At 44.7% G+C, this 144179-nt stretch overlaps 1 protein-coding gene and 1 long non-coding RNA gene across 6 annotated transcripts; one reads left to right on the top strand and one right to left on the bottom strand.

The window, feature by feature from the left end:
* Window positions 1–465: 465 nt before the first annotated feature.
* Window positions 466–68619, bottom strand: CCDC160 (coiled-coil domain containing 160). Of its 5 annotated transcripts, none has more exons than XM_029606663.1 (3): window positions 68488–68619; window positions 59740–59863; window positions 466–2733 (listed from the first exon to the last, which is right to left on the bottom strand). In XM_029606663.1, the coding sequence occupies exon 3, from the start codon at window positions 2713–2715 to the stop codon at window positions 1732–1734; it is 984 nt and encodes a 327-aa protein (XP_029462523.1). In that variant the 5' UTR covers window positions 2716–2733; window positions 59740–59863; window positions 68488–68619; the 3' UTR covers window positions 466–1731. The 5 variants fall into 5 exon arrangements, 3 of the variants coding, with proteins under 3 accessions (XP_029462523.1, XP_029462524.1, XP_029462522.1); XM_029606664.1 differs by having other exon boundaries at window positions 59740–59860; window positions 68488–68608; XR_003857477.1 differs by lacking the exon at window positions 466–2733 and adding an exon at window positions 49731–49790.
* A 69361-nt stretch (window positions 68620–137980) lies between these two features.
* LOC115093513 lies at window positions 137981–140565 on the top strand. The gene is made up of 3 exons (XR_003857331.1): window positions 137981–138030; window positions 138132–138205; window positions 140489–140565. It is a non-coding gene; the product is annotated as an uncharacterized LOC115093513 (long non-coding RNA).
* The last annotated feature ends 3614 nt before the right edge of the window (window positions 140566–144179 follow it).

Below are 144179 nucleotides of genomic sequence, written 5' to 3' on the forward strand. Positions count from 1 at the left end.
GAAAAACCTCCCTACATGCACGCGTGTGCAGTCTGACGTCAGGCACGCAAATGTGCACGTGCCCGAGACGTCCAAAACAAGAATCGCGCGAAAATCCCAAAAGCTCACTGACCACCCCCCCGAGTGACGTGCAAATCGGCAAAGCCGGTGAAAACGACGACCCCACATCAACCTAACAAAAGGTAATTTTACAACACCAGATACGATACCTGGCAGCCATCTCCAAAATTATGAAGGAAGCAGGCCATTACAGAGCTTGTCAGGGCATTGTACTGGAAAACGACTGCTTTATTTTTTTTCAAAAATGATCACAAAAAATAAGCATGGGTTCTCTCCCACATTTACCAAAAAGAATCATAGCGTAACATCAAACAGCTTCATCCACATTCACATACAGCATACTACTAGTGGAGACAAAATAACATTTTGCCAAGCGCTAAAGACCTAAATGTGCTACATTCATAATCTACCTTAATCCAATTCCTTTAATTTAAAAAAACAAAACAAAGCAAAAAACTTTTCCTTAAGAGCATGTTCAGCTATATAAAATATTGAAAAATATACTTCACCCTATGAAGACTCAACAGGTTGCATTTAATGTCAGAAAAATTGAGCGTTCACTAACTTTAGTCAATTAATCCTCACACAAGGATGCACAAAAAAAAACAAAACAAAAAACAGGGCTTCACTAAATCTTTACTGCACCATACTGATCAGGCAATGCAAAATGAGAAGATCCACCATTCTTGTGACGTAAACATCCACTGTGCCAAAACGTTAAGACAGCCATTTTCAAACACTATGCACTGGGAAAAAAGTACGTAGTTTTTTTCCTTAGAGGGAATGCACGCACGTCCTTTCCCTTGGAAAACTGCAAAGGCACAGAGCATGTGCTGTCACTTGCACCTGCTGTTCCCACTGATAGAATTTGCTGGAAGAGTGCCCAGGAAGATTTGAAAATACAGTCTACTCACATACTTTTCCTCCCCCAGCTTAAGCACAACCCCAGGAATGCTTCCTCTCCAAGTGGCTGAAAATACTCGTGTTACTTTTAGCAGCATGGAGGGAGATTTTCAGCCAGCCCATTAATGTGGATACATTTTTTTTTGCCCAAGTAAACTGCTTTGAAAGTTGCCCTCTAAACTGCTAAGACAAGGAGATAGCCAATTTGAAAGCTTTGAAACAGTGGCGGATTTTCTTATTTCAAGGACTATATGATGCAGAAAAGGTGGCCATGCTTGTTTTGCGTAGTGCTATTTGCACTTTCCATTTAATTAGCCGAGACCTGGCAGAATAGCTGTCAGGTCCTTGGGCTACATAGTTGGTTAGGCTTAAAGATAACCAAAGGTCCATCAAGTCAGACTTTCTCCAATTGCCTACATGGCAATCCATCCTATTCTTTTCATCCAACCCACAACTGGGCATGGCTTCCAAAGCAGCCAGGACTATGATGAAGCAGAAAAGAGGAAACAAAGGACTCACCAGTCATTATTTCCGATCCCATTAATCCAAATGTGACTTGCAGTTTAAATTATAGGACTGTAATCAAAGAAGGTCCTTGCACTTTCATGCTTGCATTATAGCAGGAGGTATTATAGCTTTAATCCACTGTCCATACTTTTGTTTTCGTACAATAATACATGCCCCCATTAGGTTTTAAATACATTGTTTTATTTCTGACAAACTTTAAAATTGTACAGAATACATACGTCTTTCTTGGCTTTTGTTTCTTTAGTTGTCCAAAAAATTAACTTGAAAATTGTCAGTCGACTGAGATAAAGGTAAGGAAGAAAAGTGTTTTCTCAGAAGGTCTAGAGCTTTAAGATCCCGTGCATGCTGAATTTTTTCAGCATTCAGCTCCCTTTCACAGGTCTCTATTTCCCTGTACAGTTTCTTTATTTCCAGCTCATACTGCAGTTTCACTTTTTCTGTCGCTGTCATGCTCATAAGATCATGGTCCTGTTTCTGTGCTTTTAGTTCCTGTTGCAGATCTTTATTTCGTCGGCCCAACTCCTGAATTTCTTTCCTGGCATTGAGCAAATCTTTGCTTAAGTTGTTTACATTTAATGATTTTTCCGCCAATTCCTCCTTCAGAACCTGAAGTTCAAAATTCTTCTTGAGAATGTCCTTTTGAGTCTGCTCCAACAGGACAACTTTGCATTTGGTTTCTCGCTTTGACTTTGCCAGCTTTCGTTCCATATTTTCCAAGTCCTCTTCTGCCTTCTTACACCTCACTCTGAGGTCACCTAACTCTAGTTTCATAGTAGACAGCTGTATTCTTTGGGAAAATCCTTCAGAATGCTTCCTGCTCATCTCTTGCCTCAAGGTCACCAGTTCCTTTTTGTTCCAGATACAGCAATCCTCCGTCTCTTGGGGGCATTCTTCAGCACTGAGACTCGCATTTGCATCTCCACAGCAGGCATTAGTCCTCTCTCGCTTCTTTTTAGGCGGGCGAACCTGTGCCTCCTTCTCTTTCAGTTTTGATTCACAATCTGATATAATCAGGTTGGAATTAAATTTCTTTCCTTTCAACTTTTGCTCTTCTTGAAATTTTTTCACCGCCGTGTTGTAAATTTCTTCCACTCTCTTTGCCCTCTCTCTGGCCAACTTTTCAGTAGTTGATGCTTCAGGTTTGTGAGCCTGTTCCAAAAAGTCTTGTGCACTATAATGTGGAGCAAATAGCTTCTCGACCCAATGCTCTTCTCTGGTCTCCATTCCCAAACGTTCCACCGCCTATTGAAGTTTAAAGAAAAGAATACATTTAAATAAAACTGCAAATCAAACTGGAACCTTTCTTTAGCATTTGCTGGGAAAAAGAAAATCTAACATTTGCAGAAAAAAATCAAACTTTATGCAGAAAATCTTAACAGAACGTATGACATATAGCTATTTTAAATTGTTAAAGAGTTTTTACAAAGTTTGTGTGTGTGAGTGTATATATATAGATAGATAGATATTTATTTCATGTAGGCCCACTATTTATATACATATGTTGGTCTTGTCCTTTGGTTCAATGGCAATACAGGTGGTACTGAGAAAGTGACAAATGCTTCTAGCGGGTGGGGAGTGGGAAGCAGACCTAGCCATTGCTCAATGACTGTACCTACTGGCTGGATCTAGGATGCACATGTACTGGGTTCCAGAGGGAATCACAGTCTACGGTTCCCAGTTAAGCTGTCACTGCAATGACTGAGTTAGAACGGGTAATAAAAATAGGGGAAATATCCCTGCTAGTTGGGAATGAAGGTTCATGGTGCTGTTAATAGCAATTGCTCCAACCGAGCTGAAAGCCAAAAGCTGCAGGAAAATCAGTTGGGCCAAAAATTCAGTAATACAAATATTTGTGTAGATCAGTGCAGAAAAGAGTGCCAGACTGAATAAAGGAGAATGCAAGTAAGGGTCTTGATATACACAAATGGCACCAGTGTTGGAGAGCTTCAAGATTTATATACAAATGGTAGTAGGAAATGACCAAAAATAAAATTCTTTAGTAGGTAGGTAGGTCCAGATGCAAGCTCATAGGTAGAAGTATAGCTAAGGTAGAAGGGTGATGCACACAAGTTGTCGGAATACTATGAGATATAAGATACAACTGCTGCCACTGGAACTCATATAAGCTCATATATACTCAAACTGTATATGATTTCTAAAACTAGTATAACTGCTTATTTTAAATTTAGTAATATTCATGTTATGGCAGATATGAAACTGATAATATAAAAAAATACTAAAAAACTAAATACAACCTAAAGAAAAGTTGAACAGCAAATTTTTACATACAAATTACAGCCACAAAAATTAACTGATTAAAAGGAAGAACAATTAAAACATATGTATAGAAACAATTGAAAAGCATTCATAGATTCGCCCCTAAAACTAGAAAGACCTAAATAACAAAAGAAAATATATCAGGAAAACCATACAGTTTATACAAATTTTTGTTTAGTATACATCCTTTATCTTTCCAGCTTACACAGTCTTGGTCTTGAAAGAAATCCATATATTCACCCCTAGCAGAAAAGTTAAATGCAGCCATTGATGTTGTTAAATGTCTGGGTGTAACAGCTTTGTGATGTCATTTGCCTTTGTGAAAGCTGCAGAGTTGCAATTGGCTAATACTCAGCCATCAATGCAATGAATATATCTATGACATACATTCAAACTTAGTGAATTGGGCCTTCATGAAATTATATATATATAAAATACATAAAATCCTAAAATATGCAGCTATTTTGACCAATATATCTAGGGCCGGTGCTAGCTTTTTTGTTGCCTTATGTAAATCATTATTGTGCTGCCCCCTTCCTTGATTTTTAATGCTTAACTTGTATTCTTTTTCCAATCAGGGCCAGTGCAAGGGTACTAGGCAACCTAAGTGAACCTTACAGCTTTGTGTCAACTCCTGCTCCCATTACAGCCCTCTCCACCCACAATTTTAAATTATGCGTTTATAATAAAAGATTTGACATAAAAAAGGACATTCAAAGTACAGTCTTTTGGAGGTAAAAATCTCACAGCAGTGTGTCTATTATATTTACATGCCTTGTTATGGTGCCAACTAGAAAATCCTGCAAAAAAGCCAAAAAGACACTTGGAACATATATGGCATTAGGCCTCTAGTAACACATGTTGGGTGTTGGCTTGGACCTCAGAAAGCCATGAAAGGAAAATTAGTTCTTACCTGTTAATTTTCGTTCCTGTAGTACCACGGATCAGTCCAGACTGTGGGTAGAGCCTCCTTTCCAGCAGGTGGAGACAGACTAAAACTTGAAGGATATCCTATATGAGGACAGAGCCTATGCTATAACCCTTCAGTTTAACGAATGTCAAAGCAGAAAATAACAAAACCAGAGTAGGATCAAGCAAGCAACCATAAAGCTCAATAGAGCAACTGTAGAACAATGAACGAAACATGTTATGCCTAACTGCTCTTGCATATACTTGGACAACCAAGGCTTCCGGTGTATTTGCTCAGTATTGTTGCATAAAATGACGTCTTAAAAAGAACTGCAACCTGCAAGAACAAGCTTCGAGAGGACAGAAAGAGAGACAAACAGTGAAGGGCGTCTGGACTGATCCGTGGTACTACAGGAACGAAAATTAACAGGTAAGAACTAATTTTCCTTTCCCTGTACGTACCCGGATTAGTCCAGACTATGGGATGTACCAAAGCTCCCCTAAACCGGGTGGGATCGAGACAGTCCCGCTCGAAGCACTGGTAGACCAAAAGAATCAAAGAGCGGAGCTCGCACAGCCAGGCGGTAATGTCGATCAAAAGTAGGTAAGTACGTTCACGTGGCGGCACTGCAAATCTCCTATGGAGAGAACAATTGAATGTTCGCCCAGGAAGTAGCTTGAGAACTCAGTGAATGAGTCGTTAGACCCTCGGGAACCGCCCAAGCATGACAAAGATAAGCCGAGGAGATCGCTGCCTTCAACCAGCGCGCTATAGCGGACTCAGAAGCCGGCTTACCCCGATTGGACCCACTCAAGAGGACAAAGGATGGACCGAAACATGAAGGCCATTGGGAACCAGGAGGTAGCGACGTAGAACTCGTAAGGCATTAAGGTAACAAAGATAGTCACTAGTCGCAGGGGAAACGCAGGGAGTTCCGCCGACTGGTGGACATGGAGGTTAGAAGAATCTGCACTAAGAAGGAAGGGCCCGTATGAGAGATACCTCGGAGTCGGAAGAACGCAAAGAGGTTCCTGACCGGACAGCGCTTGGATCTCCGAACTCGACGAGCAGAGGAGATAGAGACCAGAAGCCAGTCTTAAGCGGAAGAGCCTTCAAGGTAGCGCGACGGAGAGGTTCGAACAGAGCCACAGAGAGGGCCCGAAAGAACCAGATGAAAACTCTACGACGGGCAAGTGGCGGAGAAGGCGGACGGAGATGTTTGACGCCCAGAAGCAGAAAATCGCAGCTGGGTGACCGCTCAGTGACGACCTTCCACCCGACTCAGGATAGAGCCGAGAGGGGAGACTTAAACGTGCCGCGAACGAGAGGAAAGACCCTCAGAGAGACTGTCTTGAAGAAGAAAAGACTAATGAGATCGGGGCGGAGTACGCTGAGAAACCCGACTCCGCACAAACAGCCTCAAACACGTTCCAGATATGCACGTACTCCAGAGAAGTCGGCCTGCGGCAAGTACACTGTCTGGAACCGGGGCCTCCGTGCCCAGACACAGGAGCTTGGCGGGGATTTGCTCCACCATGTGTCGCAGGGACGGACCGCACGGGGAAACAGGAAAAGATCCCAACAAACTCGAGGAAAGCGAAGACGTACCCGTCTCTGAGAACGTCGAGGACCCACTGGTCCGACAGGATCTGAACCCAGTCCGCGGAGAACAGGGAAAGGCGACCGCCCCAGAAGGGGACCGAAGAATGAGGCAAGGAAACTCCAGAGTGTGTGCAGGCGGAAGGATTGAGCGCGAGGGCTAACCCTTGTGAAAGGGATGGTGCCCACAAGAATGCTGCGACAAAAACTGCGATCAAGACGGAACAAACCCCCTGAGGAGTCACCGTGCCCGCGTGGGGTATACTGCCTCTGGCCCCAAAAGCGTGGACGAGAGGGTAAAAAGGACTGGGATGGGTTCGGACGGGCCACCGGGAGCTGATGGCCCTTTCTTTCCCCTATGGAATCCCTAGATTCTCAAGGTCATGGACAAGGAACAGCTTACCTTTGAACGGCAACATACCCCACCGGGCTGTGGAGGCCGGAGCGGCCGACCAGAGGCGCAGCTAGAGGAGCCGTGTGGCGGACATCGCCGAGGCAATCGCCTTTGGCTGGAGGCGGGGAAGGGTCGAATGTGAAGCCTCTGGCCACGGGAGGTCCCGGGCGCAGAGGAAAGTTGACGTTGACCCCATCTGAGACCTGCCTGCAGCAGGAAACTGCAGCAAATAGTGGAACACACCCCCGGCGTTAGAACATCAAAGTGCGCTTCACATGAGCCTCGAGCAGGCGTACCGGGGCCGCTTGAAAACCGGGAAAACCCTTCTGAAACGCGACCGCATAGATAGTCCACGGAGGGATTATTGGGTTTTGGTTTTTTTTTGTTTTTTTTTTTTTTAAATGAAGCATGCCACCGGGGAGCCTGCCAATGCCTCAGGCGCAACTGTTTGGGCGTGGGAGGAAGGGGAAGGCACTTGCCGAAAACCTGAATCCCGCCAGGACCGGGGCACCAGGAGTGAAAGGGTAGCTTACGCAACCAGACTGGCGATAGGATCCGGGAGTACCGGATCCGCCGGGGGGTGAGGGAGGGGGCACCTCCGGGACCACCTGCGCCCCAAGGGACCCCTGGGGCTCTGTAGCCGGCCGATCTGTCAATGGCACGGAGTGGGGAAATGTTATTTTATTATTATTTATTTACTTTTTTTTTTTTTTGTAATATTGTTTTGTCCCGGGGGGGGGGGGGCAAGGGGGGGACCTTCCACCTCCTCCTGCATGCTCGCTAAAGGGGATTTACGCAGGAGGGAAAATGCACATAAAAAACGAGCCCAAAATATCCCCGGTGGGGGAGGGGAAGGGGGAGGTGAGGGGGTGACAAAAAACCCTTCCTGGGGGGCTCAAATCAGGGGGTAGCTGCAAAAAAAAAAAAAAAAATCAGCCCCCCCCCCCCCAGCCCCAGGGAGCTCTGAAAACGGAGCTGATAAAAATCCAAAATGGCCACCGTTCCCGGGCTTCCCGAACCGGGAACGGCCTGGCCAAGCTCTGGGGACTCGATCCCCGTGCTAAATTTGCCTTCCCTGCCGAGGAGGGACCTTCCCCACCCGGCAGGGAGGCATAGAAGAAGCCCCCTCGCAAAAAACTCGACGGGGGCTGGCAGAGAAGAGGCAGGCTGCCTGCCGTGGCAAAGAGAGCCGCTCTGAAGAAAAAAAAAAAAGGCTGCAGAGAAAATGTTTGATTGACAGCCTGGAGGCCAGGAGTGAAGCAGGGGGGAATCCTGCTGACTCCTGCCTGTCTGGCTGCCGGTTCAAGCCTCCTGAGACCAGAAAAAGAAAAAAAAATACTGGTCTACTGCTACAAATAAGCTGGAGGTAGGGGAATACCTGCAACTTATTTATTTATTTAATGTTTTTTATATACCGACATTCGTTAGACACATCACATCGGTTTCCAGATAACAAGATAATTCAGCCAACAGGGCTTTACATATTAATTGATATTACAACTAGGGCGGGGGAGAGGGGAGGGGGAGGGGCCAGGGAAGCAATTGGGTTTTATGTACATATACAATTAACAAGATAGCATTAAGTACAGTCAATATACAGGATCGAAACATTATGTAAAGACTATATATCGTCTATATACAGCAGGGGTCGGCAATTCCGGTCCTCGAGGGCTGCAAACCAGTCGGGTTTTCAGGATATCCTTAATGAATATGCATGAGAGAGACCTGCATACACACTGCCTCAGTTTTATGCAAATCTATTTCATGCATATTCATTAGGGGTATCCTGAAAACCCGACTGGTTTGCAGCCCTCGAGGACCGGACTTGCCCACTCCTGATATACAGGGACGAAACCTTATGTAGAGTCTATATACAGAGTGGGTCAAGGACAAAAGAGAGAGCGTGGGCTAGGGGATTCTCAACTAAGGAGGAGAGGATGGTTAAGGGGAAAGTACAAGAGAGAGAGGGAAGGAGTGATTATCAGGAATAGGCATGTGTAAATAGCCATGTCTTAAGTTTCTGTCGGAATTTCTTTGGACAGATTTCTAGGCGTAAGTCGGTAGGCATTGCATTCCATAATTTGGGGCCAGCTAAGGAAAGGGAGCGTTGTTTAGTGGATGTGAGGTGGGAGAGTTTGGGCGGGGGAATGGGTATTGTTGCAAGATAGGGTGCTCTGGTGGGTCTTGTGGTAGAACGAAGATGGAGGGTGTCGGAGAACCAATGCAAGTCTGGATTGTGTATGGCTTTATATATAAGGGTTAGGGTCTTAAATTGGATTCTTGAAGTGATGGGGAGCCAATGTAGTTTGAGGATGGGTGTGATGTGTTCGTTTCTCCATGTACCTGTCAGTATACGCACGGCTGCGTTTTGTAGGAGCTGCAGAGGGGCTGTGGCATTTTTAGGAAGACCTAGGAGGATGGCATTTGAGTAGTCTATTTTAGATAGGATAAGGGCCTGGAGAACAGTTCTGAAATCACTAAGATGCAATAGTGGCTTAAGTTTTTTGAGAGTGTGTAGTTTGAAGTAGCATTCTTTGAGGGTGGTGGTAATAAATTTCTGCAGGTTAAATTGGGTGTCGAGGGTTACACCTAGATCTCTTTCATTTTGAGAAAAGTCTGGGAGGGGGTGCGGTGCGTTGGTGTATGTGGTTAGTGGGTTGAGGTGTTATGGGGCAATGATCATAAGTTCAGTTTTGTTAGTGTTTAACGCAAGATTGAGTTGAGTGAGGAGGCTGTTTATTTATTTATTTATTTATTTAAAGTTTCTTTTATACCGATGACCGTTTACACATCGCATCGGTTTACAGTTAAAAAGGAACAAATGGGCAGAACCCTTACATATAACATTGAAAAAACAGGTTAACTTTTGGGCAGGGCCCTTACATGTAACTGAGAACAAGGTAGTTAAAAGTGGGATAGGGTATAGAGCTGACTATGCCGCGAGCGTCCGTGATATCAATAAATAGATACAGCAAAATCAGCAAAATCACAACTATTTACAAAAGCTAATTACATAAGTAGCCGAGTCAAAGTACAAAATCGATGGGCATGAGACGTTTTCCGAGAAATAGATTCCTAGTCATGTAGCAAATTCTTAGTTACTCAATTTTTAGTTAAACAGTGGGGGTTTATGTAATGGCAGGTGATGTGTGGTAAGCTTGCTGGAAGAGCCATGTTTTCAGTTTTTTCTTGAAAGTGTGGTGTGTATGTTTCCAGGCGTATATCGGGAGGCAGGGAGTTCCATATGGAGGGGCCAGCGAGAGAGAAAGCTCTGCTTATGGTAGATGATAATTTGAAAGATTTGATGGGTTGGGCACGTAGGGTTCCTTGGAGGGCTGTACGTGTGGGTCTATTCGAGGTACGGGGGAGGAGTGGGGGGTTAATCCAATTGAGGTTAGAGTTCAACAGACTTTTGTGGATGATGGAAAGGGCTTTATAGAGAATTCGGGAGTGTATAGGGAGCCAATGAAGTTCGATAAGTGTGGGGTGATGTGATCTCTTTTTTTTGAATTTGATAGTATCCTAGCGGCAGCGTTTTGTAGTAGTTGTAAGGGTTTGGTATAGGTGGCGGGAATGCCTAGAAAGAGTGCATTACAATAGTCTACCTTAGATAAAATGATAGACTGGAGTACAGTGCGGAAATCAGAAAAGTGTAGCAGTGGTCTGAGTTTTTTTATGGTTTGGAGCTTAAAATAGCATTCCTTGATGATAGATTTGATGAAGGGTTTGAAAGTAAGATGGTTATCAATAAGGACACCAAGGTTGCGAACGTGTGATAGTAAAGATGTGGATGAGTATGCAGGTGGGATGTCTGGGAGCGGTGGCCTATTAGATATGATTAAGAGTTCAGTCTTGCTGGGATTTAGAGCTAGTTGCATGTCATTTAGTAATTTGTTGATAGAGGAAAGACAGGCTTCCCAGTTAAGCAGAGCAGTATGGAGAGAGTCAGAGAATGGGAAGATGAGTTGCACATCGTCGGCATAAATGAAATGCTTGATGTGGAGGTTAGTGAGGAGGGTAGTGAGGGGAAGCATGTATATATTAAATAGGGGTAGAGGAGAGGGAGGAACCTTGGGGAACACCTTGGGGAAGATTGATGGGGTCAGATTCATTGTTATCTACTAATACAGTGAAAAGGCGATCCTGGAGATATGATCGTATCCAGGATAGGGCATTGCCAGTGATCCCGATACTCCTGAGTATGTTGAGGAGGACATCGTGATTGACTGTGTCGAATGCCGCCGAGATGTCAAGCATGGCAATAAGATAAGAGGTACCTGAGTCAGTTCCTTTAATGAGGGTATCGTGTAGGGAGAGCAGCAGGGTTTCAGTACTTAAGTGCTTTCTGAAACCATGTTGTGTAGATGGGAGAATGTTGTTTTGTTCCAGGTGATCGGAGAGACGGAGTTGACAACTTTTTCAATAACTTTAGCTAGGAGGGGTAGGTTAGAGACAGGTCTGTAATTGGATAAGGTGTCTGGGTCAAGATTGGGTTTTTGAGTAGGGGTTTTACTACTGCTTGTTTAAGAACGTTAGGGACTGTGCCATGCTCTAGAGAACAGTTAAGGATATTTGAGAGGGGTTTGGCAATTCACCTCGGGGATAGCTAGCAGGAGTTTTGTGGGGATGGTTTCGGAGGGATGAGATGATGGTTTTAATTTTTTAAGGATGTTTTGTACTTCAAGAGAGGATGAAGAGTCAAAAGATGAGAGGGAGACTGGAGAGTTGATGGTGGGCAGACAGATATTGCTGTTATTCTGTGAAAATTGTGCAGTGATGGAGGAGACCTTGTTTTTGAAAAATTGGGCTAATTCATTGCAACGATTTTAGAGGGATTAGCAGGTAGTTGTTTGAGGGTAGGAGAAGTGAGGTCCGCAACCATGGTGAATAGGGCCTTAGGGTTATATTGCATACCATGTATTTTTTTAGCATAGTAATTACGTTTAATCTGAAGGATGGAATTTCTATATTCATGCATTTGTTGGTAGTATAATGTTTTAGTTGCGGGGGATTGGTATTTGCGCCATGACCTCTCAGCTGTTCTGAGTTGGGTTTTAAGATTCCTAAGTTCAGGCGTATACCAGGGTTTTCTGTTTCTACGGTTTGGGTTGATAGTTTTTATTGTGAGGGGGCAGTGTTTGTCAGCAATGCTAAGGGTGAGGTTGAGCCAGGTAGAGATGGCATTGTCTGGGGATGAGACGTCAATGTGACTGTCTATGTCAGCGCATGCTTGTGAGATGGTATCTATAGCGCATGGTTTGCGGAAGTTAAATGAAATGGGCTGATGGGGCGTGGTGGGGAAGATTTGCGGGAGGTGAGAGTTTAGTCTGAATAAGGTAGTGGTCAGACCAGGGTACTGTAGTGCATGAAGGGGGATTGCTTATGTTGATGGGGGAATTGACAAAGATAAGATTTATTTATTTATTTATTTATTTATTTATTGTTTTTGTTATACCGAGTTTCATGATAGGCATCACATCAACCCGGTTTACAAATAACAAGGAGTGTAAAGCATAACGTAACGTAAAAAACAATATTTTCAATAAGAACCTTGAACTTTAAATACAGTGAATCAGAAAAAGGGAGAGGGAAAGTTACAAAAAACAAGGAAAATAAACTTGGGATGGAAGGGGAGAAATTGAACAGCACAATTGAACAGCACAAGATCAAGTGTGTGGCCAGCTTTGTGTGTGGGAGAGTTCACTATTTGTTGGAAGCCCATTGCTTCAAGGGAGGAGAGGAATGCTTCACATGCTGGGGATTGCGGGGAGGTATCCACGTGTAAGTTGAAGTCTCCTAGGAGAATTGTGGGTATGTCAGGGGATAGTGAGTTTGCAAAAAAATTCGATAAGAGGAGATGAATCTTTCTCCAGGAGAACTGGGGGTGTATAAATGAGACACAGTTGGAGTGACTTCGATTTGAAAAAGCCAATTTCGTACTGGTTTGGAATATCACATTTCTGGGATAGTAGTTGAAATTCCTTTTTTACAGCCAAGAGTATGCCGCCACCTCTTTTCTTTTTCCGAGGGATAGAGAAAACATCGTAGATTTCTAAAGGTAGCTGGTTGATGAGGGGAGTGTCATGTTGTTTGAACCATGTTTCTGTGACAGCACATATTTCTGGTTTAGAGTCTGTAAGAATATCGTGTAAGAGATGGGTTTTCTTTTGGAGTGATTGTGCGTTAAATAGGATAATGGAAATGAGTGATAGACTGATGGCTTGAGTGCGTGTGAGGGTGTGTATTGGGATAAGCCTTCTTTTGCTGAGCGTGGTCTTGCGGTGTGTGGCCTGATGAGAGAAAGTAAATGGATAAAATGGGATGTGTTGCAGGTGGCAGGCTAGGAAAGTTTCCAATTAAAGGAGGCATTGTTGATCTGTGGTGTATTGAAAAACTAGAGTTGGATGAGACAGTTGTAAGGCAGAAACTACCGAGAGCTAATATCATGCACTTTACAGGCAAAACACCATTCTAGTATAGTTCCAGGCAGACTGATAAATAAAGCATGTTGTACATCCGTTATACAGTGATGACAGAATATATCTCGTTTTAGGGTATCTGGATGAGCAAAGAATGTGAAAACTTAATATTGCTAACGTACATATGCATTACAATCTAGCAAAAAGGCATGAGAGTGGTTTGTTCCTGAGTAAATCCTGATAAGGCACAGAAAACGCATTAATCCAACTAACCTGTTGGGAAAGAGAGACAAAAAGGTACTGAGTGCTAGAGAGACTTCAAATATTAAGCAACAGACTCATGAGGCACATTGAATTATTGTCGTTTAGGAGTTCAGATTACCAGTGGCTCACTGACAGGTTTTACATACTTTGCTAGGCTTACTGTTAGATGTTGTTAAACGTCCGTACTGTTAAGCTTTTCTGTGCTTGGGCTGGACCCGCTGGGTCATGCGGGGGAAAACTTTGGTATTGATTCCGTTACTTATCAGACAAATAGTTTGAGACTTACTCCGACCTCTTTAGATACGACTGGTTATGACAGTCACACAGGCGAAGTCCTTTCGGCCTGTTGAACGGGGCTGCTCGAAGGGGCGCTCAAAGGGGCAGGCCCTTTGAGCGCCCCTTAGACGCGCGACGCCAGGCGCGTGACGCCGGGATGAGCAGGGTTTTAAACTCTGCGGGGACGCCCCTGGATGACGTCAGCTGGTGGCTCGCACAGGATGGGACGCTTCGGATGCCGCTTCGGAGGAGGGCCCTGGTGATCGGCAAGGTAAGGAACAGTCCTCGTGGTCGGCGGTAGAGCCCGCGGGGGTAAGAGAGAAAGTAAAGGCCTTACCCCGAAGGGCTTTAGCGCCGGACCGCGCAGGCTTTCACGGACTTCCCCCCGCCGTCTGAAGAGAAGAAGCCGCCGGGAGGAGCAGGGTTTTTAAACTCTGCGGGGACGCCCCCTGGATGACGTCAGCTGGTGGCTCGCACAGGATGGGACGCTTCGGATGCCGCTTCGGAGGAGGGCCCTGGTGATCGGCGAGGTAAGGAACAGTCCTCGTGGTCGGCGGTAGGGCCCGCGGGGGGTAAGAGAGGAAAGTAAAGGCCTTACCCCGACGGGCTTTAGCGCCGACCCGCGCAGCTTTCACGGACTTCCCCCGCCGTCTGAAGAGAGGAAAGGGCACTTTCCCATTTTAGTAGAGCATTGGATAGAGAGTCTGTGATGGGTATGAGGATTTGTACATCGTCTGCGTAAATAAAATGTGGGAGGTCAAGGTTCAGGAGGAGGTGGCAGAGTGGTAGGAGGTATATGTTGAATAGAGTGGACGACAGAGAGGAACCTTGGGGCACTCCTCGCGTAATATTAATGGGTTTGGATTCGTGATTTCCGATTTTGACTTTGAAGTGTCTGTCGTTGATGTAAGATTTGAACCATTGGAGGGGGGTCCCAGAGATGCCAATTTCAGTCAGCCTGTCGATTAGTATGGAATGATTAATAGTGTCAAAGGCTGCTGAGATGTCTAATAGAGCTAAGATGTATGTGTGCCCCTTGTCTAGGCCCCTGATGACGTAGTCAGAGAGAGAGGTCAAGAGTATTTCAGTACTAAAGTGCTTTCGAGAGCCATGTGCGATGGGACGAGATTTGCTGCTGCTCCAAGTAGTTGGATAACTGTGTGTTGACAGTTTTTTCAAGGACTTTCGCAAGGAAAGGTAAAATTGGAGATGGGGCGGAAGTTAGTTAAGTCGGTTGGGTCTAGTTTTGGTTTCTTTAAAATGGGTTTTACTATGGCCAGTTTACGTTGGTTCGGAACATTACCAGAGGTCAGGGAAGTGTTAATGAGGTCGGCTAAAGGTTGGGCGATGCTGTCTGGGATAGATAATAGTGCTTTGGTAGGGATTGAGTCCGAGGGGGTGAGTAAGAGGGTCTCATTTTTTTTAGTATTGATTTAATTTCAGAGGCAGACGTGGTCTCAAAGACGTCCATTAGGGTGTCCGATATTTTTAAAGGGGGTTTTTTGGGAGTGGGGGAGGTAAAAGCGGTGAAGTGAGGTAGTTATTTTGTTGTGGAAGTATTGTGCAAGATCGTCGCATTTTAATGTCGGCATCTTCGTAGTGTGTAGTCCTTCAGTGGCGTTTTTGTTAGGTACTGAGACGAGTGAGAATAGGCTCTGGGACTGAAATTGAAGATTGTGTATTCTGGTAGCATAGAAATCTCGTTTAGTTTGAGAGTGTTTGATCTGTATGCGTGTAGTAGGGATTTGTATTTGATGAGATTAGATGTAGATGGCTCTTTGCGCCATATTTTTTTCCTGGATTCTCAGTCTGTGTTTTAAAAAAGTTTTAGTTCTGGAGTGCACCATGGTTGTTTGTTTTTTGCAGAGTTAGGAAGCTCTTTTGTTATCAATGGGCATAGATTATTGGCTGTGTCATTGGTAATGTGGTTCATGAAGTGATGGCAGTTTCAGGGTCCCTGAGGTCTAATTTTTTGAGGTTGTCCATGAGGCATCTATGAGGTCATCTCTGGGGCATGCTTTTCTGAACTGTATTGTTGAGATTACTTACCCTGATAATCTCCTTTTCCTTAGTGTAGACAGATGGACTCAGAACAAGTGGGTAAAGTGTGCTCGTGCTAGCAGTTGGAGGACTGATCTGACGTCAGCACGGGTACATATACCCCACGGAAGTGAAGCAACTCAGTAATCTTCCTTGCAAAAGCTGTTTGGATATATGTGTACTGACGATCAATGAATTAGTGAAACAGGACTTCCCCTGACCGCTTGATAGTAGCTGGAGGACCCGCCAGCGCTTCCAACCGGAAGGCGTCGACCACCTGGTAGAGTGGACGCTCTTATGTAAGAAAATGACATGGCTTACCTTGAATGGTGGATGAAACCCATGTACACCGGCAGCCGGGCAGGATGCTGAGTCCATCTGTCTACACTAAGGAAAAGGAGATTATCAGGTAAGTAATCTCAACATTTCCTAGCGTGTTGTAGCCAGATGGACTTCAGAACAAGTGGGATGTACAAAAGCTTTACTCCCGGACTGGGCGGGAGGCTGCCCTGAGGACCGAGTAGGACTGCCTCGCAAATGCTGTGTCCTCCCTGGCCTGGAATCAGATGGTAAAATCTGGAAAGGTATGGAGGGAGGACATGTCGCCGCCTTACATATTTCTGCGGGCGACAGCATCCTAGATTCTGCCCAAGATGCTGCTTGCGCTCTGGTAGAATGAGCCTTGACCTGTAGAGGTGGTGACTTTCCGGCCTCTACGTAGGCCGCTCTGATAACTTCTTTGATCCAGCGGCTATGGTGGGCCTAGAGGCCGCTTCTCCTTGCTTCTTCCCGCTGTGAAGGACGAACAGATGGTCCGTCTTTTCGTACTGCTTCTGTCTTTTCCAGGTATCTGGGCAGCAATCTGCCGATGTCGAGATGGCGTAGCAAACGCCCTTCTTCTGATTTCTTCAACCCGCCGTGGTTGGCAAAGATATGATTTGATTGAGGTGAAATTGGAGACTACTTTAGGTAAGAAAGAGGGAACCGTGCGAAGATGGATAGCCTCTGGAGCGATACTGAGAAAGGGATCACAGCAGGACAAGCGCTTGTAGCTCTGAGATGCGGCGTGCGGAACACACTGCCAGCAAGAACACCATCTTCAAAGTTAGCGAACGGAGAGACAGGCCCCGAAAGGGGTCTGAAGGTGGATCCTGCGAGGAAATCCAAAACTATGTTGAGGTTCCACAGGGGCACTGGCCACTTCAGTGGCAGACGAATGTGCTTGACTCCTTTCAGGAAGCGGGAAATATCTGGGTGCGTGGCAATGGTCTTGCCATCCCTCCTGGGACCATAGCAAGACAGCGCAGCCACCTGAACCTTGATGGAGCTTAGGGAGAGACCCTTCTGAAGCCCATCCTGCAGGAAATCCAGAACAATAGGGATTGTGGTCGCATGTGGATTGGTGCCATGAGTGTTTGCACCAGGCTTCAAATACTCTCCAGATCCTTATGTAGGTGAGGGATGTGGAAAACTTGCGAGCTTGGAGGAGTGTATCTATCACCGGCTCCGAGTAACCTCTTTTCTTCAGTCTAGCCCTCTCAATGGCCAGACCGTAAGAGAGAATTGAGCCGGATCCTCATGGAGGATGGGACCTTGACGTAGCAGGTCCAGAGGCTTCCCCTGTCAGTAGTCTTTCTCATGTCCGCGTACCAGGGTCTTCTTGGCCAGGTCTGGTGCCACTAGAAGAAACTAGGCCCTCTGTGCCTCTGAGTCTTGTGTGTATAGGGGCCCTAGCAGGGCCACGGAGGAAAGGCATATAGCAGGGTCCCTGGGAGTGCATGTGCTGAACCAGGGCGTCGATCCCGTGGAGAGAACGGATCTCGCTTGCGGCTGAAGTATCTGGGTACTTGAGCATTGGTCCTGTCTGCCAGTAGGTCCATGTCGGAATCCCCCCACTGATCCACAATCATCTGGAAGGCTGGGGGGACAGCTGCCATTCTCCCGGACTTAGGCTTTCCTGCTGAGGAAATCTGCTGCGGTGTTTGTCCCTTCCGGCAATGTGGACGGCAGAGATGTCCTGGAGGATTCGCCTCTGCCCAAGCCATCAGCGGGGTCTTCTATTCTAGGGGACACCTGTTGGCTTCTGTTTTCCGCCTGTCGGTTGATGTATGCCACTGTGGTGGCGTTGTCGACATCACTCTGACTGCTCTGTTCCTCAGTCCTGTGAGCAAATCGCAGGCAGGCTAAGCGGACTGCCCGTGCCTCTAGACGGTTGATGTTCCACCCCGACTCTTCTCTGTTCCACCGCCCTTGGGTGGTGAGCTCTTCGCAGTGTGCTCCCCATCCACTCAGACCTGGCATCTGTGGTGAGCAGAGTCCATGTGGGGGAGGACATCTTCGACCCCCTGCTCGTGTGGTCGGACTGCACAACCACCACCGTAGCTGGGTCTGCAGTCTGGCTGGTAGAGGTAGATGCACGAGTAATTCCGGAAGCGAGAGCTCCATCGAGAGAGGAGGGAGCATTGTGGTGGTCTCATATGGGCCCTTGCCCAGGGTACCACTTCCAGGGTGGATGCCATGAGACCAAGAAGACCTGCAGATAATCCCAGCTATGGGCCGGCTGGCTCCCATCAAGGACCGTTGAATGCGTCTGGAGTTTTAACCTCCTCTTGGTAGTGAGCTGACTTTGTCTGCCTGGGTGTCGAACTGGACTCCCAGGTATTCCAGTGATTGGGAAGGCTGTAGGCAACTCTTGCTTAGGTTGACTACCCATCCCAGGCTTTCCAGAAGGGCGATCACTCTGTTGGTTGCCCGATGGCTCTCCTCTCGTGATTTCGCTCTGATCAGCCAATCGTCTAGGTAGGATGGACAAGGATTCCTTCCCGTCTGAGCGCCGCTGCTACTGCTACGATCACCTTGGGTGAAGGTCCGCGGCGCTGTGGCTAACCTGAAGGGCAAAGCCCAGAATTGGAAGGTTGTCCCAGAACCTTGAAGCGTAGGGTAGCGCTGATGATCCCGGTGGATCGGGATATGCAGGTAAGCTTCTGACAAGTCTAAGGCCGTGAGGAATTTTCCCGGCGTGTACTGCGGTCTTGACTGAGCGCAGAGTTTCCATGCGAAACCTCGGGACCCTTAAGTATCGATTGACTGACTTGAGGTCCAATACAGGCCGGAAAGTGCCCTCTTCTTCTTGGCACTTCTTGGAATAGTGCCCAGAATCCATTTCCCCTGCAGGTACTGGGATTATGGCTTTCAAGGATCAGGAGCCTCGCCAGGGTAGTTTCCAAACCTGCCTTCTTGTGGATTGGACACGGAGATTCCACAAACCTGTCCGGAGGGATGTGATGGAAGTCCAGATAATACCCCCTCGGATGATGGCGAGGACCCACTGGTCCGACGTAATCTCGACCCATCGGGGTAGAAGAGGGGTTAACCTGCCCCCCTATGGCTTCGACTCCCGGATGGATCAGCTGATTCTCATTGGCGGGGGGGGGGGGGGGGTGCGGCCGGGCCCGAACCCGAGCCGGCTCCCCTCTTGTGCTGCTTGGTCCAAAAGGACTGGTTCCTGGCCTGAAGACGAGGTGCCTGGTAGCGACTCCTATAAGGAAATGAAGCGTTGGGAGCTTCTACCTCTGGAGGGCCTCAGAAAGGTGCTCTGGTTCCTCTTGGACCTGTCTTCCGGCAGTCAGAGGTACTGGAGAGGCACCCATGTGCTGGCCAGTCTATCTAGGTCGCTGCCGAACAGAAGAGACCCCTTGAACGGCATTCTAGTGAGACGTGTCTTAGAAGGAGCGTCGGCTGACCAGTTCCGTATCCAGAGCTGCCGCCTGGCTGCTCCTGAGGATGAGACCCCCCTTGGCTGTCTTACGGACTAGGTCGGAGGTGGCATCCGTAAGGAACGAGAGCTGACTCCATGTCTGCTGCCGGAGCATTGTTCCTGACCTGTGACAAACAGGAACGCGTTACCACTGTGCAGCAGGTTTGCGATACGCAAAGACAGAGCTGCCACCTCAAAGGTTTGTTTCAGGATGGTGTCCAGGCGTCGGTCATGAGCCTCCTTGAGGGCCGCCCCCCTCCACTGGAATGGTATGTGCATTTGACCAAGCGCTAACCAAGGCGTCCACCTGAGGGCACGCCAGCATATCCTTGATTGCTGGGTCCAAGGGGGTACATGCCGGAGAGGGCCCGACCCCCTTTGAATGAGGCCTCTGGCGCATTCCACTCCAGATCGATCAGTTGTTGCGCCGCTTGCAGGAAGGGAAAATGGCGGGCTGTGGGACAAGACCCTCCAGCAGGGGGGTTCTGCGTAGATGCCTCCATGGTGCTGGGGGCCCGGAATGGCCAACTCCGTCAGGCACTGAGAGACCAGGTCGGAGAGATCCTCCTTGGGAAAAAAACCGCCTTATAGTTCGATATGGCTCTATCCCCGAGGGAAGTTCCCCCTCCTCGGGGGGTTCGGACTCGTCCTCCGAGACATCAGGGTCCGCAGGAGCCGGACTGCCCGGAGGCAGGTGCCCGCCGTAACGGCGAGAGGGTCCGGGGACCAGGGTCAGCCGGGGGCAGCAGGGCTTGGACGGGAAGCCGACTGCCATCTGTACAAAGGCGTGAATCCCCTTAAATAAGTCCACCCAGGAAATGGAAGCGGTCTCTAGCCGTCGGGGTACCAACTCCCCCGGAATTCCTGGCTGTTCGGACGCCCCGCTAATCCGGGGTGGCCCCTGGGGAACTGTCGGTAAACCTCGGTGTTGAGACTGGTCCTGGCCCGAGGCTCCCACGGCCTCCTCACATTGGGCACAAAGGGAGTCTGGCTCCTCGCCTCTGCGTGGCTCTAAGCTGGCACGCTGAGCATAGGCCAAGAGCTTTCACGCCGGAATCAGGAGGTGCCGCCCCTGGAAACGCCGGGGCATTCAAGTGTTCCATCGCGTCTTGCGAATGCAGGGCGCCGATTTATACCAATAATATGCGCTTTATAATATACAATATGCGTTCAAATATACAATATGTGCTCAAGAATATGCGTTCAGCACTATGCATTCAAGAACATACAATATGCGCTCAAGAATATGCGTTCAGCACTACTCGCTCAATAATATACAACATGCGCTTAAGAATATGCGTTCAGCTATACGCGCTCAAGAGCATACGATATGCGCTCAAATATACAGTATGCACTCAAAATTATGCGTACAGCACTATGCGCACAATAATATACAAAATGCGCACAAGAACATATGTTTAGTAATGTATATGCTGCGTTGTGCGCCCCTCCACAAGGTGCCTATCCGTGGGCGCTCAATAACTTAACAAGGCTGACAAATGGCGACCTCCAACAGCGTGTCGTCTACCGGCAACGCCGCCGATCCTCGTACCTCGAGACCAAAAGTAAGAGAGGTACGCCTTACCTGATCTTCGGTGCTTCCCGGCTGTACCCGGGCGTCTCCGGCTGCGAGGGGGAGATGGGAAATACCTTCACCGCCGCACTCGAGGAAATGCACCCGCTGCCCTCTAAGCCGCCGAACTCGTCACGCTCGGGGCCGAAGTCTACGCCGGAACAGAGGCGCCTCTCAGCCAGGCAGAAGCCCTTCTCGCTCGGAGGCTAGATCCCTGCTGCGATCGGCCACCGGACCGAGGCCTAAACCTCCGAGGGATCGCGGAAATCACCTCGGGAACATCAACTGGGGGAGGGACCCGAGGGGTATCACCGCAGGAGTGCGGGGCTCGTCATCTGGTATCTTCTTAGAAATTTAGTAGTCAAAGTAGAAAGTAGATTTGGGAAAACACGCTCAGCGAGCATGCAGAAGCTCCAAACTGCTTTGGAGACGGAAATTACGAGTTGCTATCACTTCCTGTGGGGTATATTACCCGTGCTGACGTCAGATCCGTCTCCAACTGCTAGCACGAGCACACTATACCCACTTGTTCTGAGTCCATCTGGCTACACGCTTAGGAAAGGTAGTTTTGCTGTTGGATTGTGTTTAGGATGTGTTTTTTAAAGAGCAGTGGTTTTGATGAGGTAGTGGTCAGACCAGGGCACTGGAGTATAAGTGGGTGGGTTTGGGGTGTAGAAGGGAGTTCATGAAAATAGATCGAGGGAGTGGCCTGCTTTGTGGGTGGGTTTATATATTGATTTGTTGGAAATCCATGGCGTGTAGAGAGGTTAGTAGGGACTCGCAGCTGTGTGAGGAGGGGATGTGCGTCGATGTGGAGGCTGAAGTCTCAGAGGACAAATGGCGGGTAAGTCTCTGTTTATATTTGTTGCTATGCATTCAATGATGGGGCGATATGTCTGCATCTAGGATGCCAGGTGGGGGTATATATTAGGCATACTTGTAGATGTGGTGATTTGAAGAGACCGACTTCATATTTGGGTTAGGAAGGTTTGATGGAAGTTGTTTTAACTTAAGATCTTTTTTTGAGGCGAGGAGGAGGCGGCCTCCCACCTCTTTTTTTTGGTCTTGGAATGGAGAATATATCATATTCTATGCTTGGGAGTTGGTTAAGTAAGGCCATATCAGTGTCTTTTAACCATGTCTCTGTTACGGCACAGAGGTCTGGTTTTTCTTCAAGGAGTAGGTCGTTTAGTATAAAGGTTTTTTTGGTTAGGGACTGCCAGTTAATCAGGAGCATGGTTTAGTGTTGTGAGGCCTAGGAGGTTGTGTGAGAGGGGTGAGCATGATTGGGAGGAGTGTACTGGGTTGTGAGCGGTGTGGGAGAGTAGCGGGGGGAATTGTGTCTGTGGTGGTTGTATATGAGTTTGCGTATGGGGAATGTAGCCATTGGATGTGTGTGGGGGGGGGGGGGAGGGTCGCACTGCAGTCAAGATTATTAGAGCTAAATTGCCAGGGAGTAGTAGGTAAGAGGGAGGGGTATGGGAGGGCAGGGGTATGGGGGGCTAGAGCCTGAACACAATTGGAACACAAAGGGGCACACTAAGGGGCATGCCCTTAGACGCACTCCTTTGGCAGTGTGCAACGCTGGCGCGCGGCGCCAGGAGCAGGCATGGTCTTTAATAGTTGCTTGCCTGACCGGAAGTGATGTGCTCTAGGAGGGCGGTGGTCGATGGTTTCGGCGGTGTGGGCGACTCTCGGCTGGGGAAACGGAGCGTGAGGCCTGCTCAATGCTCGGGCCCCGATGGGCTGCAACACCGAATGTGTCGAGTCGGGGGAGAAGGTGGCCAAACGCAGATACGTCAGATCAAATTCTTTTATTAGTAATTCTTTTTATTAGTATGGTTTTACTAATATGATTGTTGCTTTCTACTTCTTGATTTTGTTTGTTTCTGAAGAATGGTGGTGATTCTGTTTTTCTATTGTACTACATACTACTTTACTACGACGGAAGATAAGAATAAGTACTTGCTTGATCTGCGAGGAAGAAGAAAGGCTGACTAGCCTAAAGCAGAGAACGAAGGGTGAGCTGCTGCACCTGACAAATACTGAAGGGTTATAGCATAGGCTCTGTCCTCATATAGGATATCCTTCAAGTTTTAGTCCGTCTCCACCTGCTGGAAAGGAGGCTCAACCCACAGTCTGGACTGATCCGGGTATGTACAGGAACACACAATTACAATACAGTAAACTTCTCATACCAAAACAGCACTCAAAAGTTACACCTTACTTATGGAAAGGCGACCTTGCAAATATTACACCAGGCCCTAAAACAATACACCTATTAAGAAAAATAACAAAAAACAACAAGCCAGACTGCTGTAGATCCATACATAGAAAATACGAAGCTGAATATTTCACCTCTGTCACATATGCAAAATAGAGACAGACCCTCACCAAATACAGAATAAAGTGACTAAATATAAATGGAAAAAATACAGACAAAAACTGAACTGAAACCGCAACGAGTCAGACTCTGTATGTAGTACAATAGAAAAACAGAATCACCACCATTCTTCAGAAAACAAACAAAATCAAGAAGTAGAAAGCAACAATCATATTAGTAAACCGATACTAATAAAAAGAATATATTTCAGAAACATCCAATATTTAAAAACTCAATTATTTAAAAAATTTTCCCCAACACCAATAAAATATTTCAAAACAGCAATAACATACATATCAGATTAATGAAAATTAATAAGGAAAAAAAAAAAAATTTGCTCTCCCCCCATATTTGGAAACTTTTGACTTCCGGTCATCCTGAGATTGGGTCGTGGATTAGTGGGAGGGGAAGGGAGGTACATACACTTTCCTCTCCTCTTTCAAACAACACATATGCTTCCTCTCTCTCAGGCACACATGTTCACACGCGCACACACACACACACACACGCACACACCTTCCCTTCATTGACACACTTGCTTTAACACACTTACACATACTCCCTCTTTCAGGCACAAATGTTTACAACACATACAGACACACTCCCTTCCTCTCTTTCAAAGCACAAATGCTTACATACGTTCCCTCTCAACACACTGCTTACAGACACACACACGCCTCCCTCTCAGGCACACATGTTCACAAGCACCATATGCCTATGCTTCCTCTTTCGGCACCCATGCTTACACACACATGCTCCCCCTCTCAGGCCACATATATAATTCTCCCTCTCTCTCAGGCACACGTTTTCTTGCACACACACACAGGCGCACTCACTCTCTAGCAAGCGACCAAGACACAATCCCCAAGCAGCCATGGGCCTCCATTTGGGCTGCCAGGCGGGATTGTTCCCCCAGCGGTTGTGGGGCGCCTCTTGGCCCAGCAGGACAGGATTCCCATTCGTCCTGGTAGCCACGGAGCCGCCTCTTTAGCTGATCTGGATGAATCTCCCAGCAGCAATGGTTCTCTCCACTATGATGGACTCAGGCAGTAGTTCCCAGGCTGCTGCCCTGTGCCAGCACACAGCGAGTGGCACCAGTCCTAACAACAAATTAATAGACAAAGCTCAAGTGGTGAGCTTCTAGCCAGACCCAGCATGACTGGGTGTGAATATTGTAAATTTGCACAGGGTGGCCACACCTAGGGGGGGTGGCAGCAAGAGAAGCTTTGGGGCTGCCAGCAGAGCCCAAATCACGCTGTTAGAAGCGCTGGCCACGGCAGCCCGTGACCGGGGCCCGGGGTGTCATGGCCGCTGCGAAAATAACCTACTCGAGGTGTCTGGATTCGTCGAGGTGCTCCTGCGGTGGCAGGCAACATTCGTTGGTTTCCTTCTTGTGGCTGCTGCCCGCGGCCAGGCCTGGCCGCATGGTTCCTCTCGGCCGGGCTGGCTGGCTCCTCCCCCTCTGCCTCTACTAAGAGCCCCCGCTCGGCGCGGCTGATGAGATTACTTAAAGGAGCCATGACAGGAAATAGTCATGGCTCCTCATGAGACTCCTCCCTCGACCTTGCCTTGGATACAAGAGTTCCTGGCGGGGTATCATCCTGAGCTCCGTTTCCTGGTTTGGCTCTTCGTTCCGTCCCTGCTTCCCCGCTCCGTTGATTGACTCTTGGCTTCTGACCGTTTCCGTGGCTTGATCTTGGTACGGCTTGCGACCCTTCTCCTGATTTGATCCTGGACTGCTTTCGACACTTCTTGTTGTACGAACCCTCGGACCGGCTCTGGACTACTCTGCGACTCCTTCTTCAAGATTACTACGACCTGCTTTGAGTGCCAGCTGTCTGGAATTCACGACCCACAGGAGGCGCCTGCATCCAGACCTTTCTTCAGTCGAGTCTCTTTTTTTCCCTTTTTTTTTCAATTCTGTATTTCAAAATTTTGAAATACTCCAAGAAAATCTTGTACAGCAAAACGGTAGCATACAAATTAGCAATAACAAATATACGAAAAATTATTCTTATACAAAAACTATTGTAAGCAACCTAATTATAAGTATAATGGGGAGGCAGAAATGAGTGTCAAAATACAGGAATCCAGATCAAACAATTTAAGAGGAAATCAGTACGCCTGACATGCCACTACTATTACTTTATGTAGCCAAAACTGGGCTGGTATCTACACGGGCTCTTGCATCTATAAAGGCTTTAAGCTGCACAGGTTCAAGAAAAGTATAATTTACATTTAAATACTTTATAGAACATTTACAAGGGTATTTGAGGACAAATGTTGCTCCTAATTGAAGGACTGAAGGTCTCACTACAAGGAATTCTCTACGCCGGGTTCGTGTTGATTTTATAACATCCGGATATATCCATTTCGGGTGTCCATGGAATTTTATCTGTCTATTTCGGAGAAATAACGTCATAATGCAATTCTGGTCAGATAAAAAGGCAAAAGAGATTAGTAAAGATTGTTTGGTTTTAACATGTTCGTAGACATCTCCAATATACTTGATAGATTCATCTCTTGGACTTGATCTCCTTCAGTTTTTATTCCCTCAGCAGGGGTTCTAGTTTGAAGATAATATGCCTTTGTGATAGTTGGTATCTGGTAACTTAAGAATAGACTTCATATAATCTCTGAATAATTCAAGGGGTGAGATCAACTGTATAAACAGGAAAGTTTAAAAATTCTAAGATTATGGGCCCTAAGGACGTTTTCCACCCATCTCGAGCCCTTTTTTTCCCATTATATTATCTGAAGTAATCACTTTTTGTTGAACTTTTTCCATTACAACAATTTCTTATCCAGGTTCATCCACTTTCCCCCCATATTTTGAAATAAATGTGTTGTTTATAATCACTTTGTTTTATTTCGATTGTAACTTGTACCAACACATTTAATGAAGATTCAATCGATCGAAGCACAGACCAAATCCCATCTAAGGTTATATTTTCTGGTGTAGCAATTCTAACACCTGTCTTTAAAGCCTCCAAGATGTCGTTTCCCGCTTCCATACCCAGCCGTATACCCTTCACGATTCAAGTGTCTCCTTCCTTCTAGTCCCCAGCTCATTATTTGGCTTTAGTTGTTCCACGCCATTCTGTTGGACCCGAGAGATTACTTCCTCCAGTCCACGGGTTCCGAAACTGTTTGCCTCCTGGTACGCAGCGTCTCTCTCATTCCAGCTCAACTCCGGGGAGGGTCCACACAGCTTCCAGGGCACCAGGTATCACGTTGTTTCCTGGGTATACGAGTCTTTTGGGCTCACAGGGGCTTAAGGTGACATCATGAGTCAAGGGGGAACCAGCTCGCTCTTGCTATGATCCCCCAGCGACTAGGCAATCCAGGGATGAAGTGGTGGCTGCTGAAAAGAACCCCTCGATTCGTGGCTGATGGAGATCAATAGAGGGCGATTCGACATTCGCCTCTCTAAGTTTTCCCTTTCTCTTAGTATGTGGCATTTCTGCAACGCTTGCAGTAAGAAAACAGTAAAAGGTAAGAGCCACTAATTTTAGGTCTAGTTCAGCAAACGCCTAGGTGGCGGGGGAGTCTCCTAAGTCCCAGCGGTCTGGTCCCTACGGGCTCCTCCTGGGAGGATCACGAGCTTCCAGGGTGAAGTCTTCTTTCAACAGCTACGCATTTGGCCTCACCCTTCGATGGTAGAGACCTAGGGGATGTTTCCTTTAGGTAGCGCTGACTACCTCGGACAGGGGTCCACCTTCTGATTCAGAACAACCGGCATCCGAAGAAGAAGAGCGGCTGAGGGCCACCCGTGGAGCCCACCCACTGGCAGCTGAAAATGAGGAGAGGCCACGGGCACAGTGTTCCCTCAAAGTTGTGTGTGTACACAAAGCTTTCTCCTATTACCTGAAGCACAGGATAGGGTTGCCAACTTTCATCCAACAGCTACGCATACAAAACAGGGAATCTTGTGCGCTTCTGAGAGGAGCACCCAGTGGTCCTGACCCATTAGTCATCTCAGATTTCATGCTAGTGCTGGTTTCTTCAACTCGGCAAAGATCCTGAGCCAACTGGAAACCTGTAGAACCTGGGAATATTTTGTTAATTGATGTGGTGGTCACACGACTGGAAATGATTTTAATGTTTCTCTCAGCTTTTTAATTTCACTGGAAGGGTAATGTCTAAGTTGGAGAACATGAGAAATGCCTAACTGAAGTTGAAGATAGAGTGTCCAATTTAAGATCCCAGTTGACCCCCCCCCCGGCAAGCTACAGAATTGGCTAATATAAAAAAACAGCTTAGTATTTCATAATCAGTTGGAGTCCTTGGAAAATACCCCAAGTGTGAGGAATTTACATTTTTTAAACTTTCCTAGGACAAGACTGTTGTCAGCCCCAGGAGCAGTTTAAGAAATATCTAAGGCAGATTTTCAATGATTCAGAGATAAGGGGAATTTCTTTGACTAACATTTACTTTATTCCTAAGTTAGGAAGGATTTAAATGAGCTAGAAGGTGGGACTGGACACTTTGATACTGGAAAATTCTGAGCTGTCTGCTTCTTTGGGTTCAATCTATTGCAGATATCCTAACAAGGGCTACTTTATTGCTCTCTTTTTTGTGCTTAAAAGACAAGGATTTAATCCTCCAGAAATATTTCACAAATAAGGATTTTTTTTTTTTGGACAGAAAAATCTAGTTTTTCTAGATATTTCTCTGTCAACTCAACTACAGAGGAAACAGTTCCTTCAGAAGAGACCAAAGTGTTGGCTCTAGGGGTTACTTTTTTCCTTAAATTTTTCTGTAATATTTAGTTCCCTATTAAAAGAAACAGTTGAAAACTGTATGGCTGAAGTGATTTTTGCCCTGAAATTGTGACCATTAGTTGTATGTTGTGAGGTGATTAGGTGGAAGGCTTAAATGGCTTTGGATTGCCTTATTGTTAATTATTTTCTTGATTTTCCCCTTCTTTTTCGCTTCCTTTATTTCTTCTATGTTGGGAACTAAATATGGATTTTTTTTTTGTTTTTGTAGTTATATTTTCTTTGTTAATCCAGGTTTGCCTAATTCTAATTAATTTTGTGTAATGGTTTAAATACTAATAATAATTACGTTAAAAAAAACAAAAAACGAACAGATAAGAACCTGTCCAATCTGTCCAGTTTACTTCTTGCTGCAGTGCCATAGACCCCAGCTGATCTCTGACTTACCCCTCACTTCATTGCAATTAATGATGCTCTGTACTTTTTCCCTGCTTTCTTAAAATATTATTGTTTTTGCATCTATCCTCTCCACTGGGTGGTTGTTCCATGCATCCACCACCCTTTCCATAAAGAAATATTTTCTGATGTTGCTCCTGAGTCTACCCCTTTAGAGCCTCAGAGGTGAATTTTCAAAATGTTATGCATGTTTAAATTAGCACACATGTGATTAAGTAGCCTCTACTCACATACTCTGTACTTTATAAAAGTCAAAATACAGTACGTGCGTATTTTCACTTTTGAATGTATAGGCACATGTACAAAAAAGGGAGGTCTAAGGGCATTATGGGGCAGGGCCAACATTTACACACATAAATTGCTATTTTAAAAGACATGCACATACATTTGCCAACCTGCTAATTATCTGATATAAGTGATATTAAAAATGTTTATTATGGAGTAATGACTGGGTGAGAGGTCTGGGTGAACCGGTAGTCTCGATGACCTGGACAAGGAAAGGGCAAACTAGTGGACTAATTGTTAAAACTGGTAACTTCCTTGATATGTGCATGTTTTAAACTACACCAATTTACTTGCATAAATTGGGACTTATTCCAATAAGTTATTTTAGCTTCAATATTCGTGCATATATTTTTTAAATAGGTGGTTAAGTATGTACTTTCAATGCATTGAAATAGGTGGCTTCATTGCATCGCATGCATTCGCAGTAAGCCTACAGACACGCATATGTTGAGGGGTCAAGAAACATTTTATAAAACACGCATATATTGTACACATGGGTTACAAAATACTATGGTAAAAGTACAGGCAGCCATATACATGCTTATATGCCGCTGCGTGCACTTGTTTGAAAGTTATCCTCTAATTAATCTATTAGAGGATAACTCTGAAAAAGGAGCCAAACTACTGTTCTATAAATTAAATCACAGACTGAAATCTATGCAAGAGACATAAAATAAATGTATCCAAAGCATACTGAATATAGCATAGCTCCAAAGGGCACACTGTTTTGTATAATCGCAAGGAAAAGCAAGTTTGCTTACCGTAAACGGTGTTTCCATAGATAGCAGGATGAATTAGCCATGCTGTCTGGGAGCGCCTCGTGACCGGTCAGTAGGCGGAGTTTTCTCAGTTAGTACAGAGTTTTGAACTCTGTACGGCTGCGCGGTGAGCTTCCCGCGCGATTGCCTTGTTACTTCAGTCTCTTGTAGCCAAGCGAGATGTACGTGGAAAAGTTTTTGGTAGAATCTGTAGACTGTCTAGGGAGGTGGCTAATTTATCCTGCTATCTACGGAAACACCATTTACAGTAAGCAAACTTGCTTTTTCCCGTTGATGGCAGGGCTGAATTAGCCATGCTGTCTGGGAGTCCCAAGCTCCCAGGTTGTGTCCAATTAATGTTTCCTTAGTGAGGACACTACCCGTGAAAAAGGTAGACAGTCTTATTCAGGTGTAAGAGTTGACAGGTTCGCCGAACCCAGAGCTGCATCGGAAGATGTCTGCTGTTCGATACAGTAGTGTGACGTGAAGGTATGAAGAGAAGACCAAGTTGCCGCTTTGCAGATGTCTGGCAGTGAAACTTTCTTTAAAATGTGCAATAGACACTGCTATTCCGTGAATTTGCTGTGCTTTAGGGTTTTGTGTCCAAAGGAAGAGCACGTTTATTGTTGAAGAATTCAATGCACTGGGATAACCAACTAGCAATAGTTCTTTTTGAGACTGGTTGATTTGGAGAATTTGGATTAAATGAGAGAAACAGCTGAGATGGTCTGGATTGAGAATGGATCCTTTGCTTGTAATAAGCTAATGCTCTTTTACAGTCTAAGGAATGGAGAAGCCTATCCCGGTCATTATCATGAGGCTTAGGTTTGAAGATTGGCCGTGTAATGGACTGATTGATTTGAAAAGCCGATAACACCTTAGGAAGGAAGGCAGGATGAGGCCGGAGAGTGACTTTATTAATGGTAGAATTCTAAATAAGAAGAATAATGAACTAAGGCTTGAAGCTCACTTACTCTCCTTGCTGATGTGACAGCTACCAGGAATACTGTCTTCCAGGTGAGGTATTTGATGTGGCACGAATCTAATGGTTCAAAAGGAGGTAGCATTAATTGTTCTAGGACAATATTGAGATTCCATGGCATAGGCGGTTTTGTGACTGGTAGTCGTAGACAGACGCATGAATCTGGAGATTAGAGGATGGTTGGAAATGGGAAGTCTATTATGAGAATGGTGGAAAGCTGCAATGGCGCTAATATGGACACAAACTGAAGTGGATGCCAAACCGGCTAAGTAGAGTGTGTGCAGATACTCCAGAAGTTGTGTGACTGATGAGGAGTAAGGGTCTAATCGCCTCGGTTTGCACCATTCTGAGTAACGATGCCCCTTTCCGGCACAGTTACGCCTGGTTGAAGGTTTTCTGGATACGATAAGAATGTCTTCTAATTGAGAAGGAAGTCCCAGATGGTTTAATACTTGCCGTTCAACCTCCATGCCGTCAGGTGAAGGGAACGATGCATTGGATGAAGGAGGGACCCCTCCTCCTGAGTTAACAGACATGGATGGTTTTCCAGTGGTATTGGTGGGCGAATGGATAGTCTCCTAAGATACGCATACCGTGGCTGTCTTAGCCATGACGGAGCTGTGAGTATTATATCCACCGTGTCTTGGATGCATTTTTGAATTGTTCTTGATATTAGTGGAATGGGAGGGTAAGCGTAGAGTAAGCCCCCCGTCCATGGGATGAGAAAAGCAACCAGAGCTTGATGAAGTTTGCTCGGGTAGATGGAGCAAAGGTTTTGCGTTTGACAGTTATTTATTTATTTATTTAAAAACTTTTATATACCGAAGATCATTGTCCTCCGTGGCAAAAAGGTCGATTATGGGGTTGCCCCAACAGTTTGGATGCAACTTCCGGATTTAAAGTCCATTTGTGTGGATGGAAAATCCTGCTGAGGTGTCTGCTGTGACATTGTCTAAACCCGGTAGGTAAGTGACTTCATTTGATGTTGCCCAAGTCAGTATCTGAAGCGCTTCCCGGCAGAGTATTCAGGAACTCAACCCTCCTTTCTTGTTTATGTAGAACATGGTGGCTTGGTTGTCTGTTTATACCATGAGGCATTTCCCCCGAACTTTGGGAGACTAGATTTGTAGTGCTTTCAAAATGGCTCGAAGTTCCAGAAGGTTGCTCTGGTGTGTGCTCTCCTGAGGAGACCAGAGGCCCTGAGTTTTCAAGTTGCACAAATGGGCACCCCAGCCTTTTCTGGATGCATCCGTCGTGAGTGTGATTTGATGGGGAGGTAACCGAAAAGGTGCTCCCGAACTTAGGTGGTTGGTGTTCATCCACCACTGGATGTTGGTTTGCATTTGTGTTGTAAGACGTATTTTGGTTGAGAGTGGTTGCAAGTATTGAGACCATTGATTTTTGAGGCCCCATTGTAGCCACGCATTTGTAGTCTCGTGTAGGGAACCACATGAATGGCTGCCACCATGTAACCCAGTAGCTGAAGGATTTGGCATGCAGATGCTTGCGATTGATTGTGTAGATGCTGAGCTAGCAAGGAAAGAGTCCGAATTCTGTCTTTCGGGAGGTATGCTCTCTGATGCGTAGTCTTGATGAGCGCCCCAATGAAATGCAGAGTCTGGGTCGGTTGCAGGTTGGACTTTTCGTAATTGATTAGAAAGCCCAATGTCTGAAGACAATTGATTGATTGGAATGTGTGAGTTTGCAGAATAGCCAGATCTGAGGCCTCTAACAGCCAGTCCAGATAGGGAAAAATCAGGATCGAGAGCTGTCTGAGGTGAGCCACCACCACCGCTAAACACTTTGTGAATACTCTCGGTGCTGAGGACTGGCCAAAGGGTAGAACTTTTAACTGATAGTGGTTGTTTTGGGTCTGAAAACAAAGGTAGTGCCAGGAAGAAGGGTGCACGGGAATATTTATTATTTATTTATTTAGCATTTTTATATACCGAAATTCATGTAGCAGAGTTACAAATCTGGGAGTACGAATATGGGAGTTACGAATATGGGAGTACGCATCCTTCAGGTATATGGAACATAGCCAGTCATTGGGTTGTAAGAGTGGAAAGATACTCTTGAGAGAGGTCATCTTGAATTTTTCTTTTTGGATGTGCTTGTTGAGGTTTTGTAAATCTAAGATTGGTGGAAGACCTCTGGACTTTTTTGGAATGAGAAAATAGTGGGAGTAGAACCCTTGATTTTCTTGTGAAATTGAAAGTCTTTGAATGGAGTTCTGTATCCGTAGAGTGCGTAACTGTTCCTGAAGGTACAGAGAATGGGATGATGTACTTCGGGGGGGGGGGGGGGGGGGGGGGAGACGAGGAGGCACGGAAGTGTTAGAAAATTTATTTGGTAACCTTCCCTTATGGAGGTTCAGCACCCAACGATCTGAGGTGATCGTCTCCCAATTTGCATAAAAATGCTGAAGGTGACTCCCTATGTATGGTGGTGGAGGTGGCTCTGGATAGCTAAAAAGATGGAGTCTGTTTCTGAGGAGCTGTTGGCGTTTGTTTTTGAGGGCATTGTTGACGAGGTTGTCCACAGGATGGATGAGATGAGGGTGGTATCTTTTGGTGGGAATAATTCTGCGATCTATAGGTGTTATATGATTTGAAGGGCATCCTGAATAGGGTTTTCTCCTGAATGAAGGGTAGAATTCCCTAGAAGAGGGATGGGGGGTCTGTTGGCGATGTTAATGACAGAACAGCCATATTTTGTTCCTTTAAAAGAGTAACAGTTTCCCCAAACTTATGCCCAAAAAGATTTTCTCCTAGACAAGGTATGTCCACCAACTTTTCATGGACTTCCTCTCTTATTGAGCTTGCTCTCAGCCATGCCATGCGCCGTGCTGCTATCGCCGTAGCTGAGGAACATGCAGAAGACTCAAATGATTCATACACAGAACGAAGTAAATGTCAAAGACCTTCCTCCATGTCTGTAAATGGTTGTGGTAAGGTGTTATCTGAAGCCAAACATAATGGATGTAATTCTCTGCAGACTTTCAAACAAATACTGGATTACGTAAAATAGGTGGTGTTGTGGCTAGCATGGACGAGTGGTACATTTTGCGGCCAAAGTCATCCAACAATTTATGGTCTTTGCCAGGTGGTGAACTGGCATGATGTTTTGTTCCTTTGGCTCTTGAAAGTGCAGACTCCACTACTATTGAGTTGTGGGGTAATTGTGTGGACTCAAATTGTGGAATTTGAGTCCACACAATACGCATACGGTACTTTAAGTCCGTTTTTCTGGATGCGGCTGTGGTGGTAAAGTGCTTCTCCCACGATTTGCGAAGAACTGCATCCAGTACTGCATGTGGTGGCAGAGCTGTAGGCTCTGGCGGCATTTCAAATATTTTCAGGATTCCAAGAACCTCTGCTCGAGGATCAGGTACCTTTCTCGTTTCTATATTGAGTAGAGATCCTACTTTCTCGATAAACTTAGAGTAGGACAGGTCTTCAGGAGGGGAATAAGGTTCCGGGAGACCCTCAGGAGGATCCGATGGAAATCCGGTGGATGAGCCTGGTGAGGAGGATGACCATTGCGAATCCGGAGAATCTGGTTGGTCTGGAATTGGAGATTAATTTGGTGGCTGAGCTGAAAGGAGGGGGACTCTGTACTGCAAGTGGCAAAGGTTGAGAAGGTGGAACTGGAGGCTGAGACTGTATGGACTCCAGATCCTGGAAAAAAGTATTCAAAGCCTGCGTAATTTGTGACATCGCTTTTGATGCAAGATGATGTTGTGAAGGCCCAGGAGATGGAGTTGGTCCTGGATGCAATGCTGCTAGAAGCAAGTCTTCAGGTGGCAGGCATGGTATTGGAAGATGAAGGGAGTATGATCTACTAAGTGAAGACCAATCAGATTGAGAACCTTCGCTACAGGAAGAGCCGTGGTCTGAGACTAGTTTCACATCTAGTTAAGAGTCTGTCTGTGGAGTTTTGGATGACTCTAGATGTTTTATGAGTCTTCTTAAGAGGTATTTGACCATGTAGTGAGGACTGTGACAAGGAAGGTGTTTGAGTCCGAGGTCGAGTGGACAGCTTTGCACGTTTTGTGTCCTTACGCTTAGATGTATGTGCGGCACGCTTTGATGCGTCACATTTTGGGTCAAGTCCTTTTGGTGCACCATGTTTTGGTGCTCCGTGTGGCGATGCGCCGTGCGCCAAAACGCCATGCACCGATGCACCATGCTTTGCTGCGTCATGACTTGCACAGTGTGTTGGAGCACGGAAGGTCTAAACGACCGGTGCATTGAATGCTTCGGCGTCGAGGACTGGGAGCGGATGGGTTACAGGGCCCTGTGATCCAGACAGCACATGAGGGGCCTTTTTTGTATGCGGAGTTGAGGCCTCAACATCCTTCACCGGCCTTGGTGGTATTACCGACCTGGCCGAGGCACCTTCCAGCGACGCTGACCTTTTAGCTGTAATTGTTAGCAGTAATTGTTCACAAAAAGCAGCAAAAAAGCTAGCACTAGCCCTGCTTCTAGTAATCTGGTTATATTGCTGTACTTCAAATGACCAAGTTGTAAATTAAAAAAAAAAAAGGGAGAAAATGTGCTGATGAAAATTTGAAACTATCCTAGACACAGACTGTTGAAAAAAGAAAAAAAAAGCAATCTTGAATTATTTTTTTTTTAACTGGACTTGGGCATTATACCCAAGCTGCCAGCTCGACCACACTGCCAGGTATGCGTGCAGCTTCACAGAGTCACTCTCAAGGGAAAAAGCATCCACACTGAGCATAACACCTCCAGAAATGAGATGAGACACCTGGAACATTTTTTTTAATGTACTGGCAAACATGACAGCTTCCCACTGGCATGGAAGCATTAAAGTGGCCAAGTTAACCAGCATCCCTATGGAATGATAGCCTTCACTGTGCATTGCACAAAGCAAAACAGTAGATGGGGCACACTTACCTCACCCTACACCTTGCTTGCAGGCAGATGCTATATCATGCGCTGACTGCAGTGCACGGCTCATCCCTCGATTGGACACGTGTTGATGAGGCTATTACCTATTCCCCACCATGCAAAAAAAAACCCCAAAAAACAAAAAACAAATCTGTGCCTGAGATGCACATTTTTACTTGCCAAAATTAACGCCTGCTCTAAAATTGAGCATCCATTTCCTCTCCCAGGCACCCACTGCCAAGGCGGTGCTAGGAGCGCGCAATTTCCCCTAATGCCTTTTTACCGTGGCAGCCCATCTGCATTTTGCATTGGACGCCCTGTAGAGGTGGATCATCATGCATTAAGGGGGCGAGCGCTCAAACATAAGCGCCCTTTTAATGTATGTAGATACAGCATTGGCCTATTAATTGGGTATTTAAATTAGCAGCTCTACAAACAATAAAAAGGACAATGCTGACATGCCTGTACTAGCGACATAAAAATCTTTTCTTTTCCACAAAGCACAGAAAACTAAAGAAATTTGGAATCTAGATTTCTAGGTAGCAGCTGGAAAGATGGTGCTGTATGAGAGACTCGCCAAAGTTCTTTAGCTGAACAGTAGCTGTGCGCAAAACATACTAAAAAGCAAAACAGAACTGCACCAATTCTCACATTCTCGTTTTTTCATAACTCTCCATACACAGGACCAGATGTAATATAGGGTTTTCTCCAATTTATGGCTGTGGGGAAAGTCCAGGAATTGTAGCACCCATATAAAAAAATTTCAGGTACGCTATTTTTTTTTTTTTTTATAACTTTTACATGGGTCATCAGCTGTCACTTTTATACAGCTGAGTCCTTTTGCTAATGTCTTTTTCTTATTGTAAAAGTTTATGGTTTGTGAGCAGATATCCTAATTTGATAACAACCATGTTATAAAACAGATAACCAGCAGAGGGAGCCCATAGAAGCATACATATAATTCAAATGAAAATGTTTAAACCAGAAACACCAGCAATTTTTTTTTTTTTTTAAAGACAATTTAGATTTGCAGTTAAACTAAATTCTGTCTTCGTTTTTATGTTAGTGTGTTCTCTCATTTTTCAGGAGGTTGTATGGGAGCCAAATACCTCCATATAACAGGAGTGGCCAACTTCTTTCCTCAAGAGCTGGGTAAATAGCACAATCAGAGACGGATTTTTTAAACTAAATGTTTTAAAGAGATTAAAGCCTCTGTTATATTTGAATGATTTTAGAACTGTCCTACAAGCCCTTGTTTTTGCAAAGTTGGACTACTATAATGCACTCCTATTGGGCTTACACGCCAACTCCATAAGACCATTTCAACTCCTTCAAAACTCTGCTGCCAGACTTTTAACCAACATGAAAAAATCAGAACATATTACACCCATTTTGAAAGAGCTTCATTGGTTGCCCATTGGTTACAGAATTCAACACACAAACTATCATTAATTCACAAGTCTCTCTTTACAATGACAAGGTCGAATAGCTCAATACAGCCTTAACAGGTAAATAATATCCGTGCACTACCTCTGTTCGTAATACTGAATATACATACACTACAGAGGAACTCAGCAAATTATAATGCTAGAGAACAATTTTTATTGTATACATACAGTTACACACTCTGCTTATACTCACACTTAATACATAAGACCCATTATGTGTGTTGTTAATCTCCCTAACATTAAAACTATGATATCCATACATTACTCTCCATTCATTCTCTATTCATTCATACTTATCACACCACCCAAACCTTATCACTCACGCCACCTAAAATTGCCAACACGATCGTATACTTGACAATTGTACATGAATTTACATATCACATGTAGTCACTCTACATCTATACATATTACAGTAAACAATAAATAACAAATTAGTTGCTTCAAATATAGATTTAATTGCTCCAACGAAGATCTCGTTTCACCCGTCCAAGCGGGCTTCTTCAGGGAATGATAATTCACAATAGCGCAACTATATTATCATGTTGGTGTCCCTCATACATTACTGTCTTCAAACTGAGTGCTGCATATATTCCCTTGCATTCATCTCCATAACCGGGATAAATCTTCATTACATCACCTTAATATTTGAATCATCATCATCACACATAATGCTGGGTTCTATAAATCACATAAAAATATCAATTACCCAATTTTATAATCACTCCAACTAAAACACAAGAACACCACCTTAAATTTCAATAGTACCAGTCATCTCAGGAAAAATGTACATCAATTTGCCAACTCCGTGGCAATACCGCTATGCTTATTCAATACCGCTATGCTTATATAGCATCCTTTTTCACCAGAATTCAATCATCATCTTCAAACCGGTAAGATTTCAAACTCTAATGTCCTTTAGGATCTTATAATGTTGCATACCTATAACAAACACACGATTCCCATTATGGCTATATTACCAAACAAATTCTTTGCCTAACATTATATATCCTGACCGGCATCAATACAATATTCAGTGCATACAATTTCAATAAACTATCCACCCTCCAATGCCCATAACTTTTACCGGAAAAACTTACCAAGTATGCTATCTCTTACGACTGGAGCGAAAATCCTAAACTGCTCATGTTCACCGGTCTGAACCAGGCCTTTCTACTAACGTGCAAAACTCTTCTCCCACCTCAGCGTCACCCATCAATTTGAATCGCCATCAGGCAATCGCAAGGCCCTCTCTCTTAATAGCAGCCACGTCATGGTTTTAGATTGCTTTGGCCAAGTTCACCACCCAACCTAGTTCCTGTAGCAAGATCACCTTGCATGATACCTGAAGGCTCTCTTTCATACTCTTGGCCCGAATCAGCCAATCGTCTAAGTATGGATGAACCAGAAGAGAAAGTTTGCTTACCATAAACTGTGTTTTCCGCGGATAGCAGGGTGAAATAGACATGTAATCTGGGGATCGTCCTCCGGTCCTCTAGGTGGCGAAGCTCCTCCAAGCATACAGAGCTGAGCCCTGTGTGCCTGCCTGTGCATATAACCACACGGTTTCTCCGCCCCCTTCAGTCTGTTATCCAAGCTTGCATGTGTACAGTCTGGAGATTGTCTGGGGAGGTGGGCGGGAAAACATGGCTAATTCACCCTGCTATCCATGGAAAACAGTTTACGGTAAGCAAACTTGCTCTTTTTCCACAGATAAGCAGGTTGAATTAGCCATGTAATCTGGAGAGAACCTAGCTAGCAGGTTGAGTGCCCCCTGATCTCTGGGAATGATGTTAATCCATTCTGGTTCCTATTAAAGGGTATGCTAAACCTATCACATCCATGCGGACAGTCTTCACCAATGTTTCTGCCATTGTATCCATGGTTGTCTGCTGGTTACGGCAGTAGTACGAGGTGAAGGGATGCAGCGGTGACCCCACAGCAGCTTATACAAATCTTGAATAGGCACCTTGTTTAGGTGGGCGATGGATGCCCCATCCACTGATCTGACTTAATGACCTTTTTGGTGATGTAGATGAGAAGTCCATTCCTCTTGTGAGAATAACGTGGGATGCCTCGAGAGGTCCCCAAGGATATGGCTCTCCTGGAGACGAAGGTTCGGAAGCCATTGAATGTAATATGCTTTGAAATGCTTAAAAAAGTGTGAAAAGCAGAATATAATAAAATAAATACGCCTTTGAGTCCAAGCATGTACATCCCTTGCAGGTAGCCAGGGTATGCTTACCACTAATGCGTGCAGGTGACCTCTCTCCTCCAACTTATGCAACTTCAGAGAAGACTGATGGTTGACTAAGGTGGAGCGCTGATGCCCATTTGGAAGAAACAAGGAACGAGGCAAAAATTGGAACATGATGAATAATGCATTTGTGCTTTTAGTTCATTAGCTTCCCTGGTTACTGTTAGGGCGACCCAGGAGCGTACTTCCCCAAAGATATCCTTCGTATGGCTACTGTCCACAGGTTCATGGGATGAAGTCATCAGCTATCCCAGAAGGCAATTGTGACACCACGGCATCCGTGGAATGGTTAAGGATGCCCCTTAAAGAGGAAGAGGTAATGGATGTCGCTGCTTCTGCGTCCCATGCAATGAGTGAAGGCATTCAAGACGTTCCAGGGGACAGGGAAAGGATTGACTTCATGTGCACCGCTCCCCCTGGGTATCTGGCATACTGGCTCAGCAATTCCTCCTCTTAGGGATTCCCTAAAGAAGACTAAGACCTCTTGGATCATTCGTCGATTGCAAGTACGTTGGTCCTGCCCTTTCTATCTTCACTCTATATGATGGGGAAGGGCACACCTCGGGTCCCAACTGACATGTGTGCAAGACTGGTGACTCTTTGGTACCGAAATCATCCCAACTTTCCGAGAGTAAAGTTGGCCCAGTCTACTCTTGCACCTTTATTAAAGGTGGGGTGAGTCTGATGAGGTAGGGCAGGCTCTTCGTATCTTTATCGATACCCACCAACTTCCTGACAGCTCATATACGAGCTGCTTTGTATGCAAAGAGTAGCCCCCCTTGTGGGCTCTTCAGCCTTGCCTGGAGATAACTTCGAGATGTCCTGCTGGAATAACTGCTTAGAGACTATTCCCATTAACACTGGAGGGTGGATGCTTCCTAGCTATCTCTTCTCCATGCTTTTGGCGACATTATTCCTTACAGCAGGAAAACGCCCGTATTAAGCCCCAGTGCTATCAACCCATCCCCTGCCACGTGCGCATCACGTAGGTTGAGGAAGTCTCTAACGAGTGGACGGTGGGTTATTTCGCTGAATAGACTCTATGCACTCTGTATCTCTCTTGTTGTAGAGAGGGACTAAATATCTCATGATATGTCTTGATATTCCATGAGACGCCACAGACAGTATTCCTCTGCATCTCTTTCCTTATCAAGGATGGTATGGATTGATTAAAGTGAAAATCTGAGACCACTTTAAGCAAGAAGGAAATAACAGTACGCATCTGTATCACCCTGGAGTCACCTGAAGGAATGGCTCCCGATAAGCCAAGGCCTACAGCTCGGAAATTCGGCACGCAGAACAAATCACACACCAGAAAACACTGTTTAAGATCATAACCGCAAGGAAAGGCTATGCAGCGGTCGAAACATAGGGCCCACCAAGAAATCCAACACCAGGTTATGACTTCACAAAGGAACCAGTAACTGCAAGAGAGGACAAAGATGTTTCATTCCTCTCAGGAAATGGGCCACATCAGAATGAGACGAAAAGGATCCACCATTCACCTGGCCCCTGAAACAAGCAAGAGCCGCTACCTGTACCTTCAAGGAATTAAGGGTTAACCCTTATTCAAACACATTCGGTAAAAATTCCAAATGAGTGGGATCCCAACTAAATGAGGAAGCACTCCTTAATCTTCACACATAAGAACCATACCATACTGGGTCAGACCAAGGGTCCATCAAGCCCAGCATCAGTTTCCAACAGTGGCCAATCCAGGCCATAAGAATCTGGTAAAGTACCCAAAATCTAAGTCTATTCCATGTTACTGTTGCTATAATATGCAGTGGCTATTTCTTCTAAGTCAACTTAATTAATAGCAGGTAATTGACTTCTCCTCCAAGAACTTATCCAATCCTTTTAAACACAGCTACACTAACCACATCCCCTGGCAACAAATTCCAGAGTGTAATTGTGCACTGAGTGAAAAAAGACATTCTCCGATTAGTTTTAAATGTGCCACATGTTAACTTCATGGAGTGCCCTCTAGTCTTTCTATTATCTGAAAGAGTAAATAACAGATTCACATCTACCGGTTCTAGACCTCTCATGAGTTTTAAACACCTCTATCATATCCCCCCCTCAGCTGTCCTCTTCTCCAAGCTGAAAAGTCCTAACCTCTTTAGTCTTTACCTCATAGGGAAGCTGTTCCATTCCCTTTATCATTTTGGTCGCCCTTCTTCTATTGCCACTACAGTGGGCCCTTGAATTATGACCACCTGGAGTTACGACCGGATTTCTGGAGGGGGAAGAAAGAGAGCGAGAGCGAGACTAGCCATAATGCCCTCATACCAGGTAGGTATTTATACCCCTATATGAGGCCCACCTAGTTACTCTAGGTGAGGTTTAGGTATTAGTGTAGGGGTAGGGGCCACTTTGACATGCAGAGTGTGGCGTACAAACAGAACAGTGTAATCTTGTGAAGATTTGATGACCTTCGGAGTGAGGAAACTCACCCAAAGATGAGATTTGTGCAATGTTCTCTCAACCTAGTTTGATGTTATCCAGGTAGAGAGTCCATATGCATATATCATAAAGGAACTGGTGGAGGAGGTGAAATTGTTGTTTCTGGTAGGCTAGGCACATTTTATAACTTTTTGGTGAGTACACTAGGAAATTATTGGTGTTTCTGGTAATTACAGACATTATACAACCATTTTTTATTATAGAAATGGTAGGGTAAGGGGTGCTTTTGGGAGGTTTGGAACGCATTATGGGTATTTCCATTATTTCCTATGGAAAAAATAAGTCTTGACTTACAACCAACTTGAGTTACAACCAGCCCTCTGGAACCAATTGAGTTCGTAAGTCAAGGGACCACTGTACATCTTTGCGATGCGGTGACCAGAATTGTACACAGTATTCAAAGTGCGGTCTCACCATGGAGCGATACAGAGGCATTATGACATTTTCTGTTTTATTCACCATTCCCTAATTCCCAACATTCTGTTTGCTTTTTTGACAGCAACAGCACACTGAACTGATGATTTCAATGTGTTATCCACTATGACGCCTAGATCTTTTTCTCAGGTGGTAGCTCCTAATATGGACCCTAACATTGTGTAACTATAGTATGGGTTATTTTTCCCTATATGCATCACCTTGCACTTATCCATATTAAATTTCATCTACCATTTGGATGCCCAATTTTCCAGTCTCACAAGATCTTCCTGCAATTTATCACAATCTTCTTGTGATTTAACTATTCTGAATAATTTTGTATCATCTGCAAATTTGATTACCTCACTCGTCGTATTTCTTTCCAGGTCATTAATAAATATATTGAAAAAGTACGGGTCCCAATACAGATCCCTGAGGCACTCCACTGCCCACTCCCTTCCACTGAGAAAATTGTCCATTTAATCCTACTCTGTTTTCTGCCTTTTAGCCAGTTTGTAATCCACGAAAGGACATCGCCACCCATCACATGACTTTTTACTTTTCCTAGAAGCCTCTCATGAGCAACTTTGTCAAACACCTTCTGAAAATCCAAGTACACTACATCTACCGGTTCACTTTTATCTACATGTTTATTAACTCCTTCAAAAAAGTCAAGCAGATTTGTGAGGCAAGACTTGCCTTGGGTAAAGCCATGCTGACTTTGTTCCATTAAACCAAGTCTTTCTATATATTCTGTGATTTTGATATTTAGAACACTTTCCATTATTTTTCCTGGCACTGAAGTCAGGCTAACTGGTCTGAAGTTTCCCGGATCGCCCCTGGAGCCCTTTTTAAATATTGGGGTTACATTAGCCACCCTCCAGTCTTAAGGTACAATGGATGATTTTAATGATAGGTTACAAATTTTTACTAATAGGTCTGAAATTTCATTTTTTAGTTCCTTCAGAACTCTGGGGTGTATACCATCCGGTCCAGGTGATTTACTACTCTTCAGTTTGTCAATCAGGCCTACCACATCTTCTAGGTTCACCGTGATTTGATTGAGTCCATCTGAATCATTACCCATGAAAACCTTCTCAGGTACGGGTATCTCCCCAACATCCTCTTCAGTAAACACCGAAGCAAAGAAATCATTTAATCTTCTCTATGTGCCCCTTTAACCCCTTGTTCATCTAATGGTCCAAATGACTCCCCTCACAAGCTTTCTGCTTCGGATATATTTAAAAATATTTTTATTGTGAGTTTTTGCCTCTACGGCCAACGTTTTTTCAAATTCTCTTAGCCTGCTTATCAATGTCTTACATTTAACTTGCCAGCGCTTATGCATTATCCTATTTTCTTCTGTTGGATCCTTCTTCCAATTTTTGAATGAACATCTTTTGGCTAAAATAACTTCACACCTCCCCTTTTAACCATGCCGGTAATTGTTTTGCCTTCCTTCCACCTTTCTTAATGTGTGGAATACATCTGGACTGTGCTTCTAGGATGGTAATTTTTTTTTTTTTTTTTTTTTTTTTTTTTTTAACAATGATCATGCCTCTTGCACACTTTTTACCTTTGTAGCTGCTCCTTTCAGTTTTTTTCTAACTATTTTTCTCATTTTATCAAAGTTTCCCTTTTGAAAGTTTAGCACGAGAGCCTCAGCACTCGCCAAACTTGCACATAGGCTAAGGAAGTGGAGAACTTTCATGCTTGTAGCAAAATGGTAATCACCGCATAAGAATATCCATGCTTCAACAAGCGAGCCCTCTGAAGGCCTTACCGTAAAGACAAAACCAAGTCGGATCTTTGTGTATGACAGGGCCCCCTGCTGCAACAGGTTCCTGTACAGCAGAAAATGAAGGGGGGGTTTCCACCAGGAGACTTCGCAGATCTCTATACTATGGTCTTCTGGGCCAATCCGATGCCACCAGAAGCACCATTCTGCTGTGGCCTTTGATCCTTCAACATGTTTCTTGAAATCCATGAGATGCCACAGGTATACAGCAGCTTCGCTTCCAGCCAGGCCTGCACAAGAGCATTGATCCCTAAGGACTTCAGATCTCTCCTGCAACTGAAGAACTGAGGAACCTTTGCATTGAGAGAAAATCATTAGTAGGTCTAAAAATGGAAGACCCCAGCGATCCACTATCCAGATTCTCCCTACTGAGAAAATCTGCTCTTACACATTTTCTTTTCCCGCAATGTGCAAGGCTGAGATCAGACGATGCAGTTCCGTCCATTTCATAAGTTGGTCTATCTCTTGCGTTACCTGTTAGCTTTTGGTTCCTCCCTGCCGATTGATGCAAGCCACCGTTTTTTGCGCTGTCCGACATTACCTGGACCGCTCAACCCTGCAGCTGAACTGTAAGCACGCCAGCCGGACCGGCCGAGCTCCCAGCCAATTGAAGTTCCAGATAGAATTTGCTGATTTCCAGCACCCTTGGACAGTTAGTCCTGACAGTGAGCTCCCAACCTTGGAGGCTCTCATCTGTCATGAGTACCAACCAGTCCAGCGAAAGGGAGACTCCTTTTCTCAGATCCACTAACAACTACCACTGGAGGTGAGAGCAGACTTCCATTGACAGGTGGAGTTAAATCGAATAGTCCAGAGACTGAGGACTCCATTGAGAAACCAGGGAATGCTGAAGTGGACACATATGCATCCTTGCCCATGGTACTACTTCCAGGGTTGCCGCCATCAACCCGCGCACCTGTAGAAAGGACCATGCTGTCTAGCATATAGTGCTCACCAAGAGACGCACCTGAACCATCAATTTTTGAATACAAGTTTCCAGAAGGAAAAGCTGTCCTGCTTCATGTCTAAACGTACTCCCAGATACTCCAATGACAGACTGATTTTGGCTAGGTTCACCACACAACCAAGTTCCTGCAGTAAGGAAATCACCTTGCGGATCACCAGACAGCTCTCTTTCAGAGACTTGAACACCCGTATTTCAACATCTAGTTGTTTAGGGCCAAGAATCCAATCCTTTCTCAGTTCTGCCGCCACTACCACCATAATCTTGGAAAAGGTTCTGGACTGGTGGCTAGACCAAAAGGCAGTGACTGAAAATGGATAATGGCACCCTAGTACTGCAAATCGCAGAAAACATTGGTCCTCCAATTGGATAGGTATATGGAGGTATGCCTCAAACAGACCCAAGGAGGTCAAAAATTCCCTCGACTGGATGGCCATTATCACTGAGTGCAATGACTCCATGTGAAAGTGAGTCACCGCAAATGACGACTGACCCCTTTGAGATCCAGGATGGGACGAAAGGAGTCCTCCCCTTCTTGGGCACAATGAAATAAATGGAATATCGACCCGTATTTTCTTGAGATGTGGGCAAAGGAACCACAGCCCTCAGATTGAGCCTTGAGAGCGTACTCTCAACTCCCTGCTTCTTCTGCAGAGAGACACTATGAACATGTCCCGAGGAATACTGCGAAACTCCAGCGCATATCTTTCTCGCATTACCTCCAGGACCCATTGATCCAATGTGATTTTGACCCACCTCTGATAAAGGAGAGAGAGGCACCCCCTATCTCCTGTTCCTGGGGATAGGTTAGCAAAGCTTCATTGAGAGGCTTGGGAGGTTCTACTGTCCGAGCCCGCTCCCCGCTTGGGCAATCTGGGACGAAAGGACCAAGACCTGCCAAAAAGTAGAGTCCTCTGAAAGGTCACCTCTCTATAGGGATGAAAACGCTTGGAACCCCTGAGACGACCCCCATAGCAAAGGGGTACAGTGACTGCTTCTTATCCTCCAGCAATTGTGGAACCAGGGATTCGCCCTACTTACTGGCTAGCTTCTCCAACTTGCTCCCAAAACAAGAGCGATCCTTTAAAAGGCTATTTCATAAGATTAGCTTTGGAGGTTGCATCAGCTGCCCAATTTCTCAGCCATAACTGACACCTGGCCGCTATTATCAAAGCCACTCCTCTAGACGAGATGCAGACCAAATCGCAGCTCGCATGTGTTAAAAAGATGACTGTTTTCTCCATAACTGCCCTAGAATTCACTCCAGTCATTGACCAACTGAGAGAGAAGTAAATAACAGCAAGCCACAGGGAACAACAAGAAGCTATCTGCAACGTCATTGCCACTGCTTCAAATAAGGACAGGCTCAATCCTATCATGAATATCCTTCAAGGTTGCTCCTCCCTCTACAGGGATAGTTGTTCATTTGGAGACTGCACAAACAAATGCATCTACCTTCAGAAAACATAAAAGCTCTCTCACCACTGGATCCAGCTGATTTTGATGTTTATAACACTTCTACTTATCCACTTCTGCCAATACAGCTTAAAGTAAATTATGGTGCTGCTATATGGACACTTATGACGTTTCATGCAGACATTTCACCGATACATGTAAAGCACAAGTATAGCACAAAGCCTTGGAAAGGTTTTATGGGAGGCAGAATTCTTTCTACACAGAAACAGAATAGGAAAAAAAAAACACGAGACTCATTCTAGTCTTTTTTTTTTTTTTCCTGTTGCAATACTGCAGATTCTACTAGATCTAGAGCCTTGTTATTTTGCCCTTGTCAGACCCTGGGAAGCTGTCCCATGCATACCCTTCCCCTTTCTATGAAAAGGAAATATTTCTAGAATTTTTTTCCACTAAAAAAATGTTAGCATGTTGTGCATGACTCCAAGAGACATTGAGAGCAATTTTCAAAAGCCATAAAAAAAAATAAAATTTCACACGTTGTGCTGCAATAGTGTACTTTTTATCCACATTACCGTGAAGACGTTTCCAGGGCGGTGAGGCAACAATACATGTGGTTTATATTTTCAAATCTATACATGTTTTGATCACAAAAAGTATCCACACAAAAGTGCACATCTCTACGGGTATTTTCTTCTTGAGCAATTTTCAAAGGGAACATAAGCACTCTTGTTTTTGAAAACGGAATCAAAATCCACAGGTGAAAACATTCCATCGGGCTTTTCACCTGCTTGCACAGTTTGGAAAATTTCCCCTTGAGTACTTCAGATTAAAGCCCCCCTTCCCTTTTAGGGTACACAGATCTAGATCTGTAAGGAAACAGACTGCTTCATGTTTAGAAGCCCTTCTCTGGACTGCCTCCACTCTGCATTCTGTAGGAGATACAGCCTCTAAGATGGGACATAATAATCCAGATGAGCTCTCACCAATGATTTCTACAGAGATGCTATGAACTCTCTCTTTTTCTACTGTCAGGCTCTCTGGCTATTCACCCTAGCGATCCCTCCGAAACTCACCACTGCCTGTCACACCGTTTTGTAACCTTGAGATCATCAGATACGACAACAGTTTGATCTCTTATTTAGTGCTTCTCAATTAGCTGAGCTAATCCAGTGCAACAGCAGTGAAGTCAGCTAATGGCAGCCATTTTTTTTTTTTAAAGCTGGCCATTGGAAAATGGAGTTGGAACCAGACCCTGTTCTTTAGGGTTAGGGAAATCTAGCGGGGTCTTGAGTTGAGAGGTAGGAGCTAGAATAGTGAAATAAGGTGGCAGAAGGAGTGGGTTTATTCATTTATATTTCTCATATCTAGTAGCATAGTAGGTGATGGCAGAAAAAGGACACGCCCATTCGGTCTGCCCAGTTTTATCCACACTGCTAAAAATACAACCCACTTTTTGAAAACAAGTTTTGCCAAAAGCGCTGAACAAAATTCAGTCAGTATAAATCAGAATACCATAGTAAAACCACAGCATGGTGGGTGGGTGGACGTCTGTAGAAGGATAGGTAGGTAGTTGGGTGGGAAGCAGCTTAGTGGGTCAGCTTGATGCAAAGGGTTTCTCGCCTGGGTATCCAGGGACTCTCTCTCTCTGGCCTCCCAGGGCTGAATCGCTTGGAGCCTGGAAGCCCTGGGTCCCTGACTCAGGGCCCAGATACTCCAGACTCGAGGCTCCAGGGCCCAGACATGGAATTTAAAGTGTTTCTTCAGCTCAGATCATGAATTAAAGATTCAGCATTCCAATCAATAGCTCAGTTGGTAAGAGCTGTGCATGGCCATGTGGACGATCCCCTGTTCAAACTCTGGGTTGGGGCTTCCACTCTTCGAGTTGGCCGGGATTGCTATAGAGGCAGCATTTACAGTCTCTTTTAGGGAGGGAGTCATGGTCATTGCATAATTGCAGGATTCAGAAAGGAGACTTGATGCATGGACCCCAGCCCAGAATCCTCACGGCAATGATTGGACTAAACGTAAATTGGAAAGGAATATAAAATAAGGGGAACACCCCCAGAGTTATTGCAAATAAGGGTCCATGGTGCCAGACCAGCCACAGTGCCGACTGGGCTGAAAGTACAAAAGAAGCAGAAGAAAACTGCCAAGTCAATTAAAACAAAACAGACAACCATGTAATGCTGAAATTGTATCAGTTTTCTATCAGGCTGATACAATATTGGCACGCGTTATACGGGTGCTCATGATTGAGCATCCGCTCCCTTAACGCGCATTGATCCACCCGTCTGGGTGCCACGGTAAAAAGGAGGCACTAGGGGAAACTGCATGGCCCTAGTGCCTCCTCAGCAGCGGGTGCCCAGGAGAGGTGGCTGTCAGCAGATTAGAAAAATGAACGCTCAATTTTACGAGCATCCATTTTCCTAACCTTTGCACAGCCATGAGTTAGGAAAATTGACGCTCATTAATTGAGCGTCCCTTTTCCTAACCTGACCGCCGTCTCACCTTTTTTTTTTTTTTTTTTTAACCTTTTGGTTCCTCAGACTTAGTATCACCATGATATTATGTCACAGGATGTACAGAATTGCAGTATTTTCTGCTTTATTGTACACATTTTTGGACTGCTCAGAAATTAACGCCTGCTCTGAGCATAAAAATGTGCAGATCGGGCGCACTTTTTTTTTTTTTTTTTTAATCTGGGGCGAATAGCTAATAGCCTCATCAATATGCATTTGTATGTGATAAGTACTATTCATTTCACGGGCAGTTGGCATTTTGGACGCGCTAATCCACTTATAGTATAAGGGGTTGTGGACGCGCATCCAACCGCAGGTTAAACAGTGCGCTCAACTGAGCACGCTGTATTGTATCGGGCTATCAGGTAATACACCTAATGACTAAAAACATATCCAAACTTGTAAAAACTTCATTTTATAAACTAAATCTTTTAAAACGACTAAAACCTTTTCTTTTCCCAGCAGACTTTAGAACCGTTCTTCAGGCACTCATCCTATCTGGTCTAGACTATTGCAACTCATTATACAGTGGTCTTTCTGACCAAATGATTCGCCCGCTACAATTTACACAAAACTCTGCAGCACGCCTTCTCACAGGCACTGTTATGAAAGCTGCCCGCGGGTTCCCCCGCGAGCAGGCACTCACCCGTTGCTGCCTTTTCTTCTGCCCGACGCGGCTGGTGCCGCCGGATGTCGGGCCTTCAGCGCGGCCGGAGCCGCAGACTGGAGTTGCTCATGCGGCCCGGAGGCCACCCCTGTTATCCTTCTTTGCCGCGGCTGGAGCCCGCCCGTCCATGTGCTTTCATTGGCTTGAGCGCCCAAATTGACGGGTGCTCAGCCAATGAAAGTACACTCCGCTCGCGCCGTGACTGGAGAGGGCACAGAACAGTGGGCTCTTACCTGACTTCACAATCTTCAGATGAGGGCTGAGCCAGGAGAACCGGGACCTGCGCGGGGGGGACCGCTGCCAGCTGCCCCCTCCAGAAGACGGCAGAGAAGGGAAGGGGCTGAAAGCAACAAAAAGTAAGTTTTCATGGGTTAAAGTTGGGATCCACTTCCTGGTGCCTGTCATTTCAAATGTCATTTGAAATGACAGGTACCAGCGCACTCAGGATACTGTATAGGCGCTGTATTAAGCGCCTATACAGTAAAATGGGTTGTGCGGGCTTAACGCATCACAGACACTTCTTGGATGCGGCTTGCATTTGCAAGCTATTTAAATACAGTATCGAGTGGAGGTGGGCAGGACTGTGCGTGCGGCAAACACGGGTGCGCCCGGCACTAACGCAGCTCTTCCTACCGCTCCTTACTGTATCGGCCCGATTGTTAGGACTGGTAACTGGTGGGGTTTGATCCAGAAGCAGACTGGTGCTCAGTCACCAGGCTAAAGTTTCAACACTGAGGCCCCGATGTAGCAAGGTGCACTAAGTTGTACACACATAGCAGCGCTTGTGCACCGACTTTTAATCCTGATGTAATATGGAGTTCTGGTCTCAAAAGTACACAGAAATCGCAGTAAAACTGTGCAAAGAAGCTAGTGCACCACCCTGCAAATCCCATGCTAATGAAGGCATTCACTATCGCTCCCCAATGCAGAAGGGTGCATAGGCTGAACTCATGTGTTCTTAATGTTGGAAATGCAACTTCCTGCTCAGAGGTAAAGTTTTCAGGGCTATTATGGGGACTGGAGCTGGAGTTTGAGTTGCAGGGATCCTGTACTCTAGATTTATGCACAAAGCACAGTTTCTGTGTAGAAAACCCTGTTTATGCATACATATTGTTTATGCTCCTAGCTTTCAGGGGTCCAACTTTTATGCTCCTAAATCATGTTTCGTGCATATAAAAGTTGCACGCCTGAAAGCTGTGCGCACAAAATATGATATATTCACAGAAAACAGTTTGGGGCAGATTTTTAAAGATTTACGCGCGTATGGGGGGTTACGCGCACCAGGCCTATTTTCAAAAGGCCCGGCGATGCACGTAAACCCAGGACGTGTGTATGTCCTTGGGCTTTTCTGACAGGGCGCGGGGCGGGATGGTCCGGTAAGCGTGGCAGAGGACTCCGGCACAGCGGCCATTTGCTGCTGTGCCGGGGGATCACGCGCCGGCACTCAGCCAGCAGGCATAACTTCCAAAACAAAGGTACGGGGGGGGGGGGGGGGGGGGGGGAGGAGGGAAAGCAGAGTTGCTTACCTGAAACAGGTGTTCTCACAGGACAGCAGGATGTTAAGTCCTCACATATGGGTGACATCATCAGGATGGAGCCCAATCATGGAACACTTTCGACAAAGTTTGACTGGCACCCACTGGGCATGCCCAGCATAGCACCAACCCTTCATCAAGCAGGGGTCCCCCCTCAGTCTCATAATATAGCAAAAGTACGTGCGAAAATAAAATAAGAAAATGTAAACGAACCCAACTCCGCGGGTTGGCGGGCGGGTTTTGTGAGGACTAACACCCTGCTGTCCTGTGAGAAAACCTGTTACAGGTAAGCAACTCTGCTTTCTCACAGGACAAGCAGGATGGTAGTCCTCACATATGGGTGAGTACCGAGCTGAGGATGCCCGAGCAATGCACCAAATGCACCCAAAGACGTGCAACAGGCACAACAACAGGGATGGAATTTGGTTAGGAGGTCATCCTGAACCCTAACGGGTCGGTGGAAGGATGTTGGTAAGTCAAACTGAAAATAAGTTGCTTAGAACAGACTGGCTGAAGATGGAAACTTGTCTGCCAGCCTTATCTAAGCAATAATGGGCTGCGAATGTATGGAGAGAACTCCATGTAGCAGCCTTGCATATGTCAGGAAGCGGCACAGAGCATAGGTGTGCTACTAATGTCGCCATGGCCCTTATAGAGAGTGTACTTTTACACAGTCTTGGAGTGGAATGCCTGCTTGCTGGTCGCAAAAAGAGATACAGTCTGCCAGCCAGGAGGAGAGGGTCTGCTTTCCCACAGGATTTCCAAGTTTGATGGTATCAAACGAAACAATTGAGTGGATTTCCTGTGGGGCTGACGTGCGGTCCAGATAGAAGGCTAGAGCACGCTTGCAGCGTAAGGAATGCAGAGCCTGTTCTCCTGGATTGGAATGGGGCCTGGGAAAAAAGGTAGGTAGGATAATGGATTGATTAATGTGAAATTCCAATACTACCTTTGGTAAAAATTTAGGGAGGGTGTGGAGCATCACTCTGTCATGCAGAATTTTAGTGTAAGGTGGACAGGTAACTAATACCTGTAATTCACTAACTCTGCGAGCGGATGTGATCGCGAGAAGAAAAACTACCTTCCAGGTGAGATAACGGAGATCACAGGAGTGGAGAGGCTCAAACGGAGGTTGCATAAGCCGTCCCAACACTACGTTAAGGTCCCAAAGCAGGGGGCGGAGGGCGCTGTGGAGGTTTTAAATGGAGCAAGCCTCTCATAAAGTGTGATACTAAGGGTTGTGTCGAAATGGAGATATTCCCTATACCCTTATGATACGCAGACAGTGCACTGACATGCACCCTGATAGAGGAAGTTTTCAGGCCTAACTCTGACAGGTGCCAGAGTTAGTCCAGGAACCTCGCAGTGGAACAAGTGAAGGGGGTCTATGGAATGGAAGTGCACCAGACCATAAACCTCTTCCATTTAGAGCGATAAACCCTTCTCGTTGAAGGCTTTCGTGAAGCCACCAAGACTCGGGATACCGACTCTGAAAGGTTAAGAGGATGGAGTATTAACCTTTCAACATCCAGGCCGTCAGAGACAGAGCCTGGAGGTTGGGGTGGCGCAGGTATCTGTCGTTCTGAATTATCAGAAGGGGGATCCTTCCCCAGGGGAATGTGCCGGCGTATTGATAGGTCCTGAAGGATTGGAAACCACACTTGGCGTGGCCAATGAGAAGCTATCAGAATCATTAAGCCCTTGTCCTGCCAGAGCTTCATGAGAGTCTTTGAAATGAGAGGAAGTGGAGGGTATGCATAAAGGAGACCGCTGGTCCAGGAGAGGGCGAAGGCATCTCTTGGTTGCAAGTGGTGACTGCAAATGAGAGAGCAGAAGTTATCTACTTTGTGGTTGTGGACCAATGCAAAGAGGTCTATGCGAGGGTAACCCCAGCGTTGGAATATCATGTCTGCTACCGTGGGATTGAGAGACCACTCGTGCGGATGGAAAGTGCGACTCAGCTTGTCCGCCAAGAGATTGTCCACTCCCGGCAAGAAGGTTACTTTGAGGCACATCGAGTGGGAAAGGGCCCACGCCCATATCTGTGCACCTTCCTGACACAGGAGGTAGGAGCCCGTTCCCCCTTGTTTGTTGATGTACCACATCACAATCTGATTGTCGGTTTGAATCAGGATGGCTTTGTTTGATAGGCAGTCCTGAAAGGCCTTGAGGGCATATCTGATCGCCCCTAGCTCCAGGAAATTTATCTGGTGTCTGACTTCCTCTGGAGACCAGGTTCCTTGAGTCTGCAGGTCGTCCACATGTGCACCCCACACTAGGTTGGATGCGTCTGTTAAGACACTTTGAGGTTCTGGAGCCTGAAATGGAAGGCCTTGAATGAGATTGGAGTGGTGCATCCACCAAACTAGAGACAGACGGAGCTGTTTGATAACCTGGACAATACTGGACATTAGCTGACAAGCTTGAATCCACTGGGATTTTAGGGTCCACTGCATGACCCTCATGGCTAGGCGAGCCACTGGAGTGACATGCACCGAGGACGCCATATGACCCAGCAGTATGAGGAAATGACGAGCAGTTGAAGATGCTCGAGTTTGCATGTGATGCGCCAGAGAGGTTATGATGAAAGTGCGATCCTGGGGGAGGAAGGCTTTCGCCTGTAGTGTGTTTAGGTCGGCCCCTATAAAGGAAAGGGTTTGGGATAGTTGATTAGAAACCCTAAGGAGATCAGGGTATGGATAGTGAGTCGCAGGGAGGCTAATGCATCCTGCTGAGTCGGAGGCCTTATCAACCAATTGTCGAGATAAGGGTAGACATGCACTCCCTGATTCCTGAGAAAGGCTGCAACCACCACCAGGCACTTGGTGAATACTCGTGGAGCAGATGCTAGGCCGAATAGTAGTACACGGTACTGGAAGTGACGAGGGCCGACCAGGAATCGCAGGAACTTGTGATGAGAAGGAGTTATGGAAATGTGTGTAAGCATCTTGGAGATCTAGAGAGCATAGCCAATCTCCTCTTTGTAGAAGAGGAAGTAGAGAGCCCAAGGTTACCATTTTGAATTTTTCCTTTCTGTAAAAACTTGTTTAGGGCATGGAGGTCCAGAATCGGACGTACACCACCTGACTTTTTTGGTAACAGAAAATACCGGGAGTAGAACCCTTGCCCCTAGGAAGGGGCAAGGGTTTTATTGCTTGGATTCTGAGGAGGATTGAGACCTCCTGTTCGAGCAAAAGAGAGTGGTCGGCAGTCCCCCACGTCAGCTGAGGTAGAGAGTCTGGTGGAACAGTCAGGAAATTTAGATGGTAACCCTGAGTGACTACCGCAAGCACCCACTGGTCTGTGGTGACTGTATGCCAAATGTTGAAGTGGCAGAGCCGACCACCGACCGGTATGGATGGAAGAGGAATTTGGCTTACACTCTCTAGGAAGGAGTCAAAACCCTGGTGCTGGGCCCAGGCTGAGAGGCTGGCTGAGACTTTTGAGGCCGAGACTGTCTGGATTGACCTTTTTGGTAAGGTCTGGAAGGACGACCTCTAGAAGCCAAAGGATAGAATTTTCTTTGCTTGTAGGCCGGCGATTTAGAGTCACGCCTGAAAGTTCTCTTTGGGGCGGATGGAAACTCAGACGGCACAGAAGAAAGCTGGCGCAGCGTTTCATGATGGTCCTTCAGCTGCGCCAATCTCTCAGCTAATCTGTCTCAGCTAACCTGTCTTGCACATCTGGTCTTAAGTTTGAGGATTTGAGCCAGGTCCATCTTCTTGCACTAATAACTGCTGCAGACACTCTAAAGGCAGTGTCAAAAATATATGCGGCACGTACCTCGTGTTTTCCAGCATCCAGACCTTTTTGAGCCAGGACATAAAGCTGATTTTGGAGTTGCTCTGGTAAAGATTCAGAAAATCCTGGATCCTCTTAAAAAGGTCTCTGTTATACTGAGTCATGTATAACTGGTAAGATGCAATGCGAGATATGAGCACTGAGCCATGGAAGACATGTCTACCAAAAGCATCCAGGGAATTTTGTTCCTTCCCTGGAGGTATGGAGGAATGAGGTTTTGAACGTCGTGCCTTTTTCTGGGCTGATTCAACAACAGAGTGATGATCCAGCTGTGACTTTTGAAACCCTGCAGCAAACTGTACGAGGTAAGTTGCATCTATCTTACGGTTGACAGGTGGGACTGAACCTGGGTGTTCCCAGTTTCTCTTGAGGAGGTCAATCAGGATTTCATGAATAGGTATAGACATTATCTCCTTAAGAGCATCAAGAAACTGGAGTACTTCCAGCATCTTGTGCCTAGAGTCCTCTTCTGTCTGAAGTTGAAATGGAATGGTTTCAGACATTTCCTTGATGAAATTAATGAAAGAGAGATCTTCTGGTGGAGAACGTCATCTTTCATCTGGAGGAGAGGGCTCTGAAGGCAGATCATCGGTATCCTGGGAAGTATTAGTCCAAGGATCATAAGGCTGGTCACCAGCTCCCATAGAAGGGAGGAATGGTGTTAATCCCGAACGACCAGGCCTAGGCATCGGAAGTGGAACGGAGGGCATAGACAGAGGAATAGATGGCGGCACCGAAGGAACCGGTGACATCGATGGACGAGTCGGTGGCAGGATCACAGATGGTGGAATGGGTATCGGTGCTTCCTCTTAATCTGATAATGGAATTGGAGTAGAAGGTACTGGATCCATCGGTGCTCTCGGTTCCAGCAGTGGAGGGGTTCCGATCAACGCATCCAGTCTACCCAGTAGCGGTGCAAGTGCTACGGGAATCTGATCGGTGACTGGCTCGGGAACTGGCACCGGCATTGATGGAGGTTGGAAGCCCTGAAGTGCTTTTCCGATGGCCTCTTGGATCATCCGATCCAATTCCTCTCAGAGACCTGGGGCGAGTAACCTCGGCTCCGGAGTAGGAAGCAGCACTGGCGTAGCCAGAGGGTCCACCGGTGAAGGTGGAATCGCGGATCCCTGCACCACTGAAGGTGGGGAACGCCTCAGTGACCCAGTCACAGAAGAGGATGAGGCTTCTTTGTCGGTGGTTCTGTCGACGTTGATGACGAGGGCTTGCCTGCATTGGCAGACTGAGCCTTACGATGACTGTGTAGATGTTTTTCACGATGATCTCCTCGATCCTTTTCTTGAGGAGGCAATCGACACCCTTGGAATCGTCGACACCGGTCGGGCAGCAGTGGTGTCCCGTGCTGATGAGAGGATGTTGGAGCCAGCTCAGACGAGGTCGAAGCTATCGATGGAGCCGGGTTTTTTGCCTGAAAGAGAAAGTCCATTTTCTCTAAACGAGCCTTGCGGCCCCCTTTGGTGTCATTTGGGCACATTTGGCGCAAGTTTGGACATCATGGTCGGACCCCAAACATAAAACACAGACCCTATGTGGGTCAGTCAGGGACATTGTCAGAGAACAGTCGGGGCACCGACGAAAACCTGATACCATAGGTTCGACAAAAATTTAGCCGCGGTGCGGTCGATAGCCAGTAGGCCCCAAAGGAATAACTCGATGGGAATAGACCGCAACTTTCGACCGCAGAGTATAGATTATCGATAGGGGGATCCCTATGGGGTAAAATGTTTTGAAAAGTTTGAGAGAAGTTCCGTGAAGAAAATTCCTGTCAGGGATCTAAAGAGAGCTCCTTAAACCGCGTGGCTACTGCTGCACGGAAAAAAGAAGACTGAGGGGGGACCCCTGCTGGATGCAGGGTTGGCGCTATGCTGGGCATGCCCAGTGGGTGCCAGTCAAAGTTCTAGAAACTTTGACAAAAAAAGCGTTCCGTGATTGGGCTCCATCCTGATGATGTCACCCTTATGTGAGGACTGCCATCCTGCTTGTCCTTTGAGAACGGGGAAAGCCAGCGGGGCTCCCTGAGGGCTCGGCGTGCGCAATTTGCACTAGTGTGCACCCCCTAGAGCACGCCGACCCCTGATTTTATAACATGCGCGCAGCTGCGTGCACATGTTATAAAATTGGGCGTACTTTTGTTGCGCGCACAAATGTACGCCTGCGCGTATGTTTTAAAATATGCCCCTTTGTGCCCTAAAGCCATGTTTTACAGGCTTAATTCATGTTTTGTGTGTGTGACCCGGCTTTGCTTGTCACTAAACTGTTTTCTCATCTTTTCCATCTGGGAGGGGGGCTTTTTGCATTTTGGAGTCTTCCCCTTGAGTTATCTAAATCTTTATAAAGGATGTGTTTCTTGGGATTATAAAAGTCCCCTAGAGCATGCTCTGAATTAGAGAGTAGGCAATTAGTGAAGAGGGAGGGAGGACTTGAAGAGACTTGGAAGGAGTTGCTATGGTTTGGTCTTTGCCATCCCCCATGTGGACTGACCAAGAGAGGAATTTTTAGATACTGAAGATGTTTGTACTTTAGGAGGTGAACCAGTTCCTAATGGAAGGGAAACCCCTGGTGTTTGAAGGGCTGGGTTCTCTCTCTTTTTGCCTTTGCTTATGGTCAACAGCAGGGGTGAACAGAGTAAAGTGGGGGGGTTTTGTTGGTTTGTTTTTTTTTTAAATACTGGACTGTTAGAAGAGTTTTGAGATTTTTCCTGTTTTGAAGGTTATTTCTGGAAGCAAGGGTCACCTTTTTCCAGCTCTTGTTCCTGCTGAAATTACAAAGAGACTACCCTACCTTCCAAGAGGAAAGGATCATGGAAGTGGATACTAGTGCAGAGTAAGAACATCATCTAGGAGGAGAGTCATGGATAAAGAGACAATGGTTTTCATAACTTTGATTTTTCTAATACTATTTCTCATTTTTCTCTATTTTGGCATGGATTTTAGATTTTTAAACTCAAGTAAACTTTTTGCTGAAAACCATCGATGGACACTGATTTCTTTTGGCACTGGACATTACGACACCACTGGGTGGACAGTGTAAATTTGTATTTCTTTTCTCCTCCTTGAGCGCTCCTTGCCCAGCGACTAGACCAGTGCATTTAATGAGGACAACCACCGATATGACCACACAAAGGCCCCAGGAGGTTAAACCTCCCCTTCCCCCACCCCTTGCTAGATGGACCTGGACATTGTAGCTTCCCAGTCTCAGCCATCACACCAACTGGGGGTCCTGCTGCATGTGCATTTAATATTATTTATTCATGCTATTCATTTTTTGTGGATTTTTTTGGTTCTCCCGATATATTTGCATCCTGTTAGTTTACTGCATGGGGAGTTTACTTTTTACTTTTAGCATGTGCACTAAATACATCGCACATTTTTTTTTCTCCCATCATATATTACATAGGGCCAGGGAAAAGCTTAAACAAATGTGTTTAATGAAACAACACATCTCAATAATCAAGTCTTCCGTCTATAAACTGCACCTTCTAAAGCAGTGGTCCCCAACCCTGTCCTGTGGGCCCACCAGCCAGTCGGGTTTTCATGCATATTCACAATGAATATGTATGAGAGAACATTTGCATGCACATTTTCTCATATGCATATTCATTGTGGCTATCCTGAAACATGGCTTGCATCTACCCTTCACACTGCCAAACCATCAAGGCAACTGAGATATGCAAAATAAACTTCTGCATGTCCCAATTCCTAAATTAGCAAGATTTGAAGTGACCAGAAATCAAGCTTTTTCTGTTGCTGGACCACACTTATGGAACAGTGTACTGGAATTCCTCTGAGCTGCCCAGACAATGAAATCCTTCAAAAAAGCAATGAAAACATCTTTTTGCGCATTCCTTCAAAGATGCTAGTCTCGCAGTACACTGAAGCTCAGACAGGTTTTTTTTTCCTTATCCACACTTGTGTTATCTTTTTTTAGTTACTTTATTGCTTTTTGTACACTTATGCATGTAATTTTTTAAACAGCCATGAATTCCCTCAGAAGCATGCAGTATATAACTTTTTAAATAAATAAAATAAATGCTGAAGATAACAAGCTTGATGCTGGGCCTGGGGTCAATAAACACCCCCCCCCCCCCCCCCCCGAGGAATTTAATTGGGTCTTTTGCCTTGAGAAGGGGTAGCTGGGAAACCAGGAAGTTTATCCTGGCAACTTGGAAAGCTAACCTGGCCCTATACTTTGAACCCAGACCCTGTCTCTGCATGGAGGTGGCTTATTCTGAAACTGGAATGGCACATTCGACTACCGACACTTTGATTTGGACAGAACCTGTTACTGGCAAATTGATCTGCTCCTCCTTAGCACTGCTAGACCAGCCCTGGGCTGGCTCTGAACTAGAACTCTCGCTAGTCATCACACCCAAGGAGGAGAGGAACTTGACAATTAAATGTGTTTGTTTTCAATTAACTTGGGGCAGATTCAGATCTTTTCCTATCAAATCCTGTTTGCATGCCAGAAAAAGCCAAAATGTGACTTTTTTTTTTTTTAGTCTCTGTGGACAATCCAAACAAGCAACCAGGGAAGACTGGCACAGCATCTCCCCCCCCCCCCCCCCCCCCCGACTATCATATTTATCTAATTCCTGTACAAGTGCGTATTCCATTTTCTTATGCTTTAACAGCCAATTTCAAGCTTATGCCTGGTCATTGCTTAAAATCATATTTTACAATGGTTTTCTCAGGTTGCAAATTATGCTGTTTCTAGGGAGAAAAAAAAAAAAAAAAAAAAAAAAAGGAAGATCTCCAAGATCTAGTTAACAAATATAAAAAATTAAAATTTCATCTCCCAGAGCTTACAACCTACTCAGCATAAATATTCTCCTTCTTATTCAAACACGCTCACAAATAATTAAGACACCACCTCCATCAAATTAAAACCAGGCATACAGAGCCAAGAATGTGGAGACTATTGGGAGTCTCTTCTTACCTGATTGCTCTCTTCCTAATGGCAACCTGCTTTTAAAAACCGTGACAGCCAAAGCTTCTTTCCTGTGGTCATCGGTTGTGAGCACGTGCAGCATCCAATCAAACTTCAGGAAGAGTGATACCTGCTATGGAGATTCACCATGACAAACCCAATTTTAAATCACCACAACTTAAGGGAAAGGAGTCTCTGGATCTGCCTTTCAGCAATATTAATATTTTCTCAGCATATATCAATTTCCTTGTTAGAATCAGTTTTCATGGGTGAAACAAGAGATAAGGAAGATATAATATAATTATTATATAAAATTAATTTTATTATATTATACACACATACAAACCTAGACTTCCTGAGTTGGTGTGTCATCTCCCTCTCTGGCCTTATTCAAATCCAGTCTAAAAAGCCACCTGTTTGAGGTTACTAAGTCTTGACCTTTGATTCACCCTGATCACAGCCTGGTTGGTTTTAGCCATTTTCTTAATAATGAAATTCCCAAAGTCTCTTTTGTCCTGCCATATTTCTCTCCAACTAGATTGAAACTCTTTGCAGCACAGACTGTCCCTCGGGAACCTGGTGCATGTGCATCCTAATTTCCCACCAGTGGATGTCACTATTGTGCAATGTCTGAGGCTCCTTATTACACTGCTGCTGAGGTGGTGCTGGAGTCAAGGTCATTGCTCAAGGATGACACCTAGTGGCCAGATTCAGGGCCTGTAATGACAGGGTTTCAGAAGGAGCTCTGAGGCATGGCTTCCTGTCTGAGGATTGTCACTGCAATAACTAGACTAGGTATGGTTGGAGTGGGGGTAATAATAAAAGAGGGAAACAATCCCCAAATAGCTGTAAATGAAGGCTAATGGCACCAGAATTCTAGCCCTAGTTTCAAATGAGGGAAACTCAAACAGGACAGGAGTAAACTGCTGGATAAGACGTAGCCTAGTGGTTAAAGCAGCAGTCAACAAAGCAGGAAAACCAGGGTTCAAATCCTACCTCTACTCTTCATATTCTTGGGCAAGTCACTTTACCCTCAGGTACAAACTTTGAACCAGATTCATTAGGGCTTTACTCCCATTTTGTGTCTATGGCTAAAACCCTTAGTGAATCAGATACTTAGACAGGGAAAATACCTACAGTACCTGAATGTAATCCACTCTGAATTGCCAAAAAGCAGAATATAAATCACATAAATAATAGTAAAATGAGAAATGACTACTAATCTGATAATTTCCTTTTCTTTATGATGGTCAGATGAATCCAGAACAAGTGGGTTATGCACCTCTACCAGCAGATGGAGACAGAGCAAATTGATGTCACACTATATACACCCCTGCAATGACATCAGCCTGCCAGTATTTTCTTCAAAAGCAAGAGACTAGCAAAAATCTTGATTAAAAACAGATAACCATTTCAATACTCAGCCAATAGGAAATACTGAACTCAGACAAGAACGTAACAATACTAGTCCGCTTATGAATATGGAACCTCGCTCCACCAATATTCACCTCATTTATTAGTTTTCTACCCTAATAAGTTAACTGGCTCTAGACCAGGCTCGGACATGTCACACTGTATTTAATTTAATACCCTCTTAAGGCTTCTCTTTTTCCAGCTGAATCAGCTTCCAAGTTCATGGTCCATGTTTTTATGTAACTTTTTGCTTCTCTGCTTTTGCCTCCTCTAATTATAAAAAGTTGTTCCTTATGTTATGTTATGTTATATTGATCTACCCCCTGTTCGATGTAAACCGACCTGATATGGTGTTCAACCTTGAAGGTCGGTATAGAAAAATGTTAAATAAATAAATAAATAGTCTAGGGACTGGAGTAATACACTTACCAGTAATCCCTGTAACACGTAGGCACACAGGAGGATCATTATGCAATCATTTGGCAGCCAAGGGAAGGAAGCTGGATTCATCTGACTGTCCTAAAGAAAAGGAAATTGTCAGGTAAGTAGTAATTTCTCATTTCTTAGCATCCAATCAGATGACTCCAGAACAAGTGGGATGTTTCCAACCTACTCCTGAATAGGGAAGGAGACCACTGTCTAGTCAAAACCGCACGTGCAAAGGCCGCGTTTTCTCCAGAACATCCAGACGATAATACCTGGAAAAGGTGTGTAAGAAGGACCATGTCACAGCTCGGCAAATGTTAAATGGGAGACAACAGTCTAAATTCCGCCCATCACACTGCCTGAGCCCTAGTGCAATGATCCCTAACCTGACAAGGTAACGGCTTCTCAGCATCCACGTATGCAGCTGTGACTACCTCATTAATCCAGTGAGCTATTGTAGCCTGCAAGGCTGGTTCTCCCTGTCTAGTACTGCTATGAAGGACAAACAGGCAATATGACTTTCGCAAAGGCTCTTTAACCTCTAGATACCTGTCAATATATCTCTTGACATCCAAGGGTCACAACAGACAATACTCTTCTACATCTCTCTCTCTCTGTCCAGAGATGGTAGGGAGACTGAGTCAAGTGAAGCTCAGTGACCACCTTCTGTAAAAAGGAACAATATGCAGCTGTACCATGCCTGGCATCACCTGGAGAAATGGCTCCCGGCAAGACAAGGCCTGCAGTTCTGAAACTCTACAAGCAGAACAAGTTGCCACAAGGAACACAGTTTTCAAGATAGGCAACCGCAAGGACAGAGTACATACTGGTCTAAACGTAGGGCCCGTCAAAAAAATCCAAAACCAAATTAAGATTCCAGAGGGGCACCGGAAACTGCAAAGGAGGACGAAGATGTTTCACTCCTTTCAGAAAACAGGCCACATCAGGAAGAGTAGACAAGGATCCACCATTTACTTGACCCTTGAAACAGGCAAGAGCTGCTACTTGCACCTTTAAGGAATTGAGAGCCAAGCCTTAATTCAAGCCATCCTGCAAAAATTACAAAATGAGCGGAATCTTGACCAACGAAGGAACAGTACCTAGATCTGCACACTAGGCCTTAAATACTCTCCAAACCCGCAGATAGGCCAGGGAAGTGGAGAACTTTCTAGCTCTTAGCAAGGTGGAAATCACTGCCAGAGAGTATCCATGTTTCAGCAAGCGAGCCCTTTCAAGGGTCATACTGTAAGACAAAATAGAGTCAGATCTTCATAAAGAACAGGTCCCTGCTGCAACAGGTTCCTGAATGCTGGAATTCGAAAAGGTAAATTCACCAGGAAGCCTCCGAAATCTGCATACCACGGTCTCCTGGGCCAATCTGGAGTGACCAAGAGCACCATTCCTCTGTGGCATTTGATCCTTCAAATCAATCTACCCAACATAGGCCATAGAGGAAAGGCATACAGCAATTTGACTTCCGACCACTCCTGCAGTAGGGAATCTCTCTCCAATGACTTCGGATCTCTCTTACGGCTTGAAGAATTGCGGAACTTTCACATTGTACAAAGTTACCAACAGGTCTAAGAACGGGAGACCCCAGCAATTCCAAATAAGCTGAAACGTCTTGTCTAATAATGCCCACTCTCCTGGGTCCAGACTCTCCCTGCTGAGAAAGTCTGCTCTTACTTTATCTTTGCCTGCAATGCATGATGCTGAGATAATTTGGAGATGCACTTCTGCACATTCCATAAGCTGATCTATTTCCTGCAATACCTGTTGGCTCTTATTTATTTATTTATTTGTTATTTTTTATATACCAACATTCGATCTGAGATATCACATCGGTTACATTCAGGTACTGTAGGTATTTCCTCTATCCCCAGAAGGGCTTACAATCTAAGTTTTGTACCTGAGGCAATGGGAGAGTAAAGTGACTTGCCCAAGGTCACAAGGAGCGACAAGCGGAAGTCAAACCCTGGTCTCCTGGTTCGTAGCCCACTGCTCTAACCACTAGGCTATTCCTCCTCCACAGTCGTTGCATTGTCCAACATTAGGACCAATCGTTTCCTGAAGCCTGTCGCCAAACTGTAAACATGCCAACCGACCGCCCTGGCTTCCAGCCGGATTGATGTTCCAGAGAGACTCTTCTGTACTCCAGTGCCTTGCGTTGTCAGCTCATGACCGTGAACTCCTCAACCAAGGAGATTTGCATCTATCGTCAGTACTAGCCAGTCTGGAGAAGTTAGGGAAAAAACCATTTCCATAGATGATCTGCCTGCAGCCACCACCCGCAGTTAGGAGGAAACCTCCAAATCGGCAGGTGGAGCCAAATCAAATAATCCTGAGACTGCAAGGTTCCACCAAGACAGCAGGAGCGCTGAAGAGGATGATATGTGCCCTCGCCCACAGGTACCACTTCCAGGGTTGCTGTCATTAAGTCAAGTGGTCAGCCACAGATTGTTCAACAGATGAGTTGAGCTAGCACCATCTGAATTCGAGCTTCCGGCAGAAACACCTTGCCCTGCTTCATGTCGAACCAAATCATGATGGTATTTCAGTGACTGAGTCATCAACCTCCTGGGGAGAGAAGGAAACAAGAGCAAGCCACCAAGGAAACAACCAGAAGCTATCTGCAAGGTCACTGCCACTGGCTTCAAATGCTTGCGACTGGAGTAGGCTGAAAACTGCTCTTGGCTAGGTTCACCACCCAGCCGAGCTCCTGCAACAGGGAAATCACCTTGTGAGTCACCAGGCAGCTCTCTTCTGGTGACTTGGCTCGAATCAGCTAGTCATCCAAATACAGGCGTACTAGGATTGCATCCTTTCTCAACTCTGCCGCAACTACTACCATTACCTTGGAAAAGGTTCTGGGAGCGGTGGCCAGACCAAAGGGCAGCGCCCAAAACTGAAAGCAGTGCCCCAGAACTGCAAACCGCAGAAAGCATTGATGTTCTGGTTGGATGGGAATCTAAAAGTACACTTCAGACAGATCCAAGGAAGTCAGAAATTCTGCCAAATGCACGGCCATCATCACCGAGCACAAGGTTTCCATGCGAAAATGTTTACATAAGAACATGCCATACTGGGTCAGACCGAGAGTCCATCAAGCCCAGCATCCTGTTTCCAACAGTGGCCAATCCAGGCCATAAGAACCTGGCAAGTACCCAAAAACTAAGTCTATTCCATGTTACCGTTGCTAGTAATAGCAGTGGCTATTCCCTAAGTCAACTTGATTAATAGCCGTTAATGAACTTCTCCTCCAAGAATTTATCCAAAGCTTTTTTGAGCCCAGCTATACTAACTGCACTAACCACATTCTCTGGCAACAAATTCCAGAGTTTAATTGTGCGTTGAGTGAAAAAGAATTTTCTCCGATTAGTTTTAAATGTGCCACACGCTAACTTCATGGAGTGCCCCCTAGTCTTTCTATTATCCAAAAGAGTAAATAACCGATTCACATCTACCCGTTCTAGACCTCTCATAATTTTAAACACCTCTATCATATCCCCCCTCAGTCGTCTCTTCTCCGAGCTGAAAAGTCCTAACCTCTTTAGTCTTTCCTCATAGGGGAGCTGTTCCATTTTGGTCGCCCTTCTCTGTACCTTCTCCATCGCATTTAAATCTTTTTTGAGATGCGGCGAACAGAATTGTACACAGTATTCAAGGTGCAGTCTCACCATGGAGCGATACAGAGGCATTATGACATTTTCCGTTTTATTCACCATTCCCTTTCTAATAATTCCCAACATTCTGTTTGCTTTTTTGACTGCCACAGCACACTGAACTGACGATTTCAATGTGTTATCCACTATGATGCCTAGATCTCTTTCTTGGGTTGCAGCACCTAATATGGAACCTAACTGTCAGCTCGATCCAGTAAAGTCCGTGGGAGAGCGGACTAACGCCCGCTCTCCCGGCGCGCGCACCGGCCCCTCGCCGGTGCGCGCGATCCAGTATTTAAATTAGGCGACGCGGTGCAAACGAGGAAAAAGAGGCGCTAGGGACACTAGCGCGTCCCTAGCGCCTCCTTTTGGCCTGGAGCGGCGGCTGTCAGCGGGTTTGACAGCCGACGCTCAATTTTGCCGGCGTCGGTTCTCGAGCCCACTGACAGCCACGGGCTCAGAAACCGGACGCCGGCAAAATTGAGCGTCCGGTTTTCGGCCCGACAGCCGCGGGCCGAATTTTTTTTTTTTTAACTTTTTTTTTTACTTTTGGGGACCTCCAACTTAATATCGCTATGATATTAAGTCGGAGGGTGCACAGAAAAGCAGTTTTTACTGCTTTTCTGTGCACTTCCCTGGCGCCGGAAGAAATTAGCGCCGACCTTTGGGCGGCGCTAATTTCTTAGAGTAAAAATGTGCGGCTTGGCTGCACATTTTACTTACTGGATCGCTCAGGAATACCTAATAGGGCCATCAACATGCATTTGCATGTTGAGGGCGCTATTAGGTGCCGCGGGTGGGCCGCGTGTTTTCCTCCCCTTACTGAATAAGGGGTAAGGGAAAACACGCGTCCAGAGCAGGGTGACAGTGCGCTCCGACGGAGCACACTTTACTGGATCGACCTGTGTGTAACTATAGCATGGGTTATTTTTCCCTATATGCATCACCTTGTACTTATCCACATTAAATTTCATCTGCCATTTTGATGCCCAATTTTCCAGTCTCACAAGGTCTTCCTGCAATTTATCACAATCTGCTTGTGATTTAACTACTCTGAACAAATTTTGTATCATCTGCAAATTTGATTATCTCACTCGTATTTCTTTCCAGATCATTTATAAATATATTGAAAAGTAAGGGTCCCAATACAGATCCCTGAGGCACTCCGCTGCACACTCCCTTCCACTGAGAAAATTGTCCATTTAATCCTACTCTCTGTTTCCTGTCTTTTAGCCAGTTTGCAATCCACAAAAGGACATCGCCACCTATCCCATGACTTTTTACTTTTCCTAGAAGCCTCTCATGAGGAACTTTGTCAAACGCCTTCTGAAAATCCAAGTATACTATATCTACCGGTTCACCTTTATCCACATGTTTATTAACTCCTTCAAAAAAGTGAAGCAGATTTGTTGGAACGGCGTGCCAAGCACGGAGACCGGGGGAAGGAGGAAGCCCTATGCAACAAAAGCCTCCTCCTAAGTTTCTGTATATTACTTTTTTTCAAATTTTATTTAAAAAAACTTACCGGAGTTCAGCCTTACCTGGCTGAGTACAGAGACAGTCTCTGGTTGCAGGGGGAGAGGGCATGAGCCATCACCGCCGAGCTCGGCTTCCTGCACTAGCTACCTTTCAGCTACCAGGCCAAGGCACTCATCTGAGGGTCCATGAAAATCACCTCAGGAATTCTCAACTGTGGGAGGGACCACAGGAGAGCAGGGCAAATTTATTTCCTTAATTCTCTCTCTCAAAATGAAGCAATTCCCAGTAAGCAGATACACATCCACCATCTGCCAGGGACAGAGAATACTGCAAGGCTGATTTCACTGCAGGGGTACATATACTGTGACATCAGTTTGCTCTGTCTCCATCTGCTGGTAGAGGTGCATAACCCACTTGCTCTGGATTCATCTGACTGGATGCTAAGAAAAGAAATCTATCAAATCTGGCAAGATTTTCCCCTTGTGAAACCGGATCAGCTGGAGATTCCCAAGGACTATTCTCAGCTGTGCTTAAGCAAAAACTCTTCTGGAAAAAGATTTCAAAGGTTCAGTGATTCAGATTTAAAGATACATTTTTTCAGTATTTTTTCACTTTTATGTTTGCTTGTTTTTTTTCCATTTTTGGGGGGGGGGGGGGGGGGGGCCAGGGGCATTGCTTTGAAATGTATTCTCAATTTGTTTTTATTCACGCTTTTCAACCTGAGTTAAAAGTGCTATAGCAGTGATTCAATCCACCCATCTGCCTGAGGGAATGCTATTTCCCATGACCATGTTCATATCAGACTCAGATTTGATGGGGAGTGGGCAGACAGAAATAGGAACATGGTCCTGGAACTTGTCTTATTGAAAATAACCTTGATCTGATAAAGGGCGAGAACCTTTTCAATTTGGTTAAGAATAAAATACCAGAGTTAAACCTGCCTTGCTGAGTTTGCTGAGATAAATTTTCACATATTGGTTTGGGACCCACTGTGTAGGAAATCTGGTTATTGATCTTATTCACACATTTGCATCTTTGTCGTGGACTACTCGTTTTCCTTTTAATCTTGTCTGTTATTGCAAGGCTTTATTTATCCTCGTTCTAGCAATATGTTCTAAAAACTGAAATTGCCTATTCTTTTAGGGGGTAATTTTAAGAATTATCTGGGTACTTGCAAATTCCGCTGATACTTTTTCCCCTGAGGACTTTGCACCCATTCTCAAAGTACTTTTCCTTTGAAATCTGCCTTAAGATCTGAATCTACTTTATCTGCGGATACTTTTTCCCTACCCTGACCTAACCATCTCTAAGGGGCTTGTGGTTGATTCTCCGACTCCACCGTGCGTATACGATGGGCTTTCAGACACCCTTATTTACCAGGGTAAATGGCTTTTGAAAATTGGTTTTCAGACTTTCTTTGCTACTACCAGTCCTCAACCTGGAGGGAGAAGGGGTTTTTGAGTGCTCAGCAAAATGCTGTTGATAAAGGCTGCTGCATTTTTTGAGGGTCTCAGCATATCATGAATCGGCGGGTTTAAAATGAGAAAGGAATCCTTCTTTTTGCCACAAAGTAGGACATAAAATTTAAAATCCATCCCGAGCAAGAAAAACACTTCCTTTTCGCCTGTGTTCAATTTCCTGCAAGCCACACACTCAAAAAGCTCTTTTGTGCCTCTGGCCCAGCTGTCTCTGGTATACAAAGGAAAAGAAAAGTTTCCAGGCTCTCCCACCACATCCCTGGCCCCAAAACGCTAAAATGCCGTTTCTCCCATCTCACCTTGCAGAGCCCCTCCAACAGCAGATAGAAAACAAACCAGCAGCAACCGCGATCTCGATGGTGACGAAGAGGGCGGGGTCGCAAATATCGGCACTGGTTTAAGGCAGACCTGTTTTTAAGGTGGACCCCAATCACACAGAACAGAGTTCTTCTCTCCCCTGTCACCCACTCTAATGCCTTCCTTCCATTCACTCACCTTACTCCCTCCTCTCTCCCTTTGCTTTCACCCTACTCCCTCCTACTCTCCCTTTGCTTTCACCCTAATCCCTTCCACCCTTCATTCATTCTCACTTCAGCCTTCCCTTCACCCTAACCCACTCCTTCCCAACTTTCATTTGCTCTCACCATCCCTCCCCTCCTTTCACTTACTCTCATCCCCTCCCCTCTCTCCCCTTCCTTCTCCATTGCCCCTCTCACCATCCTTCCTTTCACTTACTATCATCCCCTCCCCTCTCTCCCCTTCCTTCTCCATTGCCCCTCTCACCATCCTTCCTTTCACTTGCCTCTAGCCACCTTGTCACTCCTTGATCATCCCTTGTCTGCAGCATCCTGCAGTCCTTAGGCTCCCGCCAGCAGCTGTCTGCGGCACCAGATTGAACAATACAGAGAGAGAAGGCAGAGCTAAATTTGTATACTGGCTTGTGCACAACGTGCGGTGGTGTGCTTGTATCACCAAAAATAAATTAAGAGACCAAAGATACAAACAGGCAATAGTATGGAATGTCAGAAGAGATGGAGGGGGGTCCTCGGTGAAGAAGGTACTGGATGGTAGGGAGGGGGGAAGGCAAATGGAGGGGAGGGGGACCATTCTAGTAGTGTTTGTCACACCATCTATGTGTCACTACTGATTAGCCCAGACAAATGGTGGTCTAATCCAGGACTTCCCAGATTGGACCCTGGTGGGGTCACCAGGGAAGCCCTGGACTAACCTGTATTTGAAAACCTTCAGACAGATTCCACGCCCTCTCTAGGTGACGTTTCCTCTCGCTAAAACTTTGCAAATTCAAAAATAGTAAATGATATAAAGTTAGTTATTAGTCCTGTTCCCTGGTCTGACCATTTTCTATTAGAATTAAATATTTCGTTTACAAATTATGATAAAAGGAAATGAATAAAAAAAATCACCTTCCAATATAGAAAACCTTCGAATTACTGTCGAATGAATTAGCACAAGCATTATTAGACACATAGATTAATGGTACCGAGGATGCAGCTAATAGTTGGCATACCATAACACAGGAAATAACAAATAAAATAAACCCCCAAAAAACTAAAGTTGTGAAAGAATTAAAAAAACGGAATCCCTGGTATAATAATGATTTAAGGCAAATAAAAATTGCATTGAGAAGAAAAGAAAGAAAATGGCAAAAAACTCAATCAATATTAGATTTAAGTAATTATCGAGTTTATTTAGCCTATTATAGGAAAATGATAAACAATACAAAAAAACAATTACAATGCAAAAATCCAAAGATTTTCAAATAATCCAAAAACTTTATTTGATATTGTTACTAAACTTACTAGTGATCCTTTGAGATGCGAAACATTACCAGAATCACAATGTGAAGAAATAGCATCATTTTTTAAAACTAAGGTAGATAACTTGATTGAGACTCTGGACCATATTCCAACACAGAATATTAATATGCCAAAAAGGGAGATACCAAAATGGTCAAAATTTGAAATCACAACAAAGCTTGAAATTGAAAACTTGATTCGGAAATTAAATCCAGCAAATCATCCATTGGACAGGATGAACACATTAACCCTCAAGCAGTGTGTAGAAACAATTAGTACATTTCTAGTAGCCATAATTAATCAATCCCTCAATGAAGGAATTATGCCAGCACTGCTAAAAAATGCAATAGTAAGACCAATCTTGAAGCAGCCAGATCTAGATCTAGATTTTAAAGAATTATAGGCCAATCTCAAATTTATCATTTTTGGAAAAACTAATCGAGAAAGTAGTAAACAAACAACTAACGGGCCGATACAGTACAGTGCGCTCCGACAGAGCGCACTGTTAACCCTCGATTGGATGCGCGTTTTCGATGCGCTAGTGTTACCCCTTATTCAGTAAGGGGTCGAAAACGCGCGCCCAACCCCCCCGAACCTAATAGTGCCCGCAACATGCAAATGCATGTTGATGGCCCTATTAGGTATTCCCGCGTGATTCAGAAAGTAAAATGTGCAGCCAAGCTGCACATTTTACTTTCAGAAATTAGCGCCTACCCAAACTGCTTTTCTGTGCACCCTCTGACTTAATATCATGGCGATATTAAGTCGGAGGTCCCGAAAGTTACCAAAAGTTAAAAAAAAATAAATTTGATGTCGGCCCGCGACTCGAGGGTCGAAAACCGGACGCTCAATTTTGCCGGCGTCCGGTTTCCTAACCCGTGGCTGTCAGCGGGCTCGAGAACTGACGCCGTCAAAATTGAGCGTCGGCTGTCAAACCCGCTGACAGCCACCCCTCCGGTCCAAAAAGAGGCGCTAGGGACTCGCTAGTGTCCCTAGCGCCTCTTTTTACCTATTTTTACCACCGGGCCTAATTTGCATACTGAATCGCGTGAACAGGAGAGCGGGCGTTCGCCTGCTCTCCCGCGGACTTTACTGTATCGGCCCGTAAGTGAGCACTTAGAAAATAATGAGGTCCTATACATCACAGCATGGTTTTCGCAAATTATATAGTACTGAGACATTATTACTCTCTCTGTTGGACCTGGTTCTTAGGGGTTTTGATAGAGTGTTGTTAGATCTTTCAGCGGCCTTCGACACGGTAGATCATAATATTCTTCTCAATAGATTACAAGACATTGGATTAACAGATACTACCTTAAAATGGTTTAGATCATTTTTAGAAAATAGAACTTTTATGGTTAGGATTAAAGGTATTATGTCAGAAAAGATAAAATTGACAACAGGAGTTCTGCAGGGCTCGGCCCTATCGGCCACTTTGTTTAATGTGTACCTCTTACCGCTATGTCGCTTGTTAACCGGTCTAGGCTTACCTTATTACATTTACGTGGATGATATTCAGCTGCTATTTCCGATAGAAAGCAATATTGAATCCACATTCAGAATGGTCGAAATGTACTTAAAAATCATTGGCCAACTTCTTGTACAAATGAAACTGATTTTAAATTTAGATAAATCCGTTTTCATGATTTTAGATAGAAAAAATGTCAGTTTAGAAAGAAAAATAATCATCCTTGATGATCAAACATGTTTTAAGTTAACGGATACAACAAGAAACTTAGGACTCATCATTGATTATGAATTAAACTTTAACGCCCACATATCTAAAATTTAAAGGAAGGTTTTAGTAAATTAGATTGTTGAAACGTCTAAAACCCTTGCTCTCACAAAATAATTTAAGATATGTTGTACAGGTGTTATTGTTTTCAGGACTTGATTATTGCAATTCTACCATGCTAGGACTTCCAAAAGCAACTATACTGCTCCTCCAGGTTATCCAAAATGTCGAAGCAAGGATACTAACAAATACAAGAAAAAAAGATCACATTACGCCAGTTTTAAAGTCTTTACACTGGCTACCAATTGAGTATAGAATCAAACATAAAACATTATGTATGATTCATAAGATCATATATGGAGACAAAACAGACTGGCAGAACTCAATTATCAAACTCCATGTACCTCAACGAGAACTAAGGTCAGCAAATAAAGGGTTACTTTCAGTGCCTACCTTTAGATTGCTCACCTCAGCGAAGTGAGGGACAGGGCTATTTCGATTGCAGGGCCAAAACTCTGGAACAGCCTACCACTGGAACTTAGAGTACAGGATAACGAAGAAATTCAAGAAAGACCTAAAAACATGGTGCTTTCAGCAAGTATATGGAACCAATGCCAAAGAGGGTAATTGAGAAACTAAAGATTGACGGAGGGATTCTTATTTCTATTTTCTTAACTATATTTATTTTATTTTTAATGAATAGATTTTAGTTATTTTGTTTTTATTTTTTATTGAATTTTATTGTATTTATTCTGTTTCTATCCTTTGTATAATGATTTTTACTATGTAAACCGTAAAGATAGAATCTTGTGTTCTGTGTAACGGTATATAAAATTTGCATAAATAAATAAATAAAGCTGAGATGTGAGCTGACCCAGTTGGGAGGGAAGCATTTTGTAATGATACTGGCTGCTAGGTGGCCTCCCCGCCAGTAGAGATCCTCACTGGGCCACACTAAGATTCGCTCTAGCCTGTGCCTTGAAGGCTGCATTGATGCAGCAAGGCCAGTCCTATAAAATCCTCTCTCACTCAGCTCATCACTGAGTTGCCCTGGCTCCTTGCAATTACCTTGCCTTGCTTGTGTGTATACATTGCCTTTTTCTTGTCCTGTCTAGGATATCCGGTGACCTACCTTGCTCTTGTCCTGTATAAGTGGTCTAGCTTGTCTGAATAGTCCTTGCTTTTTCCCTTGTCCTGTCTAGGCCTCCTGGTTGTTTAGCTTGTCTGTTTTTTCTTTGTTGGTATAATCCCTGTTTTGCCCTGCAGTCTGGTTCTAGTTGTCCTGCTCTTGTTTTACCTTATTCCTGCCTGTGTGTTCCAGCCTTGTTCCTTGCTCTACCTAGCAACTCACCGGTGGGCTTTCTTGTCTTTGTGTCCTAGCCTCATTCCTTGCGATGATTATGCCTTCCAGTGACCTTTCTTGTTTGGGTGTGCTTTCCCTTGTGTTGCCCCTTAGGGATGTGCAGAGGGACACCATACGTTGCATTCGGGATTTGTATTCGTCGGGAGGCAGATACGTTGCATTCGGCAACGTTTATACATTAATTCTTATTCATTTCCTGGCTAAAATTAAATTAACTACAACCCCCCATTCTCCTGACCCCCCCAAGACCTATGAAAACTCCCTGGTAGTCCAACGGGGGGTCTGGGAGCCATCTCCTGCACTCACACCCTCGGCTGCCGGTTTCAAAATGGCGCCGATAGCCTTTGACCTACTATGTCACAGGGGCTACCGGTGCCATTGGTCAGCCCCTGTCACATGGTAGGAGCAATGGATGGCCTGCGCCATCCACCAGCTGGACCACCAGGGAGTTTTGGTAAGTCTTGGGGGGGTCAGGAGGGTGGGGGGTTTGTTTAAATTGGCTCCTTTAGACAGCCGAATAATTTGGCAAAGATTCGTTGTATTCGTGGGGAATCACGATACGTTTCGCTTCCCCACGAATACAACGAATATGGCCCCATACGTTGCGGATTACCAATTCGTAGGGAACGAATGCACACTCCTATTGCCCCTTGTCCCTGCCTTGCCCTGAGTTAGGCTCCCCTGTTCTTGTATTCTTGCCTGCCCTGTTTCTTTGCTGCCCAGACCTTAGACTGCCTTGTTCCTGCCTGAACCCCTTCTCCAAGTGCCCTGCCAGCAAAGTCCTGCTGGCTGCCAGAACCTGCCCACTCAACCCAAGGGGGAGGCGGCCGGCTAGGACGCAAAAAAACCCCAAACAAACTACACTGCTCAATCTTCGAATCCTGTGCTGCTCCTGCTAGGATTTAACCGGCCTGCTCAGCCCTGACATATTTGGCCAGTTCAGGTTTTTGAACTTCCATTTCCAGTGTATCTGGTGGGGTTGTCAAAAGTCAGGACTGGCCAAGAGTTTTCCTTCAAACACCAAGTCATATCACGTCCCCTGCTGATGTCTAAGGTTTTTCTAAATAACTAGGAGTGGGTCTGCACATTAGCTCTAGAGAAGCACTGGAGGGAACACAGAGAGTGGATTCTGATTTCACGATCTTACATCTGTACAATAATGCCCTTTTAAAAGTTGCGACATCAATCCAATTCAATAATCTTTATTGGTGAAAAATTCATGAAAAATATTCACAATTAATCCATAATACCCCACACAATAGACATAATATCTTTATAAAAACAATAGACAAAATTCACACACCACCCATACTACACATATACACATCCGTTCTACATTCAACTCCTTATAAAAATCATTTCCAATTTTCTAAACATTCAAATATAACCATTAAATATAAATCTTCACATAACATATCATCAGATGTTAATACATTTCACTTCGTAAGCAGAAAGAGTTATATTGCACTTTAATTCTTGCGTTACAAGAACGTCAATCCTTTTGTTCTCCTTTTGTTCTCTCTACATGTTTCGCCTTTCCTCAGGCTTCTTCAGGAGAGTTTTTTCAAACAATCTCCCACTGCTCATGTACAACATCTATCCATAGGGTCTTCTGCACGTCCCAAAAAAGGCTTGCCCAGACGCACAAATCAGCACATCCTCAACTCTTGTTTCAAAGCATTTCAATTGTTCAAATGCTCTAAATACATCTCTCAAAAGTATTCAAACTTTCTTATCTTAGGCAGAGAAACCACCTTCACCTTATTTCAAAGAGACGCCTCCATCGAGTGAAAAAAGGTTAAAGTGAAAATAAGAAGTCAGGAACACTCTGGGTAAGTGCCAGCAGCTCCAAAATAAGCCCACATGAGCTGTAACTGCACTCAGCAGCAATAGTACAAACACAACAAGTGCAATAAAGCCTTTTTGAGATTATGTAGACTATGAAATGTTTACTGCACTTGTGTTTGTACTAAGTGCCAGCAGCTGCCATCACGTAACTGGGTAATTATTGATTTATCCGGGTAAGTGGTGGCAGCCACCATCTCCACTTACCCCGATAAATACTGATTGTTAAAACTATTTGGCAGTATCAGTCAGTACTGATCCGCTTATCTGGCACAGTTCAACGCTACTTAGCAGAATATGTACTTTATTCAGCTAACTAGTAGTGACCTGTGCCAGAGATCTGGGTAGGTAGTGACTTAAACAGCTATCTGGCAGCTGCTTCCTGCTGCCAGGTAGCCAGATAAATCAGAAGGGATGTGAATCATTTTTGAACGATTAAAATTATCGTCAGATAATTTTAAAATCGTCCAAAATCATTAGATACGCGATACAATACAAATGCCCCCGATTTATCGTCAGGGGCATTTGTATTGTATCGTTAAATAGGGCGCGGGAAAACCGGCACACCAAAAAAACCCTAAAACCCACCCGAACCTTTAAAACAAATCCCCCACCCTCCCGAACCCCCCCCCCAAAATGTTTTAAATTACCTGGGGTCCAGTGGGGGAGGGTCCCGATGCGATCTCCTCCCGCTCTCTGGCCACCGCTGCGTTGAGAAATGGCGCTGGTGGCCCTTTGCCCTTATCATGTGACAGGGCAAAGGTAGCGCGCAGGAGGTCGCTCCCGGACCCCCGCTGGACTTTTGGAAAGTCTTGTGGGGGTCAGGAGGCCCCCCCCAAGCTGGCCAAAAGTCCCTGGGGATCCAGTAGGGGTCCGGGGGCGATCTCCCGCACGCGTGAGCCAGGAAACAAAATGGCGCCGGCGCTACCTTTGCCCTGTCACATGATAAGGGCAAAGGGCCACTAGCGGTGGCCAGAGAGCGGGAGGAGATCGCGTCGGGACCCCCCCACTGGACCCCAGGTAATTTAAAACATTTTGGAGGGTGGGGGATTTGTTTTAAAGGTTCGGGTGGGTTTTAGGGTTTTTTTGGTGTGCCGGTTTTCCCGCCCTCCCCCGATTTACGATTTTTAACGATTTTTAGAAAAAAAACAACTCGACGATCAGATTTCCCTCCCCCCCAGCCATAATCGATCGTTAAGACGATCGATTACATGATTCACACCTCTATAAATCAGTATTTATCCGGCTAAGTGGTGGTGGAAATGGTTGTTGCCACCTACTTGTTAGCCTGTCAGGATGCCTCCATCCCACCCCCCACCCCCCTTCCCTGAGTTAAAATGTGCATTCGGCCTGTGCCGAATGCATATTTTAAAGGTTTGGCACTTTTTTTTTTTTAAACTCCCGATGCATTAGCATAGCATGAGCTTACTGCATCTGGAGTTTAAAAAACATTAATCTGGATGTTAAAATTATGCATTGAAAACCAGAACACAGTTTAACACCGAGATTACTGCATCTGCCAGTCAGTGTTTACTGGAAAAACGGAAAGCACATAAACCTGGAAGCATAGGATCTATTTAATGTTAGGGTACTTACCAGGTACTTGTGACTTGGATTGGCCACTGTTGGAGACAGAATGCTGGGCTTGATGAACCCTTGGTCTGACCCAGTATGGTATATCTTATGTTCTAATCACATTGACATGCTGGATTAGAGCCTATAAAGACTTTAAATGTTAAAGAACCCTGAAAGGATATCTAATCTCCTTATGGTAAACTTTATGCATTTAGTACAGCTGCCTTCCAAACTATCAGATCGATACTCTAAGGCCGCGGTAGAAACAGTGCGGCAGTATCAGGCGCACCCTCGTTCCCCGCACGCACAGTTCTCTTCACCTACCGCTCGATACTCTCTTCAAATTGCATGCAAATGCATGCCGAGGCTGCGAAGCCTTAGGCAAGCGTTAGGCCCGCGCAACCCATTTTACTGTATAGAGCGCCTATACAGTATCCTGGGTTCGCGGGCCTAACGCTTCACGGACGCGCTGGTATCTGTCATTTCAAATGTCATTTCAAGTGACATTTGAAATGACAGGTACCAGGAAGTGGACAGTTATGTTCCCCGATGCTCGGCAAACTTTCCCCCAGCCCCCGCTCACCTGCCCTGGCCCCGTCCGGTCTCCGGTGCAGCCCCAGTCCTGTCCCGTCCTCCCGAAGCAAAAAAAAACAAAAAACCGAAAAAGTAGCAAGGCTCGGGCCTGCTACGGTAGTCCCTTCTCCCTTCTCCTCTCCTCCCGATTTCGGCGCTCAAGGCGGCCGGGTGGGCGTGCATTCATCCAGGCAGAGGGAGCCGGTGGCGAAAGCGGCCTCCGGCTCCCTCTGCCTGGATGAATGCACGGCCCCCGCCAGCAGTGAATGAATGCCTGTGCGATTTCGGCGCTCAAGGCGTGACGTCACGACATGTGACTGCCTTGAGCGCCGAAATCGCACAGGCATTCATTCACTGCCGGCGGGGGCCGTGTATTCATCCAGGCAGAGGGAGCCGGAGGCCGCTTTTGCCGCCGGCTCCCTCTGCCTGGATGAATGCACGCCCACCCGGCCGTGGCCTGGATTGAACACGCTCCCACCGCCGCCTGGATCCAACGCGCGCCCACCCGCTCGCCGGCTCCCGCCGCCGCCGCCGCCGCCTGGATGAACGGGCGCCCGTCCGCCCGGCTCCCGCCGCCGCCTCGATGACTGCACGCCTGGGGGATTCGGAAAGTGACAGGAAAGTGACAGGTATTTATACATATATATAAACAACTTACGCTGCAATGTTTTTTACACTTTACTCCCTTTGGTTTTACCCCCATTTTTTACACTTTATTCCCGTTTTAATTTTCGAACACCACACTAACACCAAGTAGAGGGTAGGCGGTAAACTAACAGGTTAAGGACGCGGCAAAATAGCGGGTTACAAAGGAGATAATCTGAGCGCGCGTCACAGTATCGGAGGGGAATAGCTAATTCCTTCATTATACAGCTAATTCGTTCATTTACATATCATATACATGATGGGTGCGGAAAGGGTTATGCGTCTGTTTTAAGAAGCGCTAAGGACGCGTGAAACTGGAGACTGTATCGCTGGATCGCCTTACGCGTCCGAATTGTGCGCTCCCAGCACGATACAGACGGGAAATCTTCAACCGCACGTTACAGTATCGACCTGTATACTATTCCAAGTTTGCTGGGTCTGAATCCCTCTCACTCACTTTTTTTAAATAAAAAAAGTTTATACTAGATGCATGGCTACACATCTGGAAGATCTGGTTTCCTGATCATGAGGGGGGGAAGTATGGGCCATGCTCTGATGCTGACATTCAGCCAGACAGTCAGCAGAACAGCAGTGTCCTAAAAGACACCCCCTCCCCTTTTAAAGGTGCAGAGTCTTGCAGGCCAATGTCATTTCAGGCACAGGGCCCATGCCTAGCATCACCTCTGGTCTTATCAAAAGCTTAGCAATGCTGGACCAGCTCCTGCTCTGAATTTTATATCATAGTATTGCTGTAATTTGCTTATAATAACTCGATTTTCTATGTAAAAGATTACCATGTATATTTTAAAGTATAATTCTGTGATATTTGTGTGAAAACTAGTAGCATGACTAGAACTGATTTTTTTTTTTGGGGGGGGTTAACATGTTAACATGGAAGGGCCCTAGGCATGCAGGTCTGAGCTCCTCTAGTTGTACTCTTATCAATAAAGTACACCCGACAATGGATTTCTAAGTAGTCTGCAATAGCCGTCTTGCCTCATGGGTGACACTTTAAAATATCAAGCAGTTACCAGCATTAAAAATGACTTTTTTGTATGCATACTTCTGAACCCCACCTTGGAATACCTATAGACTGACCCCTTTTTTTTTAATCCCTGTTCACATTTACACATGATACTGCAAGTATATCTGTACTCTCGAGGTTTATAAACTAATATATGCGCGTATATGCTACTTACATGCACGTAATATTTTTACGTGTCACTCCCACATAATTTTTCCAGAAAATTTCCTCCATAGTGTATACATGCAAAAAAAATAAAATATATATATATTAAAATTCTGGTGTCACCTCAGTAACAGAAAACTCCTTCCACTGCCAGACCTCTGGAAAAAAAATACCCACCTAAAACCTTGTCATACCATATCAGCATTTACTCTCAGGATTCAAACAGCAGCAACCTTATCTATGAAAAGGCAGCAATGCACATATTAAACCAGATTCTACAGCACTAATACACCACCTGCTGGGGAAACAGAACAAACCAGCCTGCTACAAATCCCTGCAGAAAAATTACCTGCTAGCCGTAATACTGCACCTCAGTCACACATGCAGAACAAGGCAGATCCTTAATACAGGGGCAGATGTAATAAGCTAGGCTGAGCCTACCGTGGGTTTTTGGGCACCAACTTTATTCAGGTATATAATATGGGTTTTAGTACAAAAAAAACAGCACTAACAAGGATGCAATATGCTTAGCGTGGATGCTTGCAAATCACATGTGAACAAAGGTACTAGCTATTAACGGCAACACAGAGAGCCAAGTTAGCAGTGAGACATTCTAGTACGTGCTTTTTAACACAGGAAATTTAACACCAGGGTCAGAGCAGGAGTAAAAGTTAAGGCACATTTTTGGTGGCCATTTTAGTCTATTTTGGTGCTATGTACAGGTGCTTCTCTATGGCAAACAGATTATGTATGTTTTTTTTATGGTATATTTTGCGGGTGAGCCAAAGAATTAGAGCAAAGAAGAGAGAGAGAGAGAGAGAGAGAGATGAGTGACAGAGAAGACACTTTATCGCTGAAGAAGGAAGGAGAGTCTGAGAGAAGCAGGCTTTTCTGGTTCAAGCCAGCACACAGGCAGTGGATATTTTGCCAGAGGACAGCACTGCTGGGGTTACGGGTGTGGTCCAGGCATACAGACTGAGCTCCAGGGCAATTCTTTCTCTCTGTGAGGAAATCAGAGATGATATTGATCCTTTAACCGATTGTGGACATGCCATTTCAGGCTTGGTCAGGCTTCTCTTGCATTTTCTTGCCACTGGCTTTTTCCAGAATACAGTGGCTGTAGTGGCTGATATGAAACGGTCATCATTTTCAAGGCATTTCAGCCAGAGCTATGATCAGGGTCAGGGACCCATAGCAGCTTATAAAGTGGCAGGAAGATGAAGCACACTCTATTTTTATATAGCTGGCATGCCGAATGTAATGGATGCAATAGATTGCATCCAAGTTGTTCTCAATTCCCCCCACCACACACACACACACACACACTCTTTAAATATGCTAGAGAAATGTCATACTGTAACAGGAAGTATTTATAAAAAAAAAATTCCACTCCCTGAAAACACAAGTTGTGTGCAATGCTCACATGAGGATCCTTGGCATTGTCTCCAGCTTTTCCAGATGCTGCCATGACTCCTTCATCCTTGAACAGTTGTCACTGGCACAAAGTTTGTAGAAGGGAAATACAGCAAAGGCTGCCTGCTGGATAAATTTGAAATGTAAGTCAAAGCAAAGTGTAAACTAAAAAGTTAAATTGTAAGCTCTCTGGGGTGGGTACTGAAAGCAGAATAGTGCACTCTTTCTGGTTCATGGTGCCGAAAGTGCATACTACTCCACTATACATGTACGCTCTATGGGGTGGGTATCAACAAGTTGACAGCATGATTTATTTTGGTGCCTTGCACCCTTTTTGACTCTGCTACTTTTTTGTTATTGGATGTCAAAGGAAAGGCAAGGCACGCAGCGAGTTAATGGCTTGTTGTATTTCCATTTTGTTGCAGGAGATGCTTATTACGGCTGCAAAGCATGGTTGCTCGTGCCCCTGCCTGCACCATGTGCAGCGGCAGAGATCCGCTATAACGAGGCCTTGACTACTCTGGAGGAGCACTATGGTATTTGCCAGAGAAAGCTGCAGATATCATCATAGTGTGCTGTATGCTACATAATATCGCCCTCCGGCATGGCATTCATCTAGATGTGGACCCTGGCCTATGGCCAGAACCGAATATGTTCACACCTGCCGCAGACAAAGAGCGTATGGCAAGGGGGAAATAAGCTCCATCACAATGGACTATTTTGGAGGTACGTTTTCACACTTGGGGAGGTGTGAGTTGACAGGGCGGGGGAGGGGGGGTTGTGTTGATTAGAGACAGTGATCTAACTCCATTTGTCACTTCTAAGTTGGGAGCAAACCTCAAGGAAGATGAATGCTGGGAGGAACACACACTGTGGCCTTCTACCTGTTTTTTTCATAATATGTTCCAGTTTTAAAAGTATTTTTAATATGGACTGTGACTATGTATCTGTTTTTTAAATTTTTTTTCAATATGTTATTTTAAATGCAACTTAATAAAGTGGCATTTTTTATGACAGACTGGTCTCATTCTTCATTGGTGTTACTCCATTTTATCACAGGCCCGTCATCCTGTGACATCCATAACAGGCTCTGCATCCTCCACCCAAGGAGGCAGGACTTCTGACACCTGTGAAACACAGGCCTTGAAACGTCTGGTTGGAGGTCGGGCCCATGACTGGCCATCTTCGTGTCGGAGGTTTCCAGGCTGTCCTGTAAATCCCAGGCCAAAAGGAGGAAAGAAAGGCCCATGACCTACTTCCAACTGGAAAAAAAAATGACACAAGTAAAATTTTGTTTACTGGACTTCAAAGTAAATGCATAAAATTAAGTTTGCATATACAGCAAAAGTCCATAAATTCAATCAATAGGTCCATAAATTGGAGAAACGTAAGGAAGACTCATGCTGACAGTTTGCAAAGTGGACAAAACATCCCCCATTCAAAGAAAGAGTTGTAGATGATCCAGACTTTCATCATAACAGTGGTGATGAGTGAGCAGGAGTAGAACCACAATTCCTGCAAACTGCAGTGATGAATGCTGATAATACACCCACCTGCAAAAAGAAAGCCAAAGGCAAGAAATGCTAATAAGAAGCCTAGAGATTGACCATCCAGCGCCCAGTGTGGAACCAGCAAGAACAGTACACAGGAATGTCAGTCTGTAAATATGAGAAGAGAGGAGACCACTGGCAGTGACGGGACGAGCGATGGCTGAAATGGGGCATTCGAGTGGAAGAAGCATCTGCACCAAAGCAAAGTTTCCAAGCAGGTGATGCATCTGTGCCGGAAGGAAGAGCAGGAGCAGAATCATAATTTACTGCAAACTGCAGTGACGAGTGTTGATGATAGCAGGGTTGCTTACCTGCAACAGGTCTTCATACATGGGTGACATCATCCGATGGCGTCCCGACATGGAAAACGTATGTCAATGTTTCTAGAATTTTGACTTGGCACACTGAGTAAGCCCAGCATACCCTAAACCATGCGTCCACATGGGGTCCTTTTCCAGTCGTATAACATAGAATTATATATAACTGAAAATTAGGAGAAACTCAACTCCACAGGGCGGTGACTAACATCCTGCTGTTCTCGGAGAACACCTGTTAAGGGTAAGTAACTCTGCTCTCTCAGAGGACAAGCAGGATGGTAGTTCTCATACATGGGTGAGACCCTAGCTACAGGCTGCTCCCCAACACAAAAGAGGACTAACAGATACCCAATCATGTGCCAACGGACACAACAACAACAGTGCTGTTGATAACAGAGGGGGGAGACAGCCAAAAAACAGGCCCTAGCCGGGGATAGTTTGGTTCTACACCTCAAACAGGTTCCGAATGACAGACTGATCGAACCTTTTGTCGCATCGGCCATCCCTATCCAGACAATAGTGAGATGTGAATGTGTGGCGAGAACTCCACGTCGCAGCCTTGCAGATCTCCTCCACGAGAACTGCTTGCAACCACCGATGCTGCCATGTCTCTGACAGAATGAGCCTTGATGACATGACAACCAAGATGCAGTCCTGCCTGAGCATAACCGAAGGGGATGCAAGCTGCTAGCCAAATGGATAGTGTTTGTTTGGCAATGGCAAAGCCCAACCTATTCCTATCAATACAAATAAAAAGTTGGGTGGACTGTCTATGGCCTTCTGTCCACTCCAGATAGAAGACTAAGACTCACTTGTAGTCCAAACTGTGCAGGACTCATTCGCCTTCATGCAAATGGGGCCTGGGAAAGAATGTTGGCAAGACGATGAACTGGTTAAGATGGAAGTCTGTCACCACCTTAGGCAGGAAACTTAGGGTGCGTATGCAAGAGCACCCTGTCATGATAAAACTTATTGTAAGGTGGATAAGTCACTAAGGCTTGGAGCTCCCTGACCCTGTGCACTGAGGTGACGCCACCAAAAATATGATCTTCCAGTTCAAGTACTTCAGGTCAGCGTGAGCAGTGGCTCAAAAAGGAGCTTTCATCAGCTGAGTTAACACCATGTTAAGGTCCCAAGACACAGCAGGAGGCCTTAGGGGAAGCTTCAATTGAAGCAGGCCCTGCATGAATTGTACAACTGTAGGTTGTACAGAGATGGGCGTACCATCTACACCTTGGTGGAATGCGCCAGATGAACTCTAACTGAGTTGTTTTTTAAGCCAGCTTCCAATAGGTCTAGAAGGTAATCAAACAGTTTTTTTTTGTGGGGCAGGAGAAAGGATCTAGGGTCTTCTGTTCACACTACACGGAAAACTTTCTCCACTTCAGTCCCTAGGACTTTCTAGTGGAAGGCTTTCTAGAAGCCACCAGGACCTGAAATACATCATCTGAGAGATTGAGCGGTTGTAGAATTAACCTCTCAACATATAGGGCCTGGAGGTGGGATGCTGCAGCCTGCCTTATTCTTGCTTGATGAGATCTGGGGAAGTCCCCAGACTGATCGGTCTCTGGATGGACAACTCCCATAGGAGTGGAAACCAGACCTATTTCGGCCAATAAGAGGCTATGAGGATCATAGTCCCCTTTTCCTTGCAAAGCTTCAAGAGAATCCTCGCCACTAAGGGAATCGTAGAATACGCGTACAGAAGACCCTTGCTCCAATGACAGGCAAGGACGTCCAAGGCTGGTTTGCCATCTGACCTGTACAGGGAGCAGAACCGAGGCACTTTCCTGTTGCAAGGAGATGCGAATAGATCTCATCCCGGCTCCCACAGAGGCGGAAAATCCAATTCGCTACCCCCTGGTCCAGGGACCACTCTTGGGGTCTGAAGGCTCGACTCAGATTGTCCACTACAACGTCCTCCGTCCTGGCCAGGTACATGGCCCTGAGTACCATCCTATGGGACAGGGTCCATAACCAGATATGGACCACTTCCTGACACAGGAGGTAAGAACCCATACCTCTCTGCAGCAGGTCTGAAAGGGCTCGGAATGGTCGGAGGACCGTTCAACTTCCAACATCCTTGGATGTTGGCCTTGGGAGCTTGCAGGCCTGGCAGAGGGTCAGCCCATTAGCCATGTGGAGCCACTGTCAACCCTCGGCTCAGCCCTGAAGGTCTGGGCCCGGGCTGAGGCCCAAGGGCACACTAGACACCCCCAATCTCAACAGTCGAGATTTTCTTGTAGGTGTCTTCGATCAACTTTTGGATGGGAATTAGAAGTTGAATGTCGTCGGCGTAGAGGAATGGGTGATTCCATTATCTTTTAGTAATTGGCAGATGGGGAGAAGGTATATGTTAAATAGGTTGGCGGATAACGCTGATCCCTGGGAAACTCCAGTGTTGAGGTTGATCTTTTTGGATGGGTTGTTATTGATTAAAAATTGGTAGGTTCTGTCAGATAAATAGGAAGAGAACCATTGTAGGGTGGTGTCAGTTAAAATCACAACGTCTGGCTTGATGACACCGTCACTTAGGCTATAGGGGTGTGAATCGAGTGATCGATCGTCTTAACGATCGATTTTGGCTGGGGAGGGAGGGAAATCTGATCGTCGTGTTTTTATTTTTTTTTAAATCGTTAAAAATAGTAAATCGGGGGAGGGCGGGAAAACCGGCACACCAAAAAAACCCACCCCGAACCTTTAAAACAAATCCCCCACCCTCCTGAACCCCCCCAAAATGTTTTAAATTACCTGGGGTCCAGTGGGGTGGTCCCGGCGCGATCTCCCTCTCTCTGGCCACGACTGCATTAAGAGAAATGGCGCCGGTGGCCCTTTGCCCTTATCATGTGACAGGGCAAAGGTAGCGCCGGCGCCATTTTGGTTCCTGGCTCCCGACGTCACGCGTGCAGATCGCCCCGGACCCCCGCTGGACCCCCAGGGACTTTTGGCCAGCTTGGGGAGGGGGCCTCCTGACCCCCACAAGACTTGCCAAAAGTCCAGCGGGGGGTCGCCCGAATGACATAGTGAGGGCAAAGGTAGCGCCGGCGGCATTTTGAAGATTGGCAATACGGCCCGCGTGCAGGAGGTTGCTCCCGGACCCCCACTGGACTTTTGGCAAGTCTTGTGGGGGTCAGGAGGCCCCCTTCCCAAGCTGGCCAAAAGTCCCTGGGGGTCCAGCAGGGGTCCAGGAGCGATCTCCTACACACGTGACGTCGGGAGCCAGGAGCCAGTCTGGTTCCACCCTGGTTAAGGTGGAGCCCATCCGTTCAGAAGAGACTCCCCCTTCCCCAAAAGGGGCCTATTCTACCTGGGACTCTGTTTCTCACTGTGTACTCATAACTCTCAGTCTTTTTCCACTACAGCACAGCCAAGCAGAGGATTCGCTGTTCCAGCATCCTGTGGGATACTCGCCCTGCTGGGCTCAACATCTACTACTCACTACTGCCACCTCTGGTGGTTTCCAAAACTGTTTAAATAAAGATTCAAATCTGTGTTTGTGTGTCCAGAGTCTAGCCTGACACCGTGGTCCCTCACGGGACTGTCCCCATGGGCCTGGTCAGCTGCCACAGTGTCCAAGGATCCACCCAAACATCAATAACCATAACAGTGTTCCTTCCCCAGGGGTGCTGAGGAATGGGTCTGAGAAGATTTGGCCACCACCAACTGGTGAGGAAGCTGACGCTTATTGAATCTGGCAACCTTCTGGATGAGGTAGACCTCGTCAGCCTTCTTGCTAACGGGAGGCACTGTGAGGGGGTGTTCCCATATCCTCAGCAGCAGCTCCTTAAGGATCTCATGTACCGGGACTGCAATGATCCCCTTAGGAGGTTCCATTAACTGGAGGATCTCAAGCATTTTGTGCCTAGCATCCTCCTCCATCAGCAACTGAAATGGGATGGTTTCCGCCATCACCCTCACAAACCCTGCAAAGGTTAGGTCCTCAGGCAGAGACTTCCTTCGCTCTTCTGGAAGAGAAGGGTCTGAGGGGAGACCCTCAGAACCCTTGGAGGAAGTCTCTGAGGTATCTTCCGTCCAGGGGTCATAGGGACCCTCATCCTCATTGTAAGGATATGGGGCTGTAGGTGCTCGGCCTTCGTCCAGAGGTGCGGACACTGGCAAAGCTAGATTGGGGGGGGGGGGGGGGGGGTTACAGGCCTTGGTGTCTGCTGACCTAGGTGAAGCTTCCTCCTTGAAGGAACCGGCAATGACCACTGTATTGGTAGGGGGATGCATTAGTGCCCCACCAGGATCAATGCCTTCCCAGGAACCGACTCCAGCTGGGTCATTAATGCACCAATGGACACCTTGAGCTTCTCCAGCAGTGGTTCCAGGATGGATGGTACTGGCTCTGGTGCCACAGAACTGATGCCTTGCAGTGGCTGTTATACTGCCAGCTGGACTCTCCTCTCCAGCTCCTCCTTGAATGTTGCCGATGCCAACACCGACTGGGAGGAAGGAGGGATGGCCAGATCTTCTTTGGACCCACAAGACAGATTGCTGACTGCCATCAGGACCAGTGGAGACCATCATGGACCTCCACACCATTCTCCACAGGTTGGGCTTTTGGGTGCAGGATTTACCAAGCGGAAGCAGAAAACAGGCAGGAAATCAGAACAGAGCCATAGAGCAGGAACCAGGAAGAAGCAGGAAACAGGCCAGGCAAAGAGTGGTATCACACAGTGAACTCTGTGAGGACTGTTGGACCAGCTAAGGAGGGCTCCATATATCCAGCCCTCAATCTAGGACACACCTAATGCTGGTCCAGTAGGGAGCCTATGAATATAGGTCTCCATAATTCTGCTTAGCTTGGTAGTTCCCATAAGACTTTTTTTTAAAACTGTTTATTTAGAATTGCACAAGTGTACACAATAAAGGATCAATACAACAAAATATTGTAACATACAGACAGTGTGACTATCTGCCAATATATACAGCAAGTATGAACTAGTACATAAATATTACATCCCTTTTACCCAGCCATGACATCCTGAGTTCTCCAATCTCAATAAGGTTTCCAGACCATATGATAACGATCCATTTTATCATTTAACATACTAGTCAGTTTCTCAAGGTCTGCAATCTCCGCCACCTTCGTTTTCCAACACTCTACCACTGGTGATTGTTTCCAGAATCGGGCCATAGTAAGGCGAGCTGCGTGCAATAGGTGGCCAACGAACTTACGACATCCACACATATTAGATCTATTGGGCCACCAACCTATTAACCCCAGAGCGGGAATCAAAAATAATCGCTGATGACAAATATGTGCAATATGGGTCTGAATCTCTGCCCACAAAGATTGGACCTGCCTGCACTCCCACCACATGTGCATGTACGTTCCATCGTGACCACACCCTCTCCAACATTCTTTTCCCACCACACTGAATTGGGCTAAATGCACAAGAGTGTAATATCGCTTGTGTAATCATTTAAATAATAGTTCTCGACCCTTCCCACATATAGTTATCTTGCGAGATCTTTTCCAAATTATTTTCCAGTCTCCCGAGTCACTCCCAGTTCAGTGTTGCAGGTCTAAATCAGACCGATATCTCAGGCACTCCAGACCCAGCCCGTATTGAAACATATAGGACAGATATTAAATGCCTCACCCTCAGTTTACAACACACCACACCCTCCACCTCCTGTTCCTGTAAGATTTTTGATGAGTCGGAGTCCCTGTGGCTTCACTGCGGGATCCCCTGGCCTTGAATACCCAGGGCTGTGGATTCGATCCCCACTGCCCCTGACATTCAGAGCTGAGGAGTCCAGGGACTGGAAGAAAGAGAAATAGCAGTGAAGGTGAAGTGCAGGTAGAAAAAGAAAGAAGAGTAGGGTGGATTAGGGAAGAGTGCAGGGAAGGAAGGAAACAGTACAGGGGGGGTTGAGGGTAAAGGGTAGAGTCAGGATGGAGGGGGGAGAAAGGGGTCAGGAGGAGAAAGATGGAGGTACAACTGGGTTACGGAAAAACTAGGGAAGACAGAGTGGGCCAGGGAGAAATGGGGTGTGACAGGCTGGACTGGGGCAGTGAGAAGGAAGCGAGGATCAAGACAAACTGAGCTAGGGCAAGGGGAAAAGTGTAGAGAGAGGCACACAGAGATGGAGTAAAGAAAGAAGCTGAAAAAAAAACCCGAGGAGAAGTTTGAAAAGAGAAGAATAAATGAGACCAAGAGGGAGCAAGCAAGCAAAAAAAAAAAAAAAAAGGATAAGTCAAACCAGAAACACAAAAAAAAAAAAAAGTATTGGATGATGGCAAGGAATTCTGGAGGGGAGGTGGAGAAGTCAATGGAAAGGGAAGGGAGGAGGAGGAGATTTAAGCAGGAGGTCGTTAATGACAATACTGGTCCCTGCACCATCTCCTTTTAAATCAACAAGCCACCATTGCTCCCACCATAATGAATCCAAGAGATCCGGGGCACTGTTACGCATCAGAACTTTATGCAGGCAAAATGCAAACACTTACAAAGCAGAACTGACAGCTGAAAAGAGGGCTCAGGGAAGGAGAATGGTAAAAATATGCCCATGCCACGTCATAAAGGAATACATACCTTTTATTTTAAAAAGTTTAAAATTATAAGTAAGATATTTGGCAAAAAAAAAAAAAGACAAAAAAGGAATCGGAGACAAGAAACAGCTTTAAATATTATGTCTCTGGCTTTTGAAGTTTGTAAAAGCATCCTTATTAAAGAAAATGTATAATATATGTTTAATTGCAAGCACATATACTTTTCAATTACTATCCACTATTGGCTTCTTCAACTGCCTTTATCCCTCAAACTCCTGTGTTAGCTGAGACAAAGGGATGCACTTTTCCTGACCTTGGGGGAGCCTGTGACCATAGGGAAATCAATGGGGCAGTGACACGAAGGAAAAACCTTTGTCCAGAAAAATCAGCCTCTCCGAGGGGCATCATGAACCCACAATAAAACCCCGGCTTCCAGGAAAATTCTGTCACTTCCATCAAAAAGGCTGGCAAGATAAATGGAAGGTCCTCTCCTGAGCCGCAGATTCCAAGTAATAAAAGAAAAAAGTGCCAATCCCAGATAAACAAGGACCTCACAAAAAAACGGACACCTACTAACTCAAGTTTCTGGAGGAACAGGTCATGACCCGGTGCTTGGGTCACAGAGTAACTCAAAAGCAAGGCATTTACTGAACCCTCATGCAATGCTTTCTTTGTCTAACTCACAGAGTTTCCAGTTTCCCCTCTTTAGGAAAAAAAAGGTTCCTTCTCTTTAAGACCAAAATAAAGATAACCATTTTCTGTACTATCTCTCCCCCGCCGACTCCATACCCGTGAAAATTCCTTGGCTCACATGGGAAATAATTATTTCCCCTCTCTCTTGCTCATCTCCCCATCGCTGGCATCTCATCTCACTACATATTATTTAGGAAATACATAAATAATAACAAGGGCAATGGTGTGGCATTTGCTGTCCGTGGTCTTTGTGAGTTTGGCCTGGCAGCCGCTACGTGCATGGGGCTCGAGGTAAACAGCACACACTTCTTGCAAATAAGGGGGGCCATGGCTCAGCTAGCACCATTTTGAATTTTTGCACCGGCAGGGCAGGAGCGATTGGGCAATGCGCTTGCTGACCTTGGCTTGCCCCTGGGGCAAGAGGTGGTGCATGAGGAGCCTAATTTTTTTTTTTTTTTCAAAGCTGGGTGGGGGCAGGGTTTTACATTGCTTTCTTGGAGTTGCTCAGAGAGGTAGGGGGAGAGAGGAAGAGGTTTATGTCAGGGCTGGCAGGGAGGGGGGGATCCCCCAATTAGGGTTCCCAGTTGGCTCCAGATTTTCAGGATATGCTGATCCAGTCCTGTTTTTACTTCACTACTTGCATGGACTCTTAGTCCTGTTTTTCTTAGGGAAATCACCAGAACTAAAATCCGTACTAGCAGTGCAGTAAAACCAGGCCTGGATCAACCTGTCCCGAAAATCTGGAGTCAGTTGATAATCCTAGGGCCAATAAGGGGGGTGGGTGGTGCTATTTTACCCTGTCATTTTTTAGGGCAGTTTGACTAGTGCATGTATATATGTGGGTCCAAGCAAGACTTCAAAAATGTAATCACATTTTTTCCCTAGCTAATTCTATAATCCATCTGAATTCAATATTTCTTTTTCCTGAGGCCCCTGTAGCTAATGGCTTTCTAAGTGTCAATTGCCATATTATTCAAACGTCCCAAACGGCAGATTTTTCGGTAACTATTCTCAGTTTGGGCCGCTATTACACCAACTCATGTATTCCTGTTTACTTTTCGTCTTCCTGAGATGGAATGTCGCAGACCATGGCTTATTTATTTTATTTATTTATTTATTTGCTTTTATATACCGGTGTTCGATCTTACATATCACATCGGTTTACATTTAAACAAAATTTGCAGGAACTTATGCGTTACCTTTGTCAAATACATTAAACATTTAAATATGGGGATTGTTAAGAAGGGATATAAAAGAACATGGGGAATGGCTAACACTACGGGATGCACGAAGGGAAGCACAAAGGGGAGTGCCCCTTCAGCGCATGATGCAGAGTCTTCCCAAGTGCCATTCAGCGGGACTGTATTTGGATGTCGAAGAGTCCGAAGCAGGGCAGCTACTTGCTACTGCTTAAAACAAATGTACAGATTCTGGCATCACCCGTAAAAATATGAGCTGCAATTCTGTAATCTTTGGGTGCTGTAAAATCCAAGTGTCCCAGAGAGAGGTGACTGCCTTGCATTAGCTCCTGTAATTTTATCACTAGCTCAGGGGACCGATGCAATAAAGTGTGCTCAGCCTAGCTCACAGGTCAATGCGTGGTTGGACGCATGTTTTAGACGCGCGAACGCCCGATGCAAAAGGGGACTAGCACGTCCGAACTCACATGTAGCTAAGAGCGCTCCTCACACGTGAATGCCATGTAGAGGAGGCTATTAGCTATAACTCTCCCCCATCAATGAGAAAATCGCCGCTCGGCTAACGCACCCTTTTTAACATGGCAAATTTAACGCCAGCACCGGAGCTGGAGTTAAACCACGAGTCAAGGGTGTGTTAGCCGAGCGGCGATTTTCTGCTTCCTCCTACTTGTGAAACTAGGATCTGGTTTGGACCTAAAGACTTCAGACTACCTAGAGGCTTTTGATATTGTACATGACGGGCATGGTGGCTTGTCTGTTGGAAGAGTTGCTGATGTGCTGGGAGTATCACTTAGGATATGCTTTTTCTTTTTAATTAAATTAGAAGTGACCCGGTTTCTGTCTCACCCTTGAACTTCCTTCTTACACTGACTGGATTAGAGCCATGAAACATATCACAGGTGTGGGCATCTTAAACCCCTTTTCACTGCTTTTTTTTGGCTGGTTCAGCGGGTAGGCTGATAAAACGGACGCTCACGCGTCCCTTTTCCTAACCTGCACCTGGGCGCCTGATGCGGAGCGCTAGGGAGGCACAATTTATCCCTAGCGTGTCCTTTTTAGTGCGGCGACTCATCATGATACTGCATCAGGCGCCCAGGAGGTGGCTGGGTGCGCGTTAGGAAAACAGGCGCGCAATACGAGTGACCGTTTTACCGCGTCTCATATTGCACCAGCCTATCAGAGTGAGTTCAGAATAGAAAGGTTTGGGACACGCTCTTCTAGAAGACAACTAATATCCACAAACCCATCTCTGCATTTTTCAAGATGCAAGCACCCGACGACAGCTGCACATGTATAATTAAATGTAGGTTTTGGGAGGTGTTTTATTTTCAAGGAGTGGGGGCTGGGCAAGAGTGTTTCTAGGGTAGTAATTTTAATCCAATAATGTTTATTGTGTTAGCAAATTATCCAACCAAGCAGAACAGTGGAAGCCTCCCCTTTTCAGTTCCTCAAAGTTGTTTTTATGTCCAAACAATATGGGAGGCTCAGCTTCTCCTAGAGCACAGAGCATATATCCCAGCAGACATCTTTCCCAGAGTTAAACTCTGATCAAAACTGCTTCACATACCTTCAGAAGATCAACATCATCTTTCTGACAGCGCCATCTCACAGCATTTACATTCCTCTAACTAAATATGGCAAAATGACTGCAGACAGCAGCAATACGTTCACAACATTCAAAGCTCAAACAGGGGTGTAATGTGTTTGAGTGGCAGGCTGGTCTGTGAGATGGAGGCAGGGGGTCTAGCACCTGTATTCCATTCCGATTCCCTGTATCTCAATCAGACTACACTCCTCTATTAAGCATTTGGGGAGGATCATTTTTAAAGGGTTATAGCCGATTAACCAAATAGTAACAGGGAGAGTGAAACTTGTGATTCTCAGATTGGATAAAAGTTCATGCAAGAATCTGAATGTATACATGTTGGTGGCTGCTAGGTGCATTTTTGCTTCAATGAGGAAAAAATACTCTCCCCAATGATCCTGCTGTGGCTGTCGAACACTGGGGACATGTTTTCTATGGAAAGGATTACTGCAGAAAGATGCAAGGTTTTACCTACATTTTTTCATATTTTGTCACCCTTTCTAAAGATGTTCGATGCTTGCTGACGCCCCATCCATCCCCACTCTATTACACCTCCCGTCCTCTCGGTTCCCCTCTGTTTTCTTTTTTTTTTTTTTTTTTTTGGGGGGGGGGGGGGGTGTTTGTGGTTGACCTGGTAGCTTCCTCTTTCCCTTTTGGACTTCCAACTCATTTAAAACCAAGACCGGAAACTGGTGCCATGAGCCTTCATTTACAACCTCATGGGGATTCCTTTACTCAAAAATCCTGATTGTTGGCTTAGAAAGCAAGTTTGCTTATCGTAAATGGTATTCTCCGTAGACAGCAGGATGAATTAGCCAGGATACGTGGCAACATCGTCCAGTGGCATCGAACAGATCTTTCTCTCTTAACTAGTTATTGAGCATGTGCAGGAATTCCTGACTGGCCATTGCATTTTGAGCCCCCTCGGTCAATTTTGGAGCTAATTCTAGCTAGACAATCGACTCTCCAGAGAAGTGGGTGGTTTTAGCATGGCTAATTCATCCTGCTGTCTACAGACAGCACTGTTTACCGAAAGCAAACTTACTTTCTCTGACAAGCAGGGCTGAATTAGCCATGGCATGGTGGGAAGTCTCAAGTTAAGGGTTGCAGCGGAGCAATTACTAAAAAAGCAACCTGGACTCTACCATGGAGAGTGGATTACTGGATGAGCAGGCTACGTAAAATTGCTTGTCCAAATGTATTGTGACTCTTTAAGAGATTGTTTAGACAGTAATGGAATGCAAAGATGTGTACTGACCACCATTTTGCAGCTTTGCAGATGCCCTCAAGAGGTTCAGCTTGCAGATGAGCCATTGATGCAGCCATGGCTCTAACTTGATGAGCCTTGATGGAATCTGTAATCTGTAGGCCTGCTGGCAAATACAGTAGAAGTGTGAGATGTAGTCTGCTACCAGTTGGGCAAAGTACATTTGGCAACTGCTATGCCCAGTCTGTTAGGATCAAAAGAGTTGAAAAGTTGTAAAACCTGACGATGTGGCTGTTCTTTTTAAATAACCAAGGCCCTTTTATAGTCTAAGATATGAAGGGCTTTCTCACCTTCATGTACATGTGGCCTCAGAAAGAATGTAGGTAACACGATGGCTTGATTAATATGGAAAGTTGATACAACTTTCAGTAGAAATTGTGGGTGGGTGCAGAGCACCACCTTATTGTGAAAGAATTGCATATAAGGAAAATGAACCAAAGACTGAAGTTCACTAACTCGTCTGGCTGATGTCACTGCTACAAGGAATAGTACATTCCATGTTAGAAACTTGAGAGAAAATGACTCAAGGGTTTGAATAACAGCTTCATTTGTTATGATTGGACCACATTTAGGTTCCATGGAACAGATGGGCTCACAACTGGAGGTTGTGAGCCATTCATGAAATTAGAAACTAAGGGATGAGTGGAGATTGGCTTGCCCTCAACTTGAGTGTGGTAAGCTGCTATGGCGTCATAGTGGATAAAACATTGAAATCGTCGGTTCAGTGTGCTGCGGCAGTCAAAAAAGCAAACAGAATGTTGGGAATTATTAGAAAGGGAATGTTGAATAAAACGGAAAATGTCATAATGCCTCTGTATCGCTCCATGGTGAGATCTTACCTTGAATACTGGGTACAATTCTGGTCACCACATCTCAAAAAAGATATAGTTGCGATGGAGAAGGTACAGAGAAGGGCGTCCAAAATGATAAGGGGATGGAACAGCTCCCCTATGAGGAAAGACTAAAGAGGTTAGGACTGTTTAGCTTGGAGAAGAGATGGCTGAGGGAGGATATGATAGATGTGTTTAAAATCATGAGAAGTCTAGAGTGGGTAAATGTGAATCGGTTATTTACTCTTTCGGATAATAGAAGGACTAGGTGGCATGCCATGAAGTTAGCATGTTGTTGCGATCCCCCCTGCTGATGCGCTACAGGAGGTCTCTTACCTTTCTCCAGAGGCCGCTCTGAAGCCTGGGCCTCGCCTGTGTTCCATCCGGGACTTGCTCCAGGGCCTGAGAGGCCTAGCTGTGCCTGTGGCTTGCTTGCCAGCGTTTGGACTTCCTGTTTGGCGACGCCCTTCTCCTAGGGGCTGGCCCGCAGCTCTCCACCTGACTTATAGGACCAGCGGTGGGCGGTCCTGGCAAGCTCCTCCCAGGGAGTTGCCTTCTACCTCCAGTACTTAAGGACTTTCTGTTCACTTGCAAAGGGCCTGCGGATCGGGCTCTACAGTCGTCTGTAACCTTGCCGATCCAGGTCCCCTGGTTTCGCCTATGCCTAGATGGGTTCCTGTCCTGTGTCTCTGCCTAGATGTATGCTCCTGTTCCTGCCAGCCGTAAGGACTTCGGATGTGAGTATTCCAGCATCGGAGTTCCTGTTCGCCTGGGTCTTCCCCGCACCCTCCTTCTCAGCGTGGTCCGCGACCAGCCTTCCTGGGCTGTGTAGGGCGCGTCTGGGACAGGGTGGTCCGCGACTCAGTCCCACGGGTGGGCTGAGTAGGGTGCCCTGATGGACAGTGCAATGTTTCCATCCAGCCTTGTCTACAGTGTCTTGCTTCAGCCCTTGCCCGGATGTCTTCCTGTCTCTGCCTTGACCTACGTCCTCGTCTGGTTCCTGAGCCTTCTGTCCTGTTGGGCCCTGGAGTGGCCAACAGGAGGGATTCGTCCCACGGGCTCTTGAGCTTCTGCCAGCCGAGGGGGCTTCGGATGTGAGTATCCCAGCATCGGAGTTCCTGCTCGCCTGGATCTTTCCTGTGTCTCGCCTCAGCCCTTGTCCTGATGTCTCCGTCTTGCTTCAGCCTGCTTCTGCCCCGTCTGATGTCTTCTGTTTAAGGACTCTGTCTGCCCTCGCCTCTGTCCGGCCTGCTGCCCATTGCCGTTCCCTGCGGCGGGTCCGAAAGGGCCGGGAACAGTCGGAGGACCGTTCATTAGTCAACTTCCCCGTGTTGGCTACCATGGGCATGCAGGTCCGGCTGAGGGTCGGACTCCTTGCTTCTGTTCCTGCCTGCCTCGCTCACCATGCCTGCTCAGCTCACCTCCCACGGTGGGGCTTGGGGCTTCTCCTTGAGTCCTGCCGTGGCCCAAGGGCTCACCACCACCCACTTACGACGACCGCGCCCGTGCGCGCTCGTAACACATGTAGTACATTTAAAACTTATCAGAGAAAGTTATTTTTCACTCAATGCACAATTAAACTCTGGAATTTGTTGCCAAGGGATGTGGTTAGTGCAGTTAGTGTAGCTAGGTTTAAAAAAGGTTTGGTTAAGTTCTTGGAGGAGAAGTCCATTACCTGCTATTAATCAAATTGACTTAGAAAATAGCCACTGCTATTACTATCATCAGTAGCATGGGATATACTTAATTTTTGGGTACTTGCCAGGTACTTGTAGCCTGGATTGGCCACTGTTGGAAACAGGATGCTGGGCTTGAAGGACCCTTGGTCTGACCCAGTATGGTATGTTCTTATGTGCCTTTACTATTAAGGTGCTAAATTCTGAAACAGAAAGAGAGAGCAAATAGCTCAGTAATTCTTTAGGTCTGAATAGAAAGAGATCCAAAGTATTGTTTTGACACACCATGTGGAGTACTTTTCCTCTTTAAAGTGTAAGCTCTTCAAGTTGACAGTTTTCTGCCAGACACTATGTCCTCCTCCTTATTTGGTGAGGCAATCCAGTGATTATTGAGTGCTCAACATCCAAACTATCAAGCTAGGGGAGGAAAGGTTTGGATGAAATAGCACGAGTCAGAAGTTGTAGCTGTTGCGGAAGTAGAAGCAGCATCCAGTATCACTGGAATTGCCAGATGGGGAGTCTCTGAAAATATGATCTTTTAAAAGTGTAGTAAGAACGCCTTGCAGAAGAATGCACTCTGATCCTGTAGCTAGATGTTGTGGTGCTTACAGCCCCCATTACAGACATAGCTTGTAAAGGAAAATGGTGAAAAGGCAGTGAAACAATATTGACATGTCACACATGGTCATTATTCTTGTTCTTTGAAGTTTTTTATGTTTGATCATAGGCAGTTTTATAATTACTATATCAACATTATAGCTTGACATTTGTGCTTCAGTCTTGTACTTGTTTTCCTAGACAAACAAGATGCTGTAAATTAGATAAAGATGCTGAGATACAAGGTTATAGAACATTTTTGAACAGACACAAGGCCAGGTGACATTCCTTCTAATCATGAGCCATAGATAACATCATTTACATACAAGGCGAGGATAATTAGAATGGAGACCGAGAGCAAATTACCATATGGCCATTCAGATTATTTGTTTATAATAGAAAGCCAGACACAGAAATCTCGACAATTATGTAACCTAGTTTGGGGATGAAAGTGTACAGGTATAAATTCTATATAAAGCTGTGTTATCAGTGCAATTATTTGAGAGGAAGTTTATGCTGATGCCTTGCGTGGTACTCTGCCTCTCCATAAGGTACCTTATTATTTAATTTTTATATTATCTTATAGCATTTAATAAAAGGCTTTATCTACAGTTGTTGGCTCTAAAAGTGTCTATTTTTAAGAGAGCTACAACATAGGGACTGGACCCCCACATTTTATTTATTTATTTATTTAAAAAAGCATTTATTACCCGCCCTTCCTATGTTCAGAGCGGGGTACAGTATGAACAAATACAGACAACAGAGAGGGAGGAAAGACAATGCAAAATCTTAGGGGGGAAAGGACATCAGTAGGGTATGAGATCAGCTATACCGAGGGGTGACAGGAGGGGGGTAGAAAGGATAAGATAGTATACCTTGCAGGGGGACATGTTGTGGGTAGTCCATTGTCATCTTGGTTTGGGAATGTTCTCTTCAAGAAGAAAGTTTTTAGGGTTTTTTTGAAGAGAGTTCTTTCTCTGAGACATCTAATTGTCTTTGGAAGGCTGTTCCATAGGGGTGGTCCACCGGAGAAGAGAGCGCGTTCTCTGGTTTCCACAAGTTGTATGAGTTTTGCGGTTGGAACCTCTAATAGCATCTGATCTGAGCTATCAGGTGGGGGTGTAGATTTTTATTGATGAGGAGATCCATTGGGAGTTTAAGTTGTGGATCGAGGAGTGGACAATCATTTATTTATTTATTTATTTAACATTTTTCTATACTGACCTTCATGAAAAGGATTCATATCAAACAGGTTTACATGGAACTTAGGGACTAACTAAATAACCATATAACAAGAAGGCCAAAGCAAAGTTACATATAACAAGGAGATTGAACTTGGGGGCTAGAGTAGCTGGGAAGTAGAAAGACAGCAATAAACTAGAAGTTAAATACATATGAAAAATACTGGGACCGGTCCGAGCATCTCGTCAGTTGGGCTGAGTCTGGTTTGACATTTTAGAAATTAGGGGAAGGCTTGGAGGAAAAGCCAAGCCATAGCCAGCTTATATTGTATTTGGAAGGAGATAGGGAGCCAGTAGAGAGATTTTAGAATGGGAGAGATGTGTTCTCGCATGTGAGTGCCGGTAAGGAGTCTTGCTGCTGAGTTTTGTATGATCTGTAGTGGCTGGGCAGCATTTAGAGACAAGCCAGTCAGGAGAGAATTGCAGTAATCTATCCCTGAGAATAATAGAGATTGCAGGATAGACCTGAAATCCGAAAATTCGAGGAAAGGTTTAAGATGGCGTAGCAAGCGCAGTTGGTAGAAGGAGTTGGTAATATTTCTTATATGGTTATGCATGGAGAGAGAGGGGTTAATACTGACTCCCATGTTTTATACACTTTGGGCAATGAGGATGGGATGGGAATCGAAAGTGATATGGTTGGGAGTATTGACGACTGAGTGGGGAGAAGCACAGTGATTTCTGTTTTAGATGTGTTGAGTGCTAATTTATTATTGTGTAGCCATTTTTGGATCATTATAAGGCAGTTGTTGAGGAAATATTCAGTCAGGGCCCATGTTTCCTTGAGAGGGAAAAAGAATTGAATATCATCTGCATAGATTTTTTAGTGCACTCTGAGGTCTTCAAGGATGCTGCATAATGAGGTTAGGTAAAGATTAAAGAGTGCAGCAGAGAGAGTAGATCCTTGGGGCACTCCAGAGCTCAGTGGCATTAATGAAGAGGTAGAGGAATCAATTTGGATTTGCTGTGTCCTGTTGCTAAGATATGACAAGAACCATTTCAGCACTGTAGCAGTTATTCCAAAGGTATGTAGCTTGAGAGTAGGACTGGGTGATTAACCGTATCAAAAGCAGTGGAGATGTTGAGTAGATATAGGAAGAACGAGGAGCCATGGTCGAATCCACATCTCATTGTGTTGAAGCTAGATAGCAGTAGCAGTTAGGTGCTATGGTAGTTCCTGAAAACGAACTGGTATTGGTTGAGAATGTAATTCGAATCGATGAAGTCACAAAGCTGGTGTAGAACTGCAGTTTCTAGACCTTTAGCCATGAAAGATAAGGTGGATACCAGGTGGTAATTGGAGGTGATGGTTGGATCTGCAGTTAGTTTTTTTTATTATGGGTCAGACTAAGGCCTGTTTTAGGGTATCTGGGACAATGCCATGATGTAGCGATGAGTTTATGAATTTGGTGACAAACTAAGTGATATCTAGTTTGATCAATTTGAGTAGGGATGTATGGCATGGATTAAGGGGGTTGGAAGAAGGCTTCAGGTTGTCGATAATCTTTGTAGTATCCAATGTTGAGATGTCATCAAAGTGTTCCCAGGTTGGGACTTGAAACTCTGGATTGCTGTCGGATTCATCAGGTGAGGAGTTCTTGAAAGTGCTAATGACAGTTGATGATTTATTGGTAAAGTGAGTGTCAAAGGTCTCAGGAATACTCATACCCGGTATGGTGGGAGGAAGAGTAGAAGGGGCCAAGCTTGCATTTATTATATTCTTTACAGAGGTATATAATTATTTGGGGCTGTTATGCGAGGCTGATAGTTTTTTGTAGATGTAGGATTTCTTTGCAATGGTGCTGGCCGCTTGATGTGATGCCAGTTTATCATAGTAAAGGGTTTTATTTGTCTGAGATGCGTCTTTTTTCTTTTCTATTTTCTTAGTTCACGTTTTTGGGTTTGGGGGACTGTAGTGTTGTATCATTGTGCAGATTTAGTTCTTTTTGATGAGTGTGGTTTCAGAGGGGCAGGTTTGTCAAGTGTAGATATAAGGGTGGAGTTCCAGTGTTCTAGTAGTTCTTCAGATGAATTACAGGAGATGTCTAGAATCGAGTGAGGCTGGATACAAGGGACATTGGGTCTATATGACCTCGTTTCATGGTTGTGGCACTGTTTCCATGAGAGACTTGGTCGCAAGATTTGGGTTTGAGGGTGAAGTTGATGAGGAAGTGGTCACTCCAAGGAATTTCAGATATGCTTATGTTCAAATCATTTATGTGAAAGCCGGAGGGGTTAATGAATACTTGGTCCAGGCACTTGCCTTTCTTGTGAGTGGGGGAGATGATTTGCTTCCAGCCGCATTCAAGAAGGGTATAGATAATAATGCTGGTGGGGTTTGAAATATGTGAAGCAAATGAGTGGTGGATGAAATTGCCCAGGATTATGGTTGTTGATGGATTCAGTTTTAGACTGAGGATTGCTTTGCATAGGGGGAGAGCATTTTTGGCAAGGAGCCCAGGAAGGCAGTAGGTCAGACAGAGGTTTATGTGTTTGGATTTTAGGCATAGCAACTCCAGTGGGGCAGAGGTAGAGACATCTACCATAGTAAATGTCAGGTGGGATTTAAAGAAAATAGCCAGTCCTCTTCCTCTGTGTCCTGTTCTAGGTCTATGAAAATATGAGAAGTTAGGTGGGCAGCAGTGGTTAAGAAGCGGGGTTTCGTAATCTTTCAACCAGGTTTCAGTGATACATAAGCAGTTGTATGCTCCGGATGCAAGGAGGTTGTAGATGACGGCGGATTTTTTGGTAATGGATTGTGCACTGATGAATATAAATAATAGGGTGGTAGTAGTAGAGAGGATAGGATGCATGCTGGCTACTTTAATAGTGAGAATTCTGGTTTGTGCATAGAACTGTCATCAGATGGTACCATCTTAGTAGTGACCTTAGCCTGTGATTATGGGGGTGGGGAGGTGTGGTGAGGTGAGGTAAATGAAAGAGCGTACTCACAACTTTCCATGGCGTAGATGGTTGTATAGGTCCTAGGTGCGAACGAGGCGCGCACAAAGGGGTGCACAAAGGGGCAAGCAGTGGGCGGGTCAGTGGTGGGTGAGTCGGTCGTGCATCCTTGCGGCTTCCACTGTCCTTCGCTAGTTCCGGTGGGGGGAGGGGCAGCTTAGCACATCTGCATGCTGGTTCCTGGTTCCCAGGGCCTACAGGTGGCCAGAGCCTGAGCGGTGCTCGGAGTCTCCGGCGTCGACACCACAAGTTTAGTGGTCGGTGGTGGGCAGGCTCTTTTATTTGAGTGACTGTTTCTCTGAGCTTTTCACCAAAGAGGTGTTCACCCAAGCAAGGAACATCTGCCAACTTATAATGGACATCCTCCAGTAGGTTACTGGAACATAAGAACATAAGAAAATGCCATACTGGGTCAGACCAAGGGTCCATCAAGCCCAGCATCCTGTTTCCAACAGTGGCCAATCCAGGCCATAAGAACCTGGCAAGTACCCAAAAACTAAGTCTATTCCATGTTACCATTGCTAATGGCAGTGGCTCTAAGTGAACTTAATAGCAGGTAATGGACTTCTCCTCCAAGAACTTATCCAATCCTTTTTTAAACACCGCTTACTAACTGCACTAACCACATCCTCTGGCAACAAATTCCAGAGTTTAATTGTGCATTGAGTAAAAAAGAACTTTCTCCGATTAGTTTTAAATGTGCCCCATGCTAACTTCATGGAGTGCCCCCCTAGTCTTTCTACTATCCAAAAGAGTAAATAACCGATTCACATCTACCCGTTCTAGACCTCTCATAATTTTAAACATCTCTATCATATCCCCCCTCAGCCGTCTCTTCTCCAAGCTGAAAAGTCCTAACCTCTTTAGTCTTTCCTTATAGGGGAGCTGTTCCATTCCCCTTATCATTTTGGTAGCACTTCTCTGTACCTTCTCCATCGCAATTATATCTTTTTTGAGATGCGGCGACCAGAATTGTACACAGTATTCAAGGTGCGGTCTCACCATGGAGCGATACAGAGGCATTATGACATTTTCCGTTTTATTCACCATTCCCTTTCTAATAATTCCCAACATTCTGTTTGCTTTTTTGACTGCCACAGCACACTGAACCGACGATTTCAATGTGTTATCCACTATGACGCCTAGATCTCTTTCTTGGGTTGTAGCACCTAATGTGGAACCCAACATTGTGCAATTATAGCATGGGTTATTTTTCCCTATATGCATCACCTTGCACTTATCCACATTAAATTTCATCTGCCATTTGGGTGCCCAATTTTCTGGTCTCACAAGGTCTTCCTGCAATTTATCACAATCTGCTTGTGATTTAACTACTCTGAACAATTTTGTGTCATCTGCAAATTTGATTATCTCACTCGTCGTATTTCTTTCCAGATCATTTATAAATATATTGAAAAGTAAGGGTTCCAATACAGATCCCTGAGGCACTCCACTGTCCACTCTCTTCCACTGAGAAAATTGTCCATTTAATCCTACTGTTTCCTGTCTCTTAGCCAGTTTGCAATCCACGAAATGACATTGCCACCTATCCCATGACTTTTTACTTTTCCTAGAAGCCTCTCATTAGGAGCTTTGTCAAACGCCCTCTGAAAATACAAGAACACTATATCTACCGGTTCACCTTTATCCACGTGTTTATTAACTCCTTCAAAAAAGTGAAGCAGATTTGTGAGGCAAGACTTGCCCTGGGTAAAGCCATGCTGATTTTTCTCCATTAAACCATGTCTTTCTATATGTTCTGTGATTTTGATGTTTAGAACACTTTCCACTATTTTTCCTGGCACTGAAGTCAGGTTAACCGGTCTGTAGTTTCCCGGATCGCCCCTGGAGCTCTTTTAAATATTGGGGTTACATTTGCTATCCTCCAGTCTTCAGGTACAATGGATGATTTTAATGATAGGTTTCAAATTTTTACTAATAGGTCTGAAATTTCATTTTTTAGTTCCTTCAGAACTCTGGGGTGTATACCATCCGGTCCAGGTGATTTACTACTCTTCAGTTTGTCAATCAGGCCTACCACATCTTCTAGGTTCACCGTGATTTGATTCAGTCCATCTGAATCATTACCCATGAAAACCTTCTCCATTACGGGTACCTCCCCAACATCCTCTTCAGTAAACACCGAAGCAAAGAAATCATTTAACCTTTCTGCGATGGCCTTATCTTCTCTAAGTGCCCCTTTAACCCCTTGATCATCTAACGGTCCAACTGACTCCCTCACAGGCTTTCTGCTTCGGATATATTTAAAAAGGTTTTTACTGTGAGTTTTTGCCTCTACAGCCAACTTCTTTTCAAATTCTTTCTTAGCCTGTCTTATCAATGTCTTACATTTAACTTGCCAAAGTTTATGCTTTATCCTATTTTCTTCTGTTTTATCCTTCTTTCAGTTTTGAATGAAGATCTTTTGGCTAAAATAGCTTCTTTCATCTCCCCTTTTAACCATGCCGGTAATCGTTTTGCCTTCTTTCCACCTTTCTTAATGTGTGGAATATATCTAGACTGTGCTTCTAGAATGGTATTTTTTAGCAATGACCACTCCTCTTGGACATTTGTTACTTTTGTAGCTGCTCCTTTACTGGCTCTCAATCAAGCCATGCGGCAAGCTCTAAAGGATACTGTTGAGGTATATGCTGTGGTATCAAATGCCTCGTAGATGGATCAAATAAGATGGCATATGCACTCTTCTGCATTCAGGAGTGGTTGAGGGTATGTTACTCTGCCTTCACTGGGTGGAAGGAAAGGCTTCATTTTCTGTATACAATTGTGTAAATATTGAACCATGCAGAACTGATGCACAGGTATCCGTGCATTTAACATGGAGCTTTGGAACACCTTCTTACTGAAATAGTCCAGTAACCTGGGATCCTTCCCTGGAGGAATATTTGAGCATATTCTTGTTTTCTTTGATGTTTTAAGAGCCAATTCTACCACAGCTGATTGATAGAGTAGTTGCACCATTCCAAACTCTGGGGATTTTTTCACTCTTTTTGAGGTCTAGTTTCCTGATAACTGGGACACAGAAAATAGGATTTTCCCACATCCTTGTTTGTAATTCTTGTAGGATAGTATGGACGGTAATAGCTGTCACAGTGTCTAATTTGGAGGAGATTAAAAACTTTCATGCAGGGATCTTGTGCACGTTAGCTCCAAGCATTTTTCCCCAACTTGTCCAGAAAGTTGGAGTAAGAGAGTTCTTTCGGTGGAGACAAGAGCTCTAGAGGCACCGGAAAGGGGTTAGAGGGGATCCCTATCGATCCCTCTTCAGAGCCTGGAGAGAACACTGATCCAAGACCCCAATGATGAAGAAGGTGACTGAGGAGGAGACCTGGGTCTCCTTGGAGGGGTAAATTCCTGGTGAACATTCTCTAATTGGCTGAACTCTGCTGCAAGCAAATTCCGTGGACTAGAACCACCTAGAATTCATTCAAACTGGAAATACTGGGACTTCTCCTTGTGGAAGTAAATCCAATATCCTGGAAAGGAGAGGTTGGAGGATACCCTCTTTATCCTTATCCACTACAGAGATAAAGAAATCCTACTCCAACTCTGTCTGGTCGAGGGGCTAGTGTGCTCTTTGTCCTGCATGGGCAGTGGAACATCTTCTTCTGATACCTGCACCATTGGGCTCTGCAAAATTTGAATTGAAGGCCAGCTGGATGTAAAAGGTACCAGAGAGTAAATGGGATCTGGAATCTCTAGGCTTAGCCAATGTTCCATTAAATTTGTTGGTGTAAGAGCTCTGGAATTGGTGGAGTTAGAGATATCATATCTCCCTCAGTGCCTGCCAAAATTCTGTGCAAGTCTGCCTACAGCTGCTTTGGGAGCACTGCCCCACGATACAGCGATGATGAAGCAACTTGCTCTGATGATAAAGGTATTGAGGACCGATGCATTTCATGTTCCAGGGCTCAAAGCATCGAGTGCATCGAGGGTTTATGCACTGACAGTGATGCACCCAAGTCTCAGTGCTTTTTTTACGCACCAGTTGCTCCAGCGTCTCTGCAGAATAGCACCTCTTCTTCTTCAACGCACGTCGATTACTCGATGCCAAGGATTTGGCCTATTCCACTGATGGGGAGAGATACTTTTTTTTTTTAAACTTTTTATTTATAAAAGGTTTTCAGGCATACAACATACCATAAGCAACAAATCAGCAGTAACCGATGGGGGGGAGATACTTTTAAGGAGCTACTGCTCAACTCAATTCATGGAGAGGCAGATGAAGCTGCATTTTGGGAGGAAGAAGACTGTGGCTTCTGAGAGACTTACGCCATTTCTCCATTTTCCAGGCCCTTGTATTTTTTGGGTACGCGAGGACATCTGTCCCCAGTGGTAACAGGTAGCCTGGTCGTTGTCTGTCCCAGACAGCAGTAATAAAAGTTATGTTCATCAGTCATAGATATTCTTCCACCACAAATACAGTCCTTGAATTCACCCACTGTGGATTTCTTCTTGCAGGAAATGGTGAAGAAAAAAATGTTTTGTTTTGTTTTTTTTGGTAGCACTGAAAAGTGCTATTTGGGGGCTGATTAGGCAGCGAAGCAACTTTAAATACAAACGGTATCAAGATTTTCAAGAAAAAATGGGGATTGAGCTACGCGTCTGTGCTGGGGCTTGGATGAAAAAAGACTGAGGGGGCTCACAATGCAATTCCTGCATATGCATAGAAGAGCAAAAGCTCTACTAACCTGGAGCGAGAGGTACGTTTGATGCTGTTGCGCTCGGGGGTGGACCCTTGTCCTGGGACAGTGAAGGAACACCTCCTGAAAGGGAACAGGAGGTAACTGCCCCCAGGGGGCGGAGCACTGGAGGAGACAGAGGATGTGAAGAGCTTCACCACTGGAAGCCTGAGGTCCCCCTGGGAGGAGCCCGTAGGGACCCGGGCCGCTTGGACTTAGGTGGGCCTCACAGGGTCTCCTGAGAGAATGAAAGTCCGGCGTGCCCACGGACACAGGGGGAGCGCGATCGGGTTCGAAGCTGGAGGCTGGTTGGAACAAGGAGAACCAGAACAGAGTTGGTGATGACAAGACGAGGATCAGAGCCAGAATCTGGAGATAAGGTCAGGCAGGCAAAGGTCAAAGTCCAGAGGTCAGTCCGAGGAATGGTCAGAAAAGCAGGGGTCAGGTACCTGAGGTCAGACAAGGTCGAAGGCAGGCTGAGGTCTTGAGGCAGGTGGCAGACAGGCGGGCAGGTCAGGAGCAAGCTGAGGTCTTGAGGCAGGTGGCAGGCAGGCAGGCAGGTCAGGAACAGGCTGAGGTCAGTACCAGTAAGACAGTCCGAGGGTTCTACCTCGGTAGACAGACAGACGAACACAGGAACAAGCAGGACGCAGGAACTAGGATGCAGGAACAAGTCAGGATCAGAACTGGAACAGAAGGATCCTGGAACGAGACTAGGAACAGACAAGAGCAGGAACAAACGCAGAGGCAATCTTAGAGCAAACCGACCCAATTGCCAAGGTGAGGAAGCATAGACAGGAACTTCCTTATATCGAGGGATCAATCAGGGCGTGCCACAGAGCTAAGACCCGCCCTTGGCCCTACATGAGTCCGGGCAGTCCGCACGCGTAGGGGCATGGCTAACATGGCAGAGGACGCCGAGCCTCGGCGTGAGGCCTGGCACGCAGTGGAAGGCCTGGCGACCGCCGCTGCAGGACGCCAGGGCCTGGGAGGGCTGGCAATTACCACAAGGGAGGTCATCCCGGAACCCACTGTGGAACCATGAAGGTGAGCAGGCCCGTGCATGGGACGACCACGGGCGGGGCGCGTAACAGATGCCACCGGATGACGTCACCATGTGTAGTGGCTAATTCAGCCCTGCTTGTCAATGGAGAAAATATAGGGACAATACTATTACTATTTTGTATATGAATATATATATATATTTATATTTGAAATATTTGTTCATTGCAATATTTGGACTTAAAATTTTCTTTCAAGTAAATTTTTTAGAAAGTATTAAACAGCAGAAATCCCTGTTCTGCTGCCCACAAATAAAGCAGATGCTCAGCACACAGTCACTTCGTCCCCACGCACTGTGCTGGCTGTTTTCAAAGTGAGACTGCCTGCGTTGTTTCCCTTTGAAAGTCAGTTCCAAAGTCCACGGGTACAAAATTCCTCACAAACTCTGCGGCAACGTAGACTCTTGAAGGTAGCCTCTTTGCAACATTAATGCAGCAGGGTCTCCCACTTGCAGGCAGCAAAATATAAATCTTTCACAAGCAAGGAGGATTGTGCAAATTAAAGGAAAAATGCTAATGGGTTATACCTTTTTGCAAGGATTGTGGGCCCTTATTGCTTTGGAGAGGCTGGCGCGAGACTGGTCTAGGGTTTCACCTTTACCAGCCCCTTTTCCCCTTAGGTTGAGCCCTCGGGTTTCGAGGGCCAGCAGGACTTAGGAAAGAGTCTCCTGAAGTATTGCACAGGGGGGAAGTCCCAGTCGTGGCTCGGTCAGAGGCAGGCGGCAGACAGAGATGGTCAGTGTTCAGGCTGTGGGCAGCAGACAGGGATGGTCATGGTTCAGGCTGTGGTCAGAGGCAGGTGACAGTGGTCCAGGTTCAGCCTGTGGTCAATCCGAGAGTCAGTCTGAGGCGAAGCTGGGCTAAGAGAAACAGGGTAGGCAGGCATGGTTGGAGGGAGGAGGCAGGCAGGCAAGGCTGGAGAGTAGAAGGCAGGATCAGTCAGGAACGCAGCTACTCACACATTACTAGCTGTACTTGACCCATTGCTAAGGTAGACAAGGAGCATTGAGGAAGTCCTTTTATAGGGTCGAGTCATGACATCATCCAAGGGCGCTGTGGGCTTTTCCCGCCGCAGGCCCTTTAAGGCTGCTGTCTTCAGGCGCACCTAGGGGAAGGGGTACAGAGGCAGCGGTCCTGGTGGCATCCTGCCGCATGGCATCGTTCGGCAGCATCTCACCAGGGTGAGGCCTGGCCGGCATTGGGGTGACTAGTGCGGCTCGCGAGTAGGTCCTGTGAGCTGTGGAATGTAACATTTTTTTAAAATAAATATTTGCTACGGTTTATCGTTTCTATAGCGCTACTAGATATATGCAGCAATGTACAAATCAGATAGATTCCATGCTCGGCAGAGTTTACAATCTAGTCAAGACAGACAAACGGAATAAATAAGACACTTAGAGTGCTTAATTTAAAACCAACAAGGGTATGATGAGGAAATCCAAGCGTTAAGATTTAAATGCAGCCTCAAAGAAATGGGATTTTAGACTGGATTTGAGTAAGGCAGAGAGGAAGCATAATACACCAATTCAGGAAGTCTATTCCAAGCATACGGTGCAGCAGGGTGGAAAATATTGAGTCAGGAGTTGGCAGTGGAGAAGAAGGGCACAGGTAAGAGGGTCTTGCCGCTGAACAGAGTTCACAGGGAAGGGTGCAGAGAGAGAAAAAAGAAGCTAGGTAATGAGGAGCTGCATTGTGAATGCACTTCTAGGCGAGTAGCAGAAGCTTGAACTGGATGCAGGAACAGATAGGAAGCCAGAGTAGGGATTGTACAGGTGTAGCAACACTGGTGGAGGATAAGTCCCGCAGTTGAAGTCTGAGCAGACAGAAGTGCAGAGAAATAGTTCAGTGGGAGACCTGTGAGGAGCAGATTATAGTAGCCTAAGTGGAAGGCAATGATAAAGGGTTTTGGCAGCATCTTCAGAAAGGAAGGGACAGATTTGAGTGATGTTATAGAGAAAGAAACGACCTGTTTTAAGCAGTGTGTGAAGACAAATAGAGAGAGGAGTCAAAGATGAGGAGACCAAGAGGATTTATTTATTGACATTTATTGTATAACCTGCCTTTCCAAGTAGACAGTCAAGACATTGTACAATAATAAAAGAAAAAGCATCCATAAATAAATATAAATTAAAAAACAAAATCAATGTTTAGATGAACAAAAATGAAGCATGACAATTTGTGCATGGCAAAACAAGACACACATTTATCATAGCCTTGTATTCAGGCACCATATACCGTATATCCCAAGAAAATATTCAATAGCATCATAGCATTAGCTCACACAAGGCATGGCCTTGTTCCATGATTGATCTCCCAAAGTATAGACACATACTAGAAGTTTTTAAAATAAATAAAAGAAACTCTAAAACATGGAGGGCTTGATTCTCAAACAGGCCGATACAGTACAGTGCTCCGTTGGAGCGCACTGTACTGTATCGGCCGATACAGTACAGTGCGCTCCGTTGGAGCGCACTGTTAACCTGCCCTTGGACGCACGTTTTCCCTTACCCCTTATTCAGTAAGGGGAGGAAAACTCGCGTCCAACCCGCGGCACCTAATAGCACCCTCAACATGCAAATGCATGTTGATGGCCCTATTAGTTATGCCCGCGCAATACAATAAGTAAAATGTGCAGCCAAGCCACACATTTTACTTTAAGAAATTAGCGCCGACCCAAAGGTAGGCGCTAGTTTCTGCCGGCACCGGGAAAGTGCACAGAAAAGCAGTAAAAAAAAAGTTTAAAAAAAAAAAAGTTTGAAGTCGGCCGGCGGCTGTCGGGCCGAAAACCGGACGCTCAATTTTGCCAGCGTCCGGTTTCCGAGCCCGTGGCTGTCAGCGGGCTTGAGAACCGACGCCGGCAAAATTGAGCGTCGGCTGTCAAACCCGCTGACAGCCGCCGCTCCTGTCAAAAAGGAGGCGCTAGGGACTCGCTAGTGTCCCTAGCGCCTTCTTTTGCCCGTTTCTACCACACCACCTAATTTAAATACTGTATTGCGCGCACAGGCGAGTGGCCTGTGCGTGGGCCGGGAGAGCGGGCGTTCGTCCGCTCTCCCGCGGACTTTACTGAATCTGGCCGAAAGTGACTTGCGCACATAAAGCCCTGTTTTATGCGGGAAGGAAACCAGTGAGGGGACTGTGCAGGTAAAAGGATGTATGAAAGGCCATTTAACGTGCATTTTTACCTGCACTAGGGAGAGGTGTACAAGCCGGGGTGGGAGGGGCCTGAAACAGAATTTGGACGGGGGAAGCACTTACGCATGTTCTTTCAATTTTCAAATGCTTGCATGCCAAAGCACAAGCAGAAAGTTACAGCCGCATGCCTGTGTGTATGCGTGTACCAGGCCAACCCGCGAGTTTTCAAAGTAGGCTTATGCGCACACCAGCTTTGAAAATTCAGGCTACAGTCTCCAGGCACAAAGTGCCCTCACACTCTTCTAAAAATTACCCTCCCCAATAAAAGTTCAGCTGAAGAAACACATCTTTGATGCCTTTGGGAACAGGTAATTCTGTTCACCTCTCACTGATGTGGGCAACGTGTTCTAGAAACTTGGAGCTATTTCTGAGAAAGTTGTATTCCTTGTTTCAGATGAACTCACTTCCTTTATGTGGGGAATGGCAAGCTGAATTTCATTTGCAGATCGCCATAGCTGACCAGTCTCATGTTGAAAAACACAAGCTTGTAAATATGAGGGGCCGGGGGCATTCAGAACATCAAACACAAAAAGGTTAAAACTTCAAATTTTGCACCCCATCCGACAGGATCAGCAGTGCAACTCACAGAGGGCACAGGAGATCCCATCCCTGGGCACGTAGCCCAAAACTACATGTGCTGCCAAGTTTTGAATCCATTGTAGTTTACAAATTTAAAATGCAGGCAGACCTATGTACAACGAATTACAGTTATTAAGACAGAATAACACTTTGCCTGCTTTTTTTTTTTGTGTGTGTGTGCGCAGGTCTGCCATAGAATGAAAAAAAAAGTGTTAATCTCACAGCTTCACAGCTTTAAAAATAGTCTTCTTAGCTATTGGCGCAACTGGGGTTCCATTGTATTTATTTAATTAAACATTTAGATGCCGCGGAGTCCAAGGTTCAAAGCGGCTCATATAAAAATGTTAAGTTTGGAATCAAGGCTCACACCCAGGTTATGCAACTCATGTTTAACAAGAGAAACTCCTAATGTATTTGATTATAAGGCAGAGTAATCAAATCTAAATGAAAAAAAAATAAAAAAGACTTTCTAATATTTTGAGGTTAGGATCTGGTCAAAAGTGCCTTCCATCTTGGTCGGATTTGTATGAAGCTTATTCTCTCGTCCAGACTGCCTGAAGCCACAAATTGAAGGCTTTTGCTCTGGATCAGGGACATTATCATTCACAGGTATGTGAGGTGGGCTGGGCAGCCCCAAAATGTGTACCTTACTGGAACAGAGCGGGTGTGCCAGCACTGTAGGATCAGTGACCTCAACAGATCCTGCCCCGCTAGTGAGGTCAGTGAAGGAGGGAGCGCGCTGCTAGGGCGTTTTGTAACTCCTCACTGGGAGGGGGTCATCGGTTGAATAAAACCGCTGGGCCCATCTAACACAGATTCATGAGGTAAAGAAGAGTACCAGGGGAAGCCAGGGGGGAGTCTGAGCCAGAAAAGGCCAGTCTGCCATCCGCAGTCTCAGGGTATCAGCTCCCCACAGAGTCCTGCTGTTGGGGGTGGGGGGGGGGGGTCTTCCCTCTCACAGGGAAATTACCAAGCGTGGGGCCTTCTCACAACTGAACAGCGTCTAGACCAGGAAGAACTCCTGTCCAGGGAAGGGGGCTGGAGACCCAAGAGAGGGGTACCAGTACTTCCAGGAAGGAGAAGGGGTCCCAGGGTTCAGCAGGTTATCAGGAAGCAGATGTGTTTCAAATTCCTCAACTGTCTCGGGGGGGGGACGGATGTTTTTTTTGGGAGAAGTGCTATCAGAGTAAGGATTTTGTCCCCCAGGGAGTTTTGGAAAGAGCAAACTTCCCCTCAGGGGAAGGAATCCAAAGGAGTTCCCGGTCTAAGAGGAGTCAGCAGCTGCTGAGAGGAAAGAGGAGAGCTGCCATCAGAGCAGATACCTGGGAGGACCCAAGACAGGAGGGTTCCTGTCCCACGAGCTGACCTATAATGGGAGAGCAGTGTTTTTGCTGTTGAAAGTGACTGAGATTTATCTTACGTGCTTGTTTGGTAAACTAGCCATTACTGTATCACTATGTTTTGGATTTTATCCATCAGTGCCTGTAAAGAACTTTTGTTTTAGACAACGGTTTGGAGTCCGAGTTGTGGGGAAGGGTTTTGCTTTCGGCTGGGATGATAAGAAGAGCTCCAGTGAGGAGAAGTCCTAAGGACCTTGAAAGGCATTTCTTTCCCCCCCCCCCTCCCCCGTGAGGGCCCATCTTTGGCTGGGAGCCTCCCCATGAGCCCCCTGTGTCCAGGATCTGGTCGGGGATAGGGGCTTCAGGTGTAAATAGAGAAAGGAGGGAAGCGGGTTTGGAGGAAAAATAAGCAGCTCTGTCTTGGCTGTGTTAAGTTTAAGGTGGCGGAGGGACACATCTAGGTGACAATGTCAGACAAGGAGGCCGAGATTTGGACCTGGATTCCCGCTGAAATTTCTAATAGAGAAAGGTAAATCTGTGAGTCATCAGCATAAAGATGGCTCTGAAAGCCAAAGGAGATCAGAGCACTGAGGGATCAAGCCCAGAGAGAGAAGAACTGCTGGGCCCGTTGGCTCTGCCCACTCTCATTCTACAAGAAAAAAACAGCGCTATAAATGTTAAGCAGTAGTAGTAGTAAAATTGAGGGGACAGATAACAGACCCACCATCTCCCTCTTCCTCCGTCCTTGTCCCGACACCAATTAGGCGCTACCTACTGTATCAAAAAGCAGCCACGCCAATTCTCCCTCAAATATTTCGTGGACTGCGCATGCAAAAAAAAACAAAACAACGTTCTGGTCTACAACCCAGCGTACAAACTGTGTGCAGTGCTCTTTGCAGCTGCATTTTATGTTCCTTTTCCTATGTGTGCTTGTTTTGCAACCTGTGTGAGAGCCCGTGCGCAGTTCATATTTACCTGAACATGAACCCCTATTGCTTCAAAACTGGATTTGGTCATTGTCCTCTGGAAAACAGTGAACCTTCACTGCTGAATATATTCTAATAAGTAAATAACCCAAATGCTACGAGTGCATCTGCTACCTAAAGGCAGGTGCAACCTCCTCCTAAGGGCTTCTGCTGAAACCATCCTACGATCTCCAGTTACAGGCTATGGAGGTAATTTTCAAAGAAGCCAAGCATGCAAAAGTAGCGTATATTGTAGCAAATTTCAAAAGCCTATTTATTTGCATAAAACCTTTTGACGATTCAGCCATATGGAGTTCATTTCCAAAGGAGTTGTGTGCGTAAAAGTAGCACTTTCAAAAAGTCCATTTATTTGCATAAAATCCAATTTTACGTGCGTAAATCCTTTTGAAAATTACTGTACCTCCAAAGGAGTCTCCTCACCAGGGACACTGAAAATTTACAAACTCTTTCCCTAAAAAGTAGAAATATTCAATTTTTTTTAAAGTATCTATTTGGTTTTGCAGAACCTAAGATGCTGGCTATAATTTGGCAGCCTAACACACTCTGTCATGTAGGTATTTATCTTCTCACCTGGGAAACTGGAAATCTGCCGAAACTTTTCTTAAAGTTTTAGAAAAATTGCCACTGGCTTGCTGAAAACACGTGGAACTCTTTCACTCTTGTACTGGTTTTTTCTGATTTTTTTTTTTGGTTCTCTGCATTAGGGTTGTGAGTAGGAACCACGGGCCCTGAGAGACAATGCCTCAAGGGACGAAAGGAAATGCACATTAACATGAAATGTCCTGGAATTCACTAAAACTGCAAAACATGGGACAGGAAGATTCCGTATGCCGGAGAGATGATCAAACTATGCTGGGCTGCTTCTTTAAGAAGACTCTTAAAAGTGAACGGAACTCTTTACAATGAAGGGTAGCAAGTTTGGCACCTGCAGGCATCGGATTAAGTATTAGTGTCTTGTCATTCATACTGACGTCCCCTTTACTCACCTGATCTCTCTAGCCGATGCCTTCTCCTGCGCTTCCACGTTTTTTATTCCTGCCGTACCTGCTCCGTTTAGCTTCAGGGAAACGAGAAAACCTGGAGCCTAAACAAATATATTTGTTTAACAAACCAAAAGAAAAAAAATCTGGCAAAAAAAAAAAAATGTAATCAGCATGAAAATTGCAGAAAACTAAAAAAATTGCATAGAAGTCTAAAAGATGTGGAATGTATTGGCTGTTTTCTTTTCCCCTAGTGCAGGTTTGCCAAGTCCTAGCTTTCTTATATACAGTCTCCACTTAATTGTATTTTTTTCCGCTCGCTTGATATCACCTTCCAAGTTCTCTAAGCCCCGTCATTGCAGCCACAGTCCTCGGCCAGAGGCCACACAGCAGAGCTCCCTCTAAGTCTAACCATTAAACGCCACCATTCCACAAAGGTTAAGCCTCCCTCCCCCTGCTTAGCTGGCTCAAGAACTTTCTAAACCTGAATCCATCCCCACCACAAGGTGAATACTTCAAAGGCTGAATGTAAAGCATATTTCAACCCTGGCTTCCCTGGGCTTAGAACAAGGGAACCCAGGGTTCAAATCCCACTGCAGATCATTGTAATCTTGGGCATGTTACTTCACCCTCTATTGCATTGAGTACCAATTAAGGGCCCGATTTACTAAGGCTTTTCTCCTATTCTGTGTCTGGGGAAAAATACTTGGTAAATGAAGCCCTAAGATTGTAAATCCCTCATGAGAGGCTTCTAAGAAAACTAAAAAGTCATGGGAAAGGAGGTGACGTCCTTTTGTGGATTGCAAACTGGTTACAAGACAGAAAACATAGAGCAGGATTAAATAGTCGATTTTCTCAGTGGAAAAGGGAAACCAGTGGAGTGCCTCAGGGATCTGTACTTGGACTGGTGCTTATCAATAAATTTATAAATGATCTGGAAAGAAATACGACGAGTGAGGTTATCAAATTTGCAGATGATACAAAATTATACAGAGTAATTAAATCACAAGCAGATTGTGATAAATTGCAGGAGGACCTTGCGAAACTGGAAGATTGGGTCTCCATATGGCAGATGAAACATAATGTGGACAAGTGTCAGGTGATGCATATAGGGAAAAATAACCCATGCTGTAGTTACACAATATTAGGTTCCATATTAGAGTTACCACCCAGGAAAAAGATCTGGGCATTATAGTTGAAATTACATTGAGATCATCAGTTCAGTGTGCTATGGCGGTCAAAAAAGAAAACAGAATGCTAAGAATTATTAGGAAGAGAATGGCAAATAAAATGGAGGATGTCATAATGCCTCTGTATTACTCAATGGTTAGACCGCACCTTGAATACTGTATGCAATTCTGGTCGCCGCAACTCAAAAAAGATATAGTTGCACTGGAAAAAGTACAGAGAATGGCGACCAAAATGATACAGGGGATGGAATGGCTCCCCTATGAGGAAAGGTTAAAGAGGTTAGGGCTGTTCAGCTTAGAGAAGAGGCAGCTGAGGGGGGATATGATAGAGGTCTAAAAAATCATGAAAGGACTTGAACGGGTAAATGTGAAAAAGTTATTTACGCTTTCAGATAATACAAGGACTAGGGGGCACTCCATGAAGTTAGAAAGTAGCACATTTAAAACAAATCAGAGAAAATTATTTTTCACTCAATGCACAATTAAGCTCTGGGATTCATTGCCAGACAATGTTGTTAAGGCAGCTAGTGTAGCTGGGTTTAAAAAAAGGTTTGGATAAGTTCCTAGAGAAGAAGTCAGTATGGCATATCTTTTATGTTCTTATGTAAGCCCTCTGGGGTCAGGGAAAGCACTTTCTGTATCTGAATGTAACGTTCTCTGAGCTACTATTGAAAAGATGCCTGCTAATACACAATAAAATAGGGGGTAGCCTGATGGCTCAGTGGTAGTGTTGTGCACTACCATATGGAGGATCTGGATTCAGTTTCTGGGTCATCCACAGCTGAGAGTCCCATGGAGGCAGCATTCACAGCCTTTTGGGGAGTGGGAGGTGGGCTTCAGCCATTGCTCAATGGCGACACCTACTGGCCAAAACTTAGGATTTAACATGTTGTGTCCTGTAGTCTAGTGGGAGGATGGGTTTACTGAAGAGGAGGATGAGAAGAAAGCAGATTTATCTTGAGCAAATATGTTTGTTCAGTGTTTTCACTAGAAATGCAAGGATATAAGGGACCGTGGCACAAATGGATTATCATTTACTGAATAGGTAGTATTCAGGGTAACGGCACAACTGAAAGTAAAAAAGGCTATGGGACCAGATGGGGTACATCCAAGAATACTGAAAGAGACCCTTCACTGTGTCCCTCACAGCCCTCTGTTCAACTTACCACTTGAACCAGAAGAGGTTCCAAGAGACTGGAGAAGAGCAGATGTAGTGCCTCTCCACAAGAGCGGTAAGAAGGAAGAAGCAGAAACCGCAGACCTGTTAGTTTAATATCAGCGAGGGGCAAAGTATGGAAGCACTGCTGAAGTACAAAATAGGGCAACAGCTTGAAGTCAGTAGGTTACAGGAACACAGACAACATGGTTTCATAAGGGAAAAGCTTTGCCAAACAAATGTGATCCGTTTCTTTGATGAAGTGACCAGAAGAGTAGTTTGGGGGTGGGCAGGGGCAGGGAATGTAGCTGATGTGGCCTATCTGGAGTTTAGTAAAGCCTTTGCTACAGCTCCAAATAGAAGAATGGTGGGCAAACTGGCCAATGCGGAAGAAAAGTGGCAAACTGGGTGAAAAGTTGGATGAGCAAGAGAACCCAGGGTGGTAGCCCATGGAGTCCCCTCTGGTGAAGGGAAAGTGACCAAGAATCAGTGCTAGGGGCAGTGCTCTTCAGGAGCACGTTGGAGACTGGCTTATTTTGATAGCCCATTACTGTAGATTACAGAATATTTAAGTATTATAAGAGTCTAAGAATTTACCCTTCATTTAGGAAAACTGACTGGCACTGATCATTAGGAGAGGGCATGGTTATTAGGCCTATGTGCTGTGCTGAAGAGGAGAATATGAGTTTTGTTCATTGGTATTTGTTTATGTGAATTTGTCTACATGTAAACTATATTTATTTTGTTTAAAAGATTTTCTAAGCTGCTGGTGGTGTAAAAAAGAAAGGTATATAAACTGAAATAAATCAAATTATTATTATTATTATTATTTAAACATTTTTATATACCGGCATTCGTTGTGGACATCATGTTGGTTTACAATAAACAGGTTAAGATTGGAAAATTACATTGTAACAGGGAAGTCAAACTGAGGTGGGGGGTAACGACAGGAAGCTAAGAAAAGATAGTGCAAACAAGAACAAAACAAGTTTACTCAGGTGGAATATAACAAGTCTTAGTTCCTCAATATGAGAAAAAGGCAGTAGACATATTGTAGTCTACTTTGGCATGGGTTGATGACTTTTATTCTGAGTAGGCTCGGTTGAACAACCATATTTTCAACTTCTTTTTGAAGTTGTTCATGCAAGGTTCGAGGCGTATGTCAGGCGGTAGTGTGTTCCATTGAGTGGGACCTGTGATCGAGAGAGCACGGTCGCGTGTGGAGGAGAGATGGGCTATCTTCAAGGAGGGTACCAGTAGGGTGCCAGATTTTGCCGTTCTGGAGGGTCAACTGGACTTCGGAGTTGTAAATGGGAGGTCTAACCAGTTGGAGTTGTGCATGTGGATTGCTTTGTGAATTATGATGAGTGTTTTGTAGATAATGCGTGATGCTATGGGGAGCCAGTGTAAGTCTCTGAGGATAGGGGTGATGTGATCATATTTGCGGGAGTTTGAAATAAGTCTTGCTGCCGCATGTTGCAGCATTTGTAGAGGTTTAATGGTAGAATATGGGAGACCAATGAGTAAGGCATTGCAGTAATCCATTTTTGATGTGATGGTGGCCTGGATAACTGTACGGAAATCATGAGTGTGTAGCAGAGGTCTAATTTTTTTAAGCACATTAAGTTTGAAAAAGCAGGTTTTGAGAATGGAGTTTACGTAGTTCTTCATATTCAGTTGATGGTCGAGGATGACTCCGAGGTCCCTAACGAAGGGTTGTGTTGAAGAGAGGTTGAGTTTAGTTGTATTAGGCAGAGGAGGGGAGGCAGATGAATGTCTTTGTAAGTCTGTAACCCTCCTTCCCATATCCTCACTGTGAAGAGGGGCTCTGAGTGGGGTTCATGCCCAAGCAGGAGAGAAGATTACTTTGTCTATGGGCAAATTACTGCCCATAGACCACACTAGGTCTGCAAGCGTCCTTCTTCCAGCTCGTGCCAATGCAAGAGTTCCGGCCTCTGCCAGCCATATCGCTTATGCTGACCAGTGGGAGAGGAAGTGACATATATAGGCCGGCAGAAATGTCGTTGCTACTGCAGGCCAGGTTTGGAAGTAAAGTCTCAACACCACGCTGCACCAAGGGGACTCCCCTCACACTGTTGCTCTTCAAATGAAGCTCTCAGGGAAGCTCACCGTTGGAAGGGCCAAAATGTTTGCCCAACCCTGTTTTGGGCCTAACCAGAGGGGTTTTCAGGATTGCCACAATGAATATGCATAAGGTAGATTTGCATACCCTAAGATTCCAGTGTATACAAATCGATCCTGAAAAGCCAACTGGTTAGATGTGCCTCCAGGAGGGGGTTGGGAAACATTGTTCTAGAGCCTCAGGGTGTGCACGTTGCACAGGTGGACTTGAACAGAACAGTCTCCATGCATGAAACAGAGTTACAGCAGAAGTCTTAGCTGAAAGAAAATATTTCTGGATGTTCACAAGTCACAAAAATAGGATAAGAACATAAGAACATGCCATACTGAGTCAGACCAAGGGTCCAACAACCCCAGCATCCTGTTTCCAACAGTGGCCAATCCAGGCCATAAGAACCTGGCAAGTACCCAAAAACTAAGACTATTCCATGTTACCGTTGCTAGTAATAGTGGTGGCTATTATCTAAGGGGTAGATTTTATAATTTTGCGCGAGCGCGTACTTTTGTTCGCGCACCAGGCGAGAACAAAAGTACGCTGGACTTTATGAGATACGCTCGTAGCCGCGCGTATCTTATAAAATCCGGGGTCAGCGCGCGCAAGGGGGTGCACATTTGTGCAACCTGCGCGCGCCGAGCCCAGCGCGTGCTGCCTGTTCCCTCCGAGGCCGCTCCGATTTCGGAGCGGCCTCGGAGGGAATTTTCCTTCGCCCTCCCCCCACCTTCCCCTCCCTTCCCCTACCTAACCCACCACCCCCCGGCCCTATCTAAATCCCCCCCCCTTACCTTTGTTGGCAGACTTACGGCTGCTGAAAGCAGATGTAAATCTGCGCGCGCCAGCGGGCTGCTGGCGCGCCATCATCTGACCCGGGGGCTGGTCCGGCCTCGACCACGCCCCCGGGCTGGCACCATGCCCCCGGGCCCGCCCCCGAAACGCCGCGTCACGCCCCCGAAACGCTGCGTCATTTACGCAACACCCCCGACATGCCCCTTTTACGAAGCCCCGGGACTTACGCGCGTCCCGGGGCTCTGTGCGTGCCGGTGGCCTATGCAAAATAGGTGCGCCGGCGCATGAGGGCCCTGCGCGCGTAAATCCGGCCGGATTTACGCACACAGGGCATTTAAAATCCGGCCGTAAGTCAACTTAATTAATAGCAGGTAATGGACTTCTCGTCCAAGAACTTATCCAATCCTTTTTTAAACACAGCTATACTAACTACATTAACCACAAATTCCAGAGTTTAATTGTGCGTTGAGTGAAAAAGAACTTTCTCCGATTAGTTTTAAATGTGCCACATGCTAACTTCATGGAGTGCCCCCTAGTCTTTCTACTATCCAAAAGAGTAAAAAAACGATTCACATCTACCCATTCTAGACCTCTCATGATTTTAATCACCTCTATCATATCCCCCCTCAGCCGTCTCTTCTCCAAGCTGAAAAGTCCTAAACTCTTTAGTCTTTCCTCATAGGGGAGCTGTTCCATTCCCTTTATCATTTTGGTAGCCCTTCTCTGTACCTTCTCCATCGCAATTATATCTTTTTTGAGATGCGGCGACCAGAATTGTACACAATATTCAAGGTGCGGTCTCACCATGGAGCGATACAGAGGTGCGGTCTCACCATGGAGCGATACAGAAAATTATGACATTTTCTGTTTTATTCACCATTCCCTTTCTAATAATTCCCAACATTCTGTTGCTTTTTTGACTGCCGCAGCACACTGAACCGACGATTTCAATGTGTTATCCACTATGACGCCTAGATCTCTTTCTTGGGTAGTAGCACCTAATAAGGAACCTAACATTGTGTAACTATAGCATGGGTTATTTTTCTCTATATGCATCAACTTGCACTTGTCCACATTAAATTTCATCTGCCATTTAGATGCCCAAATTTCCAGCCTCACAAGATCTTCCTGAAATTTATCACAATCTGCTTGTGATTTAACTACTCTGAACAATTTTGTATCATCTGCAAATTTGATTACCTCACTCGTCGTATTTCTTTCCAGATCATTTATAAATATATTGAAAAGTAAGGGTCCCAGTACTGATCCCTGAGGCACTCCACTGCCCACTCCCTTCCACTGAGAAAATTGTCCATTTAATCCTACTCTCTGTTTCCTGTCTTTTAGCCAATTTGTAATCCACAAAAGGACATTGGCACCTATCCCATGACTTTTTACTTTTCCTAGAAGCCTCTCATGAGGAACTTTGTCAAATGCCTTCTGAAAATCCAAGTACACTACATCTACCGGTTTACCTTTATCCACATGTTTATTAACTCCTTCAAAAAGGTGAAGCAGATTTGTGAGGCAAGACTTGCCTTGAGTAAAGCCATGCTGACTTTGTTCCATTAAACCATGTCTTTCTATATGTTCTGTGATTTTGATGTTTAGAACACTTTCCACTATTTTTCCTGGCACTGAAGTCAGGCTAACCGGTCTGTAATTTCCAGGATCTTCCCTGGAGCCCTTTTTAAATATGGGGGTTACATTAGCTATCCTCCAGTCTTCAGATACAATGGATGATTTTAATGATAGGTTACAAATTTTTACTAATAGGTCTGAAATTTCATTTTCCTTCAGAACTCTGGGGTGTATACCATCCGGTCCAGGTGATTTACTACTCTTCAGTTTGTCAATCAGGTCTACCACATCTTCTAGGTTCACCATTATTTGGTTCAGTCCATCTGAATCATTACCCATGAAAACCTTCTCCAGTATGGGTACCTCCCCAACATCCTCTTCAGTAAACACCGAAGAAAAGAAATCATTTAATCTTTCCACGATGGCCTTATCTTCTCTAAGTGCCCCTCTAACCCCTCAATCATCTAAAGGTCCAACTGACTCCCTCACAGGCTTTCTGCTTCGGATATCTTTAAAAAAGTTTTTACTGTGAGTTTTTGCCTCTATGGCCAACTTCTTTTCAAATTCCCTCTTAGCTTGTCTTATCAATGTCTTACATTTAACTTGCCAACGTTTATGCATTTTCCTATTTTCCTCTGTTGGATCCTTCTTCAATTTTTGAATGAGGATCTTTTGGCTAAAATAACTTTTTCACCTCCCCTTTTAACCATGCCGGTAATCGTTTTGCCTGCTTTCCACCTTTCTTAATGTGTGGAATACATCTGGATTGTGCTTCAAGGATGCTATTTTTTAACAATGACCAAGCCTCTTGCACACTTTTTACTTTTGCAGCTGCTCCTTTCAGTTTTTTTCTAACAATTTTTCTCATTTTATCAAAGTTTCCCTTTTGAAAGTTTAGCACGAGAGCCGTGGATTTGCTTACTGTCCCCCTTCCAGTCGTTAATTCAAATTTGATCATATTATGATCACTATTGCCAAGCGGCCCCACCACCATTACCTCTCTCACCAAGTCCTGTGATCCACTGAGAATTAGATCTAAAATTGCTCCCTCTCTCGTCGGTTCCTGAACCAATTGCTCCATAAAGCTCCAGGAACTTTATCTCTGTAGCGTGTCCCGATGATACATTTACCCAGTCAATATTGGGGTAATTGAAGTCTCCCATTATTACTGCACTACCAATTTGGTTAGCTTCCCTAATTTCTCTTAGCATCTTGACCAGGTGGACGGTAGTATACTCCTATCACTATAGTCTTCCCCAACACACAAGGGATTTCTACCCATAAAGATTCAATTGTGCATTTAGTCTCATGCAGGATGTTTATCCTGTTGGACTCTATGCCATCCCAGACATAAAGCACCACACCGCCTCCCGGGTGCTCCTCTCTGTCATTGCGATATAATTTGTACCCCGTTATAGCACTGTCCCATTGGTTGTCCTCCTTCCACCAAGTGTCTGAGATGCCAATTAAGTCTATGTCATCATTCACTGCTATACATTCTAATTCTCCCATCTTACTTCTTAGACTTCTGGCATTAGCATACAAACATTTCAAAGTTTGTGTTTTGTTTGTATATTCATTCTGCTTTTTAATTGATAGGGATAAGTTAGAATTTTTTAGCTCAGGTGAGTTTTTAGTTACAGGCACTTGGACTACTTTTCTTATTATTGGAACCTCACTGTCGGGATGCCCTAATTCTAATGCATCATTAGTATCCTTTGAAGATACCTTTCTCCGAACCATGCACTGCTGAGCGACTGTCGGCTTTCCCATTTGTTCTAGTTTAGAAGCTGCTCTATCTCCTTTTTAAAGGTTAGCGCCAGCAGTCTGGTTCCACCCTGGTTAAGGTGGAGCCCATCCCTTTGGAAGAGACTCCCCCTTCCCCAAAAGGTTCCCCAGTTCCTAACAAAACTGAATCCCTCTTCCTTGCACCATCGTCTCATCCACGAATTGAGACTCCGGAGCTCTGCCTGCCTCTGGTGACCTGCGCGTGGAACAGGGAGCATTTCAGAGAATGCTACCCTGGAGGTTCTGGATTTAAGTTTTCTACCTAAGAGTCTAAATTTGGCTTCCAGAACCTCCCTCCCATTTCCTATGTCGTTGGTGCCCACATGTACCACAACAGCCGGCTCCTCCCCAGCACTGTCTAAAATCCTATCTAGGTGACGCGTGAGGTCCGCCACCTTCGCACCAGGTAGGCATGTTACCAGGCGATCCTCACGCCCACTAGCCACCCAGCTGTCTACATTCCTAATAATCGAATCACCTACTATGACGGACGACCTAACCCTTCCCTCCTGGGCAGTAGGCCTTGGGAAGATATCCTCGGTACGAAAGGATAGTGCATCACCTGGAGAGCAGGTCCTTGCTACAGGATCCTTTCCTGCTACACCAGGTTGATGCTCTCCAATCATGAGACCTTCTTCCTCCAAGGCAGTACCAGGGCTGCCAGCCTGAAGTTGGGACTTGGCTACTATGTCCCTGAAGGTCTCATCTATATACCTCTCTGTCTGCCTCAGCTCCTCCAGGTCTGCCACTCTAGCCTCCAGAGATCGGACTCGTTCTCTGAGAGCCAGGAGCTCTTTGCATCACATGCACATGTACAACTTCTCACCGGTGGGTAAAAATTCATACATGTGATACTCGATGCAAAAGACTGGGAAGCCCCCCTCTTGCTGCTGGACTGCTGCCTTCATCTCAATTTTAATCAGTACCTAGTTAAGTTTTAGGTTGCTATGGGAGTAGGAATGTGTCTATTTAACGTCCTTTAAATGTATTAGTGAATTCACTATATGTCTGATAGTGGCCTACAGGGGTCTGATCAAATTCTCAATAAAGTTTTTGTTGTTGTTGTTGTTTGTTTTTTTTTTTTAATGAAAGTGGCACCTGCCTATAAATTAAAGGATGAGCTAGGGGTGGGAAATACAAACAGTCTAACTGCAGTTAGTCAGCTAGAGTGACTCACTGCTCTCTTGATTAACAAATGTTGGTACCTATTCAAACCAAGTCACACTACCTCAACACCTTTCCAAGGTGAGTATCTGGACTGAACATTTCAACCTTTTTACTTAGGTATACACTGCTCCTAGCTTATTTCTAGCTTCTGGCTACTTTTTTTTTTTTTTTTTTAAATACAAACACTCAGTTCTGCTTACTAGCTGCCTTACAGACTTTTAAAAATAAACACACTACCTACTGCTTACTAGCTGCCTTATTGACTGACTATTTAAAAATACAAACAGTCTAACTTGTTTATTCACTGTCTTACTGACTATTAAAAGCACAAACACACAAACACACTAAATAATATTCCCAAATAGTTAACTTTGCCCCAATACTTTTAAGAAAGACAATGTCCCAAGCAAAAACTTACTGATTCCTTTCAGCCACCAGCAAGGTGATCCTCTCCTCCCAGTGTTCCCACAGCTTCCTCTCTGTTTTGTCTTCACTATACCTGGTCGGCACCGATTCTCCTTCTTTCCAATACTTAAGTACTGATTGGGCATCAGATTACACAGATTAGCAAAGTGAACATAAAGAAGTAAAATTTAAGACCTGCGTGCATGTGTACGTGTGCGCATGTTTGCCGGCGCGTGCACACGGACGTGCTGATTTTATAACATATGCACGCATAAGTATATATATGCGTGCATTAGAAAATCTGCCATTCGCGCATACATGCGTGCGCGATTTTATATTGACGTGTGCTTGGGCGCGCGAATGCCGTCTCGAGCGCGTAACTGGGGGCGATTTTAGTAGGTACGCACGGCGACACAATTGGCCTTTTACTCAGTTCGTTCCCAGCTCGCCCCAGTAAATAACGAGTGTGTTTTGCATACTTCAATGCAAGTTCCACCACTACAGCATGGTGTGGTAGGTGAACTACCCAAACCCCAGGGAAGCCTGCACCTCATACTTTAGGTCTAGCTTTTGAGCTTGACCTGATATTAGCATCTATCACATCCTCATCTGTAGGTCCCTGAAGAGCCTATGCCCTGGAATGGAATGCGCACAGATTCTGCTGGAAGGTGTAGAACGGAGGCCTGAAGAGATCTGCTCTCAGTTCTTTCTCCTTCCTGACACTGCCGGACAGTGTCTTCACCAGCTTATCCAAGAAATGTCAGTAGCAGAGATCTTCCAGAGGAGAGGTATGCTGGGGCAATCAACCTCCCTCTCTAGTCTGCAGGACTTCAGGAGGCAAAGAAAATCTTCACCAGCTCCGACAGCTGCGCTCCCACTGGTTGAGAGACTGTTTGCACCGGAAAGAATAGGTGGCTTGGAGCCATGAAGATCTTCTGTGCCATGAAAGATGATAGCACCTGTGCCGAGGAGGCAACCTCCCACCTTGGAGTCAAAGGTGATTCTTATGTTCTCCAGTGGAGACCCAAGCTGACCATGCAGGCTTCTTCAGCACAGAGGGAGATGGCTGCGGAGGCAATCCCTCATTCTTCTTAAGCACAAATCTCTCGGTCTTAGTCAGCATCTTAATCTTCTTTACCACACTCAACCTCCGACAGATCTAGGAATTGGTATCACATGGGGGAGGAGCCTTCCCCGACTCGTGGGATAAGGAAGGAAAGATATCCCGCCTCCCTTTTATGCACCAGGAGTTTGTCGATGCCTCGTTCTGGGATGAGGAGCGGCTCCATTGCCCCACAATTCTGTGCCATGAAGCCGGGCTTCTATCTGGCGAAACCCTCCACAGGGCCTCCATTTTTCAGGTGCGGTGTTGCTGCGTCCGCAGGGATATCCCACCATAACTGCAGCAGTTGGAGACATCATGGTCCGGGATTAGGCAGTGATCGCCAACAGAATGAGAATGTGTAATGGATATCTTCCACCCACCGATGCAGGCCTTAAAAGTGCTGACTGCGGTCTGCTTGGCCTTAGGCTTCTCTATCATCTTTTTTTTTTTTTTTTTGTGTGAATATGTTTATTAGACAATAGGCATATACAACAAATCGCACAGAAGAAACTCACATCCACTCTACAGATACTAAGAAACGGTAACAGCTTGATAACATGTAGTAGATGGAGCATTATTTAGCCAGTTGTCTGAATTTTTAACATAACTCAGTGTTAACTGAAATGAACTGCCCTCCTCCCCCCCCTTCCCCCCCCCCCACCCACCCTCCCTTGCAAAGCACGATGCTACACCATGAAAAAAAATCGTACAAATTGAACAAGCACAAAAGTTCCAAGGCAAGGAAAAATACAGGTCCAGACATAAGGTGGTCCATCAGAGTTCTACACTTGGGGTAATTACTATCCAAGTCTCATGAAACGCAGAAGGTCAGAGCCGGCAAGGGACCCAGGCTCTCTGGACTCTATCTTGTCTCCAAACAAGGTGATATAAGCAAGGAGAAGTACCCTCCCCACGGCTAGTGTAGATAGGACCATGTGACATCAACTTATGTTGGCAGTGTGGAAACATCCTCCGGCTGCAAGGTATGTATATAGTCTTGCCAAACTTGCAGGGTTTTCTTGTATTGAGACACAGATGTACTTTTGGCAATCACAAGTTCCATATGCATTAGCTTATGGAATCTGGTCCTCCAAACGGAAAGAAGCTGGGGGGCGGGGTTCAACCATTGCAGCAGAACAGAGTCTCTGGCTATAAGGATAATCTTCTCAAATAGATAAACTTGATGATCCGCTAACGCACAGGGTGATACTGTGAACAAGCCTAACAGCCATAAAGAGGGCTCTAGCGGGAAAACAGTCCCCCACAAAAGTTGCACTAGGTCTCTTAATGACATCCAAAACCGTTGCAAAACAGCACAAGACCAGAAACAGTGGTAAAAGTCCGGGCAAGGCAACTTACAGCGAGTACAAGTCCTGTCTGAGGTAAGCCCCATGTGAAAAGCCTGTTGTTGTGAATAAAAGGCTTGATGAATAAATTTAAATGTCTGATCCCGTAGATTGGCATTGGTGACTATTCTAGGTATTCTTTTAAAACAAGTTTTAATGTCTTCAAGAGCGACCACCTGAGGTAAGACCTTATTCCATTTGCTCACCACCCCTTCCAGCAAAGTCCGCGGTACCCAAGCTCCCAGCGCAGAATAATATTGTGAGCAGGTTGAACGCTTCCCGTCAGTTCCCAACAAGAGGTCCAGGACAGCTTGACCCTGAGAGAGGTGTAAAGTGTCCCGAAGATCAGTAACCAAAAAATGGCGCAGTTGTAAATATCCATAAAAGTCACTGGGCGGCAAATCAAAACAAGTAGCCAACTCCTGAAAGCTACGGATCTGGTAGGCATCGTCTTTCACTATAAAGAGTTGCTGCAGAAACAAGAGGCCCTTCGCAGACCATTGTTGAAAAATAAGTTGAGTCATGCCAGGTGGGAACAATTGACAGCCTCTAATGGGTAAGTTCGTCGTTACCCCTCCAGTAATGTGTAGGGTTTTACTAATGAGTCTCCACATTCGTCGAAAGGGACGGACCACCACGCTCCTTGTTATGTAGGTAGGAAGAAGAGAGTCCGGAAGTTGAAGAACAGCTCCTGGCACATGAGGTGCAAGCCACGCCCTGTAATGATCCATTGGAGAGTGGGAAGAAGAGTTGCAGACCCAATCTTTAATATGTCGTAGCAAACAGGCTTGATTATATCTGCCCAGGTTTGGACAATTAAGACCGCCTTGCAGTTTTGGTAACATAAGAACGTCCAAAGGGATTCTTGCTCGTTTCCCATTCCACAGATAAGCCCGTAAACCCCTATTTATATCATAAAGATCTCGCTTCTCAAGCCAGACTGGCAGCATATGAAACAAATACAGCCATTTAGAAATTTCCATCATTTTCAATAACAGGATTTTCCCTGAGAGGGAGAGCGGTAAACCTCGCCATATGTCCAGTTTTTTAAGCATTTTCTGCTTTAAGGGCAGAACGTTCAGAGCATACAATTTACTAGGAGAGGAAGGAATATACACCCCCAGATATTTTAGAGAGGCTTGAACCCATTTCAACGGGAAGTTACCCGGCCAGTGACCTTGTAGGGTCCCCAATATGTCCAAGGCTTCTGACTTGTCAATATTTACTTTAAGCCCGGCAAAACAACCGAAGGCAGCTTGGGTATGCAAGACATGTGCTAAAGAGACAGTGGGTTTACAAAGAAAAACTAGCATGTCATCAGCGAAGGCAGCCACTTTAAAGTTACCCGTTTTGTAATGAAGACCTTGAATTTCCGGGGACTCCGCCAATTTCCTCAGAAGGGGATCAAGGGACAGGATATATAACAGCGGGGACAAGGGACAGCCTTGGCGCACCCCTCGATGAACACAAAAAGCTTCAGAGATATGATCATTCGCCACGATATGCGATTTGGGCTGCAGGTATAAAACAGAGATGGCCTGTATGATCCGGGTAGGAAAACCAAATCTCTGAAGTACAGAGAACATATAGTCCCAAGACACTCTGTCGAATGCCTTCTCAGAATCGAATCCCACTGCCATAGATTCAATACGTAGGTGATGGGACGACTCTATGGCAGATAGGAGTCTAATAACATGCGCCCCAGCATCTCGTCCGCTGACAAAGCCCGCCTGATATGGTGAGATTATTATAGGAATTACAGAGTTTAACCGCTGGGCTACTATTCGTGCATATAATTTCAGGTCACAATTCAAAAGTGATATGGGCCTGTAGGAAGCGGCTTGGTAGGGGTCCTTCCCAGGTTTGGGAAGAACAGTGATAAACGCTGTATTAAACTGGGACGGGAAATGGTTAATATCCCAGGCATTATTAAAAAAGGACGCTAATGATTTGGAGATAGAAGGACACAAAATTTTGTAATATTCAGCCGTTAAACCATCGGGGCCCGGTGATTTATGATTTTTGCTCGTGTGAATCACCCCCTGCACCTCCCCTTCGGTTATTGGCCTACTGAGAAATTCCCTCTTCTCCGCGGGAACTTGGGGAAGTTGTAAATTACGAAAAAAGGCCTCCTCCTCCGCCTTACCCCCCTTCCTATCTTCGCTATAAAGCCCTTCGTAGAAATCTCTTAACACCTGACATATCTCCGGGCTTGCGGAAACATGAGAGCCCCCCGCATTTTTGAGGCTACCAATAAAGGTTTTCCTCCGCTTGATGGCAACCAATCTCGCCAGTAATTTACTGGATTTATTTCCATAACGGAAAAAGAATTGGTCTGAGGCCGTCAGAGATTTCTGCGCCCTCAAATGTAGATGCGCATTCAAGGCATTAAGACATGCCTTATAAGCTACTTTATGGGCTGGCATGGGAGAACTCGCTAGCGTATGCTGAGCCGCCTGTAGCTGAGCATCCAGACGTAAGATAGTGGCGTTTAATTTTTTCCGTTGGGCAATAGAGTACGCTATCACTTCCCCACGCATTACCGCTTTACTCGTTTCCCAGTACAAGGAGGGATTATCGGAATGTTGGGCATTGTTAGCAGCATATTCTTCCCATTTTCCCCTCAAGAAGGCATGGAAACCCTTATCAGTACCTAAAGACCCGGGGAAACGCCAGGATTTCTTGCCCACCAGAGAAGTCGACAGCCAGAGATCTACCCACACTGGGGCATGATCCGCAATCACAATGGATTCTATGCCCGCCTTATCCACTCTACTAAAAAGCGGTTTAGAAATCAGGATATAGTCAATCCGAGATAGAGTATAATGTGCACGAGAAACATGTGTATACTCCCTCTCACTTGGGTGTAATAAACGCCATATATCAAGGAGATCTAATTGTTTACAGAAAGCTCCCACCCCACAATCCATGGACACTTTATAACTTTTAGGGGTATGTGATTTATCCAGACTAGCTTGTAAAACACTGTTAAAGTCCCCAGCCAAAAGGAGCTCACCCTGCATATGAGATAGCAAGGTACTGAGCAGGGAAGAAGTGAACCCTCTGTCAGGGGTATTTGGTGCGTACACGTTACAAACAGTCACCGGTTTTCCCGCCAGAAGACCAATAACTATTACATAACGTCCCTCGGGGTCCTTAACCTCTTGTATTAAGGTAAAGGGAACATTTTTATTAATGAGCACTGCAACTCCACCCTTCTTCCTTTTGGCAGCAGAGAAAAAACAAGCAGTTGCCCAACTTTGACATAGTTTCTTACTTTCTATGTCCGTGAGGTGTGTTTCTTGCAAACATGCTATTCCCACCTGTAGCCTTTGCAAATGTTGGAGAATTTTCTTCCTCTTAATCGGAGTACCCAGCCCATCCACGTTCCACGAAATCAACCTGCATTTACTCCCCATGAGATCTAGGGTTGGTAAAGAATTTCAATAGCAAAGAACGAGGAGGGAAAAGCCCCCAGCCTGGCTTCTCCCCACAACTACCAAACCCTACCCCAGTAGCATAATAACGATATGAAACAAGATCAGTACCACTCAGTAAACAGGTACACACAAACAGTCCCACAAATATCAGTGCTTTGCCACATTCCCTTCCCACCCCCCACCCCCACCCCACAAGAATAAGCCCTACCAGACTAAAAAGATCTGGTAAACAGGTCATACATGAGTGATCAGCGGCTCAGAGCCCCCTCCCGCCTCCCTAGAAATCTTAGCCTCACCCAGAGTCCAGAAAATCATACTATCATGTGTTTAAAGCGTCCAAAAACTTAGTTGCTTCCAGCACGGTAGCATAAGTAATCCACTTCCCATTATGATTAATCCGGAGCTTAGCTGGAAATTGCATGGAAAAACGAATGTTCTTTTCAATTAGTTTGCTACACACAGGGCCGTAGGAGCGACGTAGAGCAGCCACTTTAGCTGAGTAATCCGGTGCCAACCTTACACTTGTTCCTTGAAGCTGTAAAGGGCCGCTTTTCCTAGCGGCTTGCATGATGAGGTTTTATGATGGTAGTTCAGGATTTTCATAATCACAACTCTCGGTCTCGCCTGGTCTGGACCCTTGATACCAATGCGGTGTGCCCGTTCAATTTCTAGCACACCTGCTAACTCTGTGAGGCCCAGAACCTCGGGCAGCCATTTTAGGAGCACGGTGCGCAGCTGATTATCTTCAATGGCTTCAGGAAAACCTAAGCAGCGAATATTGGAGCGGCGTGCTCTATTTTCAAGGTCCTCCGTTTTTTCAGTTTGATCCTGTAATAAGCGCTCGAGGTTAGTTACCCTCCCCTGCAGCGCCACTACATCATCCTCGAGGGTTGAAGTTCTATTTTCCACTTGGGACAGACGCGGGGCATAATCAGAAATCACCTCCCTCAGCGCTCCAAGCTGATCAGCTATTCCGGACAATTTACTGTCCAAGGCTGCCAGTACCACGTCTTTAATTTCCGCCACAGTCGGAGAGGTCGGGAGGATTAACTGGGGCTCACCGCTTTTCTCCGTCTCAGCGTGTCCGGCCGCCATTTTAGGTTCAGGCCCCTTGAGTTTCTCCTTGTCCCGCTTCGCCAGCTTCGGAGGCATGGGAGCCGGCGATCTGGACATAAACGATGTAATCGACATAAACCAACAGCCCTGGGAAGACAGTGAGGCTTTTCAAGGTACAGCTGCGGGTGGATGGAGGCGGGAGGGAGATAAGCCGACCGGAGCAGAATCAGACGCGTCCGATCCCGTTCACCACATCACGTGACCTCATCTTTTTTTTTTTTTTTTAATTAAAAGTTCTGTTGAGGGGGCTGTCGAGGCAGCAGCGAGAAAAAGTGCGCAGAAAAATAGTCAAAAACAATTCAAAATCGAAGAGAGAGACTGGGAACGCGTCTATGCAGCAGCAGCTCGGATGAAGGAAGACTAAAGAGCTCATGAGGCAGCATGTCTGCGATAACTCCTGCACATGTTCAGCAGAACCTTTACTGGATTCTGCGAGCTGGGTCTATATCAGTGCTATTAGATGATGTCACTCACATGTAATGGCCGATTCATGCCTGCTTATTGATAGAGAAATAATATTATTTCTTTATAGGTCTCCAGTGAGACCTCACTTTGCATCCTGTGTTCAGTTCTGGAGACCTCATCTACAAAAGGGTAATGACAAAGTAACGAAAATTCAAAAAGGAGGTCCATCAAAATAGTGTGTAATGTACACCAGGGGTACACAACTCCAGTCCCGGTCTGGTTTTTAGCACATCCACAATGAATATGCATGAGATATATTTGCATATAACAGAGCCAGTTCATGCAAATGTACATCATGCATATCTGATTGTGGATATCCTGAAAACCAGACCTGTTTGTAGTACTCCACCTACACTATACACTGACCTACACTATACACCTTACACAGAAAAGATGAAGGACCAAAATATGTACTCTCTAAATCTGGTTCTTGTGTGCCACAAATTAAGTTATTTATACATAGCCTGCAGTCTTTGATTAGACTATTATTAAACATTAATAAACCATTCCGATTTTCACAATGAATTTGCACAAAATATTTATATATAATGGAGGGAATTTATACAAATATATTTCATGTGTATTCATTGTGAAAATCCTGGAAACCAGATCTGTTAATGGCCTTTGAAAGCTGGATTTTGGGACCCCTGCTCTAGAAAAACAAAGGGAAAGGGGAGATAGGAAACATTTAAATATTGTTTAAGTGTTAATAAATTACCAGAAGGTAGCAGTTTCCATAGAAAGAAAATCCCTATAATCACACAAACAGATTATTTATAAGGGTTCAGAATAGAGCTGAATATCCTACCAACCAGCTCTAATATCTTTTCTTTTCTTTTTTTTTTTCTTTTTATTTATGAATTTGCACATTACATTTCAAGAAATACTTGAATTTGCAAGCAGAGAAAAATAGTAACAAGATAAGAAAAAGAAGGATATACAATTAAAAAAACAAGTGCCTCTGCATATCCAGTTCCCACCAAATGGATCCACACACAACCACGGAAATTTAATAAATGAAAAATGGAAATATGGCATCTGATACAGGAGCTAATAGTAAATGATCGAGTATAGCTACAGATAATTAGTGCTTAATCAGTAACTACAGGAGAGGAAATAGTTACAGGTAATTCTTTATCTTTCAAGAAATTAATAAGTTGAGAGGGAGAATAAAAAATATATGTAGAATTCTGATATTTAATCATACATTTACGTGGATATTTTAATAAGAAAAAGGCACCAAGTTGTAAGACTTGGGGCCTCAATTGAAGAAACTGTTTCCTCTTCAACTAGGTTGATCTTGCCAGATCTGGAAAAGCACTGACTTTCAAGTCCAAAAATGTCTCTAGACGATGTCGAAAGAACATCCTCAGGATCCATTCTTTGTTGGAGTCTAATAAGAATGAAACTATTAAAGTGGAAGGTTTAACGTGTTCTCTTTGGGTTGTTTAAAAAATATTGGTAATATCCAATTCTGGAATTACCGGCGTCAAGACCTGAAAGCATTTTTGAGAAGGAGAATCCTTTTTAAATGGAGGGATATAATAGACTCTGGAGGGCAGAGCTTGCTGAGGTATTTTCAAAGTTTGGTGTAAGATATTTCTTCCAGATATCTTTGGATGGTATCAGTGGGTCTTTAGGAAAATTTATGAACCTGAGATTCTTCCTCTGTATTTGATTCTCTAGATACTCCATCTTATTAGATATTAGCTGATTCTCTCTAATAACATTCTGGGTTATATTGGAACAGTCCTTAATTTCTTCTCTGAAAGACAAACAGGATGTCTTGTCTCCAGACACTGATTGTTCCACCCTTTTCAATCTGAGATCCATATGTTTAGTAATATATCCACTACTGGTCTTAGATGTTGAAACACATTCTCATTTAAAATTTGAATTGCTTCCCAAATTGTATCTAGAAAAATAACTTCAGGCCTTACCAAATCTTTTTTAAATGCTCCAATATCTTTTCTGCAGCATGACATCAAATGCTGGGAACTGGATATCTACAGACGGTCAACCATTTACGGGACTCAGGAATTTAAAAAAAGTGGAGGCCAACCAAAATTAGTTTCTAAGCATTGTAAATGATGTTAAAGTGTTGAACATAGCTACGCTAAGCTTCTTTAAGACAGAGAGAGACAGATATAAGACAGGTAGGGTAGATGGATACCAAACTCTGCTTAGATGTAGTGTGCTATAAATCTAAACTGTTTCTTTGTTTTTTGCATCTGGACATTTCAGCAGGTTTTAATTTCCTCAGTCTTCTACAGATCACAATAGGTGTATTTCCTTAAAGGAATAAAACCAGAAGGGAAGAAATAAAAAGGACTCAATGAATAACAGCAAAACACTATGAATCAGTACCTAGAAAAGATAGGGAAAAGGACCTGTAAAACAGAGAAAAATATAAAAATATATAAAAGCAAAAAAAAAATTATCTTACAAATGAAGGGACAAAAAAATTATATTTAGTAAGAAATAAAATTTCTAAAATGTCAGTAAAGAACTTTCTAAAAATGTTAGTAAAGAATTTCCTCACAAAAAAATAACCCAAGTAGTGTAAGCTCAATCAACTCAAAAGAAATTACACAACTTAACCCAATAATTATTTGTTATATTTTTATAATGATTAGCTGATCGAAAAATAACTTTGAAATGGAAGGCAGAGGTTTCATACACACCAATTAAAGTACCATCCAGGTTACCATGGCATACTACATAATCATTAACCACCAGCCAACCACCGTATTTCAAACAGTTAATACATCCATATATTTTTTTAAGAAATGTTTTTATATTGAATTGCATTTTAAAAGCTTAAAGGCGCCAATGTAATTTCCCATTATTCAGCTGAAAAATAATTTTATCAATAAAACGGCAGTACTTAAGTTCATGAAATGTTCCTACTGTAGGTGAACGAGATTTTGAAGTTGACTGTTGGAAATGCTGCAATGCTGGAGCTCTGTGTTTTCCGCCAAAGTGAAGCCATTCTTCCCCTGATGAAGGACTGGCATCTGAAACGCGGCCACGTTGGGTTAGACATCAATGAGCAGGACGTAAATGAGTTTTCTCTATTGAGCTTGAAGTAGGACATTGCAAATATTTCTTGAACTTAAGTACTGCCGTTTTACAGATAAAGAAAATTATTTTTCAGCTGAATAATGGGAAATTACATTGGCACTTTTAAGCTTTTAAAATGCAATTCAATATAAAAAAATGTCTTTAAAAAATATATAGATGTATTAACTGTTTGAAAAACGGTGGTTGGCTGGTGGTTAATGATTATGTAGTATGCCATGGTAACCTGGATGGTACGTTAATTGGTGTATATGAAACCTCTGCCTTCCATTTCAAAGTTATTTTTTCGATCAGCTAATCATTATAAATATTTAAAAAATAATTATTGGGTTAAGTGGTGTAATTTTTTTTTTTTTAGAGTACAGAACTTCCTGACATTTCAGTTGATTTATGTGCTTGTTTGTTCTTAGGACAAATCAACACAGATCACCTTTATACGCCATGAAGGAGCTCAAAATATATCTGGAAAATGCATAGAATTGGAGGAATGAGAGAAAGCTTCAGTTTCATCGGCTAAGGGTGACTTCATTAATCAAGTGGCAGAACCACAAGTGAGTTTTACAAGGTCACCTTGAACAAAGCAAGATGAAAGATTTCTCCCAGCCTTCCCCTGGCCCTTAAATATTCATGTTAAATCATTATTTGGTTTTAATAAAGTAAAGTTTGTACATTCTTTGCTCTAAGAGATTGCTACCCTTGGCACACTTGCCTTCACAGCAACTACTAAATTTATCATTTTAACTTTTATTCTCAACATTGCTGGTCTATTTTATAACAATAAAAAAAAATCACCTTACTGTCACATTTTTCTGTTGGCTATTTAATAACTTACGTAACGGGAAGGTTTCACTCTTATATCGCCCCTGTACAAATTAACATGTGTAATATTTGTCTCTCTATTGTCAGTTGTAATTTTGGAAAGGATTCTGTATTTGTCATTTGGTAGAGAATCAATTACAAATGCTTTACACGTACATTATTCAAGAAGTATTGTTACTTCATTTTAGATATGTAGCCCTTCCAAGTTTTATTTGAGCAGAATAATTATTTGTATTAGATGAATATCCAAATGAAAGAATGCAAATCTCATACTGTTATATTTTAAACCACAAATTTCCAAATGTTTCATTATAATTGAGATTGCATCTATTTTTAATTATTTGATTTATTAGTCACTTTTTTGATCCAGAAATTCACTCAAGCTAGGGTACAACATATTAGAATAGTTTTTTAAAATGTTTCTTTATAGCATAAACCCTGCTCCCCATGCACATATAAACTTTGCATTGTATTATGGGTCTTCTTGTAAAGACTTTTCTCTTTCTGAACCTTTAATCTTAACACTTTAAGAATTAATGAATTTTAACTATGCAGTTTAAAATGTTTTGATAAACTACATGCATTGCTGCAATGTGCATAATCTCGGATGTGATTAAAAAGTAAATGCATATTAAAAACACAGCTATGATAAGAATTACCATATCAAAAATAAAGTAGCTATTTCAAAAGTGGCTTGCAGTGTGTATTTTTAATAATATAATATTTCAGCCTGGTTGCCACATGTGCAAAACCAAGTTCTTACACTTTTGTTGTTAATAGAGTACTTACATTTTAAAATAAGACAAGTGATGTTATTTTTGAAAGCTCATCTACAAAATATTCCTATTATGTTTCAAAGTAGTGATTTCTAACCCCACACAAGTTCAGGCAGTAAAAGTGCCCCAAATGTTGAGAGCTGGTGGTTCAAATAACAAAACAGCCTTTGAAAGATATCTGACAGATTATGGCCATCACATGTTAGAAATGTTTTTTCTGCCACATTTACATTGTTGTAAACCTATCACATACACACTCAGAGACAATGAAAAGTACAGCAGCATCACAAAATTCACAGGAAAAAAAAAGAGATCGAGAAACTTAAACTTGGGCCAAAAAGAAATAGAGTAAACAAATAACAAAAGGCCCACTCTTGCTTCTATGCTGGTTATTCCTTTTTGTGTCCTTGGGACTTAGTTATGGTTAAATTGCACCTGTCACTTTTCATTTAGCTAAAATGATCAATTTAAAGTAAATGATCAATACAGATGGCTGAAACCAATCTAAGGCACCTCATAGATATCCAAGACACAAATAAAACAATGTATTACTGCAGTGCAGAATTTCGCTTCATCCCAACACTAAACTTAAGTGAAGTTCTTTGGGAACTATGTTTTCCAGAAATTCCAAAATATTACACCACGTTCTTTTGACGTCAGAGTTCGTGGCTCTCGAAGCATGAATAAAAGCTTAAAGACCACACAGCTCTGGTTTGGAAGCTGATCAACAACAGATTCGAGGCATTGGAAGTTTCATTTTTATAAAGGTAAACTTTTTACAACAGAAGCCAAAAATAAAAATAGTGTGTGTAAATGCCACTCATTTTCAGACCATAATGTCTAGGGCAGACTATGATCAAATGTTCCTATCATGAACCTCACAGTGGGCATGTTAATGTGTAGGGGTCTGCCAGCCACGGCTTCTTTATGTCACTGAGGGGCGACTTGCATTGTTGTTCTCACAATGGCTGTGCCTGGTGCCTGCTCCTGTTTATGGCTATGGCTATGCTAGCCCGGGGATGAAGTGGGGAGGGGGGGGGGAAGGGTTTTTTTTTGCCGGAGGAGAGGTTCAAGGGTCACAGGCTTTTAGCTTTTAGCCTCAGCATGACCACAGCTTTTAAAAGCAGGGGCCGATCACGTGCTGTACTTTTAGCTCTTGCTTACTCGGATCGCATTTTTTTTTTCTGGGGAAACTCTTTGTTCTCAATATTTCCCAAATCTAAAAGTAAGCCCGAATTTTGAACGTATTATATCTTTTGAACGCGCACGAGAAGAAAAGCTATTACCCTTCGTCAAAGTGATAACTTTCTGCTTTTCCACTATATTTTAAGCAGGTATTTTATAATAGTTCAGTGAATGAATGTACTATGACACAATGAGCGGATAAATAAGCACCTATATCGTGCTTCGTCGTTTTAGTTCCCTCAAATCGGGGCAGTACCCACCTAATTGAGATCTACAGGTTTTTTTCATGGTTCACATGAGTTTGCTAATTGACATTGTTATACATTACAAACTGCTACACTTAAAAGAACTGTGGTTGCCGCGTTAGTCCACTTGGATGTGTGGAATTAAGAGTCCATAAAAAGCTAACACCTACTTGTTTGTTGATCCTTAATTCCACACTTAAAAGATTAATTTAGGTTAGTCCCTCGTTTTCACAAATCAAAATGTCTGTAAACATTTTCTTTATACTCATATTAAAAAAAAGGCTGAAATAATCTAAGTAGAGTCCGAAATCCGAATTCTGTTTACAAATTTTGCGAAGGGAAATTGTTCATCTGTATGCACTCCCGTCCCATCAGTATAGCAAGAATGATCATTCGGTTCAAATAAAAGATTAATTTTCCTAATAGTATTTTAAAAATTCAGTGCAATCACACACAATATTTTTGCAGAAAGCTTTCCTGCAGCTGCAGGACACGATTAATTATGCTAATTGCAGGAGCGGATGTACTTTTTTTTTTTTTTTTTTTTGCCCCTTTATTTCTGGGTCTTGTTTCGCTGGTTGGTAAAGCAAAGGAGACGCCCTGGGGTTGGATCACATGATATTGTCTTCGCGCCACTTTTGTAATACCCTATTTTCCTCCAGCTTTTCGCTCCGACCACAAGCAACGTGTTTATCTTTCTGATTGTGTGTGTGTGTGTGTTTTTTTTTCTTCCCTCCGTAGGTCAGAAGGAGCGCGCTTCTCTCTATCTTGCCCCCACCTCCACCCTCTTCCCTGCTTCTTTCCCCGGGAGGAAGGTAAAAGACACTGCTGCTGCTGCAGCAGCCATGGATCCGCATGCTGCTTCGGGACTGCTCGTTGCGCAGTAGGAAGAAGAAGGCGCTGCGATGGCGAGCGCAGCCGCTGACGAGCGCTCGGTGTGCGCGTTTCGCGGGAGGGGGGTAGAGCAGAGCCCACCTGTAGGAGTGGGCGAGAGAGCGCGCTTGGAAGGTACCGCTCGCGCAGCCGGCGGGTGGCTGCTGGGCTCCGCAGCGGTGGTGGCGGTAGCTGCCCTCCGGAGCTCACATGGCGCCCGCGGGTGGGCTCTGCGGCTACGGGGAGCTGTAATGCCGCCGCCTCCTCCTCCGTTCGAAGAGGAGAGGCTGCGCGGCTTATGACGCTCATTTTTATATTTAAAATGCACGCACACAGCGTTTCTGACTCGTGTAAGGGGATCCCTTTTGTCTTGTGTCAAACGAACTTGCGAGGTCCTCGGGAAGGACTTTCTTAGGGATTGTGGGGAGTTGTTGCGTTTGTTTGTCTGGCTCCGGGTTTCTGTACGGAAATACCGAACCAGGCTTTTCACCCGAGGGGAACTGAGCGTTCCGTGCGTGGGATCCGGGAGAGTGTAAAATGTATAGAGGAGGAAAAGGGATGGGAGCACATGGCGCTAGGGGGTTAAGATTGGTTCACTTCTTCAGGCCTTGGAAGTGTTTCAGTGTTTGTTGCCATTGCGCCTGTGCACTCTATCTTGGCAATGTGGGACTTGTAGTTTTTTTTTTTCTTCCAGTATCTCGCGGACCATGCGGCATTTTTCAAACTAGATAAAAACTGGTTCGTGTAATGTAACTCTTCAAAACGGTGAAGTAATTGGAGGTCCCTTGAAGTTAAACGTTTGTCTTTTGCTGCTTTTGTCTTATATTTCTAAGGCTATATGCTTTTGATGTGATTTAAGTAACAACTTCGTCATTAAAACATGTTTATAGGTAAACTAACCTTCCGCCGCCCTCGTAGTGTTCCGGCATCAAGAAACTTAAGTAGAATCTTCAGATTAAATATGTAAAACAAAATATAACTATAAAACTGTGGACTAACTTAGCATATAAATCTGGTAGTGAACTAGAATGATATAGATAACTTTTTAAAAAATCGAATAGCATGTAGCTGGTATGGTTTTAAATCAAAATGTGCATTTAGGAGGGGGTAGGAATTTCCCTAAACTCCTAGCTGTGTAGGAAACAACCATGCTGACTCCTTTATGGTGAGTTTAATGGGGGAGGGGGACAGGCCGAGTTTGGCGCGGTTTTGGAAATTTGAATAGGGGGGACTCTGTTTCCCACAATGCCTGGCGCCTTTCTCTTTAATCTCAGCACGAGGGGACGGGGCGCATGGTGCTCAAGGCTGGCGCAGACAATTGTAAGTCCAAAAGATCAAGAGGAAATGTTTGGGGGAACTTTTTTTTTTAAGCTGTAGGGTTTAAATAAGTTCGACCTCATAACATTCTGGATTTCTCTGTGTTACTGAGGGAAATACGGAGGAAGCGTGTAACAAGTAATGTCTGTAAGAGGTAAATGGGAAGAGGCCAGCATTCGATGCAACATGGAGAGGCTATAGATAAGGTCCCTGTTGCCGCTAGCTAGTCTCCACTCGGCACTCTTTCACTATTCTCATTTTCTTTGAAAGATTTTGGTGAAACTATTTGAATACCAGACTGTGATGCAATTATGCCTATTTGTAATGCTTTCTATAGCCTTCCAAGCGTGGCTTCCCTGAGGTGGGGAGGAGGGTAGTTTTATATTTGCGTTTTATGTGCCCGTGCCCTCTACATTAGGTAATGTAGATCGTAGACGTTGATTTAACAAATCTCATCTAGAAACTGAAAACATGGATCGCGCCAATGAATTTCTCAAATAACTTTGTAGGCGGTTTGGCCTGGGGAGTTAATAATTAATGGTTCTCTCCGTTGAGTATACAAAACAGGAGACGAGTTTTTTTTCATTTGTTTGTCTCAATATAGGACTTGTAGGTAAAAACTTTCACAGAGGCCAAATTTATTCCAAGAAATGTATATCTGCTACTGTGATTAACTTAAATTGCTATATGAATATTCTTAATTAGCTGTCCCAATCATAGTTTAAAATGTCAAGATTCACTAAACTACAGACTCATTTTTTTAAAATATATTGGCTCTTTTACACGGTAGAACTTCCACATTTCACTGATTGGACTGAAACTGATTAAATTTGTAAAATGTCCAATTAAGCAAATTGATTTTGTGGGTAACATTCATTATGTTAAAAGTGTCTTTTTTTTTTTTTCAGGTTTTAATGCTAAGGCAGCAGTTAACACAAGATCCTCCCAACTTTACCCTTCTCTTTGGGGGGAAAAGCAACTGAAGATCATTGATAGTGGATGCCTTAGTTGTGCAAAAGTGCTTACAGTGCAGGTAGCATTCAGTCCCTACTGCAATGGAAGCACTTGCAGCTTTACTATGGCAATTTAAGTCTTGCAGGACACCTGTCTCAAGGCAGCAAACTTCTATCTTCCTAGTTGTCTCTTGTGTTAAGGTGCATCTAGTGCAGTTAGTGAAGTAGTCTGGAATCTACTGCCCTGAATGCTCCTTCTGGCACAAGTGACTTCATAGATTCCATCAATGGTGGATTTCCTTTTTGTTAACTTTTGCAATGCAACAAACCTAGTCATTTTTCGTGGCAGTAATACCCAGCTTCTTGAACCTGGAGTTTTATTGTATGTGCCTTGGATGCAGTAGCTACATACAGAGATTATGCATAAAGTGTAAACTTTAATGTGGCTGCCATTGCAGTACCAAAGTGCTCATAGTGCAGGTAGCTGTTAATCTGACCTACTGTAATGTGGGCACTTACAGTACTGTCAGGTAAAATGCAACTCCAAAAAAAAAACTGGAAGCAGTGTTACAATCAGTTTTGCTGGTTTGCATTCAGCTTAATTCAGTTGCTGTGCAAATCCATGCAAAACTGACTGTGGCAGTGCATGAGCCACCAAGCTAAAGGTCTGGGGGTTGTGCATACTTTAAGGCTCAGCTGGGGCAGTTCCATACTGGCTCCTCCATGGGTGGGGATTTGTTGCATTACTTGTAGTTATGATCAAGAGTATTGCACTTGTCCCGGCCTGTGGAGGAAAGGAAGACTTGTCGTCTGTTGTCTTATATTGTTCTTTACCCTTTAAGTACTCCTGTTTTGCTGTTGTCGGGTGGATCACGATGCAATTTTGATTAGCTTAGTAGGAGGAAAATTGCACGGTATCCATCTGTAAACCGTAAGACCTTCATCCCTGATGCTCCTAGCTTTCTGTAGTACTAGCTAAGGTTAGTTACATGCTAAATGTTTAATATGGGGGGGTTAATGCATTTCTTTGATATTAAGTGTACACTGTATCTTGGAATAAACTGTCAATTTTTTTTTTCCTGTTTTTTTTTTTTTCAAGATTTGTGTTAATCTCAATATCTAGGCAGCCCTTCTCAAGGGACTTTCTCCATGTTAAAAATTGTGGCAAGCATATTATTATATTTTTTTTTACTAACTTTTTAATGGGTAGTCCAAGTAAAGGAATTACTCTGCTTTAATCAGAGAGTGGACTTTAATGTTAAGAGCTACCTAAGCTACAGCATGATGTAGGGAATTGTCCTACCTATGCTTGTAGGTGATGCAAATAGCTGAGCCTTATTGCTGTGACTTATGGTGTGCTCTTGGCTAAAGCCATATAACTAGTCTTTAAAATGTGACCTATAAAGATACAATATTGCTATAATCCATTACATTCATATATCTGGATGGTAGCAAGGGTTGAGGCTTTGATGCTTAACTTGTAACAGCCTAATGGCTAAAAGCTCAGATTTTTAGCAAGGGCAATGTATAGTGGGAATAAACAGTGAGTTATTCTATGCCACATATTACCTTTATGTTATTACAAAGCATTTAATTACATATTAATACCAAAATTATAGGCAAGGGTGCATTGCTACTTTTTTAAAGCAGGTGCAGTACCTGAGAGGTATTGGTATAAAACCTGAGAAGCAATTTTCTGAAGCAGTGAGGTGAAGAGTAACCCTTTTTTTTTTTTTTTTTTTTTTTTTGTGTGAACACTTTCATATTCTGGCAACCATTGCCTTAGAGCTACTTTTTAAACACAACCTTTTGCCACAGGTGCATCCCTCTTTCAGTCTCTCTGCATTATTTTTTTTAATAAGGTAAAGAACAAGCATCTCATCACTGCACCAAACTTTCCTAGCTAGCTTTCTGGATTAAGCCTAGTATTAACCATAAAAATTCATATAGCACTTGTTTATAAATAGGGTGGTCTACTGTTAAAGGGGATTTCTGTGTTCAGAGGCTAATGATGCAGAAATTAACAAGTGTTTTGGCATGTCTGGGGCACCAGCCTAGGCAGTGTTAATTTTGGGGGAGGGGGGAGATAGCATAATCCTGCAGAGCCTTTAGGCTTCTAGGTACTAATGGAAAAGAGGATAACCTCTATTGCAGTATTAAAAATGTAACCGAGCCATTTTTACTTTGAATTTTAGCCAGAGGTGATTCTCTTAACCTTTTTTTTTTTTTGTAAGACAAGAACTATGCTCACCAGTTGCAGAATATTTAAATAGGTAATAAGTGTCTTTTTTTTTTTTTTTTTAACTGAGTCAAATAGCAATTTTGATTCCTTTCCCTGTAAGGTTTTGGAAAAGGGAACTGAAAATGTTCGTTTTGCTTAATGAGGTGTAACATCTCATTTCCCAGTACTGCTGTGTTTTTTTAGAGATGGATACAGTTTTCATGTAGGTAGGCATTGTGTTGCCCTTACCCCCTTTTTTTCTTTTATTTGATTATGAAACCACTTGGCATGGCTCCTCCTGTAACTTCAGAAGCCAATGCTGCACTTGTGTTTGTCTTCAAATAATGCAAGGTAACACCTATTGTGGGGGAAGCTTTTTCTTTCCCAGAAGCAGACCCCCCTTCATCAGTGACCTTAGAATGAAAATAAGATTTCAATGCAATCATGGAAAATTAGAGCCTATTAATCCTAATACTTCATTCTAACTCAATTATCTTACAAACCTGCACTAGAACTGAACTCTCAAACTTTGGTTACAGCAGATTTTAATGAATAAAATTAAATGTTTCTAGCTTGGGACTAACAGCAAACAGCCCCCCCCCCCCCCCCCAACTTAATACAGCCATGGCCTTTCTACCTCCTGCATTCAAAACAAAGGAGAAAGCAGTTACAAATCTACAGTAAGCAACTTTAAACTATGTCCCTATTTATTAACCCTCATCTGAATCAGGTTCTCCAAAATCTATACAATGTGCTGACCATTTCTGGAATGGTAGTGGCAATCTTTTTTTTTTTTTTTTTTTTTTCTAAAACAAAATTCCATAATGGGCTATAATCATATAACATCTCAAAAGCTAAATGCAAAAACCTTTTTAAAAGTCTGAAGTTACAGAAACATGCTTAAAACCTTGACAAGGCCAAAATCCATTTGAATGTTTCTTCACCAAGAGCTGTTTCTTAGGTAGAGAAAATAGTTCCTTTGCCAAAAAATTGAGGTTAGGTTTATTTTGCTTCACAGGTACTTCAAAGTGGATTACATTTGGGAATTGTTTCTTAACCTAAGCAGTGTGAAGAAGTATTTAAATGGGTTTTACTCAGTAAAAAAATTTTCAAACTTTTAATATAGTATATGATTATCCATTTTCCTATGCTTTATTAGTTGAATGTCTGCATGAAGTATAGAGAATGCATTCAAACTGGACCCCTTCCACATTTTGTTATTAGTCTTCTAAAGTGGATAATATGCATTTTTTCCTTAATCTACATATAATAGGCTATAGTAACAAAGCAAAATCCCATTTGTAAAAACTTGTGCAAATCTAAAAAATCACACCTCCATAAGTATTCAGATGCTTTACTCAGAATGTGTGTGGCACCTTTTGCAGCATTTATAGCCTCAAGTTACAATCTGGGCACATCGAGTTG

This window comes from Rhinatrema bivittatum, chromosome 6 (assembly GCF_901001135.1).
Source record: "Rhinatrema bivittatum chromosome 6, aRhiBiv1.1, whole genome shotgun sequence".
Lineage (NCBI taxonomy): Eukaryota > Metazoa > Chordata > Amphibia > Gymnophiona > Rhinatrematidae > Rhinatrema > Rhinatrema bivittatum.

Excerpts from the sequence above, each read along its gene's own strand:
- CCDC160 (XM_029606662.1), bottom strand. The coding sequence starts at position 4,036 with ATGGCTGCATTTAACTTTTCTGCTAGGGGTGAATATATGGATTTCTTT. Across the intron at positions 2,734-3,973 it reads TCTTTCAAGACCAAGACTGT|GCGGTGGAACGTTTGGGAAT; the intron begins GTAAGCTGGAAA and ends AAACTTCAATAG.